General features: G+C 51.2%; 4 protein-coding genes, 1 pseudogene and 2 gene segments (V, D, J or C); 5 read left to right on the forward strand and 2 right to left on the reverse strand.

Annotated features, from left to right (window-relative positions):
- Window positions 1-15,768: 15,768 nt before the first annotated feature.
- LOC129716223 (U2 spliceosomal RNA) lies at window positions 15,769-15,876 on the forward strand (annotated as a pseudogene).
- Window positions 15,877-23,847: 7,971 nt separating this feature from the next.
- LOC129716216 (immunoglobulin heavy variable 3-73-like) lies at window positions 23,848-24,568 on the forward strand. The segment is given in 2 exon segments: window positions 23,848-24,005; window positions 24,108-24,568. Coding segments are annotated over 2 exon segments (471 nt in total).
- A 465-nt stretch (window positions 24,569-25,033) lies between these two features.
- LOC129716214 (Ig heavy chain C region-like) lies at window positions 25,034-43,576 on the forward strand. The segment is given in 7 exon segments: window positions 25,034-25,114; window positions 31,930-32,238; window positions 34,353-34,652; window positions 37,811-38,113; window positions 38,657-38,974; window positions 41,480-41,800; window positions 42,903-43,576. Coding segments are annotated over 6 exon segments (1,911 nt in total).
- A 21,236-nt stretch (window positions 43,577-64,812) lies between these two features.
- sdr39u1 (short chain dehydrogenase/reductase family 39U, member 1) lies at window positions 64,813-71,820 on the reverse strand. The gene is given in 7 exon segments (XM_055666086.1): window positions 64,813-65,781; window positions 65,784-65,852; window positions 67,759-67,911; window positions 69,383-69,504; window positions 69,789-69,871; window positions 70,168-70,271; window positions 71,682-71,820. Coding segments are annotated over 7 exon segments (942 nt in total). The 5' UTR covers window positions 71,698-71,820; the 3' UTR covers window positions 64,813-65,386.
- Window positions 71,821-72,248: 428 nt separating this feature from the next.
- On the forward strand, window positions 72,249-83,799 carry ttc5 (tetratricopeptide repeat domain 5). The gene is made up of 10 exons (XM_055666090.1): window positions 72,249-72,323; window positions 75,805-75,943; window positions 77,097-77,308; window positions 78,225-78,372; window positions 78,699-78,790; window positions 79,089-79,148; window positions 79,494-79,640; window positions 80,847-81,061; window positions 81,854-81,998; window positions 83,344-83,799. Exons 1-10 carry the CDS (start codon window positions 72,249-72,251, stop codon window positions 83,461-83,463), a joined length of 1,353 nt encoding a protein of 450 aa, XP_055522065.1. The 3' UTR covers window positions 83,464-83,799.
- Window positions 83,800-84,794: 995 nt separating this feature from the next.
- Window positions 84,795-89,797, reverse strand: LOC129716221 (E3 ubiquitin-protein ligase CCNB1IP1). Its single transcript, XM_055666091.1, is given in 5 exon segments — window positions 84,795-84,835; window positions 85,443-85,572; window positions 85,574-85,629; window positions 86,852-87,164; window positions 89,363-89,797. Coding segments are annotated over 5 exon segments (837 nt in total). The 5' UTR covers window positions 89,660-89,797.
- A 5,715-nt stretch (window positions 89,798-95,512) lies between these two features.
- ipo4 (importin 4) overlaps window positions 95,513-142,517 on the forward strand; it is a 52,457-nt gene continuing 5,452 nt past the window's right edge. The window contains 28 exon segments of the mRNA XM_055666093.1: window positions 95,513-95,737; window positions 99,807-99,893; window positions 100,635-100,714; window positions 101,545-101,586; window positions 105,120-105,249; window positions 108,922-109,101; window positions 109,842-109,907; window positions 111,450-111,561; window positions 112,513-112,598; window positions 114,228-114,389; window positions 115,592-115,645; window positions 117,796-117,905; window positions 118,107-118,215; window positions 118,811-118,940; window positions 119,764-119,877; window positions 125,218-125,331; window positions 126,087-126,210; window positions 128,643-128,754; window positions 129,936-130,045; window positions 131,839-131,858; window positions 131,861-131,909; window positions 134,649-134,706; window positions 136,537-136,642; window positions 137,571-137,764; window positions 138,053-138,106; window positions 138,857-138,913; window positions 138,916-138,984; window positions 141,834-142,042. Of these exon segments, the coding sequence (XP_055522068.1) occupies window positions 95,672-95,737; window positions 99,807-99,893; window positions 100,635-100,714; window positions 101,545-101,586; window positions 105,120-105,249; window positions 108,922-109,101; window positions 109,842-109,907; window positions 111,450-111,561; window positions 112,513-112,598; window positions 114,228-114,389; window positions 115,592-115,645; window positions 117,796-117,905; window positions 118,107-118,215; window positions 118,811-118,940; window positions 119,764-119,877; window positions 125,218-125,331; window positions 126,087-126,210; window positions 128,643-128,754; window positions 129,936-130,045; window positions 131,839-131,858; window positions 131,861-131,909; window positions 134,649-134,706; window positions 136,537-136,642; window positions 137,571-137,764; window positions 138,053-138,106; window positions 138,857-138,913; window positions 138,916-138,984; window positions 141,834-142,042 (2,804 nt within the window). The 5' untranslated portion in view covers window positions 95,513-95,671.

Raw genomic sequence — 142,517 nt, forward strand, 5'->3', positions numbered from 1 at the left:
TCCTCACCTTTCCCTCCCACTGCCCCTCCCTTTTTCCCTTCCTCCCACCCCCTCACCTGTTCCCCACCTGGGCTTGCATCTATTTCTCCCCTCTACCTACATTCTTTCCCACGTATTCACAACTCTTCAATTCTTTTGCTTCACCTTTTTTTAAATCTCTGGCTGCCTTCGGTTACCTGCCCATTAAACCACCACCTCCCCCCCCCCCCCCCCCCCCAACTGTGTTCATCTCCAACCTACCACGCTTTGTCGTGCCCCATCTCTCTTCCAGATTTATTTCCCTACCCTCTTCCAGAGTCTGTCTGAAGAAGGGTCTCGACCTGTAACCTCACCCATCCATTTTATCCAGGGATGGTGCCTGAGCCACTGAGTTATTCCAAGACTTTATCATTTTTTAAAAACTGGCATCTCTAGTTCCTTGTTTCTAAAGTAATTGGAGATGTACAAATGAATCACTAATTTATGTAAAATAATTTTGTTGGATCTCCAGAAGCATGCCATACACCGTCTCTACCCCTATCTACTTGTGTTGGCACTTTCTGGGACCACCAACTATACCTCAGTGATCACAAGGTTGTTGCTGTTTACTGTATACTTTGCTCGTAGATTTGACCCACCTCACATGTCCCTGGATTATATTCCATCTGACATTTCAGTTGATCATTTGTGTGTCACATATTTACTCCATCTGACATTTCTCCGTATACACTTCCAGTTGATCGATAACCTTCTGAATTCTTTGATAATCTTCCTCATTCTCCACAACTGTGTCAATTATTATGTTGTCTTCAACCTTACAAGCCTGCCCACCTACATTACAAACGAGGTTCCAGCACTGATCACTGCAGAAGATCATTGGTCACAGGTCTGCAGTGAGAATAACACCCCATCACTACCCTTTGAATTCTATGGCCATGTTTATTTTGAATCCAGTCTTCCATTGGTCCCATGTGCCTTAATCTTCTGGCTCAGCCTCCATGAGGGAGCCTGTCTTAATCAATAGAACATCAGTCATCTGGAACCTTGCCTGTGGCTAAAGTGGATACAAATATTGATGGGATTTGTGTGTCACATATTTTCCAACTCCTTGACCTTTAGTTCAATACACCTCATTACACCATCATACCTTTAAACCATTTCACCCTTTCCATGCATCAGACTTTTCACCATTTAACCTTATCTTGATTTCATAACCAATGGCCAGGCATTAGCTGCTACTTCTCTTGCTACATGCAACTGGTTCAGGTTCATCTGAACCCTTCTCCACCTGACCAAATGAAGGATGAAGGCGCTCGACCCAAAACGTCCATTTCCCTCCACAGATGCTGCCTGACCAGCAGTTTGTTTGTCATTGCAGATTCCAGTATCTGCAGTCTCATGTGCTACCTTCTCATGCTTTGATGATGATGATTCTTTATTAGCACTTGTACAGTTAGCACTAGGTACAGTGAAATTCTTTGTCTTTGCATTAAAGTACACAAATATGTCACCACAAAGGCACCAACAAAGTTACAGTAGTTGAAGAGCACTCCTTCTGCTCAAGTCCTGAGGATTTGCAGGTTGCTGAATAGGCTAAACTCTGAATCCCACACTCTAACGAAGGACAGTTACTGCTTTAGGGAACAGCAGGTTAGCTTGCGAGGTGCTGCACCCTCTTTCATCCTTACACTCGGCTTCATGCTTCTGAGAAATGAACTGGAGGCGCCTACCAAATGCTCCTTCATAGTGAGTCAACACGGGACAGGGATTCCCACATCACAGGAGTAGTATGTGTTTTTAAAAAGGCTTTGAGAATACCCTTGAATCATTTCTTCTGTCCGGTGAATAGTCACTTGCCGTGAAGTAGCTCCGAGTGACTGCTTTTGGAGTGAGGTAAAGAAAGTGAATTGTATGGTTGGCTATTCCATTAAATTCAGGTGTTGGACTGGGGAAAGAACACAGAGATTGGTTCACTTATCAAAACTCTGAATTTTGAGGTTTTAGGAATGGGGATACAAGAAACTGCAGATGCTGGAATCTTGAGCAAATAAGTGCAAAAGAGATGGAGAACCTCAGCGGGTCAGGCAACATCTGTGAAGGAAATGTACAGATGACATTTCACGTTAGGGACCCTTCATCAGCATGAGTATGGATCTCGACCCAAAACGCTGTCTGCTCATTCCCTCACAGACTTGCCCTCCAACATCCACAGAAACATTGTGTACAGGAGCTCACTGGCTGAGGTCAGAGTGAACTTGGTTCTGCAAGGAAGGTGGTGGAGGTTAAGGAATTTCTCTGTGCTCCATGTTGGCATCTGTGCTCCACAGCAGTAGGAAACTCCAATAAATGTAATAACAGGACTAGCCAAGTGCCATTTGATTATTGCAAGGATCATAGTGATTTTTACAATTTTTATTCCTGCACCGAATGTTGGCATCGCTGCTCAGGCCAGCATTTTCCTTGTCTATCCCTAGTTCTCGAGCACCTGATGGAGCCATACAGTTCATTGAACAAATAGACTGATAAATTAGACCCAATACTTCCAGGGAGAAAAGATGTTTGGATTGCCTTTACCGACAGCTTATCTGTACATTTCTCCAATAAATAAGTCAGTGTAGAGTTTCCACATTCTCCCTCAGGTTTCCTCCAAAGGCGATATCGTTGGTAAGTTAATTGGCTGCTGTAGGGGGTGGGGGGTGAGTATTTGAGAACATGGGGAGAGCTTTAAAAAATGTGAGTGATAGTCAGCACAGATTCAGTGGGATAAAGGGCATGTTTCTATTCTGTATCACAATGACCCTGTCTCCACAGGGAACAGTGCCGACAGAAGAGAAGACATTTTAAGTGCGTCTGTGGCTATCGAAAGACCCGACTCAACAGAAGGACATTGGAGAAACATCAGAAGAGACTGGTATGGATAAATATTTAAAATCTTATTGCCTAGCCTAAGAAACCCAAACATGTACACAGTCACATAGAATGCAATTAGTATATTTGGTCTGGGGAATTGTTTACTGTTGATGAGTACAGTTCATTAAGGGAACATATTCTGATCACTGTGGAGAGCGGAGGTCACAGAGATGGAATGATTTTCTGCTATTTGTTTTTAAATGAATAAATCATCAAGTCCTGAAGGTCTGATGAAAGTCTTTGACTTGCCGGTTTGTTTCTCCCTCCACATTTGCTGCCAAGTCTCATAATTCCTGGAGTTTCTGAAGCAACATCTGAAGTTTTATTTTGTCTTACTGATTATGTCATTGTTGTTTAGATGCCAATTTTGACTGAAGCCAAATTGATAGAAAGATTTTCTTGTTACAAGAGAGTGCAGATGCTGGAATCTGGAGCATCAAACACTTTGCTGGAGGAACTCAGCGTGTCGAGCAGCATTTGTGGGGAAAAAGGAATTGTCGACGTTTCAGATCAATATACTGTATCAGGGAAGAATTTGGTTCCTCGCAATAAAAACCTGAAGCCACTTGGGGGCAGAGGAAGACAGCTCCAAACATTGAAGGTGCTGTAATAGTAACCGACAGTCATTGGGTGAACAGTGGAAAGAACAGTGGAATGTTTTCCTGCCGCCTGATTCATTCATAAGCTATTACATCTGATATCTTCAGATCTGGTAAAAGGCCATGACTTGAAACATTAGTATGTTCCTCGCTCCCCAGATTCTACCTGTCCGATGTTTCTATGAGTTTATATTTCTGATTTTCAATCTGAGCAGCTTTTTGATTTGATGATAATTTCATTCCACCTGTCGAAGCTCAGGCACCAATTTCAACTAAAGCCAGAATTGGATCTTTGCAATAATGTCTGTAACCACTGGGGGGCAGAGGAAGACTTCCAAACATTGAGGCTACAGCCACACCGGCTGCTGTAAGAGCAACCAGCAGCAATGGGGGCTGTGGATGGTGTGGGTGAAACAGTGCACAGGAGAATTTCACTGTGCCTGTAGGTCCTGAGATGGCAGGAGCTCTGAGCTCTATAAAGCTATTACTGTGTCTGAAGAAGGCTCCCGACCTATAATGTCACCATTCCATGTTCTCCAGAGATGCTGCCCGACCTGCTGAGTTACTCCAGCACTTGTGTCTTTTCTTTAGACAGTCAGAACCTGTTTCCCAGGGTGGGAATGTCAAGAGGGCGTAGCTTTAAGGTGAGAGGGGGGAAATGCAAAAAATGTCCAGGATATATTGTGTACACAGAAACTGGAGGTGCCTGGATCACCCTGCCAAGTTTGGTGGTGGAGCCAGATAAACTAAGAGGGTTTGGGAACATGGACATGCAGGGAGTTGAGGGATATGGATCACCTGTAGGCAAACAAGATTAGTTTAACCTGTCCTCATGTTCGACACAGGTGGGATGAAGGGCATGTTCCTGGGCTCTACTGTGTTATGTTCAGATAAATATGTCTTTGAAAGTTAAAAAAACGACTGCTGGAGGAACTCAGTGGGTCAGTCGGCATCTGTGTAGGGAAATGCACTACACAGTCGATATTCCGGATCAAGATCCTTCATCTCAGAAAAAAAGATGGACAAGATATTGATTCATCAGTTAGTAACTCACGGAGATGGCAGAGCTTTAGCCACAGGGTGATGAATCTGTGGAATTCTTTGCCACAGAAGGCTGTGGAGGCAAATCAATGGATATATTTAAGGCAGAGATATATAGATTCCTGATTAGTATGGGTGTCAGAGGTTATAGGGAGAAGGCAGGAGAATGGGGTTAGGAGGGAGAGATAGATCAGCCATGATTGAATGGCGGAGTAGACTTGATGGGCCGAATGGCCTAATTCGACTCCTATCACTTATGATCTTTACAACAGGATATCGAGGACATTTTATACACTCCTGATTTAGCTTTTGACACAGTGCCTGTTCATCATCCAGGACTGCTCTAGCTTGTTTGTGTTTGTGGTTGGCCTGCAGTTCAACATAATTATATATTTGAAGCCAAGAACAACCACTTGCATTTACAGAGTGGCATTAATGTGGGTAATCATGACAAGGTGCTTTACAGCAAGATATGTCAGATATCAGGTCATGGTTGGAGATGGATGCCAGGTGAAATAGAGTGTGGTCTAAGGAGCAGTCAAGAAACTATTAGGAAGCTATTAGTCTATTACGAAGATATGCTCGTGTTTAAGAAGGAACTGCAGATGCTGGAAAATCGAAGGTACGCTCATAGGAAGATATGCTCAATGGTTTGGACCAACATATACAGATTATATCGAGAAATTTGACATGGAGCCTATGACAGAGTGGAGGGCATGGAAATGGCGTCAATAATATGGATTTAAATTAATGAGAAGGAGTGAGACATAGAATCACAGGTTAAAATTACTAGTTAGACTCTGGTGAAGTTCCTCAGAGTAATTATCCCAGGACTGGACACCCGTATAGCAAAAATCAGGTGTAGGAAAGAACTGCAGATGCTGGTTTACTCCAATATTTTCAGCAAAAATTGTGGATGGTTTATGTTTTAATGTGTATCCAAGGGGGACCCGTTGGGTCCCGTCCCCTCAACGGGCGACGGGGGGGGGGGGGGGGGAGCGGCCTTTGACGTCACACACACACACACACACACACACACACACACACCACACACACACACACACACACACACACACACACACACACACACACACACACACACACACACACACACACACACACACACACACACTTACCACCCCCCACACACACACACTAACCACCCCCCCCACACACACACTAACCACCCCCCCACACACGCACACTAACCCCCCCCCCTTGATATTATATTAATATTATTCACTCCTTTTACCCCATCCCCCGCCCTATCCACTCACGCATAACCCCCAGGCATGGCTAGAAAGGGGTGGAGTAGAGAGGTAGGGGGGAGGGGGGTAGAGAGGGAGGGGGGGGTAGTAGAGATTGAGAGGTGGGGGGGGGGGGGGAGGGCCTCACAGGGGAGGGCTGGTTCCCGAACGCAATTTATGAAGGGTAAATCATGTCTGACGAATCTTATAGAATTTTTAGAGGATGTAACTAGTAGAGTGGATAAGGGAGAACCGGGGGAAGCATTATATCTGGACTTTCAGAAGGCTTTCGACATGGTCCCACATAAGAGATTAGTATACAAACTTAAAGCACACGGTATTGGGGGTTCAGTATTGATGTGGATAGAGAACTGGTTGGCAGACAGGAAGCAGAGTAGGAGTAAACGGGTCCTTTTCACAATGGCAGGCAGTGACTAGTGGGGTACCGCAAGGCTCAGTGCTGGGACCCCAGCTATTTACAATATATATAAATGATTTGGACGAGGGAATTGAATGCAACATCTCCAAGTTTGCGGATGACACGAAGCTGGGGGGCAGTGTTAGCTGTGAGGAGGATGCTAGGAGGCTGCAAGGTGACTTGGATAGGCTGGGTGAGTGGGCAAATGCATGGCAGATGCAGTATAATGTGGATAAATGTGCGGTTATCCACTTTGGTGGCAAAAACAGGAAAGCAGACTATTATCTGAATGGTGGCTGATTAGGAAAAGGGGAGATGCAACGAGACCTGGGTGTCATGGTACACCAGTCATTAAAAGTAGGCATGCAGGTGCAGCAGGCAGTGAAGAAAGCGAATGGTATGTTAGCATTCATTGCAAAAGGATTTGGGTATAGGAGCAGGGAGGTTAGATAGAAACATAGAACATAGAAATTAGGTGCAGGAGTAGGCCATTCGGCCCTTCGAGCCTGCACCGCCATTCAATATGGTCATGGCTGATCATCCAACTCAGTATCCCGGACCTGCCTTCTCTCCATACCCTCTGATCCCCTTAGCCACGAGGGCCACATCTAACTCCCTCTTAAATACAGCCAATGAACTGGCCTCGACTACCCTCTGCGGCAGAGAGTTCCAGAGCAGTTCTACTGCAGTTGAACAGGGTCTTGGTGAGACCACACCTGGAGTATTGCGTACAGTTTTGGTCTCCTAATCTGAGGAAAGGCATTCTTGCCATAGAGGGAGTACAGAGAAGGTTCACCAGACTGATTCCTGGGATGGCAGGACTTTCATATGAAGAAAGAATGGATAGACTCGGCTTGTACTCGCTAGAATTTAGAAGATTGAGGGGAGTTCTTATAAAAACGTACAAAATTCTTAAGGGGTTGTACAGGCTAGATGCAGGAAGATTGTTCCCGAAGTTGGGGAAGTCCAGAACAAGGGGTCACAGTTTAAGGATAAGGGGAAAATCTATTAGGACCGAGATGAGGAAAACATTTTTCACACAGAGAGTGGTGAATCTGTGGAATTCTCTGCCACAGAAGGTAGTTGAGGCCAGTTCATTGGCTATATTTAAGAGGGAGTTAGATGTAGCCCTTGTGGCTAAAGGGATCAGGGGGTATGGAGAGAAGCCAGGGATGGGATACTGAGTTGGATGATCAGCCATGATCATATTGAATGGCAGTGCAGGCTCGAAGGGCCGAATGGACTTCTCCTGCACCTATTTTCTATGTTTTTATGATTCTATTAATCTTTTGGAAGAGGGAATTAGGAGCAACACTAGCACGTTTGCTGATAACACAAAGCTGGGTGGCAATGTGAACTGTGAAGAGGATGTTAGATTGCAGGATGACCTGGACAGGTTGAGTGAGTGGGCAGATGCGTGGCAGATGCAGTATAATATAGATAAATTTGAGGTTATCTACTTTGGTGGCAAAAACAAGGGGGCAGATTATTGTGTCAGAGGGCGGTGGTGGCCGGTTCTCTGGATATTTTCAAGAGAGAGTTAGATAGGGCTCTTAAAGATAGCAGTCAGGGGATATGGGGAGAAGGCTGGAACGGGGTACTGATTGTGGATGATCAGCCATGATCACATTGAATGGCGGTGCTGGCTCGAAGAGCCGGATGGCCTTCTCCTGCACCTATTGTTTATTGTCTATTGATTGTGGCCCAGGCTGCTGGTTCAGCATTAAACCTGATTCACTGAGCAGCCTTAGTTCTCATCAGCAAACATCAGCTCAAACACGTTCGACAGGGATTCTGCCCACGGCTTTTTGTAATGTTTCAAAGGCAACTCATGCAACTTTTTAGTTTGTCCTTAGTTTATTGCTTTGATGCTGCCAATTTCCATCTACACGATCACTTCAACTACAGTCATCAGGGTGGATCTCTATGATCAGCTCGAGCAAACACAGATTAAGTTGCAGGTGGGAGTCTCTCAGCTGCATCAGAACCTAAAATGCAGGTGTACGTACGTCTGGACAGCTTGTTCCCATTACTTAATCAGTGTAAGCATGATCAGTGACAATCACCAGTACTTTGAACCCATTTCTAAACGTGGAGAGGGTCTTCATTGCCCATTGGTTTACATGCTTTCAGCCCCATTTTGTGTGATAAACCTGTTGGTGCAAAACACAGCATCAGAATTGTATTTCAATATGTAAAGCAGCTTGTTTATTCTTTTCAGTAACAGCTCTGCTGGGAGAGCCCCCTGCTCAAATTAAACCTTCCTGTGCAACCTGAGAGGAAGTGTAAGGAGAAGGACTGGGTCTAAATGTTCTCAGAGTTTCAGACATCTGGCAGTTATTAATAACAAATGGTTGCAGCGATTCAAGTAAATCAATGGCTGTCTTTGATACCTCATGAAGTTGTCATCCAAGTTTATGCAAATGTTAATGTAATGAAATGTAATGCAGGTTAATGTAATGAAGTGGATCTCCCTCCTCTTAAAACCTAGAGAAACGTGTGGCAGTCTGTGGCCCATGGGTGGTATTGTGAGGTGTTGATTTGTTCAATGGTTTATTTGGTTTCTGCAGGTTCAATTTGTCTGTCATTAGCAGTCATGATATTGTATTTTAGAATATAATTAAAATGATCTGCAGATGCTGGTTTGTACCAAAGATCGATTCAAAATGGTGCAGTAACTCAGCAGGTCAGGCAGCATCTCTGGAGAAAATGGGTTGGGGATGTTTCAGCTCTGGACCCTTCTTCAGTCTGAGGAGAGAGGTGAGAGAGGGAATGCAAGGGTTACTTGAACTTGGAGAAATCAATATTCATACCACTGGGTTGTGAGCTGCCCAAGCGATATATGAGGTGCTGTTCCTCCAATTTGCATGTGGCCTCAATCTGACAGTGGAGGAGGCCCGGGAAGGAAAGGTCAGTGTGGGAATGGGAAGGGGAGTTAAAATGTTTGGCAACTGGTAGGTCTCGTAGGCCAAGGCAGACTGACTAGTGGTGTGCCAGCAAAGTGATTGCCCAGTCTGGCTTAGTCTTGCCGATACATTGGAGTCCACACATAGAACAGATACAGTAGATGAGATTGGAGGAGGTGCAAGTGAACCTCTGCCTCACCTAAGTGGACTGTCGGGGTCCTTTGCAATCCCTCTCTCTCCGTCCCTCCACCGCCCTAGTCAACTTGCTAGTTTCACTGTTTGTATCCCTTTGTTATCCCGCCTTTCTTAAAAAGTGGGATAACATTAGCTACCGTCCAATCCACAGGAACTGATCCTGAATCTATAGAACATTGGAAAATGAACACCAATGCATCCACAATTTCTAGAGCCACTTCCTTAAGTACCCTGGGATGCAGACCACCAGGCCCTGGGGATTTATCAGCCTTCAGTCCCATCAGTCTACCCAACACCATTTCCTGCCTAATGTGGATTTCCTTCAGTTCCTCTGTCACCCCAGATCCTCTGGCCACTAGTACATCAGGAAGATTGTTTGTGTCCTCCTTAGTGAAGACGGATGTGTGTCCTTCGAGCGGGTGCATCCCTTCTAGGGACAGTGGGAGAGAAGTGGTTGGAATATCAGGTCTGGTTCTATGCTCCCTGAGGTGTGGAGAATTGAAGGTGTAATTGTGGAGATTAAAATAATCACTGGATGCACTGGAGCAGACGAAGAATTTGCTTCCTCTGCTGTGGATCCAAACAATGACAAAAAACATAAACATGGCATCCAGGATATTGAGGGCACTGGAAACCCAGTACTGCCCCTGGAAGCGACAGGTTCAGTTGAAAGTTTCCACATGGACAGAATGTTAGAAACATAGAAATTAAGTGCAGGAGTAGGCCATTCAACCCTTCATGCCAGCACTGCCATTCAATATGGTCATGGCTGATCATCCAAAATCAGTAACCTGTTCCTGTTTTTCTCCATAACCCATGTTTCCATTAGCCCGAAGAACTATATCTAACTCTCTTGAAAACATCCAGCAATTTGGCCTCCATTGCCTTCTGTGGCAGAGTATTCCACAGATTCACAACTTTATGGGTGAAAAAGTTTTTCCTCATCTCAGTCCTAAATGGCCTACCCCTTATTCTGAAACTCTGGTTCTGGACTCCCCCAGCATCGGGAACATTTTTCCTGCACCTAGCCTGTCCAATCCCTGAAGAATTTTATATGTTTCTATAAGATCCCCTCTCATCTTTCTAAATTCCAGTGATTATAAGCCCAGTCGACCCATTCTTTCATCATATGTCAGTCGCGCCATCCTGAAAATTAACCTGGTGAACCTACTCCCTCAATAGCAAGAATGTCCCTCCACAAATTAGGAGACCAAAACTGCACACAATAATACTCCAGGTGCAGTCTCACCAGGACCCTGTACATCTGCAGTAGGACCTCCTTGCTCATTTACTCAAATCCTCTCGCAATGAAGGCCAAAATGCATTAGCTTTCTTCACTGCCTGCTTTTCCTACATGCTTACTGTCAGTGATTGATGTACAGGGAAACACAGGTCTCGCTGCACTTCCTCTTGTCCTCATCTGACACCAATCAAAGATAATAATCTTGCCACCAAAGTAGAAAACCTCACATTTATCCACATTATACTGCTTCTGCCATGCATCTGTCCACTCACCCAACCTATCCAAGTCACCCTGCAGCCTCTTAGCATCCTCCTCGCAGCTCACACTGCCACCCAGCTTTGTATCATCCGAAACGTGGAGATGTTACATTTGATTCCCTTGTCTAAATCGTTAATATATATTGTAAATAATTGGGGCCCCAGCACCAAGCCTTGCGACACCTCACTGGTCATTGCCTGCCATTCTGAAAAGGACACGTTAATTCCTACTCTTTGCTTCCTGTCTGCCAACTAGTTTTCTCTTGTGGGGGACCTTGTCAAAGGCTTTTTGAACGTCCAGATACACCACACCCACTGGCTCTCCCTTATCCATTCTACTTGTTACATCCTCAAAAAATTCCAGAAGATTAGTCAAGCATGATTTCCCCTTCATAAATCCATGCTGACTGACCGATCCTGTCACTGCTTTCCAAATGCGCTGCTATTACATATTTAATAATCGACTCAAGCATCTTCTTCACTACCAATGTAAGGCTAACTGGTCTATAATTCCCTGTTTTCTCTCTCCCTCCTTTCTTAGAAAGTGGGGTTACATTAGCTACCCTCCAGTCCACAGGCACTGATCCAGAGCCTATAGAACATTGGAAAATGATCACCAATGCATCCACGATTTCTAGGGCCACCTCCTTGAGTACTCTGGGATGCAGACCATCAGGCCCTAGGGATTTATCGGCCTTCAGTCCCAACAGTTTACCCAACACCATTTCATGACTAATGTCAATTTCCTTCAGTTCCTCCATCACGCCAGATCCTCGATCCCCTGGTATTTCTGGGAGACTGTTTGTGTTTTCCTTAGTGAAGACAGAACCAATGTATTTGTTTAACTGGTCCACCATTTCCTTGTTTCCCATTATAAATTCATCTGTTTCTGACTGTGAGGGACCTACATTTGTCTTCACTAATCTTTTCCTCTTCACATACAGTACTGCTTCAAAAAATGTTTTTACGGTCAGTTTTTATATTCCCCGCAAGCTTTCTTTCATGCTCTATTTTTCCCCTCTTAATTAACCCCTTTTGTCCTCCTCTGTTGAATTCTAAATTTCCCCCAGTCCTCCAGTTTGCTGCTTCCTCCAGCCAATTTATACGCCTCTTCCTTGGATTTAACACCATCCCTAATATTCCTCGTTAGCCACGGTTGAGCCGCCTTCTTTGATGATTATAGGACACAGAACCAAGGTGGATAAATGGAGTTCAAACACAGATCAGCAGAGAGTAGGGATGGGCTGGAGGTTGAAGAACCTGCTGCTGAACCTCTATGCATGGGACAAATTTGAACACAATCTCTGCGTGCAGCTGTTGATTTACCAGAAACACGTTTCGTATCTTGACTGTTGACGGGTGTGTGAAACTGGACAGTGATGTGGGGGCTATTTCCTTCACCTCCGATTTCCTGTAGGAGATGGCAGCTTGTCTTAATCTGAACAGGGGGCCTCCCACAGGGGAACAGACTTGCTAAAAAGAACAAGCTGGCTGCTTGACATATGGAAATATGTTCCTGACTTACGGCCCAACACCTATAAACAATTCTTATGTTACTGAAAAGATAACCGACCAATAGGACTGAGTGTGAAGACAGAGGATGATGAAGAGATGTGCTTCATGCAAGTGTGGAGAACATTGGTCATTTTTAGAAAAACAACTCGGCATTTGGTCGGATTAAACTTCACTTTCCATTTCTCTGCCCATTTCTGAGCTGATCAATACCCTCTATACTTTAGAGTGCATCTGCCCACTCACCCAACCTATCCAAGTCACCCTGCAGCCTCATAGCATCCTCCTTGCAGATCCTTGCTCACTGTCCGCAGATCCCTGTAGAACTTAGCTGGTCACAGTCTTCCAGTCTGAATAATGCCCTTCACCACAACCCTCAGTCTTCCATCAGTAAACCTGTATTGAAGCAGACAATAAAATCACTATGAATGCCGTGCATTTTGACCTTCTTGGGACAACCAACCATGGAGAACTTTCTCAAATGCCTTACTAAGGTCCATATAGACAACATCCACTGTCCTACCTTCATCGATCACCTTTATCACCTCCTCAAAAAAAACATTCAAGTTAGTAAGACATGATCTGCGGCGTACAAAGCCATGCTGATGGTCCCTAACTAGCCCATTGTCTTCCAAATGGTAGTAAATCCTATCCCAAAGAATCCTCTCCAATTGCTTCCCTACCACTGATGTGAGGCTCAACGGCAAAGCATACTTTGGAATACAAGTAGAACCAAAACATTCATACCCCGGGAGAAAAAAAATACTGAATGTTTAATCTATCTATGTCTTCTGTAAATTAGTATGGCCTGTGTATATGTCTAAATGCCTTTTAATCATTGCTGTCATATCTGCTTCCACAACTTCCCATGTAATGCATTCCAGACATCAGTGTTTTGTACAATCTTCATAGACCTTATCTACTGTTATACGCCTGAGGACATCGAGCACCTCCATGTCTAAAATACGCACTGTCCTCAAGACCTCTCCATTAACTGTCCCAAGTTCCTGTAAAAGGACAAATGGCAATGGTAAAAGTGAGGTTGAAAGGGTAACAGGACATCTGTTTAGCTGCCATGAGAGTTGGATTGAGCTGCGTATGTTGCTCTATGTCTGTTGGAGGTGCATGATTTAGAACTGTTGTGAGACCATTCTGAAGTAGGAACAACTGCTCCACAGAATGTCTCTACCTGGGATTTCCTGCCATTGACCCGTCCAGCAGCACTTGGCTGCCCCTTGACTGGGCAGCCTCCCGTTTTTCAGTACAACTGCTTCTCTTAGTGTTGCACTTCCTGTTCTTGAAAATTTGGATCAAAAGACCCATGACCCAAAACCCAAAAGATCAAAGGGTTTTCTAACATTAGTGATGGCACACCTGTCCAGTACTGAAACTCTGTTTTAATCTCTGGGAGAGAAAATTCCTCATCAGTATATAATTCTCCTTCCATCCAAGAAATTCTGGTTCACATTGATTCTTCCAAGGTTGGTGGAGGCAGAAGATTCTGCAAATTAGTTTTATCAATTCAGTCCCTTTCCCTCACTGCATCGGTTCTCTCAGTCAATCTCTCTCAGGGGGCTAACTTTACACTGATCATAGTTTCTATGCAGCTTTCAGTCTCTCTCTCTTTCTATCTCTCTCTTTCTCAGAGGGTTATCCATCTACAGTTTTGGTCTCCTAATCTGAGGAAAGACATTCTTGCCATAGAGGGAGTACAGAGAAGGTTCGCCAGGCTGATTCCTGGGATGTCAGGACTTTCATATGAAGAAAGACTGGATAGACTCGCTAGAATTTAGAAGATTGAGGGGGGGGATCTTATAGAAACTTACAAAATTCTTAAGGGGTTGGACAGGCTAGATGCAGGAAGATTGTTCCCGATGTTGGGGAAGTCCAGAACAAGGGGTCACAGTTTAAGGATAAGGGGGAAATCTTTTAGGACCGAGATGAGGAAAACTTTTTTCACACAGAGAGTGTGAATCTGTGGAATTCTCTGCCGCAGAAGGTAGTTGAGGCCAGTTCATTGGCTATATTTAAGTGGGAGTTAGATGTGGCCCTTGTGGCTAAAGGAATCAGGGGGTATGGAGAGAAGGCAGGAACAGGATACTGAGTTGGATGATCAGCCATGATCATATTGAATGGCGGTGCAGGATCGAAGGGCCGAATGGCCTACTCCTGCACCTATTTTCTATGTTTCTATGTTTACTGACCGGTGAACCTCATTCCGTCTCGCTCAGCTTGATATCTGTACACTGAGTTGTGAATCCACAGATAGCAGTGGAGGCCAATTCACTTGACATTTTCATGAGAGTGAGATATAGCTCTTAGTGCTAAAGGAATCAAGGAATATGGGGAAAAAGCAGGAACGGGCACTGATTTTACTTCGGAGTCACGTGAGTGACTTCGTGAAGAACCCCGCTTCCATGCATGCGTGCCATATCGCTACACGCATTGCAACGAGTCACACAGGGGGGAACGGCGTTCCCCAAGCGGGAGATTTGAAAGTCGGGAACAGCAGGTAAGAGACTCTGCGTTCCTTTTTACTACTTACTTTTAGGAGGCTGCGGAAAGCTTGCGGGGAGACCCGTGGAGGGCGAGCAGCCAGCAGCAGCAACAGCACGAGTTTCCCTGGAGGGGAACAACCTGAGCCCGACTTTGCTCCCGCACCGGCAAAATTCACCTCTCGGCCGGGCGGGAAGCAAAGTAAAAAAGGTCCCTATGCCAGTCTCAAACGAGACTGGCTTGGGAGCAGTCGGTAGCAGCCAGCACAGAGGCTGCGGGACAGACAGCTCGGAACAGCGGTACCGGGGCTCGAAACGCTCAGCGAGTGCAGCGGCACTTATGGAGTCGGAACGGGACGTTCGGGCTGAAAACCTTGTTCACAAGGTAAGCACCAGGGTCCAGGGGATCTATAGGAACAGCCGGGGTTACCGGCTGCGGAACTGCCGCGAAGGACCAGGCCCGTGAACACCGGGGTCGGTCCAAGCGGCTTGAACCCGACACAGGGAACGACGGTCACCGGCGGGAGAAGGAAAGTCGGGAACAGCAGGTAAGAGACCCTGCGTTTCCTTCAACTTACCTTTCTAGGTGCAGACATGGACCAGGTCCATGTAAGGTGCAGAAGGCCGGCGGGAGAACCGCGGAGGAGCGGCAGCAGCAGCAGTAGCAGCAGCAGCGGCAGCGGCAGCAGCAGTGGCAGCCGGCAGCTGCAGGAGCACAGACAGCGGCAGGAGCACAGACAGCAGCAGTGGCAGCTGGCACTTCGTGAGGAGCTGGCAACGGCAGGAGCAGCATGGGCACATCGATTCCCGGAGGGGGAAAAACACCTGTGCCCAACTTCGCTCCAGCATGGTGAGAAAGTTCATTTCTCGGCAGCAAAGGACTTTGCAGTTGACTGGCTGCAATCTACTACAAGGGACCAGTATGTGAGTACCAGGATCGGTCCCAGCGGGGTTTTAGTTACAATAATCGCTTCTCGGCTTTTTGGCTAAGATCAAGTGTAGTATCTGTTCTTATCAGTTTAATATCTGATACACCCCTTATCTAGGGACTATATATATTATATAAAAACTATAGTAGCTGTTATCATCAGTTTTAATGTCTTATATGTCCCTTATCTAAGGACCATATAAGTAGGAGTGCCCAGAATTGAGGGCATTAGAGTGGGGTTGACCGGCTGCAACGACCATAAGGGACCAGTACCGTCAGTACGGGGGTGGGTCCCAGGGGTCTAAGATAAAGGAGCAGCCAGGAGTGCTGAGAGCGTTGAAGTCAGGTTAAAGGAATAGATGGAAGCAGCTGTGCCAGTTATCCTCCACACCGGCCATATCCACTTCACGGAAGGAAGGACAAAACTGGAGAAGGAGGACCATGGAACAGCGGGCAGCCAGCAGCAGCCAGCGGCACTTGGATCAACCGTAGTGGGATCAGCTGTGCCCGATGTCGGCCCCGCACCGGCCAGATCCATGTGACCGAGCGGTAGGCTAGACACAAATCAAACAAGGTAGTGGACTCAGAAGGGTCCGACTTTGCATAAAACCGCCGGCAACCAGTGCCCGAGAGGGCTGGAGCGGGAAGAAGTGGTGTATGGAGCCTTGCTCCAACGTGATAAAACCACAGCAGTACCTCTTTGAGGGCTGCACAATGCTTTTACCCCATCAGAGGGGAGCACTGTGGGTCAGTTCTGGGCTGACCTGCAAGAGGGGTCCGCAGAACAAAAGACAAGTGGGCAGCAGTTAAGCCCCACATGGGTACCCCGTGTGGGACCCTAGAGATCTCTAACTCTATAAAAAAGAGTAGGCAGGACCCTGATGGGCCAGAGCCTGGTAATACAGCGTCCCATGATCCTAACACAGCAGGGACTCTGCTGGACATGGTGGCCGATTACTTTAGCCAAGTCAAACATGGGTAGACTTGGATCCAGGATGGCAATAGTATTACTATATGTCTGGCCACAAACGCCAACAAGAAAAATTTACAAACACTGGCCAGACATCTGCCACCTGGCAACGGTGAGGCATTACAGATGCCCAGTGTAAACCAATGCATTTGGCAGCATATGGACGAACATCAGGAACCAGGACCTCAAGATCCAGAGAACCTTCAAGGGATTGACGGAAGGCATCATAGCACACACCAGCACCCTGGACTAAACGTAGGTAACCAAAGACCATCAAGACGCACTAGATCTGTTTAATAATATGCAATATAACCTGAACTACACGTGGAAGGCGGCCATTCAGCCAGCACTAGGACCCCAAAAAATGCTACCATTTGCAAATAAAGAACCGTGTGTGGACTAAGCCAAGACACTGGGGCTCATCAAGGCCAGCGCAAGGGCCTATTTTGGAGCATGATACCAGCCACAGGCAAGGCCATAAAAAATGTGGCTCATACCAGTAGCAGTGTCAGAAATCAATATAACCTGCAGGATCCATTTTAGGGTATGGCCAGGGCGGCCACCCTGGAAGATGCGGAAGCCTCAACCTCCCACACAACCCCGAACAAGAAATATTAAACCAGAACCTTATTTTCAAAAAACCAAGGAAATAACAAAACCACCGGTAACCATGGAGGTAGGTGGGGGGGGTTTTCTTCTGTTAAAATGGGGACCTACGAGGGTAGGGGAGGTTGCAACACTACAGTTATGTATGGTATATAATCACTACAGATTCATATAATCTCAGCAGTATTCAGGGTTATCTGATAGGGTTTTTCTCATCCCAATAACCACAGTACATCATACACCAGAAGGGCATTTTGTCCTTACAAAACCAAACAATCTAAAACCCACATGGTGCTACAAGAATTGTACACATAAGATGGGATTGAACATATTTATTAAATATAAGATGGAGTAGGGTTGCAGGATTATCATTGATTTTAACCCTAAACACATTTGTTCTAGATATTCATTTTAAGATGGATGCTCTTATTATTGATATAGACTTGGTGTCAGTTGCGGGTTTCTATATGGCAGGCATTGACTCAATAGAGGAACTTTGGCAATATAGAGCTTACAAAAGGGGCAATCATTAGCCCCATTATTATGTACTAAAATTCGTAAACCAGCTTGGCATTGTTATGTAAATAAGCCATAGGGTGATGTTTTCCCCCGTTCGGACCCATCATTGGGGTACTAGGGAAAATTCAACCACACTCGGCATCTGGAATTTTCAGAGTACCCGACTGACCTTCTCAATCATGGTATTTCAGTCTTACAGGGGATGGTGTTAGAACCATGTTCCCTATGAACATTGCCAAAAAATTATTGATTTATCCAGTGACTGGAGGCAGTCATCCATGCCATAACACTATGGATTTATTGATTTGTAGAGTCTAACAGACCCACTACACTGTCAGACAGGACGATGAATCTCATCTCATCTGCACTAAGACTGTCAACACGGAAGCAGTACCTTGGACACATCAAGAAATGGGGCATATACTGCTTGGACAACAATCTCGACCAAAAGGCCAAGAACATTCTGGCCGTATTGGAATTTTTACAAGCCTCCATTAGGATAATCGATGGAGCTACAGTGCCTTCAATAGTGCCACAAGTGCACTCTCCAATTACCTATCACAAGGAACGGAGCGGCACGCGGTGGGAACGCACCCCTGGTAAGCAAACCAGGTACTCCGAAATCTGGGACATGGGTGTCGTTTTCTCAACATGCTGAGGAGCTTGTAGCTCATAACAGCGTTGTCACCTCAGTAACAGACCAGGAAGATGGTTATGCTCATGGTGTTATTTACCGCACAACAAGTCCAGCCATTAAGCAAACTGAGCCTGGACTCCCTGATCATCTCACCGAGAAACTGGTGTTGTCATACAGGATTTAATAAAAGATCGGGTTCATAGGGTCTAGGGTTTGATTTTATGGTACACCCATATGGCAAACGACTGTGTATAACAAGACACATCTAACAATACATAGCATATACTCAGAACATTCGAGGTCAGAGTATGGAGTTGTTTATCTCTTACAAGAAACTGCATGATAGGGTCACGACTCAAACTATATCAAGGTGGCTCAAATAGGTCCTAAAAATGGCAGGAATAGACACTGATGTTTCAACTCTCATTCCACCAGGACTGCAGCAACATCCGCAGCAATATTGTACAGGTACCCACAGACCAAATCCTCAGAATGGCAGGAGGGTCATTTTAAAAAAGGGTTTTTCCACAGGTTGTATTATAAACCAGTTAATTTGGAGCCATCATTGTATTAAGAAAACATTTTAGGTTCAACAAAATAATTTGCCCGATAGGTTACAGGGTTATGATTCTCAAATTTTAAAAAATGTTATATTTTTTCATACCACACAACTCTTTGTATAATTGTGTTTTAAAACTACTAATGATGCTCTCTCCCAATACCCAAGGCAGTTGTGAAGCATGGACTCGTTCCACGGCATGAGGTCACAGAGCTTTGAAATCTTCACGAAGTCACTCACGTGACTCCGAAGTAAAATAGTAAGATTAAACGAGAACTTACCAGTTTGAAGTTTGATCTGTATTTTATGAGGAGTTACGATGAGGGATTTCGTGCCCTCCGCTCCCACCCTCTTATGATCATATCAAAAACTGGTATCTCTTTGATAATCTTACTATGTTAGATCATTATAGGTTTCTGTGACCTCACACCGCTGCTTTGAAGAATGACACGCATGCGTGGAAGCGGGGTTCTTCACGAAATCCCTCATCGTAACTCCTCATAAAATACAGATCAAACTTCAAACTGGTAAGTTCTCGTTTAATCTTACTATTTTAGATGATCAGCCATGATCAGAAGGGCCAAATGGCCTACTCTGCACCTGTTTTTCCTCTCTCTCTCCCTGTCCCTGTCCCTCTCCCTCTCCCTCCTCTCTCTCCCTCTCCCTCTCCCCCTCTCCCTCTCCCTCCCCCCCTCTCCCTCTCTCTCTCTCTCTCTCTCTCTCTCTCTCTCTCTCTCTCTCTCTCTCTCTCTCTCTCTCTCTCTCTCTCTCTCTCTCTCTCTCTCTCTCTCTCTCGCCCTCTCTCTCTCTCTCTCTCCTTCTCTCTCTCTCCCTCTCTCTCTCTCTCTCCTCTCCCTCTCCCTCTCCCTCTCTCTCTCTCTCTCTCTCTCTCTCTCTCTCTCTCCCTCTCCTCTCTCTCTCCTCTCTCTCTCTCCCTCTCTCTCTCCATCCCCCCCCCCCCCCTCCCCCCCTCCCCCTTTTGTAAACGGATCGGTTCCCTCATTCCCTTTCTCTTGGGAACCAGTGCCTCACTGTCAGGGATATATCTGTACACTCTTTCATGGGATATCTACAGCCTGACACCATTATTGCAGCCAAGCTAATCACCAAACTCGAGGGACTTGGAGTCATTACTCACCCCTGCAACTGCATCATTGACCAGTTCAGTTCAGTTTAGTTTATTCTCATGTGTACCGAGACACAATGAAAAGCTTTTGTTGTGTGTTAATCTGTCAGCAGAAGGACAATGCATGATTACAATCAAGCCATTTAAGGGCCTGTCCCACTTAGGCGACTGCCTGCGACTGTCATAGTTGTAGCAGGTGACCGAAAAACCGCTGACTGGACCCCCCTACAACAATGTCTATGACAAGCTACAAAAACTACCACCTAGTCCATGTCAAGCTAAGGCAAGCTAACCAACAACCAGTGACCCAATCATCGTGACTTAGGACGTCCACCTACAACAACCTACGACGACACATATACGACAACCTACGACCACACAGGCGACAACCGAAGTCAACCTACGTCCACCTGCGACAAGCCACGGCAAGTTACGACTGTCGGAGACAACTGAAGACCATTTACGTCATTTTGGCCTCCAATACAATGGAATCACCCAGTTATAAAAGGGGATGTAGGGTTTCCAACATCTGAGGGCATTGCTCTCACAAGATTTAAGCATGCAGCAGCCCTCATGCTTAAAGATCAGCAAGCCAAAAGGACAAGAAGGATGGGGTAGAGGAAGCCCAAGAAGAGGTGTGTGTGGTTGAAGCCCTTGTCCCTGTAGAGACCCAGGTTGGGCCAGTATGACAACCTGATGACTGAGCTCCAGCAAGAAGATGAGGCTGCCTTTTGAAACTTCACTATGCTCCCCCGTGAGCTGTTTCAGGAGCTGATGACACTGGGTGGGCCCTCTCCTAGAGAAAATAAGCCACTGTCGTAGCCTGGTGTAGCTAGCCGAATCAACTGTCGCCGATGGTCGCCAGCTGTTCTAGCTTGTCGCCAGTATGGTCATACATTGTAGTAGATTGTCGCCGATATAGGCGTAGACGGACTTCATTCATAGCATCATGACTGGCTGTTGTAGCTTGACTTCTGTGCTCTATCTACCTCATTGGAGACCCTCCCACTATCTTTGATCGAAATTTACTGGTTTTATCTTGCACTGATCTTTATTTACGTTATTCCCTTTATCATGTTTCTGCTCACTGTGGATGGCTCGATTGTAATCATGTATTGTCTGTCTGTTGTCTGGTTAACTCGCAACTAAAGCTTTTCACTGTACCTCCGTACATTTCTGGGCATAATCCGGAAGACGCAGGATCATTTCATTAAAAGGAAGAAAGATTCTAAGGGGAGTAGGAGGCAACCGTGGCTGACGAGAGAAGTTAGGGATACAATAAAACTAAAAGAAAAGATGTATAACACAGCAAAGAGTAGCCGAAAGCCAGAGGATTGGGAAACTTTCATAGGACAACAGCAGGAAACAAAACGCAATACGGGCTGAAAAGATGAAGTACGAGGGGAAGCTGGCCAGGAATATAAAGAAGGACAGTAAAAGCTCCTTTAGATATGTTAAGGGAAAAAGAGTAGCAAAGTCAAATGTGGGTCCCTTGAAGGCAGACACGGTGAAATTATTATGGGCAACAAGGAAATGGCAGAAGAATTGAATAGGTACTTCGGATCTAAGGAAGACACAAACAATCTCCCAGATGTACTGGAGGACAGAGGATCTAAGAGGGTATAGGAACTGAAAGAAATTTTCATTAGGTGAGAAATAGTATTAGGTAGGCTAATGGGACTGAAGGATGATAAATCCCCTGGGCCTGATCGTCTGCATCCCAGGGTCCTCAGGGAGGTGGCTCTAGAAATAGTGGACGCATTGGTGATCATTTTCCAATGTTCAATAGATTCAGGATCAGTTCCTGTGGATTGGAGGATAGCTAATGTTATCCCACTTTTTAAGAAAGGAGCGAGAGAGAAAACGGGGAATTACAGACCAGTTAGCCTGACTTCGGTTGTGGGAAAGATGCTGGAGTCAATTATTAAAGAGGTAATAATGGGGCATTTGGATAGCAGTAAAAGCATTAGTCCAAGTCAACATGGATTTATGAAAGGGAAATCATGCTTGACTAATCGTCTGGAATTTTTTGAGGATGTGACAAGTAAAATGGATGAAGGGGTGCCAGTGGATGTAGTGTATCTAGACTTTCAGAAAGCCTTTGATAAGGTCCCGCACGGGAGACTGGTGACTAAAATTAGAGCACATGGTATTGGGGGTAGGGTGTTGACATGGATAGAAAATTGGTTGGCAGACCGGAAGCAAAGAATAAGAGTGAACGGGTCCTTTTCGGAATGGCAGGCAGTGGCGAGTGGAGTGCCACAAGGCTCGGTGTTGGGGCTGCAACTGCTTACCATATATATTAATGATTTGGAAGAGGGAATTATCTCAATGGGGTTAGGTTAGGTAAGGTGCAGCGAGACCTGGGCGTCCTTGTACACCAGTCACTGAAAGTTGGCATGCAGGTACAGCAGGCAGTGAAGAAAGCTAATGGAATGTTGGCCTTCATAACAAGAGGATTTCAGTATAGGATTAAAGAGGTTCTTCTGCAGTTGTATAGGGCTCTGGTGAGACCACATCTGGAGTATTGTGTACAGTTATGGCCATTTTCTCCTTGCCTAATTTGAGGAAGGACATCCTTGTGATTGAGGTGCAGCGTAGGTTCACGGGATTGATCCCTGGGATGGCGGGACTGTCATATGAGGAAAGATTGAAAAGACTAGGCTTGTATTCACTGGAGTTTAGAAGGATGAGGGGGATCTTATAGAAACATATAAAATTATAAAAGGACTCGACAAGCTAGATGCAGGGAATAATTTCCCAAAGTTGGTCGAGTCCAGAACCAGGGGCCACAGTGTTAGAATAAAGGGGAGGTAATTTAAGACTGAGGTGAGAAAAACGTTTTCACCCAGAGAGTTGTGAATTTATGGAATTCCCTGCCACAGAGGGCAGTGGAGGCCAAATCACTAGATAAATTCACAACTCTCTGGGTGAAAACGTTTTTTCTCACCTCAGTCTTAAATGACCTCCCCTTTATTCTAAGACTGTGGCCCCTGGTCTGGACTCGCCCAACATTGGGAATTTTTTTCCTGCATCTAGCTTGTCCAGTCCTTTTATAATTTTATATGTTTCTATAAGATCCCCCCTCATCCACTGGTTAGATAGAGCTCTAGGGGCTAGAGGAGTCAAGGGATATGGGGATAAAGCAGGCACGGGTTATTGATAGGGGACAATCAGTCATGATCACAATGAATGGCGGTGCTGGCTCGAAGGGCCGAATGGCCTCCTGCACCTATTTTCTATGTTTTTATGTGACAATAAACTCAAACTGACCGGTGTCTCTCAGTCCTCTCATTGATGTGGATATCTGCACTAACTGGTGTCTCTCAGTCCCCTCTCTCACACCAGGATACCTTAGCCCCTCTCTCCCAAGGGGATATCTACATTGACAGGTGTTCCTCTCTCTCAGGGGGATATCTGTACACCGACTTTTAACTCACTTACTGGGGTATCTGAGTGTCCCCTTGCCCCACAAAGTGTTCAGCATTGTAATCAGTGGATGGAGCAGAGTGTGATCAATCTTTAATCCGGATCTCACCATTGCCCCCCCCCCCCCCCCCCCCCCCCCCCCCCCGCCTGTTGTGGAGACAAACATCCTTTGGGGAATTGAACTGTGTGCTGTGGGCAGGGACAGGAAGTCTCTGGTTTCAGTGGGTGGGAACCTGTTCAAGCCGCGGCTAACTCTCTTCCACACACTCACTCACAGCTCACTCCCCTATTTAAACGGCGCTGACTGCGGCTCCCGACAAAGCCGGCCTGAGCTGAAGCCGCCCATTCCTGGAGTGTCCAAGTGTGTGTCAGTGCTCAGAGTGATGGGGGTCGCTGCTTATCTCTGTCTCCTTCTGTCCTGTCTGACAGGTGGGTGTCGCCCCCACTCGGGGCCGGGCTGCTTCTCGGACACCCTTTGACCCTCTGCCTCTCCAACTGTTTATTAAACTTGTTTTTCTCTTTTATTGGCAGGCGTTCGATCTGCGATCGTGCTGAATCAGACCCCGACCGTGGTGGCAAAGCCCGGAGGGTCCCTCACACTGACCTGTGCAACCAGCGGGTTCAACCTCAGCATCACCCCCATGCACTGGGTGAAACAGGTCTCCGGGAAAGGGCTGGACTGGGTAGGAAGGTCGTATAAAGGTGACAAAAAATACGGTCCTGCCTTCAGCGGCCGATTCGAAGTTTCCATGGACAGCAGCAACGTCTATCTCCAAATGAACGACCTGAGACTGAACGACACGGCCACCTATTACTGTGCGAGACACACAGTGAGAGGAAGCGGGGCCGGGCCGGTACAACAACCCAGGGGAGAGAGAGCCTGCCCTCAGCTCGGAGCCAAGCGCCGTGGGTGGAACTGGAGTCACGGGTCGATGAATCCCGGTGTCCGTCTCTGAGACACGGTCAATAGTCGGGCGAGAAGGAACCTCTGTACCTTGGGCTTCAAGTTGACAGTCGGACGTGCGGAGTGACTGGGCTCGGAGACAGTATGAGAGGATGGGGGGTTATTGTACATCGGTGAATCACAGTGACTATATGGGTGGCACAGTGTGAGAGATGTGACTTCCTCCATACAAAAACCTGCCGCAACCAAACGCTTTAAATCGCGTCTCTGGACGCTGCCGCTGCCTTTCCCCCGGGACGCGTGGATATAAACCAGACCCCGAGTGCATCATCTAGCACAGGGAACAAGATCCACTGAAGATGTGGGAATGCAAGCAGCGAGGAGCCGCTGTGGGTAGAGGCACGGCGACAGTCCCGATCGGGGTATCTCCTGTCCACTACAGGGCTGCAATGGCCGAGACTGGACGCTGCTGTGTGGGACACACGGACACAGATGGATGGGGCTTTAATTGAGCCGCTGCCCACTCTGGCCAGCGTTGGATTTCGGGCTGGATGTGGTAGCGCAGTTTGTGAGCGGCGGTGAATCACCGTGTATGACTACTGGGGTGCAGGAACCTCGCTGACAGTGACTTCAGGTAAGACCAATTCCTCAATTCCATTTTACCCAGTTGTGTTTTATTAATTTATGGGTTTTGCGAATTCTGTAATTCTGAACTCGGTGAGATATTTGGAACAATTGCACGGATTTCCCAGAGACAGCGGGTTAGAGTTAGAATCTACCCAGCAACAGTACATTTCCCACTGCGTTGAACTGCCCCACAGGCTGTTCTTTCCCTGAGTCTCGCCATCATCTGCCTTCAGTCCATCTTGTGCATGCCGACCAAGCTGTCTTTCTGGGCTCGTCCCATTGGCCACATATCCTTCTCATCCATATACCGGATTTGTTTGATAATCGGAATTCTATCTGCTTTTATAGTTTCCTCTGGCAACTCATTCCAGATACTGCCTACCCAATGTGAATAAAAATGCCCCTGAAGTCCCCTTTTAAATCTCTCCACATGTACCTGCTTGTGCCCTCCTGTTTTAGAAACCTCTATCCTGGGAAAAAGCCTGTGAGCGTGCACCTTATCCATGCCCCTCATGATCTTGTTCACCTCAATAAGGCTGCCGCCTCGTGTCCTTTGCTCCAAATTTAAAAAAAAACCTCCCTCTCCCTAAAACAGAACCCCCACATGTCCAGACAATATCTTGGTGAATCTTTTCCAAGTCCTTTCCAATATAATGACATCCTGTAACTGGGTGAGCAGAACTACACACAGTACTTACTCCAAGTGTGGTCTCACCAATGACTTGTACTGCTGCATCATTATGTCCCAACCTTTATACTCGGTGCCCTTCCCATTGAAGGCAGTCTGCTAAAAGCCACCTCAGCTCCCTGTCTACCTAACTCGCCACTCTCAGCGAACCATGCCCCTGTATTTCCCCATCTGTCTGTTCTACAACACTCTCCAGGCTCCACCATTTACTGTGTAAGTCCAGCCCTGGTTTGATCTACCAAAGTTCAACACCCCCTCACTTGTCAGAGTTAAATTCCATTTGGCATTCCTTGGCTCCCCTTCCCAACTGATCTAGATCTTCTTGTAAACTTATCCTTCTCACTGTCCACTCATGCACTGATTTTGGTGTCATCTACAAACTTACTATCAATGTCCACTATATTGTATGGCAAACTGTTAATGTAGATAACCAACAACAGCGGTCTCAGCACTGACCCCTGCAGCAGTCCACTTCCTCCAAGCTAATTTAGCTCATGTTGAGTTCCATGTGATCTAACCTTCCACACCAGCCCACCACGCCAGACCTTGTTGAACCCTATCAGGTTCATGAGACACAATTTCCCAAACACAAGCCATGCTGTCCCTAATCCTTGGCCCACCCTCCCAAGTGATCTAGATCTTGTAAACTTAAGACTATCCCTAATCAGTCCGTGCCTATCCAAATACTGGTAGTTCCTGTCCCTAAGGACATTCCCACCAATGACGTTAGGCTCACTGGTGTAGATCCCTGGTTTGCCCTAATGTCCTTCTTCAATTATGCTTCAGTATCAGCCACCCTCCAGTCTTTTGGAGATTAATCTGCCTGTTTCCACACTGTTTCCACATCTATGACTCTAGTACCTGCTCCCGCAAAGCGATCCCATCAAACACATCCAGGGCAGACAGAGCACGAGTCAAATGCAGAATAAATCTCCCCGTGTCACTGTGCTGTCAGCTACAGATTAGATACAAAGTTCCATCTGTCATGTCCCAATGCTCCCAGGGAAGGGACAGCACAGGTTAGACAAGGAGTGAAGCTCCCTCCCACACACACCCAGGGTACAGGTTAGTCACTGAGTGAAGTTCCCTCTACACTGTTACATACTCCCAGTGCAGGGACAGAGTGTGTGACAGAGTCAAGCTCCATCTACATTGCTCTATCAAACACTCCTCTAGAATGTTCTCTAGATTGATGATGATCAGGGATGATCAGCCATGATCATATTGAATGGCCTCCTGCACCTATTTTATAGCAAAAGGATTTGAGTATAGGAGCAGGGAGGTCTACTGCAGTTGTACAGGGTCTTGGTGAGACCACACCTGGAGTATTGCGAACAGTTTTGGTCTCCTAATCTGAGGAAAGACATTCTTGCCATAGAGGGAGTACAGAGAAGGTTCACCAGACTGATTCCTGGGATGTCAGGACTTTCGTATGAAGAAAGACTGGATAGACTCGGTTTGTACTCGCTAGAATTTAGAAGATTGAGGGGGGATCTTATAGAAACTTATAAAATTCTTAAGGGGTTGGACAGGCTAGATGCAGGAAGATTGTTCCCGATGTTGGGGTAGTCCAGAACAAGGGGTCACAGTTTAAGGATAAGGGGGAAATCTTTTAGGACCGAGATGAGAAAAAAATAATTTGCACAGAGAGTGGTGAATCTCTGGAATTCTCTGCCACAGAAGGTAGTTGAGGTCAGTTCATTGGCAATATTTAAGAGGGAGTTAGATGTGGCCCTTGTGGCTAAAGAGATCAGAGGATATGGAGAGAAGGCAGGTACAGGATACTGGGTTGGATGATCAGCCATGATCATATTGAATGGCGGTGCAGGCTCGAAGGGCCGAATGGCCTACTCCTGCACCTAATTTCTATGTTTCTATTTTCTATTTTTCTATGTAAAAGAAATTGATGCTGTTTGGTTCAAAAACAAAGGTTCACAATAATGAATGATTTGAACATAATGAGAGAATGTTGTACATGGTTTTAGTACACCAGGTTTTCTTTGCATCTTGTATGGAATTTCAACATTTAGAGATCCTTAATGTCAATACCTATTATTCTTCATTGTGAATTCACTGATGCTTGTAGTTTAGATTCTGAGTCAAGTTGCTTGGTGTTTTTGACGTGGGTTTTGCTGCACAATAGAACTGCTTTTTCCCAGTTCACAGATGGAGGAACGGCTCTAATTTCCTGCCCTCCTCCGACAGCCGACTGGGTTTGTGCATTGCTCCATTAACCAGGGTGCTTTGCAGTGAATCCAGTGGTCATTCACAGAACCAGGGCTGCTGGTGTCAGTGAGGCATGTTCACACTGAATCTCAGTGGTCCACTTCACAGCAGAATCGGCAAACCACTTGAGGGGGAAATGTTGTCCGAGACACCACAGATACACTGATCCAATGGACGGGCATCAGGCTGCAATCAGACCCCAGTTTAATTCCGCAACAACTGTGCAATTTAAACTCGGTTCATAATCTGGGACAGATTGGATCTGTGTCAGATTTCCTTTTGTTAGTTACCTGGATTTTGTGCACAAATCCACAGTAATGATGACCTCTCAGTTTCCCTGCTGTCCCTCAGCGGAGGAGATCTGTTGTCCTTACCCAGTCGAGCCTATTTCTGACCCCTGACCCAGCAACACGATTGGCACTAAATGCCCCCAGGATGGCAACCCAAACGGGCAGTTTATTGCCCCTCCTCACCCCAGCACCCTGCTCCTCACCCCAGCACCCAGCTCCACCCCAGCACCCAGCTCGGGCATCCAGCACCCTGCTGCAATTTCTGACAACCTGCTGCTATTTCCACTTATGCTCACCCCAGCATGCTTTTTTATTTTGTTCACCCCAGTTTTCCCCCACAACCCCATGACATCTCAAAGCATTTCCCAGCCCATTAATAACTCAGAGACATAGAGTCATACAGCACGGAAACAGGCCCTTCAGCTCAGCTCGTGCAAGGCAGCCCTGATGCCCTTTTTCATCAACTCTGTATGCTAGTCCCTTATTTGCCCTTTTTTATTTTGTTGACCTCCAATCCCCATGACATCTCAAAGCATTTCCCAGCCCATTAATAACTAGTCATACCACGGAAACAGTGCTCTTTTAAATGCAGCCCTGTTATCTAGTACCCCACTTTACAACCTGTTTTCCTATCCATGGCTGTCCAAGTGTCTGTTAAATGCTGTTATCATACCCACTAACTGTTTCCAGCCCACCCACCACCCTGTGTGTGAGAACGTTCCCCACACATTCCCATTAAGTCTTGTTCCTCTCATCAACACCTATCTTGATTCCCCTATCCTGTGTAAAAGACTGTGCATTCATCCTATCTATTCCCCTTGTGATTTAATACAGCTTTATAGGATCACTCTCCTGCCTTCTACAGGTATAAAGGAGTAAAGTCCGAGCCTGCCCTACTTTTCCCTCCAGCTCAGGCCCTCGAGTCCTGGCAGCATTCTTCTAGCCTAATGATATCTTTCCTCGAGTAGCTTGATGAAACCTCAACCTTGTTTCAGCCACATCGATTTCTTGTAACACTCTAGTATAACATCCAACTTCTGAACTCTCATTTTTTTTTTTTTTTTTTAATTTTATTTTTATTAGCAGTACAGTAAATCACATTAATACATCGCATATATCTTATTACATTATGTTGTACCACTTCATTTTTTGAGCTTTAAAAAAGATAGAAATAAAAGAAGTAAGGAAAGTGAGCAAGAATCGTGAAGGTGCAGGAAAGTGTTGGGAGAAGAGAACCCCTTAGGGAAGGAATTAGAGAAGGAAGCAAAGAAAATAAATAAGACCCTAGAAAGAAAAGAAAAAAAAGGAAAAAAGGAAAATCAATCGCTCTATTGTAACACAAAACTCCGCAAAAAAGGATATACCAACCGTGTTTTTATTAAAAATTTATTTTATACCCCCCATTACCAGGTCTTGGTAGCCTTTATATTTTAACTTATTATTGCACCTTAGCTTGTAATAGTTCCATAAATGCAGACCACGTCTTTTGGAAGTGATCTGCTTTACCTGCTAGGAGGAGTCTCATCTCTTCCAAGTGTAATGTTTCGAACATGTTTGAAATCCACATTTTTGTTGTTGGTATTGGAGCATTTTTCCAAAATTTAAGTATAAGCTTTTTTCCGATTATTAGCCCATAATTAAGTAAGTTCTTTTGAAACATATTTAATTCTGGGTTACCTTCCGATATTCCAAAAACGATCCATTCTACTCTGGGTAGTAGTTTTGTTTTAAATAATTTTGTAAAGATTTCAAATATTTAGTTCCAGAATTTTTGGATTTTTATACAGAAAACTATAGTTATAGAACTCTCATTTTAACGGACCATGGTGTTGGGGGGGGATAGTATTGCCGAATAGTTATTGCCGAATGTCCACTTTAAACAAGTAAGGTTTTATCCATGTATGTAGTTGAAACAAAGAATGCAGATGCTGGTTAATATATAAAAAGACACAAAGTGCTGGAGTAACAACTGATCAGGGAGCATCTCTGGAGAACATCGATAGGTGAGGTGGGGACTCTTTTTCAGATGGATACAGTCAGCTGGGTTACTCAAGCACTTTGTGTCGTTTCACCTTAAAACCAGGCGCCAATGCCTCTGCTCTGCACCAGCGAGTCCTCCTTCATCCACCGCACGGTCCGATGACACAGCTGTGGTTGTCGCTCACATTGTAGCCTCTGGCTGGCAGTGCTTTCTTCAGGCCGCTGCCACTGACAGGGTGCACGGTCACCATGGGGCACCCTCTCCTCTCACCAGCTGCTGCTTCCAAGGTGCAGTATGTTGGTGACTCCAGGGATGAAATGGTGGTGGAGGGGGGAGGGGGAAGAGGCCAAGTGGACAGAGCGAGGGGAGGACGAGGGGGAGATGGCGGTCGAGCAGGGAGTGGACAAAGTGAAGAGCCGACAGGTTGAAGCAGCAGCAGCTGTGAGGGGAGGGAGCCTCATGGTGACCATGCATATCCTGTCGCGGACAGCAGCTTGAAGAAAGCGCTCATCTTGGGGGCTCCATGAGCCGCAACAACAGCAGCATCACGGACCATACGGTGGGTGAAGAAGGGCTCACTTGTGAGTTGGGGGTGGAGTTGGAAGCCAGGGCTCTAAGCGGTCAGGAGCCATGAGTGGCAGGGTGGTATCGGCAGGTCTGTCCGCTATATCCTAAATCTGTTATAAAAGGGTCCGTTAAAACGAGGGTTTACTGTATCAATTCCCTGACTCATGAAGAGCTTTTTTTAGAGTAGAATATAGAATAGTTTCTTTATTGTCATTGTAACATGAACCATGTACAACAAAATTTTAAAATGTCAGCCAGTCAGTGCACCATTCAAACATTTCTAAAAGCTAACGATACATACAAGGTAAAATATTAAAAAAAGATAAACAACTAAAATAAATATCATGAAAATAGCACGCATAAACACCCAACCCTACATCCTTCTGTCGATTTCACAGTGTACCACAGTCCCTTAGTATGTCCTTTATAATACTCTGGGATTTTTTGATGCAGCAGGAACTGTGTAAGTCGTCCAAGGTAAGGAGAGGGCAGCCGACAATCCTCTGGGCGTTGTCAATGGCCCTCTGGAGCGCTTTCCTCAGAGCCGCTGTGCAGCTGGTGTACCATACACATATACAGTATGTTAGGATGCTCTCAATGGAGCACCGATAAAAGGACAGCAACCTATTTACCTGTGACAACACTTCCTGGGATCTGTGTACCTGTACTCCAAGATCCCTTAGTTGTACAACACTCCCCAGGCCCCAGCATTGAGGAAGGTCCACAACAGGCCAGATCCAGCACCATTTAGCCCGGTGGTTGTGGATATGGTCCATCTGGCACCGTACCGTGTGTTTCCTGACCTGGGACACATCACCCACAGTACAGGCCGGTTTGTCCCTCTGGTTGGCAGAGGTTGCCTCCACAGTGGCCGGTGTGAGATCAGCATTTCACTGCTTGGTCATGCACGGTGTGAAAGGGATTTGGAAATAAACCATTTCTCTGCTCTGCCTGGCCTTCTCTCAGCCTGAATCACCTGCATTTACTCAGCAATCTGCATGAACCTGTTACAAGGCGCTGGTAATAATCCATTTACTACAGAACCAACTGTTAATTTATTTACATTTCAGAGGATGAGGCCTTGCCTTCAGTCCATATGACCTCTTCCTGCAACACAGAATCTGAGCAAGAGATCAGCATCCTCTGTCTGGTCAAAGACTACCAGCCTGAGATCATCAGTCAGACATGGTCCACCAGCAGTGGGGACATCACCACTGGAATCACAAAGTACCCACCAGTGTTGGGACAAAACAACAAGTACACAATGAGCAGCTTGCTGCGAGTCCCTGTGGCAGCTTGGAACAGGAAAACCGTCTACTACTGCAAGGCAGGATACAAGCCGGCCAACATGGTGAAAACGGAGATCCAGAAGCCTCAAGGTTAGTATGAGATTTTGTTGTCTATTTAAAGCAGACGATAGAACTGAAGTGGAAGACTTTGTCGAACAATGTAGGAGGAAGTGAATTAATTATGTTGCTCATTCATTCTCCTCCTGTCAGCCAGAGTGCTGCTGCTCAAGGAAAAAGACAGTGAGAATTTATGTGGAAGGAGATAATGGTGGGGGGGGGATTCACGGAGGAACCATCTCGTCTTGATCTGCCTCCATTCTATCCACTGCTTTGTCTAATTTCTGCAGCTCTCTACCACCCCAAACACCTCCCTCCAGATCAGCTACTGTGCACACAATGCACAAAGAACCTGGCGCCTAAAACCAAGCCCAGTGTGTTCCACCTCCATAATGCAGAAGCCACAAGAGAACCAAACATCTATCTGAGCAGGACCAAACTGAAGTATGCCCCCACTCCAACCTACCTCGGAGTGACCCTTGACAGGACCCTATCCTTCAAGGAACATCTCAAAAGAACAGCAGCTAAGGTGAAGTCCAGAAACAATCTCCTCAGTAAGCTTGCTGGCTCAAAGTGGGGGGCAGCAGCCCCCACACTGCACATTTCAGCACTAGCCCTTGCATTTTCTTCAGCCGAATAGTGTGCCCCTGTTTGGTCCAGGTCATCCCACACACACCATGTGGACACTCAACTGAACTCAACAATGAGGATCATCACAGGAACAATCTGCTCAACACCACTCCCCTGGCTCCCTGTCCTATCCAACATAGCCCCTCCACACATCCGGCGAGTAGTCCTCACTCAAAGGATGCTCCAAAAGACCAAAAACTCCCCTCACCTGCCAATTCACATGGACATCTTCAACCCACCCACCACCAGCTGATTTCACCATCCAATCAGCTTGGAAAAAGGATGTACCAAATAAACATCTGGTGTCAGACCCCACCCTACCGGTCCCTGGCACCAATCTCCCAAGGAAGCAGTGGACAACGCTGAATAGATTCAGGACTGGACATGGCCCCTGCTTGGCCAGCCTTCACAAATGGGGCAGCAGTCCAACCCCACGGTGTGCTTGTGGAGAGCAGCAAACAATGCAACACATCATTGAAGCATGCCCTCAACAAAGACTCAAAGGAGGACTTGTCACCCTTCATACAGCAGATCAAGAGGCAACTGCTTGGCTAAAGGACTTTGCATTCGCTAAATAACTGTGCAGAGAGCCACACCTATTGTGCCCGTGCACAGTGTGGAGATTTAAACCTTCCTCACTCTTCCTGCACTTTCCTCTCAACCCTGCAGCTGACCCCTCACCAAGTGAAATCCAGTCTCCTTGTGGAAATGACATGAATCTGCTTCCACTCACACTTTTAACCACTGCGTTCCAGTTCTGATCAAATCATTGCTGCCACATAACAAAATAAGTTTCTCTTGTCCATCTGACCTCCTTTCCCATTGAACTTAAAGTTGTGTACGAAGGAACTGCAGATGCTGGTTTAAAGCGAAGATAGACGGCTGGAGTAACTCAGCGGGTCAGACAGCATCTCTGGAGAAAAGGAGTAGGTGACGTTTCGGGATGAGACCTTTCTTCAGACTGAGAGTCGGTGAAAGGGAATAGAGAGATATAGATGGTGATATAGAGAGATATAGAACTAATGAACTAAAGATATGCAAAAAAGTAATGCTGATAAAGGAAACTGGCCATTGTTAGCTGTGGGCTAGATTAAAACGAGTTACAGACAACGTAGAGGTGATGGCAACTTAAAGTTGTGATTCCCAAACCTCCTGCCAGTGGAAACAGTTGTCACATCTGTTCCTGCTCACTGGAACTGGTGATGGCCATGCTGTTCCTGTGTCTGCTCCAGCACACACTGAGATCACGGATGGTCTGTACGCCACTTACCCACCTGCACCCTTACCACTGCAGAGTGGACCACACTGCTGGGGAGGCCTGGGTTCTAACCCAGCCTCCCAATCCCAGCTCTGACCAGCATCTGACTGTGGGACCCACCATATCAACACATCACCGGCATTTCACCAGCATTGTGGGGAGGGCAGATACTGGGGCTCTTGTCCCAGATGTTAGGAGAGTGGAATCCTACACTGTGGCTGAAGGAATCATGTAATAACAGGTATTAAATATGTTACAGCTCCACAGCTCATCCCCCTTGTTCCATCCGCGGAGGTTCTCCACAATCAAACAACTGCTGCCCTGGGCTGCATGATATCCGGATTCTTTCCTAACAATGTTAAAGTTTCCTGGAAAAAATCTGGACTTAATCAAGCGGGCGTCGTTCTCCCGTCCACTCCGGGAACTAACGGTAGATTTGAAACAGTTGCTTACCTGCGGTTGCGTGTGGAGGAATGGACCAACAAACAGGAATATACTTGTGAAGTGACTCATGCACCTTCCGGCTTCAGCGACAGGATCAACATGAGATATCAAGAGGGTGAGTGGTGTCTGTTAATTTACTTACAGTATTAAACAAACTTACTGACATTTCCACTAAATTCCTGTCCCTGAGATCAGTCCTGTTGAGCAATGTATTATCTTCAGATTTGGCTTTTTTGCAATTTAAACCAATGCTTTCCATCAGTAATTCTAACTCGTTCTACAGGACATGTAGAGAGGAAGGTCACCAGTGTGTTTACTCTCACTCCTCTAGTCTAGTTGCCTGTGTGTGCAGTGGTAAGAAAAATGGGACAGTGAAAAAACCACGGGTCCCATCCTATCTGGAGAAAATCTCACTTCCCTTCTCACTGTCTTCTTTGTGTTAGTTTCTCCAAATCCATCTTTTTCCACTGTTTCCTGAGAGTCTGTTCTGTAGATTTTCCTTTCATTGACATGTCGGTGCCCTGGATTATTTTTGAACTCATCTCCACCATCTTTAAAGTGTTGTCTGATCCTGGACAAAGTGAAGCAGTTTATCATGGTCGGCATAATCTCATGCTGATGAATACTGAGGACACAGACTGGGAATATGTGGATCTCCAGTTTCCTCAACACAGGTGGTGAAAATCTCTTCACATTTAAACCAATGAATCTTCCATTTCCAGGTGGAGAATGTCCCGGCTGTTCGAAGTGTCTGCCAAAGTTCATCTACCAGAATAATGTCAATGTGACATTCTCAGATGGTTCTACCCAGCAGTATCATTGTTGGGCAGGAAAGTGTGAAATAAAGTAATTGACTGCGTATGGAATTTGTCATTCTATTATTACAACCCATTTATAAGATTCAAATCCAACCTCTGGTATCCATTGGGATCAAAGTGTACCAGAGTGGGGGGAAGATACCCAATTCAAGCTGCCTCCCTCTCCCCTCCACTCGTTGCCTGTATACTCATTCATTTGCAGACATTTCTGCTTCACATCCCAGTGCCACTGGCCAGATTTCTTCATGCTCGGACTCTAGTCAGCAAAAACCACCCAGAGATGTTTAAGGTGAAAGTGGCTCAGAAAAAAATTGGGTGACCCTTTAATAAAGGCAAACTGGTGAGGCAAGATCCAGGGCTCTAACTGGTCTCCTGTCCAATACTGGCTTTGGGTGAAAACTGTGGTTAGCACAAATTGCCACAGATTTATTAACCCACCTCCCGGACACAGACCTCAGTCCAAAGGAGAAACTCAGGGAATGCAAGGAATGTTGCAAGGAATGGACATTTTTGATTATAATCATCCAAGGATAAGCAATACAAAACGTCTCTTGTGGAAGATACCAATATTTGACAGCATGGAGAGTATCCATACTCTGCCAGGTTTCATATGAAGCCATTTCCCCCCCCCAACTGGTGGAACTACACGATTGTCACTGATATGGGACGGGATTGGGCATCTTGCAAACACATATGTATAACAATATCACATTGCTGATTAAAACAAGATTCACAAAGCAAGAACAATGTACCCTGTTACACTAGGCTTACAAATTTCCGATGACACTGCAACAACTGTCATCCACACTAATATCACGCCCATAACTATTTTTGAAAGGAATTTGCTCGCCATTTTGCTTAATGAAGGAGGGGTTGTGAAATAGACAACATCGTACATTGACAAATGTTATGTCTCCTGTCAGACAGACACAGTGTATGATCTCTGCGTTCTACGCAGCTGAAGGCTTTGACCTCCAGGCTCACTGAAAGTTTCAATTCTGACACAAATGTAATCGCCCTCCACAATAACTGTTTGAGAGCAAAAACAGCTCATGTGGCCCAAGTGACTGAGTGTGTAAACAGTGCACACACAAGAGTGAGCTGAGTGGAACTAGACTCATGATGCTGCTTCAGAAGACAAGTGGCAGTGCAGGTCAGTCAGGGGCAATGAATGAATAAATCATTCTCTTCCTCGCCCAATGATTCTGAAATGGGAAAATACATCTAATGCAGAATTTCATCCCAATCTGCAGCAGGAGGGGGACCTTGAAACTTCTAACCATTTATGATTGGCTCTGCTGTCGCTGGAGAGTCAGTCACTAATTTATTTCAGATTGTTTCTATCAATTACTGAGACGCCTCAAAGTCTTCACTGGAGCACAAGTCACACTAAACTGACACTAGTCTGTAGCCATTTTGCTACAGGTGTGGAGTTGCGACTGGCCAGATGTGCAGAAGTGAACTATCGACATGCGTCACCACCAACGGAAGCGTTTTACGTCAGAATGCATTTATTAATAGAATTCAAATTCCCAGATCATGGGTTGGAATTTTGAGCTCATGTCACCAGACATCTGGATTGACATTTACCGTCACTCTGCAACGTGACACAGCAAGTGGTACAAAGGGGAAAGGTGTGCGGGCTTACGAGTGCCCAGAGTTGGGAGAATGCCACCTTTACTGAAGGTTGTGTTTGTGGTGAAGGTTTCAGTGATGGTGAGACACATGGTCAGAGTAAGACTGCCATATCAGCATGTGACATTTTTAAACTGAGGGAATCCCAGGCTTGGCCCCACAGGGAGAAAAGTTGCTCAGTACTACTAATCGATGCTGCAGGGGTTCCAAGCAAAGCACATATCAAATTGTGCCCCTTTAATGTACCAGCTGATCATGGTGATGGGAAAGAGAGTCAAATCCCAGTTGACGGTTCCTTTGTTCTGTTTCTTCAGTCAAAACACCCAACCCTGCTATTTAACATAAGTTTTTCTGCTATTCTGTTTGCAATAAATCTAGCCAGTGTATCTTTGATCTGCCATTGATCAGTCTTTTATGTGATGACATAAACATGTTAAGGTTCTTTTATAAGACACCTGTTTGGATTTCTGCCCTGGCTTTCCATTAAGAGGCTGAGCCACTTACACGACTATTTTGGCGACTGCCAGCACCCGCCATAGTCGCAGCAGGTCGCCGAAAATGTTCAACATGTTGAAAATTCAGCGGCGACCAGAAAGACTCTATGGGCGACTGAGGAGACGACTCACGACCATACAGGTGACACACTGACGACATGTCATGGGGTGAAGCCTGTATGGTCATGAGTAGTCGTCCAATGCGACCTGCAACAACCTACGACAGGTGCCGGCAGTCGCCGAAAAAGTTGCGTAAGTGGGACAGGCCCTTTAGTAACAGATGAGTCTCAACTAAAATTCTGAACTTCTCCATTTCTGATCCACAGAATTGTCCGTCTTCATTCAAAATCCTGGCATGAAAGAGATTTGGATCAACAAGACTGCTACGCTGGTGTGTTCAGTGATCTGTAGTGATCTGAGCCAGGTCCATCTCACCTGGAAGGTGGGAGGAAAGGAGAGAAGTGAAGGAGTTGTGACCCGTACACCGAGCCATGAAGGCACCCGAAACGCAATGATCAGTGAACTCCGGACCAGCGTGGAGGAGTGGACCAGCGGGGTGGAGTTTGTGTGCTTCGCCCAACGATCTCCATCATCCTCACCAGTGTCAGCGCGGACCAACCATAACAAAGGTGGGCAACAGATCAGTGATTAAATGGCCGTGACAGAGAGAGAGAGAGGGTACAGAGAGGATTTACAAGCATGTTGCCAGGGCTAGAGAGCTATAAGGAGAGGTTGAGTGGGCTGGCACTCTATTCCTTGGAGCGTAGGAGGATGAGGGAATATCTTATTGAGGTGTATAAAATCATGAGAGAAATAGATTGGATAGATGCACAGAGTAGGTGAATTGAGGACCAGAGGACATAGGTTTAAGGTGAAGGGGAAAAGATTGAATAGGAATCTGAGGGGTAACTTTTCCACGCAAAGGGCGGTGGATGTATGAAACGAGCTGCCAGAGGGGGTAGTTGAGGCAGGGACTATCCTAACATTAAAAAAACAGACAGGTACATGGATAAGACAGGTTTGGAGGGATATGGACCAAACACGGCAGGTGAGACTAGTGTAACTGGGACATGTTGGCCGGGGTGGGCAAGTTGGGCTGGAGGGTCTGTTTCCACACTGTATCACTCTATGACTCTATGATAGAGTTTAACATTTATTTTCCTCTGTTCCAGTTGAGCCAAAAAAACCTGAAGTCAGACTGCTGCTTCCAGCACACGCAGAGACCAAGCCTAGCCACAAGGTCACCCTCGAGTGTGTGGTCTCTGGATTCTACCCAGACCTCATCAACGTCACTTGGAGTAAAGACGGTGCCCTGATCTCCAACAACACCAGCGTTGCACCAACTGCTCTGGAGCAGGGGGGCACTTTCAGTGCCAGCCACTTCCTGACCATGAACACAGAGGATTGGAAGTCAGGCTCACACTTCAATTGTACAGTGCATCATGGCGCCTCCAACACCATCATCACGAAGGATGTGAAGAACATCCAAGGTAGGCTCCTGGGATTCACTCCATTCTCCACATTGTAAACTGTGCCACCCATGGGCAGCACTGTAACACTGTGTAGTCCTGTTGTGGGCTTGTCAGTGAGTCTGGCCACAGAAATAATTGTATCTTTTAGATTAGATTAGATTCAACTTTATTGTCATTGCACAAATACGAGTACAGGTACAACAAAATGCAGTTTAGCATCGAATCAGAGTGCAAAGTAGTAAAAATACTGGTTAAAACAATTTGTACAATGTGGGTAAATTAATCTAGGACATAGGCAAATAAATATATACAGATAAAAGATAGCTAGCGTCGGGCCCGTGAGTTCAGCAGGGTAATGGTATTTTGGAAGAAACTGTTCCTCAGCCTGCTGGTGCGAGACCCGAGGCTCCTGTACCGCCTCCCTGATGGGAGGAGGGCAAACAGTCCATGGTTGGGGTGTGAGGGGTCCTTAATGATTTTCCCAGCCCGTCTCAGACACCGTGTGCGGACGAGGGCAGCCATGGCAGGGAGCGGGGCACCGATGATGCCACCCGTTGCAGTGCCTTCCTGTCAGCTGTGGTGCAGCTGCTGTACCATACCGTGAAGCAGGTGGTCAGGATGCTTTCGATGGTTCAGCGGTAGAAGTTGGACAGGATCTGGGGGGACAGGTGAACTTTCTTAAGCCTCCTCAGATAGTAGAGGCGCTGCTGCGCCTTTTTAATCAGTTTAGTGGTGTTGAGGGACCAGGACAGATCCTCTGAGATGTGTACCCCGAGGAATTTGTAGTTGGAGACGCGCTCCACCTCAGTCCCGTTTATGTGGATGGGGGTATGTCTGCCCCCTCTGGTCTTCCGGAAGTCTACGATGATTTTCTTCGTCTTCTTTGAGTTGAGGGCGAGGTTGTTATTGGTACACCAAGCTGCCAGGTGCTGGACCTCCTCCCTGTAGGCTGATTTGTTATTGTCCTTGATCAGTTGTCGGCAAATTTAATGATGGCGTTGGAGCCATACATAGGGACACAGTCATGGGTGAAGAGGGAGTAGAGGAGAGGGCTGAGCACACAGCCCTGAGGCACGCCGGTGTTCAGTGTCAGAGTGGAGGAGGTGAGGTTGTTGATCCTAACAGACTGGGGTCTGTTGGTGAGGAAATCAAGTGTCCAGTTGCAGAGGGAGGTGGTGATGCCAAGTCCGCTGAGTTTGGTGATCAAGCTGGCAGGGATGACCGTGTTAAATGCAGAGCTGAAGTCAATGAACAACAACCTGATGTTGGAGTTGTTGTAGTCCAGGTGGGTCAGGGCAGAGTGAAGAGCCGCAGATATAGCATCTCCTGTTGACCGATTATGCCGAAAGGCAAACTGATGGGGGTCCAGTATGGGAGGGAGGCTGGATTTGAGGTGAGCCAGTATCAGTCTCTCAAAGCACTTCGCGATGACGGGGGTGAGTGCCACTGGGCGAAAGTCATGTAGACTCCCTGAAGCTGACTGTTTGGGCACTGGCACAATGGTTGAGGTTTTGGGGCAAGTAGGGACGACACCCTGGGCCAGTGACAGATTGAAAATGTCAGCGAAGACCAGGGATAGTTGTCCATCTTTGACATTGTTTTAGTAACTTGAGGGCAATCCAAGCCAGTCGACAGGCCAGACACGGTGGAGATCCACAATACTCTTCTTCAAAATGGTATTTTCCTCTGCCTTTGTACTTAATGGCAGTGGGTGCCTCAGCTGTCACAGTGTCCAGCAGAGCAGCTCTCTCCCCGCCCCAGCGTGGCAACAGTCAGTCTGGGCAATGTGTAGCAGCCTCTGGAACAGGCCGGCTGCAACACACAACATTCTGACAAAGCAGCAGGACAGTTTAGTTACACCTCATGGATACAAACTGCATTCAAACAGTTGTGACTAAATGAAAGGACACAAAGTGCTGGAGGAACTCAGCAAGTCAGGCAGCATCCCTGGAGGACATGGGGAGGTGAGGTTTGGGGACGAGACCCTTCTTCACCCCACTCCGGACCACTCACGACTAAATAAAATATTGCCGCTGCTCCTATTTTATAATATAAAGTGAAGAACTTTCCGCTGACTGGTTAGCACGCAACAAAAGCTTTTCACTGTACCTCAGTACACGTGACAATAAACTAAACTAAACTGAACATTTTGACCTCGAACATTAGCTCGATTTGCCTCTCCAGAGGGACTTTTATACATTTGATTCAGTAAATAGCTGATAACAGGTTCAGTGATTACAGAACTGTCAAATAATGTAAAAGTCAACTTGTTAATTCGCATTAAGGTAGTTTTCTGGGTAAGGATGTGAATTGTTAATTCACATTGTTTAGGATGTTAATTCACATTGTTTAGCAGGGTTTCCTTGTGTGATCAATAGGAAGCTTCATTCCTACACCAATGTAGATAAATCTCACTGATGTTGATGGGACCGGCATATCATTCGGTGGAGATGAGCACAAAATGTTTGAGTGACAAGCTGCTCCATCAGGGAACGATGACATAATAATTGTGATTTCTCCCAGATGAATGTTCAGATACCCGCCCCTCGGTCACTTTAAGCAAACCTTCCTTCGAAGAGATCTGGATCAACAAGACAGCCACCATTCAGTGTAAGGTGGTTCACGGTGATTTAGAGGGATTCAGGGTAACCTGGCAAGTGAATGGAATGAAGAGAGAAGACGGGGTGACAACTCGTGGTGTAGAGAGGACCGGAGGTACAGACACCATCACCAGCGGACTGACGGTCCCCGCTGCAGAGTGGGAGAGTGGGGCTCTGTACACCTGTGTGGTGGAGGACAAGAGTTTGCCAACACCGGAGAGGAGATCCTTGGAGAAGCCGACAGGTACGTGTGGACAGAGGTTGGTGCGAGTCTGATCTGAGCAAATGTACAGACTTATCACATCCAGCATAGAAAATAATTGCAGGAGCAGGCCATTCAGCCCTTCAATCCTGCACGGACATTCAATATGAGCACGGCTGATCATCCATATTCAGTACTCACTTCCTGCATTCTCTCCATATCCCTTGATCCCTTTACCCTAAGAACTGGATCCAACTCATTCTTGCATATATTTAATAATTGGGCTTCAGTGCTGTCTGGGGCAGAGAATGCCCAGGTTCACCATTGTCTGTGTGAAGACATTTCTACCTCTCTCACACCTACACACCTTCACCTCAGACTGTCATCTCCTGGTCTGGATTCCCCAATATCTGAAACATTCTTCCTCTGCCTCACCTGTCCAATCCGGTTAAGAATTTAATAGTTTCTCTCAGACTGAGTCAGGACTGGAAGGGCAGGGAGCTTGAGGCAAAGACCAGCAGATCATTTGAGCAGAAGGGGAGATGGAACAGACAGCGCAGGACAAGGCAGGTCCAAGGACTGAATTCCACTCTCTGTAGAGTCTCAGCATTCAGCAGTTCCTGTTGATTAACTAACCAATTTAAACTCACTAGAAGCTATAGTTCAGTTTAGTTTAGAGATACAGCGCAGTAACAGGCCCTTCAGCCCACCAAGTCTGGGCCGACCAGCGATCCCAGCACACTAACACTACCTAGCACACACCAAGGACAACAACAATTAAACCAAGCCAATTAGCCTACAAACGTACGTTTTTGGAGGAAACCGGAGCACCCGGAGAAAACCCACACGGTCACGTACAAACTCCATACAGACAGCCCCATAGTCGGGATCAAACTCGTGTCTCTCGCATTGTAAGGCAGCAATTCTACCGCTGCGCCACCATGCCGCCCTGTAAAATGCACCAGAGCATTATTTCTATTCCACACATCCCTACAATGAGCAGAAAGCGAAAGCCTTCAGTTTCAGGTGAACTGAGGTCCCTCAGGATGTAAACGTTGTCCATGTCAGTATAAGATTGGAATGTATTGGGTAAGTACAGAATTACCGACAGATTCAGTCTAACTCAGGTTCTCTCTGTTCCCAGATGGAGTTGAGAGACATCCTCAAGTCTACCTCCTCCCCCCTTCATTGGATGAGGTGGAGACGGATAAGACAGCCACCTTGACGTGCCTGGTCACCAGATTCTCTCCTGCAGACATCTATGTGGCCTGGATGGCCAACGACACCCTTCTGAAGACAGGGATTGTGAACCAGCCCGTGACCGAGGACACCAGGAATGGGTGGAACACCATGACCAGTCAGTTGAAGGTTTCTCCAGAGGAGTGGAACAGTGGCACCACCTTCTCCTGTGTTGTGGGACACAGCTCCATCACAACCAGTCTATTCAGAAGCATCAATAAATCTCACAGCAAACCCACCCTGGTCAATGTCTCACTTGTTCTGACTGATAGCTTTAAATCTTGTGTGTAACATGATTAATTTCTCAAACATTTGTTTTGTTCATTTCTGGATTTATTAACTGACCCAGAGGATGATGGGTTAGCTCCTTTGTAAATCATTAAAAACAAAATTCCACACGAGATACAAATTAAGCCACAACCATGATTCACCACAAATGTCTGAGCTTCTGGATACATTTACAGAACATTTACTGCCATGTTTGATCAGATTTCAACCCTGTATGAGATCACACGAGGTATTAAATCTATGTATGTGTCAATGTACCAATACAAGTTCAATAAATATGATGTGAAACAGGTTTTGTGTGCGTGTCCTTGACTGGTGTGTTTTGACAATAGACAATAGGTGCAGGAGTAGGCCATTCGACCCTTCGAGCCAGCACTGCCATTCAATGGCTGATCATCCCCAATCAGTACCCCGTTCCTGCCTTCTCCCCATATCCCCTGACTCCGCTATCGTTACGAGCCCTATCTAGCTCTCTCTTGAAAGTATCCAGAGAACTGGCCTCCACCGCCCTCTGAGGCAGAGAATTCCACAGACACACAACTCTCTGTGAGAAAAAGTGTTTCCTCGTCTCCGTTCTAAACGCTTACCCCTTATTCTTAAACTGTGTGCTGGACTCCCCCACCATCGGGAACATGTTTCCTGCCTCTAGCGTGTCCAAATCCTTAATGATCTTATATGTTTCAATAAGATGATGTTTTGTTCAACAAGATGATGTTTCAATAATGTTTTGGGCGGCAGTACATGAGTAGGTTGGGATGTGAGGTGTGCACATTCTAGCAGAAGCACATTCTGGGAGAAATAGATGTTGCTGGATCAATGTGTCCAAAACCTTCCACCATTGGGTGTTCTCACACCCACGCCTGGACCAGTTGAAGACAGAGATTGGTTGTGGTCATTGGTCGTTAACTCCATTATCACTGTGCCATGCGACTGTCAGTGTGACACAAGGTGAACTGATTGGACCATGGTCTTTCCCAACCCAGCTGTGACAATGTACCTGATGCAAGCTCCCACATGGCAAACCAAATCTGGCCAGATCTCCTGCGTCAGGTAGTCCTTGCTTTCTCCCTCTTTCCCCGCCCCTCCCCAGCTCTCCCACAGCCCACCTGTGTTTAGCTGTTTGGTTTCAGGATAAATATTAGCTCAGGACTCTGAGCAGAACTCTTGTGGTCATGTCGTGGCATTGCTGACATCTACCTGAGAAGCACCTCCTTAAAGCCTCATCCCAAAGACAGCAGCTTTCATGAGGTGACATTGCTCACCACTGAGCCACACATGACATCTGTGTCTAACAAGGGGGATGGATGTTTGAGGAGTCACTGTCCTCAGTGTGTGTGCACGGATGATGTTGAATAAAAGAGACAACTCATCATTGGTAACTCTTGTATTCCAATGTTACAATTAAACATCTGCCTGTCGGTGCTTAAAGTAAATCTGTTCTTGAATCAGCTGCTACGTGCTTTCAAGCTTCTTGTATCTTCTGGAGAGGGGAGAAGAGACAATGGCTGGGATGTGAGGGTTCCTCGATGATGTTGGCTGCTTTCCTGAGGCAGCGTGAAGTGTCGATGGTGAAAGGAGTAATGGTCTAGGGTGGGGGATGCAATGCCCATTGTGTGGGCCGAGGGTTGTTTAGTTTATTGTCACGTAGACTGAGGCACAGAGAAAATGCTTTTTTGTTGCGTGCTAACGTCAGCGGAGAGACTATATAATTACAGTCAAGCCATCCACAGTATACAGGCACATGATAAAGGGAATAACGTTTTGTGCAAGGTAATGTCCGCTTAAACATAGTCTGAGGGTCTCCAGTGAGGTAGATAATAGTTCAGGAATGCGCTCTAGTTGGTGAGGGGATGGTCCAGTTGCTTGATAACAGCTGGGAAGAAACTGTCCCTGAATCTGGAGGTGTGCATTGTCACACTTCTATATCTTTTGCCTGATGGGAGAGGGGAGAAGAGGGAGTGGCCGGGGTGTGACTGGTCCTTGATGATGCTGCTGGCCTTGCCGAGGCAGCGTGAGGTGTAGATGGAGTCAGTGGAAGGGAAGTTAGTTTGTGTGATGATCTGGGCTGCGTCCACAATTCACTGCCATTTCTTGGATGGAGCTGTTCCCAAACCATGTGATGCATCCTGATAAAATGCTTTCTATGTTGCACTAAAATTGAATACCAATAAAGAATTGAACAGCATGTAGTTTATTGTGTTAGTGTTATTGTATCTGTATAAGTGTTGTGGAGAATGTATTGTGTTTGATTAAAGAAGTTAGAGTGTGCGCATAATTCAAACTCTGTATAAATGCTGAGTGGAATTTCAGAGCAGCAGGTAAGTGGGACGGTGCTGCGCTCCTTGTGCACAAGTCAAGAGAGGTTGTTCCTCGTGCACACGTCAATAAAGTGAGTCTGGAAAATGAATGCAAGTCGTCAGAGTCCAGTTGATCGGTGATGACAACACCAGATCTTGTCCGGTTTGAAAGCTTCCTATTTCTCATCTTTCTCCAAAACCCCTCCACTGAAGAGATTTGGATCAACAAGACCGCTACTGTGGTGTGCGTGGTAATGGGTGCTGACCTGAGCCAGGTCCAAATCTACTGGCAAGTGAGCGGAAGGGAGAGGACAACAGGGGCTGTGACCCGCCAACCGAGAGGGGAAAGGACCCAAGACAGAGTGAGCAGTAAACTCCGGAGCAGTGTGGAGGAGTAGACCAGTGGGGTGGAGGTTGTGTGCTCTGCCCAGCGATCTCCATCATCCTCACCAGTGTCAGCACGGCCAGAAAGTACCAAAGGTGGGCGAGAGATACGGCAATGATACGGCCAACATTAGTTACCATGAAGGGCCTGTCCCACTTACGCAACTGTTTCAGCGACTGCCGGCGCCCGTCATAGGTCATTCTAGGTCGGCAAATACTCCAGCGGTGACCAGAAAGACGCTACGACTCTTTGGGCGACTGAGGAGACGACTCATGACCATACAGGCGACACCCTGGCGACATGTCACGGGGTGAACCCTGTATGGTCGTGAGTAGTCGCCCAAAGAGTCGTGCCTTGTTCTGGTCGCTGCTGGATTTTCAACATGTTGAAAATTTCGGCGACCTGTAACGACCGATGATGGGTGCCGGCAATCGCCGATAAAGTCACGTAAGTGGGACAGGCCCTTGAGGAAGCGGGTCTCACATCTACTTTGCTCCTCTGTTCCAGTTGAAACAAAAAGACCCAAGGTCAGACTGCTGCCTCCAGCTCATCAAGAGACCAAGTGTAGCCACACAGCCATCCTCGAGTGTGTGCTCTCTGGTTTCTACCCGAACCTCATAAACGTCACTTGGGAGAGAGACGGAGCCCCGATCTCCTCCACCACCAGCGCTACACCGACTGCTCTGGAGCAAGGGGGGACTTTCAGTGCCAGCCACTTCCTGACTGTGAGTTCAGAGGATTGGAAGAAAGGCTCAGTCTTCGGCTGTACAGTGTCTCATCCCCCCTCGAACACCAGTATCAGCCGGGAAGTGAAAAGCTTTCAAGGTACGGTGCTGGGATTCACTCTAATGATCACATCTTTTGCCCCTCACAAAATAGGGCCAGGCAGGTATAACACTGAAGGACAGGTGTTGCAGTGTATGTGTGTGTGAGTGATAACCAAGAGGCCTAGACTAGGACACAATGCTATATATTTCTGTGCTTTCACAACTTCAGTTTCTTTCAAAACACCTCAGTGGCCAGGACACTGAGAAGACCAAGCCTGCTGTTCTTCAAAATTAGTGTCTCAGGGTCAGCCCACTCATTGTTGTCAGCCCTCTGTGTGTGGCATCTCAGACTAGTTGTCTTGCTGCTAATTTGAAGAGTGGGGTCGAGTATTTGTATTTATACAATTGTTTGTCGACACAGGAAAAGAGGTCCATCAGAAAGTCCATTGTGTGGATAGAGCTGGGTACAAGCGTGTTGCCATTGGAGTGATCATGGAGTCATAGATTTATACAGTACGGCAACAGGCCCTTCAGCTCAGCTTGCCTTTGCCAACGAAGGTGCCCGATCTACACTAGTCCCATCTCCCCGTGTTTGGCCCAAATCACTAATCATCTCATGTTCATAAGTGAGAGATGCAGATTTAAGCCATTCGGCCCATCAAGTCTACTCCGCCATTGAATCATGGCTGATTTATCTCTCCTTCCTAACCCCATTCTCCCCTTGACACCAATTCTCCGTCAGGGTTTGGCGTCGGTGTTCCATCAGCCCGGCGTGAGAGCCTGAGCATCGGGCCTCCCGTGGCGGCGACTGCGGGTGCTCGGGTGGCCCCGGCCATGGGTGAACATCTGGGAAGATCGGAGGGGCGGCTGGCTGGACTATGGTACCTTCCTCAACTTTGGTGCCACTGTGTTGTGTTGTGGTTATGTTGTGCGTGGACTTCTGTGTTTGTGCTTTTTAAAAATTTAATATGTTTTATTTATTTATTAACTGTTTTATGATACTTGATTGTAAGGAAAATTCATTTTGTTGTCTCTAATATGAGATAATGACAATAAATTGAATACAGTACAATACTAATCAAGAATCTATTTATCACTGCTATAAAAATACCGAATGAGTGGGCCTTCTGTGGCAATGAATTCCTCAGATTCACTACCCTGTGACTAAAGAAATTCCTCCTCATCTTCCTAAAGGGACATCTTTTACTTATGAGGCTATGGCCCTAGAATCTCCCATGAGTGGAATCATCCTCTCTACATCTGCTCTATCCAGGCCTTTCACTATTGGTCCTATCCATGTACCTGTCCAAATAATAATCGTTTCCTCCCGCAGCACATTCCATGTACCCAGTGCCCTCTGTGTGAAAACGTTGCCCCTCAGATTCCCATTAAATCTGTCCCCCCTCACCTTAAACCAATGTCCTCTGGTTCTTGATTGCCCTACTCTGGGTGAAGGAGCCTGGTAGTACATCTGTGTGTCTAACCATCTCCTGCACTCTGTCAAATGTGGTTATCTCCTCTTGTGATATTGTGCCGATAGTAACAAGACCATGTTGTAGTTAGTTGAGCAGTTGCTACTCTTGAGGAAAGGGAATGTCTCTCCAGAAAGTCACTGCTATTCAGTGTCTTGTGTAGACTGGTGTTCCACGGTTCACATCGGCACACATTACTCAGCCAGGGAGAGAATGTCAACTAAGAATGAAAATGGATTCCAGACCAAATCCATATCAAACATAACTTTTTGGTTAAACATAACTGGTTGCATCGTGGCTTAGTTCGGCAACTTGAACGTCTGGGAGCAGAAAATAATGCAGAAAGTTGTGACCACATCGGCTCTGACCTCCTCATCATCAAAGGGATCTAACGCAGTCGCTGCCTCAAAAAGGCTGCCAACTTCATGAAAGACCCACACCATCCTGGCCACACACTCATCTCTCCGTTGCCATCGGGAAGAAGATACAGGAGCTTGAAATCTGGAACATCCAGGCTCAGGAACAGCTACTTCCCCACAGCCATCAGGCCATCAAACAAACTCTGAACAATAAATTGCACTTTATCTGTTTATTTATTGTGTATCTATATTACTAAAAGTCTGATCTTGACCACTTCTTGTTGTTCTGTATATTGATTTTAGAAATAAAACACTGCCACTTAACAGCTGTGATGTTTGGCCATCTTACTCAGAATCCCCTTCCCCTGCGCAGGACAAGAGGTTTTTTCCCCATTGATAAAAAATAAAAGAGTTATTAGTGTTTAGAAAAATGTTGAGATTCTCCCTCCTGAAGGCCACACCCCTTCGGAGGGACTATAAAACCCGGAAGTGTTGAGTGCCTCAGTCAGTCTCTGCAAGATGGGGGAGCGAGGGGGTCACGTCTCTCAGTCTGAGCTGTGAATAACACTGAACACATGTCTACTAAACTGTGGTTTTACTGACCTGTCAGGGCCCTTAATGTGGTTTGAAAATATAGTTTGGAAATGCTAAAGCTGTGTTGCCTTTGGTTTGGAAATGCAAAAGCTGTGTTGCCTTCGGTTTGGAAATAATTAATTAAAGTTGCCTTGCCTAAGTTGCCTTGCCTAATTAAAGTTGCCTTGCCTAATTAAAGTTGCCTTGCCTAATTAAAGTTGCCTTGCCTTCTACATAATTAAAAGTCTAATCTTGACCACTTCCTGTTTGCGCTTTATATTGATTTTAGAAAAAACGCTACCGCGTACGGCTGCGTACGGCTGCGATTTTTGGTCATCTTACTCAGCGTCTCCCTCCGCTCATCAGGTGCCGAGGATTTTTCCCATCGATGAAAAAAGAAGAGTTATTAGTGTTTAAAAAATGTTGAGATTCTCTCTCTTGTCAATCACGCCATGAAGGCAATGACCCTTCTGGTGGGTAGGGAGCGGGACTATAAAACCCAGAAGTGTGGGCGTGGCTCAGTCTCTGCAAGATGGAGGAGGGAGAGGTCACGACTCGCTGTCTTTAGTGGCCTTGCACCTTGCTTGAAATGGTATGAAACTGCACTTGAATTTGGTGGCATTGCACCCTGGTTGAAGTGGTAAGAATTTGGTCCCCTAATTTGAGGAAGGACATTCTTGCTATTTGAGGGATTGCTGCCTAGGTTTACAAGGTTAATTCCCGGGATGGCGGGACTGTCATATGCTGAGAGAATGGAGCAGCTGGTCTTGTACACTCTGGAGTTTAGAAGGATGAGAGGGCATCTCATTGAAACATATGATTGTTAAGGGCTTGGACACGCTAGAGGCAGGAAACATGTTCTCGATGTTGGGGGAGTTCAGAACCAGGGGCCACAGTTTAAGAATAAGGCGTTTAGAACGGAGATGAGGAAACACGTTTTCTCGCAGAAAGTGGTGAGTCTGTGGAATTCTCTGCCTCAGAGGGCGGTGGAGGCAGGTTCTTTGGATGCTTTCAAGAGAGAGCTAGATAGGTCTCTTAAAAATAGCGGAGTCAAGGGATATGGGGAGAAGGCAGGAACGGGGTACTGATTGGGGATGATCAGCCATGATCACATTGAATGGCGGTGCTGACTCAAGAATGTCCTTCCTCAAATTAGGGGACTAAACGTGCACACAATACTCCAGGTGTGGTCTCACGAGGGCCCTATACAACTGCAGAAGGACCTCTTTGCTCCTATACTCAACTCCTCTTGTTAAGAAGGCCAACATGCCATTCACTTTCTTCACTGCCTGCTGTACCTTCATGCTTACTTTCATGATGCTGAATAGGTTGTAATTTAGAAGGCTAAAGGAAGATTTGTTTGATGTTTTCACAAAGTTAATGGGAGCTAACAGAATAGATTATCCTGGGATGATCTATTTATACATCTCTGCATTCAGGCACAGTGTCTTCCCAGCTGTTATCAGGCAACTGAATCATCCTACCACAACCAGAGAGTGGTCCTGAACTACTATCTACCTCACTGGAGACCCTCGGACTATCTTTGATCGGACTTTATTGGTTTTACCTTGCACTAAACGTTATTCCCGTATCATGTATGTATACACTGTAAATGACTTATTTGTAATCATGTTTTGTCTTTCCACTGACTGGTTAGCACGCAACAAAAGCTTTTCACGTGTCAATAAACTAAACTAACTAGATAGGAGGAATTATTTTTTACTTGTGTACAGTGTTCCCTGGGTTACAAATGATCTCCCTGATTTATGGAAATCCAACTTTATACCGAGTTCAGGGTCTAAAAGTTAAAGGCAGCCATGCAGCACGGAAGAGGGTCATGGCTTCTGAGGAAGGGTCTTGACCCAAAACCTCACCCATTCCTTCTCTCCAGAGATGCTGCCTGCCCTGCTGAGTTACTGCAGCTTTTTGTGTTTATCAGAGGCTGATGGAAGTTTGGAATTACCTTCCACAGTTGGCATTTGGTTCCAGGTCTGAAGATGATTTTAAATCTGAGATTGCAGAGTTTGACTATACGAGATGTTAATGGATGTGGGGAAAAGTCAGCTCAGTGGAGCTGGTGATAGATCTCCACATATCATTGAACGGTGGAACTGACCCGAACCTCCTGTCTTCCTGTCCTCCTGTTGTCTTCATTTTATTCACACGTTGTTGATCTTCACAAAACATCGGCGGCAAACTAACTGTCTCACCTTCTCATTTGTCCTGAAGCTGGCACAGACTTGACAGGAGAAGAAGGGAAGGAGGAACTGGGGGACTTGGATGAAGATGAAAATGTGTTCGCAGTTGCTGTCTTCGCCACTCTGTTCATTATCAGTTTCCTCTACAGTACCTTCGTCACCGTTGTCAAGGTAACGATGACCAACGATAGAGATACTTTGTGACCCCCCACCCCCACACTGTGAGTTAGTTAGAGGTTGGTAGATATGACATGGTCGGGATGACTGAGACGTGGCTGCAGGAGGATCGGGCCTGGGAACAATATTCAGGGTTATACATCCCATAGAAAGGACAGGCAGGTGGGCAGAGGAGGGGGGGGGGGGGGGCTCTGCGGGGTGAGGGATGGAATTCAGTCCCTTGCAAGGGAAGACATAGGGACTGAAGAGGCAGAGTCACTGTGGATTGAGTTGAGGAATTGTAAAGGCAAGAAGACACTAATTGGTGTTATCTACAGACCCAAATAGTAGCCCGGATGTAGGGTGTAAGTTACAGCAGGAGTTAAAACTGGCATGTAACAAAGGTAATGCCACTGTGGTGATGGGGGATTTCAATATGCAGGTAGACTGGGAAAATCAGGTTGGTTCAGGACCCCAAGGAAGAGAGTTTGTAGAATGCCTCCGAGATGGATCCTTAGAGCAGCTTGTAATGGAGCCGACCAGAGAAAAGGCAATTCTGGATTTAGTGTTGTCCAATGAACCAGAGATGATAAGAGAACTAAAGGTAAAGGAACCGCTTGGAGGTAGTGATCATAATATGATTAGATCTGCAATTTGATAAGGAGAAGGTTAAATCGGAAGTGTCAGTGATGCAGTTGAACAAAGGGGACTGTGAAGGCATGAGAGAGGAGCTGGCCAAGGTAGACTGGAAAGGGATCCTAGCAGGAATGACGGTGGAACAGCAATGGCAGGAATTTCTGGGCATAATCCGGAAGACGCAGGATCATTTCATTCCAAAAAGGAAGAAAGATTCTAAGGGGAGTAGGAGGCAACCGTGGCTGACAAGAGAAGTTAGGGATAGAATAAAACTAAAAGAAAAGATGTATAACACAGCAAAGAGTAGCCGGAAGCCAGAGGATTCGGAAACTTTCATAGGACAACAGAAGGAAACGAACACAATCTCCCAGATGTACTGGAGGACTGAGGATCTAAGGGGGTAGAGGAACTGAAATAAATTTTCATTAGGTGAGAAATAGTATTGGGTAGGCTAATGGGACTGAAGGATGATAAATCCCCTGGGCCTGATGGACTGCATCCCAGGGTCCTCAGGGAGGTGGCTCTAGAAATATTGGATGCATTGGTGATCATTTTCCAATGTTCAATAGATTCAGGATCAGTTCCTGTGGATTTGGAGGATAGCTAATGTTATCCCACTTTTCAAGAAAGGAGTGTGAGAGAAAACGGGGAATTACAGACCAGTTAGCTTGACTTGGGTGGTGAGAAAGATGCTGGAGTCAATTATTAAAGAGGTAATAATGGGGCATTCCAATAGCAGTAAAAGCATTACCATATATATTAATGATTTGGAAGAGGGAATTAAGAACAACACTAGCAAGTTTGCGGATGACACAAAGCTGGGTGGCAGTGTGAACTGTGAAGAGGATGTTAGGAGGTTACAGTGTAACCTAGACAGGTTGAGTGAGTGGGCAGATGTGTGGCAGATGCAGTATAATATAGATAAATGTGAGGTTATCTGCTTTGGTGGCAAAAACAAGGGGGCAGATTATTATCTCAATGGGGTTAGGTTAGGTAACGGGGAAGTACAGCGAGACCTGGGTGTCCTTGTACACCGGTCACTGAAAGTTGGCGTGCAGGTACAGCAGGCAGTGAAGAAAGCTAATGGAATGTTGGTCTTCATAACAAGAGGATATCAGTATATGAGTAAAGAGGTTCTTCTGCAGTTGTATAGGGCTCTGGTGAGACCATATCTGTACAGTTTTGGTCTCCTAATTTGAGGAAGGACATCCTTGTGATTGAGGCAGTGCTGCATAGGTTCACGAGATTGATCCCTGGGATGGCGGGACTATCATATGAGGAAAGATTGAAAAGACTAGGCTTGTATTCACTGGAGTTTAGAAGGATGAGGGGGATCTTATAGAAACAAATAAAATTATAACAGGACTGGACAAGCTAGATGCAGGAAAAATGTTCCTTATGTTGGGCGAGTCCAGAACCAGGGGCTACAGTCTTAGAATAAAGGGGAGGCCATTTAAGACTGAGGTGATAAAATACTTTTTCACCCAGAGAGTTGTGAATTTGTGGAATGCCCTGCCACAGAGGGCAGTGGAGGCCAAGTCACTGGATGGATTTAAGAGAGAGTTAGATAGAGCTCTAGGGGCTAGTGGAATCAAGGGATATGGGGAGAAGGCAGGCACGGGTTATTGATTGGGGATGATCAGCCATGATTACAATGAATAGCGGTGCCGGCTCGAAGGGCCGAACGGCCTCCTCCTGCACCTACTTTCTATGTTTCTATGGGACCCTTCAGATCCCCCTGGTCTTTGAACCTTTCCTCTTTACTCCTGTCCTCTGGGCCTTGATACAGCAAACATTCATAGAACGTTGGGTATTTGGGGCAATGACCCTGGGCTCAAACAAGGAAATCAAACAAACGTTGTATTCATGTCAAATGTTGTGCGGCACGGTGGCGCAGCGATAGAGCTGCTGCCTTACAGCACCAGAGACCCGGGTTCCATCCAAGTCAAGTCACAGACGGGTGCTGTCTGTACGGAGTTTGTACGTTCTCCCCGTGACCTGCGTGGGTTTTCTCCGACATCTTCGGTTTCCTCCCAAACTCCAAAGATGTACAGGTTTGTAGGTTAATTGGCTTGATGTAAATGTAAAAAATTGTCCCTAGTGTGTGTAGGGTAGTGTTAATGTGCGGGGATTGCTGGTTGGCACAGTCTCGATGGGCTGAAGGGCCTGTTTCCATGCTCTATCACTAAACTACAACTAACAGGGTACTCTGTATCTGAAACCTGAGCCCAAGTATAGAACCTCTCTTCAGCCCACAACTGGTATTCAGACTGTTGAGTTGACCTGGGCCACTAATGAAAGACCACCTGTCCATGAGGGTCCATCTCCCACACTCATGCACAGACTACCAACCCTCGAGGGTCCTAGAAAAGGTGCAGACCCCTTGTCCATGAGGGTCCATCTCCGAGGTTCAGGACAGACTGTCTGTGATTTAGTTTGCCTGTCCCTGCAGATCACCATCTGTGCTGCACCTTGCCACACACAATATCTAACTTTCTTGTGTATATTACAGGTGCAGCAATGACCAGTCGACACACACGCCACATTAACTCAAGAGATCGCCATGCAGCTGTTGACGTTGACAAATGGAGTCTCCCTGTCTTTCACTCACTCACTCGGCAAGATGAGGCTACTGCACTGCAAACGCTAATTACAGGAGATAAACTTGGAAATGCACTGGGGATGCTGGGGAAGAAACTGGTTGGGACTGAGGGGGGTGAGGCTAGTGGGGGGGGGGGGGGGAGGATAGGACATGACAGGGGGAAATTGTCTGGGTATGAGACACTTGATGGGGTGGCATGCAGCAGGGGGAGAGGAAGGCAGGATTAATGTTTGGGAAAGGGGAGCAGGGGATGGGAATGTGATGAGTGAAGGAGAAGAGGGCAGTGTGGGAGGGGGAGGGATGCGCTGATATTGTGGAGCAAGAAGGGGGCATGGAGAGGGGAAAAGAAACAGGAAGCAATGTGGTGGAGGAGGGGCCGATACTTGGGGACTTGCTCAATCAGATTTTGTAAAGCAGATGTTGTTTAACTCATTGTCTGCAGCTTATTTTTTAATTTTTCTGCTGAACTGCATGTTTTCATATGAAATTAGATACATAAATAAAAGAAAATAACAAGAACATGAAATGTTTGTAGTTGACCATCACTTTACTCATCACTTTAGGAACTTCAGCTGAGGATGTTGCCAGGACTTTACGAGGATGTTGCCAGGACTCGAGGGTGTGAGCTACAGGGAGAGGTTGAGTAGACTGGGTCTCTATTCTTTGCAGCTTAGGAGGATGAGGGGCGACCTTATAGAGGTGTACAAAATCATGAGAGGAATAGATCGGCTAGATGCACAGAGTCTTTTACCCAGAGTAGGGGAATCGGGGACCAGTGGACATGGGTTCAAGGTGAAATGGAAAAGATTTAAAAGGAATCCGAGGGGTAGCTTTTTCACACAGAGGGTTGTGGGTGTATGGAACAAACTGCCAGAGGAGGTAGTCCATTGTTTAAGAAACGGTTGGACAGGTACATGGATAGGACAGGTTTGGAGTGATATCGACCAAGAGCTGGCAAATTTTGCAAGGGAGATTTGCGAAGGCTACGGGGGAGACTTTAAACTAGAACGGTTGGGGGGGAGGGACTCAAATAGAGAAAGCTAGTAGACAGTGTGTGAGGTAGGAGGCAGAGAAGGGAAGCACTCAGACCCAACATGTACGGGAGAAAGAAGACAAAGATAATAAACAGAATAAGAGAGGGTGGGTTTCTTAAATGTGTATATTTTAATGCTAGGAGCATTGTAAGAAAAGTGGATGAGCTTAGAGCCTGGATTGACACCTGGAAGTATGATGTTGTGGCGATCAGTGAAACATGGTTGCAGGAGGGCTGTGATTGGAAACTAAATATTCCAGGATTTCGTTGCTTCAGGTGTGATAGAATTGGAGGGGCAAGAGGTGGAGGTGTTGCATTGCTAGTCAGGGAAAATATTACAGCAGTGCTTTGGCAGGATAGGTTAGAGGGCTCATCTAGGGAGGCTATTTGGGTGGGACTGAGAAATGGGAAAGGTGTAGCAACACTTATAGGGGTGTATTATAGACCGCCAAATGAGGAGCGAGAATTGGAAGAGCAAATATGTAAGGAGATAGCAGATATTAGTAGTAAGCACAAGGTAGTGATTGTGGGAGATTTCAATTTTCCACACATAGACTGGGAAACACATTCTGTAAAAGGGCTGGATGGTTTGGAGTTTGTAAAATGTGTGCAGGATAGTTTTTTGCAGCAATACATAGAGGTACCTACTAGAGAAGGGGCAGTGCTGGACCTCCTGTTAGGAAATGAGACAGGTCAGGTGGCGGAGGTATGTGTTGGGGAGCACTCCGGGTCCAGTGATCACAATACCATTAGTTTCAATATAATTATGGAGAGGGTCAGAACTGGACCAAGGGTTGAGATTTTTGATTGGAAAAAGGCTAACTTTGAGGAGATGCGAAAGGATTTAAAAGGAGTGAATTGGGACATTTTGTTTTATGGGAAGTAGAGAAATGGAGGACATTTAAAGGTGAAATTTTAAGAGTACAGAATCTTTATGTCCCTGTTCGGTTGAAAGGAAATAGTAGTAATTGGAAAGAGCCCTGGTTTTCAAGGGAAATTGGACACTTGGTTCGGAAAAAGAGAGAGATCTACAATAATGATAGGCAGCATGGAGTAAATGAGGTGCTTGAGGAGTATAAAGAATGTAAAAAGAATCTTAAGAAAGAAATTAGAAAAGCTAAAAGAAGATATGAGGTTGCTTTGGCAAGTAAGGTAAAAGTAAATCCAAAAGGTTGAACAATTTCTTTTCTTCGGTATTCACCAAAAAGAAGGATATTGAATTATGTGAGGTAAGGGAAACAAGTAGAGTAGCTATGGAAACTATGAGGATCAAAGTAGAGGAAGTACTGACACTTGAAAAATATAAAAGTGGATAAGTCTCCATGTCCTGACAGGATATTCCCTAGGACATTGAGGGAAGTTAGTGTAGAAATAGCAGGGGCTATGACAGAAATATTTCAAATGTCATTAGAAACGGGAATGGTGCCGGAGGATTGGCGTACTGTGCATGTTTTTCCATTGTTTAAAAAGGGGTCTAAGAGTAAACCTAGCAATTATAGACCTGTTAGTTTAGGGTGGGCAAATTAATGGAAAGGATACTTAGAGATAATATATATAATCATCTGGATAAACAGGGTCTGATTAGGAACAGTCAACATGGATTTGTGCCTGGAAGGTCATGTTTGACTAATCTTCTTGAATTTTTTGAAGAGGTTACTAGGGAAATTGATGAAGGTAAAGCAGTGGATGTTGTCTATATGAACTTCAGTAAGGCCTTTGACAAGGTTCCTCATGGAAGGTTGGTTAAGAAGATGCAATTGTTGATTATTAATGGTGGAGTAGCAAGATGGATTCAACAGTGGCTCAATGGGAGATGCCAGAGAGTAATGGTGGATAACTGTTTATCAGGTTGGAGGCCGGTGACTAGTGGGATGCCTCAGGGATCTGTGTTGAGTCCACTGTTGTTTGTCATGTACATCAATGATCTGGATGATGGTGTGGTAAATTGGATTAGTAAGTATGCAGATGATACTAAGATATGTGGTGTTGTGGATAATGAAGTAGATTTTCAAAGTATACAGAGAGATTTAGGCCATTTGGAAGAGTGGGCTGAAAGATGGCAAATGGAGTTTAATGCTGATAAGTGTGAGGTGCTACATCTTGGCAGGACAAATCAAAATAGGACGTACATGGTAAATGGTAGCGAATTGAGGAATGCAGTTGAACAGAGGGATCTAGGAATAACTGTGTATAGTTCCCTGAAGGTGGAATCTCATGTAGATAGGGTGGTAAAGAACGCTTTTGGTATGCTGGCCTTTATAAATCAGAGCATTGAGTATAGAAGTTTGGATAGAAACATGAAACATAGAAAATAGGTGTAGGAGGAGGCCATTCGGCCCTTCGAGCCTGCACCGCCATTCAATATGATCATGGCTGATCATCCAACTCAGTATCCTGTACCTGCCTTATCTCCATACCCCCTGATCCCTTTAGCCACATCTAACTCCCTCTTAAATATAGCCAATGAACTGGCCTCAACTACCTTCTGTGGCAGAGAATTCCACAGATTCACCACTCTCTGTGTGAAAAATGTTTTTTTCATCTCGGTCCTAAAAGATTTCCCCCTTATCCTTAAACTGTGACCCCCTTGTTCTGGACTTCCCCAACATCGGGAACAATCTTCCTGCATCTAGCCTGTCCAACCTCTTAAGAATTGTGTAAGTTTCTATAAGGTCCCCCCTCAATCTTCTAAATTCTAGCGAGTACAAGCCAAGTCTATCCAGTCTTTCTTCATATGAAAGTCCTGACATCCCAGGAATCAGTCTGGTGAACCTTCTCTGTACTCCCTCTATGGCAAGAATGTCCTTCCTCAGATTAGGAAACCAAAACTGTACGCAATACTCCAGGTGTGGTCTCACCAATACCCTGTACAACTGCAGTAGAACCTCCCTGCTCCTATACTCAAATCCTTTTGCTATGAATGCTAACATACCATTCACTTTCTTCACTGCCTGCTGCACCTGCATGCCTACTGGTGTCCATGACTGGTGTACCATGACACCCAGGTCTTGTTGCATCTCCCCCCTTTTCCTAATCGGCCACCATTCAGATAATAGTCTACTTTCCTGTTTTTGCCACCAAAGTGGATAATCTCACATTTATCCACATTGTAATGGATGTAATGTTAAAATTGTACAAGGCATTGGTGAGGCCAATTCTGAAGTATGGTGTACAATTTTGGTCGCCTAATTATAGGAAAGTTGTCAACAAAATAGAGAGAGTAGAGAGGAGATTTACTAGAATGTTGCCTGGTTTTCAGCAACTAAGTTGCAGAGAAAGGTTGAACAAGATTTATTCTTTATTCTTTGGAGCGCAGAAGGTTAAGGGGCGACTTGATCGAGGTCTTTAAAATTATGAGAGGGATAGACAGAGTTGACGTGGACCAGCTTTTTCCATTGAGAGTGGGAAGATTCAAACAAGAGGACATGATTTGAGAATTAAGGGACAAAAGTTTCGGGGTAGTGGTAGCTGTGTGGAATGAGCTTCCAGTGGAAGTGGTGGAGGCAGGTTCGATTTTATAATTTAAAAATAAATTGGATAGGTATATGGACAGGAAAGGAATGGAGGGTTATGGTCTGAGTGCAGGTAGATGGGACACGGTGAGAGTAAGTTTTTGGCACGGACTCGAAGGGCTGAGATGGCCTGTTTCTGTGCTGTAACTGTTATATTGATTATACGGTTATATAAGTGGGACTAGGGTAGCTGGGATATTGTTGGCCGGTGTGGGCGTGTTGGGCCAAAGGGCCTGTTTCCACACTGTATTAATCTATGACTGTATGAGTGCACCAAATACACCAGATACTGGGCTAAAACCCATCAGGAGAGGACATGGACAGGTTCAGAATAGGATACAACAGATACCGAGGAGTCAACACCAGCACCTGATCCAAATGGCGTAGGTGTGAGGGCCAGACATGGCAGGAAAGCCCAAGGGGGCCGGGTATTGGAGGAACACACCCTGGGGAAAAGACATTGGAGACATGACCAGACAATGGTAGACCCCCGGGGGAGTGTTGTAGACCAGAGGGGTCTAGGAGTACAGGTGCAGTGTTGTAGAGCAGAGGGGGTCCTTGAAGGTGGAGTTGCAGGTAGATAGGGTGGTCAACAAGGCTTTTGACACATTGGCTTTCATCAGTCAGAGTATTGAGTATAGAAGTTGGGAGGTCATGTTTGAATTCTCTGCCTCGGAGGGTGGTGGAGGCCAGTTCTCTGGATACTTTCAAGAGAGAGCTATATAGGGCTCTTAAAGATAACGGAGTCAGGGGATATGGGGAGGAGGCAGGAACGGGCTACAGATTATGGATGATCAGCCATGATCACATTGAATGGCGGTGCTGGCTCGAAGGGCCGAATGGCCTACTCCTGCACCTATTATCTAATATATGTCATTGATGGGACCACATTTACAGTATTGTGTTCAGTTCTGGGCACAATGTTATTGTGAAGATGCCAACAAGCTGGAAGGGTACAGAGAAGGTTTATGAGGATGTTGCCGGGATATGAGGGTCGGCTACAGGGAGAGGTTGCGTAGGCTGGGACTCTATTCCATGGAGCGCAGGAGGATGAGGGGAGATCTTATAGAGGTGTACAAAATCATGAGTGGAATAGATCGGGTAGATGCACAGAGTCTCTTGCCCAGAGTAGGGGAATCGAGGACCAGAGGACACGGGTTCAAAGTGAAGGGGAAAAGATTAAATGGGAATCTGAGGGGTAACTTTTCCACAGAGAGGGTGGTGGGTGTACGGAATGAGCTGCCGGAGGAGGTAGTTGAGGCTGGGATTATCCCAATATTTAAGAAACAGTTGGACAGGTACATGGATAGGACAGGTTTGGAAGGATGTGAGCCAAACACAGGCAGGTGGGACTAGTGGGGGACATGGAAACAATTGATGAAATCAATATTCATACTGCTGGGTTGTAAGCTGTCCAAGTGAAATATGAGATGCTGTTCCCCCAATTCGTGTTTCGTCTCTGACAATGGAGGAGGTCCAGGACAGAAAGGTCAGTGTGGGAATGGGAAGGGGAATTAAAGTGTTTTGCAACCGGGAGATCAGGTTGGTCCAGGCAGACTGAGCGACGGTGATCAGTGAAATGATCGCCCAATCTACGTTTGGTCTCGAGAAAGGGAGAAAGCAAGGACTACCTGAAATAGCAGTATGAACATTGCCTTCTCCAATTTCAGGTAGTCCCTGCTTTCTCCCTCTTTCCTCGCCCCTTCCCAGCTCTCCCACAGCCTACTGCCTCCGCCTCTTCCTTTCTTCTACCCACCCCCAGTCTGAAGAAGGGTCTCGACCCGAAAGGTCACCTATTCCTTTTCTCCATCGATGCTGCCTCACCCGCTGAGTTTCTCCAGCATTTTTGTCTACCTTCGATTTTTACAGCATCTGCAGTTCCTTCTTAAACAATCTCTTTCCCAATGTCACAGCTACAGACACAGGCCTTTAATTGCACAGATTTAATGGACTGACTTTAAACTCCTCACCGCTGTGGTGTGGTGGGGACACGGTCTCCAGATCACACACAACTTCTGAATGACATCATTCACTGGAACATTCTGACAGTGTATCCCTACTGAAGCACAATACAGAGAGGCCAACAACAATACAGACCCAGCCCACTCACACTGCCTTTGCACACCTTCATTCCATCTACCTCCTTGTCCTCTCTCCTTCTCTCTCCTGCTCCATACACTGGTGTTCACAATGATCCCTCTGCCTTCCACTTTATAACACACTGCAACAGTCTGCCTTTTTCGCTCGATTATACATCGTACCCCACGTTCCTCCTCCTTCGCCATGCGCCTCTCTCTCTCTCTCTGTGCCTGTCTCTCTCTGTCTATGTGTCTCTCACTGTCTCTGTCTGTCTGTCTCTCTCACTCTGTCTGTTTCTGTCTCTCTCTGTCCCTCACTGTTTCTCTCTGTCTTTGTCTCTCGGTTTTGGTCTCTCTTTCTGTCTCTCAACAAGACAATATCTTCCATGTTCCACAACAGCATGATGACAGCAGCAAACAGAGACAGCATCTGTTGCTCAGCAGCCAGACTCCCTCCCACCCTCACATTCCGACCGTCTATAAAGACAGGACGATGGAACAAACAAGGACCCTACAATGCCACTGGCCTCTGCTCGCTCCAGGAATGTCTGCTCTGACCCTGGTCTCCCATCTCCTCCGATTTTCCCTCCAGAAGTGCTGCCACTCCTCCAGTATATTTCCCACACTTCGCTGCTGGCAAATAACGGCCTTGACTTCTGCTTTCTGTCTCTGCTTCTCTCCTCTCAGCCAATGGCTAGAAAAATGTGTGGGAAGGAAGTGCAGACTGCAGAACTGCAGTCTATCTGGTTTACTCTGAAGATGGACACGAAATGCTGGAGTAACTCAGCGGGACAGGCAGCATCTCTGGAGAGAAAGAATGGGTGACGTTTTGGGTCGAGTCCCTTTCTTCTCAAGAGAGAGTTAGATTTAGCTCTTAGGGCTAAGGGAATCAAGGGATATGGGGGAAAAGCAGGAACGGGGTACTGATTTTAGATGATCAGCCATGATCATACTCAATGGCGGTGCTGGCTCGAAGGGCCGAATGGCGGTGGAAGGATGTTTTTCAAATTTTAAAACAACTACTGGGCATATTTTGTGCTGATTCAGTTTATAACTGGCAATTTGGGAAGGCAACTGTGGCAACTTTAACAACTTGTAAACAAAGATCACAGGTTCAAATCCCGCCAGTGGCCATATTTGCTTCCCTTTTACAGGGTGGCACAATGGTGCAGCAGATAGAGCTGCTGCCTCATAGACTCAGGCATGATCCTGACCTCAGGTGCTGTCTGTGAAGTTTGCACGTTCTCCCTGTGACCGGGTGAGTTTTTGTCCAGGAACAGTCTGAAGAAATTCCACATCACATCAAGCAACTGGGAGCACATTGCACTGGACAGGCACTCCTGGAGGAAATCCGTGCAGGAAGGAGCTGCTCGTCACAAAATGAACCTACGCCATGTCGCAGCGACAAAGCGACAGCACCGTAAGGAGAGAGAGAAGGGGGCTGGATGACTACCAACCACCGCCAGTCTCCACTGCCCACATTGCTCCAAGGTGTCGGCCTCTACAGACATCTGTCTGCAGACCCACAAGTGGACGACCCTATGGAGAGGAGAGGGCAGTCATACTTGTTTCGAGTGACCACCGATGATGATGATGATTTGTCCAGGTGCTCTGGTTTCCTCCCACATCTCAAAGACATACGTGTTTGTACGTTAACTCAAGCTAACTAGGTTATCCCACTTATCTATTCCCTGCACAACAGTGTAATTTACAAAAACTGTGGTCAGCGTGCACTTGGAGGGCAGAAGGGCCTGTTTCCCTACAATGGGGAATTAGGGGAGGGCACCATCAATTATGTTTGTTTGCTCTGGGCACTGTGAGCTGCAGGTGCTGGTTTACACCGAAGATAGACACAAAATGTTGGGAGTAACTCAGCGGGACCAGGCAGCATCTCTGAAGAGAAGGAATGGGTGACATTAAACGACCTTGGTGAACTTCTACCGCTGCACCATCGAGAGCATCCTTACCAACTGCATCACAGTATGGTATGGCAACTGCTCTGTCTCTGACCGGAAGGCATTGCAGAGGGTGGTGAAAATTGCCCAACGCATCACCGGTTCCTCGCTCCCCTCCATTGAGTCTGTCCAAAGCAAGCGTTGTCTGCGGAGGGCGCTCAGCATCGCCAAGGACTGCTCTCACCCCAACCATGGACTGTTTAACCTCCTACCATCCGGGAGGCGCTACAGGTCTCTCCGTTGCCGAACCAGCAGGTCGAGGAACAGCTTCGTCCCGGCGGCTATCACTCTACTCAACAACGTACCTCGGTGACTGCCAATCACCACCCCCCCCAGACACTTATTATTATTTATTCAAATCATTTGCTATGTCGCTCTTCCAGGGAGATGCTAAATGCATTTTGTTGTCTCTGTACTGTACACTGACAATGACAATTAAAATTGAATCTGAATCTGAATCTGAATCTGGGGTTGAGACCCTCCCCGCCTGTCTGAAGAAGGGTCTCGACCCGGAACATCACCCATTCCTTCTCAAGTCGTCAAGTCAAGTTTATTTGTCACATACACACACGAGATGTGCAGTGAAATGAAAGTGGCAATGCTCGCGGACCTTTGTGCAAAAGACAAACAACAAAACAACCAAACAAACTATAAACACAATCATAACACACATATTCTTTTTCATAATAAATAATGGAAGGAAAAACGTTCAGTAAAGTTAGTCCCTGGTGAGATAGGAGTTTACAGTCCGAATGGCCTCTGGGAAGAAACTCCTTCTCAACCTCTCCGTTCTCACCGCATGGCAACGGAGGCGTTTGCCTGACCGTAGCAGCTGGAACAGTCCGTTGCAGGGGTGGAAGGGGTCTCTAATGATTTTTGTTGACTCTGGAGTTGCACCTCCTGATGTATAGTTCCTGCAGGGGGGTGAGTGAAGTTCCCATAGTGCGTTCGGCCAAAACGCACTACTCTCTGCAGAGCCTTCTTGTCCTTGGCAGAGCAATTCCCAAACCAGATGCTAATGTTCCCGGACAAGATCTCTCCAGAGATACTGCATGTCCCACTGAGTTACTCCAGATTTTTGTGTCTAACTTTGTTTGGCCAGTCTACAATAAATGGACATTACTTTGTGAAATGCCACTTTCACAATGTTTCCACTAGTGGGAGATAGGGAAAGGACGTTCCTTTAGGAAGGTGATGAGGAGGAATTTATTTAGTCAGAGGGTGGTGAATCTGTGGGACTCATTGCCACAGACGGCCATGGAGGCCAAGTCAACGGCCTTTTTAAGGCAGAGATAAATAAATTATTGATTAGAACGGATGTCAGGGGTTATGGGGAGTAGGCAGGAGAATGGTGTTGAAAGGGATAGATCAGCCTTGATTGAATGACGGAGTAGACTTGATGGGCCGAATGGCCTAATTCAGCTCCTATCACTTACGACCTTTCCTTGGAATCTGAATGGACTTTGCGGTTGGTGTTTCTTGTTAGGAAATGGTTGCTCAGCTTTGAAGAGTAAGGTCGGCTTGGCGGAGTGAGTGTGAAGGAGACAGGAGACGGCTGATGGGTGAATGGCCTTTATTCCGCAGTGGAACCGGTTACAACTGCCCCTCCCCACACTGACCCCACCTCCCCAAACTCACTGCAACACCTGCTAACCCCTGACCTTCCACATTCAGTCTGACCCCTGACCTCAACCCTCGTCCAAGGCAAGTCGGGGAAGCCCAGCCCTTTAACCCTGACCCCGACCCCTTCACCTCTGACCCTGGCCCAGGTCAGGATACCAAAGCGGTCGTGATCTCGGGAAAGCCATTCACTCTGACCACCTGCCGTCTGACCCCCCCTCTCATAACCCCTGACCCTGAGGTCAGCGCAGGACAGGCCTGAGCTCGGGAAAGTTCTGGTGTGACCTTTTGACCATTGACTCCCACCCTCTGACCCCGACCCCACACTGTGACCGCCTGACCCCATGCCAGAGGTCACTCCAGCAGGTGGTGGAGGCTGGGTCTGACCCCGGGCTGGGGGTCAGTGGGGTAGGTGGATGGCCAGCCAGAGGTTGACCCCTGACCCGTGACCCTGGGGGTCAGTGGAGGAGGTTGTCGATGGCCGCCTGTGGCCGGGGAAATCGGTACCGGTAGCCACTGTCTAGTGTACGGCGAGGTTCCACCCACTGGCCCTGCAGCAGCAGCAATGCCCGCTCTGGCCACAGTGCAGCCTGCACCAATGCAGCCGGCACCCGCAGCCGGGCTCCACGCCCCAGGCTCCCCGCCAGTGCCTCCGCAAACTCCCCCTGGGTGCAGCGAGATGGGGCAACGCCGTTCAGCACCCCTTCCACTCCTCCCAATTTCCCCCCCTTCCCCTTGCACTCTCCCCCCTCCTCTCACTCCCCCTCCCTCCGCACCCCCTCCAGTGCATGCAGCAAGATCCCAGCCAGGTCTTCCACGTGGATCCAGGGGAAGGGCTGGAGTCCGGAGCCCCCCCACAAAATCCCATCCAAAACGGCAGCAGCATCGGAGGCAGCACTCCCCCATCTCTCCCCAGGACCACTCCTGCAGCGGGCGGTGGGGGGAGGGGATAGAGAGGGGAGACGGGGGGGGAGAGGGGGGCGGGTGAGAGAGAGTGGGGTAAAAGAAAGAGTGGTGAGAGATGAAGCAGACACCCCAGGAACAGACGTAGTGGAGGGATGGACCCACCATGTGGGATGGATTCAGAGGACGGACGGATGCTGGGGGACAGAGACAGGGGACGGACAGAACGCAGGAAGAGGGAGACAGGCGACTGTAGTGTGTGTAATGGTGACTGTACCTTGAAGAATTGATGGTGTGGTATTAGTTTAGTTTAGAGATACAGCATGGAAACAGGCCCTTCGGCCCAACTTGCCCATACAGGCCAACAATGTCCCAGCTACACTAGCTCCCCTGCCTGCATTTGGCCCATATCCCTCCAAACCCGTCCTATCCATGTACCTGTCTAACTGTTTCTTAAACGATGGGACAGTCCCAGCCTCAACTACCTCCTCCGGCAGCTCGTTCCATACACCCACCTTCCTTTGTGTGAAAAAGTCACCCCTCAGATTCCTATTAAATCTTTTCCACTTCTATGTCCTCTGGTCTGCGATTCCCCTACTCTGGGCAAGAGACTAAGAAACATGGAACATAGGAGGAGGCCATTCGAGCCAGCACCGCCATTCAAGATAATATTGGTGATCATCCAGGCCCTGCTTTCTCCCCATATCCCTCGATTCCGTTAGGCCTAAGGGCTAAATCTAACCGGACGGGGCGTGGAAGGACGAGAAGCCGAAGCGAAGAAGTGGAAGCCAAGATACCGAGCGGAAATGATGGCGTTAAACTGAACGGAACCACACCGATAAACCAAATAAGGGACATGATGTCTCTGGGGACAGGATTTGTCCGAGACCTTGTCAGCGATTGGTCCAGACCCCCACGTCCATCAAACTACTGGCCGGGGGAGACGGGAGGGTGGGGGGGATTTTTAATTTTCCTAATTTTCGCTTTTGGACTGCTAAAGAGCGGATTATTTTTGTAAGCATGGATCTACCACGGTGCTTGGGGTTAAGAGGCTGGAATCTCTCTCTCTCTCTCTCTCTCTCTCTCTCTCTTCCCACCCCCCCCCCCCCCCCCCCCCCTCTCTCTATCTATCTATCTCCCCCCCCCCCTCACTTGCTCTATCGGCTCGCTCTCTCTCGGCATTCCCGGAATGCTTTGGCGTTTTACAAAGACAACTGCATCTGCAGTTCCTCCCTATTGAAGAAGAACCCTGGCCCGAAACAACTCCTAATCCATTCCTTCCACAGATGCCGCCTAGCCTGCTAAGTTCCTCCAGCACTCTGTGTTTTTTATTTAACTCTGAAATTGAAGATAGACACAAAAAGCTAGACTAACTCAGCGGGACAGGCAGCATCTCTGGATAGAAGGAAAGGGTGACGTTTCGGGTCGAGACCCTGCTTCAGACAATCACACAAATACTATCACCGACGAGAGTTCAGTTCAGTCTGGAGAAGGGTCTCGACCCGAAATGTCACCCATTGCTTCTCTCCAGAGTCACTGCCTGTCTGCCGTGCTTCCGCGCTGTACAATGCAGTGTCCAATATCCCAGCCTTAATGAAACCAATGTTTTAATGAAGTTCAACACAATCTCCTTGCCTTTGTACCCTGCACCTTCAGTTACAAACCCGTGCACATGGTTGGCATTGTTGGGACCGCATATTTTTTACAATTTCCCCTATCACCCAGAGTGTATTTCCCATTGGAAAGCAGAATATAGTTGATGCGGTCGGTTAGATCAGATGAAAGCTGGTTCCGAAGGTCGGGACGAACCGACCGTGGGGGACAGAGACAGGGGACGGACCAACTGTGGGGGACAGAGACAGGGGATGGACTGACCGTGGGGGAGGGAGACAGGGACGGACAGACCCGGGGGGAAGGGGGGGTTTACCTGCACGGACCACCACCTGCCTCACGAGCCGACCTATTCCCTCGGGCAGTCGGGCCGCTGACTCCCAGTCACCCACCAACCGCGAGAAGAAGTCAAAGTCACCGCCAACACTCCCCTCGTGGTACTCCTCCCGCAGGCTGGGCCGGTAGTAGCCTGGGGATGGGGGAGAGAGGGGGGGGGGAGTGAAATAAGGGGGGAGGAGAGAAAGGAAGAGGTAGAGAAAGGGGGGGTAGGAGGAGGGGGAGGGGGGAGAGAGGGGGAGGGGAGAGATGGGGAGGGGGATGGGAGAGGAGGGAGGGGGAGAGGGGGGGGAGGGGAGAGAACAGGGGGGAGGAGGGAGAGAGATGTGGAGGGGAGAGAGAGGGGGAAGGAGAGATGGGGTGGAGGGGAGAGCAGGGGAGGAGAGAGATGGGAGGGAGAGGGCAGGGGAGGAGGAGAGGGGGGAGGGGATAGATGGGGAGCGGAGAGCAGGAGAGGGGGGAGGGGAGAGCAGGGGAGGAGAGGAGAGAGGGGGGAGGGGGATAGATGGGGAGGGGAGAGAAGGAGAGGAGGAGAGAGGGGGGGAGAGGAGAGCAGGGGAGGAGAGAGATGAGGGGGGGGAGAGGGGGAGGGGAGGGAGGGGAGAGATGGGGAGGGGAGAACGGGGAGAGAGAGGGAGGGGAGAGAGAGGGGAGGAGAGGGAGGGGGAGAGGGGGGAGAGGGAGGGGAGGGGAGAGAGACAGGGGAGGAGAGGGGGGAGGGAGAGGGGGAGGGGGGGAGGGAGAGCAGGGGAGGAGGAGGAAGGTGGAGGGGAGAGAGGGGAGGGAGGAGAGGGAAGAGGGGAGAGAGGGGGAGGAGGAGGGGAGGGAGGAGAGAGGAGAGAGGGGAGGGAGGGAGAGGACAGGGAGAGGAGAGGGGGGGGAGGGGAGGCAGGGGAGGAGAGAGAGGGGAGGGAAGAGGGGGAGGAGAGGGGGAGGGGAGAGATGGGGAGGGGAGAACAGGGGGAGAGAGAGATGGGGGAGAGGGGGGGATAGGGGAGAGGAGGAGGAGGAGGAGGAGGGGGGAGGGGAGAGAGGGGGGGGGAGAGAGAACGGGAGGAGAGAGAGGAGGGGAGGGGAGAGAGGGGAGGGGAGAGAGAGCAGGAGAGGAGAGGGGGGAGGGGAGAGATGGGGAGGGGGGAGAGCAGGGGAGGAGGGAGGGGGGAGGGGAGAGATGGGGAGGGGAGAGCAGGGGAGGAGAGAGGGGGAGGGGAGAGAGAGGAGGGGAGGAGAGGCAGGGGAGGAGAGGAGGAGAGGGGAGAGATTGAGGGAGCGAGGGGGGGAGGGGAGAGATGGGGAGGGGAGAGATGGGGAGGGGGAGAGAGGGGAGGAGAGAGAGGGGAGGAGAGAGGGGGGAGGGAGAGATGGGGAGGGGAGAGAGGGGGAGGAGAGAGGGAGGAGGGGAGAGAGGGAAAAGAACACAGTGAATCACCCACTATTTCTAGCAGCACCCAGTCATGTGGGGAGTGGTGGGGATGAGGGTGGGGGGGATGGGGTGGAGTTAACGCCCATGCCAGTGAGCCCCACCCAGGCGCAGGGGTGGGTGAGGGGAATGTGGGGGGGGGGGGGGGAGGGGAGTAGGGTGGTGGTGGGGGTCAGTATCTCACCCACGCCGGTTAGCAGCACCCAGCTGCGGGGGGGGTGGGGGCAGAGAGCGATGGCCTTGCTCAGGGTCCTCGTCGTCTCCACTCGGCTCGACACCACCTCCTGCTGGAAGGAGCGGCTCCACCTGTGGGGAGAGGAGGCACTGAATCCCCCTCCCACCACCAGCGTCTGCCTCCCCCTCCTCACCCTCCCTTCCCTCTCCCCGCACCACCCTCTCCTCTCTCACTGTCTCCAACCCGTCCCTTCCTCCGTCCCCTCCCACCCTGATATCCTCCCCATCCCTTCCCCCTCCTCTCTCCCTCCTCTCCCCCCTCTCTCCCATCTCTCTCCCCCCTTTCCCAACTAACTCTATCTCCCCCATCCCTCTCCCCCCTCCCCTCTCTCTCCCCCTTCCCCTCTCTCACTGACCTCCGCAGTGGGTTGAGGACATTGGCTCCAGCCACATTCACCACGGCATCACAGGGGGGCAGGCCACGGGAGGCCACGTGTGTCTGTAATACAGGGAATACAGGTCAGGAACACGGGTCAGATTGAACACTGGTCGGGGACACGGGTCAAGAACACGGACGGAGACACGGGTCGAGGACGGGTCAGGAACACGAGGTCGGGGGGGTCGGGGACACGGGTCAGGAACACGGACGGAGGGGGTCAGGGGTCGGGAACAGGGGTAGGGGACACGATTCAGGAACACGGGTCGCAGTCAGAGGGACGGGGGGGGAGAGGGGTAGGGGACAGATTGAACACGGGTCAGGGTCAGAGGGACAGGGGTGAGAGGGCATGGACTCACCCAGGTGACCCCGGCCCCCGGTCTCCGGGAGACGAACTCCACCTCGTGACCTTTGCTCCTCAGGAGGCGGCTAAGGGCGGAGCCAACGAAGCCGGAGCCTCCGCCTGCCCCAGAGAAACACAGCAGTCAGTGGCCCGACCCCGTGACCCCTGACCCCTCACCCCCATGACCCCTCACCCAGGACCCCTCAACCCGGGAAGCAGCCCTACCGTGACCACTCACCCCCATGACTTGACACAACGACCTATGACCTCTGACCTGGGAAGCAGCCCGACCCTGTGATCTCTCACCCGACGAGCAGCCCAACCCCGCAACCTGTTGCCCCCAACCCCATGACGGATCGACCTGTGACCCCCGACCCGGGTAGCAAAAAGACACGTTGACATGTGAACCCTCAACCAAGCGAACAGCCTGACACGTTCACCCCTGACCCAAAGGAGAAAAAGGACATTTATTATCACATACACCAGTTGGTGTAGTGAAATTTGATTTGCCAAAGCAGCACACGAATAATGATAAGACACAACATTAAAGAATTTAACAACATAAAAACATCCCCCCACAATGGTTCCCACTGTGGGGGAAGGCAGCAAAGTCCAGTCCCATCCCCTGATGGCATCCCTGCGCTGCGCCGCCGCCGAAGCTGTAGTCCCGGCCGGTCCAGACAGGAAAGGCCGCTCCAGTCTCGATGGTAGGCCGCGAGGAGGGAGGCCAAGAAGCAGCTCAGAGGGAAGCAGCCTCTACGATCAGGTAGTGACTAGGAAATAAAGTTTCCCCTTTCCCCTTCCCCCTCCCCCCACATAAAAGACTAGAAAACCACCCAAAATAAACACTTTAACTCACTAAAAATAAAAAAAATGGGTGAAAGGACTAACAGCTGCAGGCGGGGCAGCCATACTCGACGGCGCCCCTGGGGAGGAACCTGACACTTCCTTCTGCAGTTGTACAGGGCCCTAGTGAGACCACACCTGGAGTATTGTGTGCAGTTTTGGTCCCCTAATTTGAGGAAGGACATTCTTGCTATTGAGGGAGCTCAGCATAGGTTCACCAGGTTAATTCCCGGGATGGCGGGACTGTCATATGCTGAGTGAATGGAGCGGCTGGGCTTGTACACTCTGGAGTTTAGAAGGATGAGAGGGTATCTCATTGAAACATATACGATTGTTAAGGGATTGGACACGCTAGAGGCAGGAAACATGTTCCCGATGTTGGGGGAGTCCAGAACCAGGGGCCACAGTTTAAGAATAAGGGGTCGGCCATTTGGAACGGAGACGAGGAAACACTTTTTCTCACGGAGAGTTGTGAGTCTGTGAAATTCTCTGCCTCAGAGGGCGATGGAGGCCGGTTCTCTGGATGCTTTCAAGAGAGAGCTAGATAGGGCTCTTAAAAATAGCGGAGTCAGGGGATATGGGGAGAAGGCAGGAACGGGGTACTGATTGGGGATGATCAGCCATGATCACATTGAATGGCGGTGCTGGCTCGAGGGGCCGAGTGGTCTCTACTCCTGCACCTACCGATCAGAACCTTCATCCCGCCGCTGTCTCCGTGACAACCCCGCGCCCTCTGGTCCCCCCTGGCCGGTGCTCTTGTCCCGGAGGAACCTCCTCGTTGGCGCTGGAGGACCCGCGGGGCTGGAGGACCGGCGCGGGGGGCGGGGCTAGAGGAACCGCGAGGGCGGGGCTTGAGTACCAGCGCGGGGGGCGGGGCTGACCTGCCGGGGGGGCGGAGTTGGAGGACCCGTGGGGCTGGAGGACCAGGGCGGGGGGCGGGGCTGGAGGAACGGGGACGGGGCTTGAGGGACCTGCGCGGGGGGCGGGGGAGTGGAGGACCCGTGGGGGGGCGGAGCTGGAGGACCAGCGCGGGGCGGGGGGGGGACGGGGCCTGGAGGGACCAGGGGCAACGGGGAGGGCGGAGCTGGAGGACCCGCGCGGGGCTGGAGGAAGCAAGGGGGCGGGGCTTGATGAGACGCGGAAGGGGGGCGGGGCTGGAGGACCAGGGATCGCGGGGGGGCGGGGCTGGAGGACCAGGCGCGGGGGGGCTGATGGGCGGGGGGCGGGGCTGAGGACCGCGCGGGGCGGAAGATGGCGGAGAGGGGGAGAGCCGCGGAGAGGAGAGGAGGAGGAGAAGGAGAGCGGAGCGCGGAGGAGAGGCGGGGAGTGAGGGGAGAGGAGAGAGAGATTAAAGTAATGAAAGAAAGAAAGAGAGAGAGAGGGAGGGAGAGAGAGAGGGAAGGAGATGATACGAGAGGGGAGAAGGACATGCTGGAGAGGGAGAGGAGGGGGAGGTTGGAGAGATGAGGGGGATGTACGTAAGTAAGTTTTATTTGTATAGCACGTTTAAATCAACTCGCGTTGAAACCAAAGTGCTTTACATAGAATAAATAATTAAGTTTCCGTTCATCCATAGAAAAAAGGATGGAGAGAAGGAGATGATGGGGAGGGGGAGGGCAGGTTGGGGGGAGTGGGCAGGAAGGGGAGAGGGTAGGGGACTGGAGAGAGGAGGAGGAGGGGGATGGAGATGAAGGAGGAGAGGGCGGGGAAGGGGGAGGGGGAGGAAAGTTTCATTGTCATCTGTCCCGAAACAGAACAATGGAAACTCTCACTTGCGGCAGCAACGACAGATGGAGAAACACACGGGGAGGAAACAGGCCCTTCGGCCCAACTTGCCCACACCGGCCAACATGTCCCCATCTACACTAGCCCCACCTGCCCGCACTTGGCCCATAATCCCTCCAAACCTGTCCCATCCATGTACCATTTTAAATGTTGTTACAGCACTTGCTTGTCCTCCGGCAGCTTGTTCCATACACCCACCACCATCTGTGTGGAAATGTTACACCTCAGGTTCCTATTAAATCTCCTCCCCCCCCCATCTTAAACCTATGTCCTCTGATACCTCAAGAGATTCCGTGCTTTACCAGATCAATATCAATACCCAATGAATGGCAGAGTAGACATGTTGGCTGAATTGCGGTGCAGGCTCGAAGGGCCGAATGGCCTACTCCTGCACCTAATTTCTATGTTTCTATGAATGGCCTAATTCTGCTCCTATCACCTATGACCAATCCCTCTCATGATTACTATACACATCTATAAGATCAACCCTCATCCTCCTGCCCTCCAAGACATGGAGACCCAGCCTACTGAACCTCTCCCTATAGATCAGGCCCTTGAGTCCTGGCAACATTTTTCTTTATACCCTCAGCATCTTCTCTGTACCCTTTCCAGCTTGACAACATCTTACCTATAATATGGTAACTCAAACCAAACACAATACTCTAAATGCGGCCTCACCAACGTCTTATACAACTGCAGCATGGCCCCCCAACTTCTATACTCAATACTCTGACTGATGAAGGCCAATGTGCTAAAAGCCTTGTTGACCACCTTATCTACCTGCGACTCAACCTTCAAGGAACCATGCGCCTGTACTCCTAGATCCCTCTGCTCCACAACACTACCCGGAGGCCGACCATTCGCTGTGTAGGTCCTGCCCTTGTCCCAAAATGCAATACATTTCTCTGTATTAAATTCCATCAAGCATTCACCTGCCCACATGGCCAATCGATCAAGATCCTGCTGCAATCGTTCACAACCACCTCCATTATCACCCAATTTTTTTTTTTATCATTTGCAAACTTGCGAATCTTACAGTGTATGTTCTCATCCAAATCCCCAGAGGCACACCACTAGTCACAGGTCTCCAGTCCAAGACGCAACCTTCCACCGTCACCCTCCGCTTCTTCCCATGAAGCCAATAAGCGAGTTCGGTATTCCGACTGCGCATGCCCAGGTCATAGGTCACTTGCGATAATCATTCTTGGCAGCTGTGCAGGTCTGCGTTTCGTCCGGGGTCAGGGTCCGGATCTCCGGCGCTGTTGAGTTGCTGCTGGGCCACCCCTGTCCCCTCCCGGGTGTCCTGTCCCTGTCCGGGGAGGCTGGAGGCCCTGGGCTTGCAGCCAGCGCAGGAGGGAGGCGCTGGCACCGGCTCGGCTTTGGCTCCCGTTCCCCGGCGGGCTGGGGGGAGTCGGCTGCGACTCTCTCCTTCAGTTGTCGGTTGGCTGCCTTGGTGTGCCCAGGGGAGGGCCATTGGTGCTTGCACACACGGGCATTGGAGGGAGGCGGTCAGGCATCCGAGAAGGGTCTTGACCGAAACGTCACTCCCGTTCCCGGCGGGCCAGGGGATGCGTCTGTCCCGACTCTTGCTGCAGCGTTCTGTGGCTTGTCGGTTGGCCCCTGGTTGCTTGCAGGCTGGGTGGGGGCAGGGGCCATTGGTTGGGTTGGCGCACGCTGGCTGTGCACCTGCGGCCGGCGAAACTCTGGGTCAGGCATCCCTTGGGGGGGGGGGGGGGGACCCGGGGGGTGGTAAAACCTCGCTTATTCCCATTTCTCCGGGGATGCTGCCTGGGATTATCCCTAATGAGTTGCTGCAGCGCAATCTCCTGTCCCCTTTGGCCCTCCGTTTGTTAAGGCTCCTGGTATGATCGCATCTGAATGGAATGGGGCGAATTTCCTTTATTGTCATTGGCAGACCTTACGGTTCTGAACGAAAATTGTGGGCCTGCAGTCATACATACAATGATCTGGGTAATAACAACAATAAACACAAATTAACTTCCACCACAGTGAGTCCTCCAAACACCTCCTCACTGTGGTGGAGGCAAAAATCTTAGGGTTGCAGTCTCTCCCTCTGCGCTGAGGCGATTCCCCACCGGGCGATGGTATAAACAGTCCCGCAGCTCACCGAACCCCGAGAACGGGCCGGTTCAAACACTGCGGCCCGGGGTGGTCGAAGCCGCCGCACCTCCAGTCCAGCACACGCAGCCGCCAGCCCGCGGCTGAACCCAGGACTCTGGACACCGCCGCCAGAACGTCGTCCCAGCCTCTTCATATACATCAATGGGATTGGACAGTGAAACAGGTTCCCGATGTTGGGGGAATCCAGAACCAGGGGTCACTGTTTAAGAATAAGGGGTCAGCCATTTAGGACTGAGATGAGGAAAAACATTTTCACCCAGAGAATTGTGAATCAGTGGAATTCTCTGCCACAGAAGGCAGTGGAGGACAATTCACTAGATGTTTTTAAGAGAGATTTAGCTCTTAGGGCTAACTGAATCAATGGATACGGGGAGAAAACTGGAACGGGGTACTGAACGTGGATGATTAGCCGTGATCATATCGAATGGCGGTGCTGGCTTGAAGGGCCAAATGGCCTCCTCCTGCACCTGTTTACTATGTCCTCCCCCCCACCCCTCACCAACTTCTACAGATGTGCCGTAGAAAGCATTTAATCGGGATACATCATTGCCTGTGTTCGGAACAGCTCCATCCAAGACCACACGAAGTTGCAGTGAATTGGCCTCCACTGCCTTCTGTAGCAGAGAATTCCACAGATTCACAACTCTCTGGCTGAAGATGCTTCTCCTCATCTCCATCCTAAATGGCCGACCCCTTATTCTTAAACTGTGACCCCCCTGGTTCTGGACTTCCCAAACATCGTGGGAAGGGACAGTTTGGGGGGGGAGGGGACAGTGGGGGTGGGAGAGTGGATCGTGGGAGGGTGGGGACATGGTGTGGGGGTGACAACAGTGTTGTGCGGGGAGCAGTCAAGTTGTGATCCCCTCCCCCCCCCCCACAGGAGCAGGTGGAGCAGCTCTACACGTTCCGTGACACCTTCTTCCAGACGGAGGGGCCGGGGCCGGGAGGGGCCGAGGAGAGGCAGCGGCAGCTGCAGGAGAGGCTGCACCAGGTGCTGGAGGCCATCAGCAGCCTGGAGGGTAGGCAGCACCTCACCCCTCCCTCCCTCACTCACTCCCTTCCCAACGGCAGCATGGATGGTCCTGAGCACCTCACCCCTCCTTCACTGCCTTCGCCCCCTCACTCATTCGCCCCCTCCCCTCACTCCCTCCACTCCCTCCTTCCCAAACTCCCAACGGCAGATTGGAGGGTAGGCAGCACCTCGCCCCCCATTCCCCTCCTCCCCCCGCCTCCTCTCCCCCCTTCCCTCTCTCCCCTGCCTGACTCACCCCGTGTGTGTGTGTGCATTAGACAATAGGTGCAGGAGTAGGCCATTCGGCCCTTCGAGCCAGCACCGCCATTCAATGTGATCATGGCTGATCATCCACAATCCGTACCCCGATCCTGCCTTCTCCCCATATCCCCTGACTTCACTATCTTTAAGAGCCCTATCTAGCTCTCTCTTGAAAGCATCCAGAGAACCAGCCTCCACCGCCCTCTGAGGCAGAGAATTCCACAGACTCACCACTCTGTGAGAAAAAGTGTTTCTTCGTCTCCGTTCTAAATGGCTTACCCCTTATTCTTAAACTGTGTGGCCCCTGGTTCTGGACTCCCCCAACATCGGGAACATGTTTCCCGCCTCTAGCATGTGCAAACCCTTAATAATCTTATGTTTCAATAAGATCCCCTCTCATCCTTCTAAATTACAGCGTATACAAGCCCAGCTGCTCCATTCTATCAACATACGACAATCCCGCCATCCCTGGAATTAATCTGGTGAACTTGCGCTGCATTCCCTCAATAGCAAGAATGTCCTTCCTCAAATATGGAGACCAAAACTGCACACAATACTCCAGGTATGGTCTCACTAGGGCCCTGTACAACTGCAGAAGGACATATTTGCTCCTATACTCAACATGCCATTAGCTTTCTTCACTACCTGCTGTACCTGCATGCTTACTTTCAGTGACTGGTGAACAAGGACCCCCCAGATCCCGTTGAACTTCCCCTTTTCCCAACCTGACGCTGTTCAGATAATAATCTGCCTTCCGGTTTTTGCCACCAAAGTGGGTAACGTGATTGGGGATGATCAGCCATGGTCACATTGAATGGGGGTGCTGGCTCGAGGTGTCTACTCCTGCATGATCTATGGTCGAATGTCTATAATCTGCCATCTGTTTGGTGCCACCCCAGGGCGGAGCGGGCACAAAGCCAGCGTGCTGCTGTTGAGGGGCAAGGCGTTGAACGTGCTGCCGGAGGGGAGCAGTGAGGCGGAGTCCGCCCTGTCCCGGGCGGTCAAGCTGCGGCCGGAGCTGCTGGAGGCCTGGAACCAGCTGGGCGAGGTCTACTGGAAACGTGGCGAGCTGGAGGCTGCACGCACCTGCTTCACCGGGGCCCTGACCCACGTAAGGAGGGGCCGGGTGGGGGGGGGGGGGGGGTGAAACACGGTGGGGGGGGGGGGGAGGGAGGTGCACTGGAAGAACAGGGACAATAGACAATAGCAGGAGTAGGCCATTCGGCCCTTCGAGCCAGCACCGCCATTCATAGAAACATAGAAATTAGGTGCAGGAGTAGGCCATTCGGCCCTTCGAGCCTGCACCACCATTCAATATGATCATGGCTGATCATCCAACTCAGTATCCCGCACCTGCCTTCTCTCCACACCCCCTGATCCCCTTAGCCACAAGGGCCACATCTAACTCCCTCTTAAATATAGCAATGTGATCATGGCTGATCATCCCCAATCAGTACCCCGTTCCTGCCTTCTCCCCATATCCCCTGACTATCTTCAAATGCCCTATCTAGCTCTCTAGCTCTCTCTTGAAAGTATCCAGAGAACCGGCCTCCACCGCCCTCTGAGGCAGAGAATTCCACAGTCTCACAACTCTCTGTGAGAAAAAGTGTTTCCTCGTCTCCGTTCTAAATGGCCGACCCCTTATTCTTAGACTGTGGCCCCTGGTTCTGGACTCCCCCAACATCGGGAACATGTTTCCGCCTCACTGCTCCCCTCCAGCAGCAGGTTCAACACCTTGCCCCTCAACAGCAGCACTCTGGCCTCAGTGGAGGCCGGTTCTCTGGATACTTTCAAGAGAGAGCTAGATAGGGCTTTTGAAGATAGTCAGGGGATATGGGGAGAAGGCAGGAACGGGGTACTGATTGGGGATGATCAGCCATGATCACATTGAATGGCGGTGCTGGCTCGAAGGGCCGAGTGGCCTCTACTCCTGCACCTATTGTCTATTGAACCCGTCCATGGTGTACGTGAGGGTGTGAGGTGTGAGGGTGTGTGTGTCAGTGTGTGGCCTGCTCCCCCCCCCCCAGTGCAAGAACAAGCAGTCTCTGCGGAACCTGTCCATGGTGCTGCGGCAGGTGCAGGGAACGGCGCAGGAACGAGCCGCCAACATCATGCGCAGCGTGGAGCAGGCCCGCACCGCCGTGGAGATGGACGTCACCGACGGCAACTCCTGGTGTGAGTGGGGGGGGGGGGGGGGAATGGGGGAGGGGGGAAGTGTGGGGGGAGGGGGGATGCAGGGGGTGGGGGGAGGGGGGCTGCATGGAGTGTGTGGGGGGGGATGTGGGGGAGGGGGGGGGGTGTGTGGGGCATGGGGGAGGGGGAGTGTGTGGGGAGGGGGGTGCATGAAGATAGGGGGAGATGTTCCAGTCTGAGTGGGGGGGAAATATAGGTGAAGGGGGTGTGAGGGCGGTTTGTGTGAGTGGGGGGGGGGGAACTTTGGGGGGTGGGGGGGATTCCCGGGAGGGGTGAGGGGGTCTCACTGACGGTTCCTCTCCCTACAGACGTGCTGGGCAATGCCTACCTGTCGCTGTTCTTCGTGTCGGGGCAAAGTGATCGCGTCAGTCAGCAGGCGCTGGGAGCGTATACACAGGCCGTGAGTCCCCCACCCCCACACCTCCGTCTCTCTGCCTCCCCCCCCCCCCCCACACTCTCCCCTCACTCACTCTCCCCCCCCACACTCTCCCCTCACCTCTCTCCCCCCCTCTCACACACTCTCCCCCTCACACTCTCTCCTCCCCACACTCTCCCCCCCCACACTCTCTCCCCCACACCTCTCCCCCACTCACCCCCCCACTCTCTCCCCCCTCACTCTCCTCCCCCCCACTCCCTCAACTCTTACTCTGCCCTCTCTCCGCCCCCCACTCACTCTCTCTCTCCCACTCTTCCCCCAGGAGAAGGTTGATGCATCATCCGTCAACAAACCCCGACCTGCACCTCAAAACCGATCGACCGTGAGTGTCTGTGGGAGGGGGGAGACAGAGACAGTGTGGGGGGGGGGGGGGGGCATGGAAGGGGAGTGGACCTCAAGAGTTGGAGTGAAAGGGGACGGGGGCTCAGGGAGGGGGGGGGGGAGTTGGAGTGAAGGGGGAGGGGGGGGCTTTCAGGGAGGGGGAGGAGTTGGAGTGGGGGGGTCAGGGAAGGTGAGGGGTGGGATAGTTGGAGTTAAGGGGAGGGGGGTTTCAGGGAGGGGGAGGGGTGGGAGTGGGGGGTCAGGGAAGGTGAGGGGTGGGAGAGGTGGAGTGAAGGGGTAGGGGGTGGGGGGGGTAGGGGCCGTCTGACCCGTTGCCCACCCACAGCTACACCGGTACGAGGAGCGCTACCAGGCGGCACTGGCCGGGCTGGCGAGGGCAGCGGCGCTGGACCCCGCCTCCACCGAGCCGGCACTCCGCGAACAACAACTCCTCACCTACCTGAGCCGAGTGTCCACCCTCGTACAGCAACGGGTGAGGGGGGCACTGGGGGCGGGGGGAGAGTGGGAGAGGGAGGGAGAGACTGAGGGGGAGGAGGGAAAGAGAGGGGAGAGAGACTGAGGGGGAGGGGGAGGGATGTTGGGTGTGGGGAGAGTAGGGGGTGGGGGAGAGAGTGAGGGGGAAAGAGAGTGTGAGGGAGGGAGAGAGAGAATTGGGGGGGAGAGAGAGGGATAGGGGGGTAGAAACAGGAGAAAATAGGTGCAGGAGTAGGCCATTCGGCCCTGCACCGCCATTCAATATGATCATGGCTGATCATCCAACTCAGTATCCTGTTCCTGCCTTCTCTCCATACCCCCTGATCCCCTTAGTCACAAGGGCCACATCTAACTCCCTCTTAAATATAGCCAATCAACTGGCCTCAACTACCTTCTGTGGCAGAGAATTCCAGAGATTCACCACTCTCTGTGTGAAAAATGTTTTTCTCATCTCGGTCCTAAAAGATTTCCCCCTTATCCTTAAACTGTGGCCCCTTGTTCTGGACTTCCCCAACATCGGGAACAATCTTCCTGCATCTAGCCTGTCCAACCCTCTTAAGAATTTTGTAAGTTTCTATAAGATCCCCCCTCAATCTTCTAAATTCTAGCGAGTACAAGCCGAGTCTATCCAGTCTTTCTTCATATGAAAGTCCTGCCATCCCAGGAATCAGTCTGGTGAACCTTCTCTGTACTCCCTCTATGGCAAGAATGTCTTTCCTCAGATTAGGAGACCAAAAACTGTACGCAATACTCCAGGGTGTGGTCTCACCAAGACCCTGTACAACTGCAGTAGAACCTCCCTGCTCCTATACTCAAATCATTTTGCTATGAATGCTAATGTCGGATGGGGAGAGGAGAGGGTGGGAGCTGGAGGGAGTGACGGAGCAGAGAGGCTAATGGAGGGAGGGGGTGGAGGGGCAGAGAGAGGGAGCTGGAGGGACAGGGTGGGAGGAACACAGGCTGAGAGAGATGGGGTCTAGGGCAGGGATGATGGGGGGTTAGTGGGACCACTGGGATGGGGCTGAACAAGGAGTGGGGAGGAGAGAGTGCGCGGGGGAGGGACAAGAAGCGAGGGAGGGGGCAGTGGAGGAGGGATGGTGGGCTTGGAGAAGGACCAGGGATGGGGGGGAGAGGGCTGAAACTGTTCCCCATCCCCCATTTTTGTGACCACACTGACCCCCCCCGTGTGTGTGTCCTCTGGCAGGGGCAGCTGAAGAAGAAGCGGCTGACCGCACTGATGTCCAGCCTCCGTGGCCGCGAGCTCCACAACCATCAGGACCGACTGTACAACGCCCCCAGCGGGCCCCCCACCCGCCTCGCCCTGCACCCCCTCTCCTCCCTCACCCCCGGCAACAACCCCGGCACTGCCGTCCTTGGCAAAGTCGTCTTCAGCCTCACCACCGAGGAGAAGGTGCCCTTGTACGTACCGGGTAGGGTACCGGTGGGGGGGAGGGGAGGGTAGGGAGGGGGGAGAGGGTTAGGGACTGGGGGAGGGGGTTAGAGAGTGGGAGGTGGGGGTGGGGGGGGGGGAGTTGGAATAACTGGGGGGGGGGGGGGGGCAGTGTGAGGTAGGACTGCCTGGGTTTGGGGGGGGAGTTGAGGAGGATTTCTTCACCAGAGGGTGGTGAATCTGTGGGATTCGTTGCCACAGACGGCAGTGGAGGCCACAAGTCGGTGGATATATTTAAGGCAGAGATCAATTCTTGATTAGTGCGGGGGAGTCAGCGGGTTATAGGGTAGAAGGTGCAGCAGGAGAATGGGGTTGGGGGGGGGGGGGGGCAGGGAGGTTCTACTAGATCAGCCATGGATTGAAGTGGCGCAGATTTTGCCATAGGGGAGTACCGAATGGTGTCTGATTAACGGAGATGTGTGGGGGGAGGTTTTTTTCCAAACAGAGGGTGGTGGGGCCAGAGGACGAGGGTGGTGGGGGGGGAATGATTTAAAACGATGGTGGAGTGTTTGGGAGAGGGTGACAGATAGGCGCGTGGATATGCCTGGAATGGAGGGATATGGATCTACTTCGTTGGCAGAGGGGAGTCAGGGATAGCACGGACATAGTGGGCCGAAGGGTCTGTTCCTGGGCTGTATTATGCTCTGGAGGTGAGGGAGTGGATGTGCAGACTGAGAATGTGGAGCTGGACAGGGTGTATGGGGGGGGTCTGGCATCAGTGTACTGGGCCAGTGGGTCTGATCCATTCCGTTGTATGATAGCACCGTGGGCCTGCTGGACGGGGAGGGCACGTGTGTGGCCGTGACAGTGTACAACATGGCGGAGAGCTGGGGGGTGCTGATCGGAGACACCATCGCCATCCCGAGGCCAATCTACACCCACCACAGCGTGGAGCACAAGGACAAGGTGAGTGACCCCCAACCTCTACCCCGACCCCTCCTCGTTCAAGTGAGTTTATTGTCATGTGTCCCTGTATAGGACAATGAAATTCTTGCTTTGCTTCAGCACACAGAACATAGTAGGCATTGACTACAAAACAGATCAGTGTGTCCATATACCGTAATATAAATATATACACACACATGAATAAATAAACTGATAAAGTGCAAATAGCAGAAAGTGGTTATTAATAATCAGAGTTTTGTCCGAGCCAGGTTTAATAGCCTGATGGCTGTGGGGAAGTAGCTATTCCTGAACCTGGTTGTTGCAGTCTTCAGGCTCCTGTACCTTCTACCTGAAGGTAGCGGGGAGATGAGTGTGTGGCCAGGATGGTGTGGGTCTTTGATGATACTGCCAGCCTTTTTGAGGCAGCGACTGCGATAGATCCCCTCGATGGAAGGAAGGTCAGAGCCGATGATGGACTGGGCAGTGTTTACTACTTTGTGTAGTTTTTTCCTCTCCAGGGCGCTCAAGTTGCCGAACCAAGCCACGATGCAACCGGTCAGCATGCTCTCTACTGTGCACCTGTAGAAGTTAGAGAGAGTCCTCCTTGACAAACCGACTCTCCGTAATCTTCTCAGGAAGTAGAGGCGCTGATGAGCTTTCTTGATAATTGCATTAGTGTTCTCGGACCAGGAAAGATCTTCAGAGATGTGCACGCCCAGGAATTTGAAGTTCTTGACCCTTTCAACCATCGACCCGTTGATATAAATGGGGCTGTGGGTCTCCCTCCTACTCCTTCCAAAGTCCACAATCAGTTCCTTGGTATTGCTGGTGTTGAGGGCCAGGTTATTGCACTGGTACCATATGGACAGTTGCTCGATCTCTCTTCTATACTCTGACTCATCCCCATCAGTGATACGTCCCACAACAGTGGTGTCGTCAGCGAACTTGATGATGGAGTTCGCACTGTGACTGGCTACGCAGTCATGAGTATAGAGTGATTAGAGCAGGGGGCTGAGCACGCAGCCTTGAGGTGCTCCCGTGCTGATTGTTATCGAGGCTGACACATTTCCACCATCTCTGCCCCAAACCCTCCCCGACCAGTCGCCCTCTGATCATTCCCCAACCTTGACCCTGTGCCCTCTCCCCCTCCATCGCCCTGCCCTGCCCCCTTGATCCTGTGCCCTCTGCCCACCCCCCCTGACCCTGTGCTCTCTCCCCCCTCCATCCCTCTGCTCTGACCCCCGTGCCCCCTCTCTCCCCCCCCTCCGTCCTACACCCGTGACCCCTCTCTCCCCCCCCCCCCCCCCCCCGTCCTACACCCCCGTGACCCCTCTCGCCCCCGTGACCCTGCTCCTTGTGCCCACAGACCTTTGCCTTCGGTGGTATCCGTGTGGACAGCCCTCTGCTGCTGCTGGTGAACGGGAGGAACCAGAGTCCAGCTAGCCAGGCCGCGCCAGTACTGGCCCACCGACCCTGTGCCGAGTGAGGGAGACCCCCACCCACGGACAACCCTCCTCTCTCCTCCTCTCCGCAGGGACCCGCCGGGCTGGCGCCGTCGTGCAGCGGTAGAGTTGCCGCCGGTGCTGCCTGCGTGGAGTTTGCACGTTCTCCCCCCCGTGACCAGGGTGGGTTTTCTCCGGCCGCTCCGGTTTCCTCCCACACTCCAAAGACGTGCAGGTGTGTAGGTTAATTAGCCGGGTATAAAAGTAAATTGTGTCCTGTGTGTGTAGTGTGCGGGGATCGCTGGCCGGCACAGACTCAGCGGGCCGAAGGGCCTGTACCTCTAAACTAAACTCACACTGGCCCACTCACTACACACACAGGGGGGGGGGGGGTCTGTGTACACAGTGGGGGGGGGGGGGGTCTGTGTACAGTTCTGGGGAGGTCTGTGTAGGGGGGAGTGGAATGGGCCAGTGTTGGTGTGACTGTGGGTGGGAGGAGACAGGATGGGGGAGAGGATTACATGGGTGGACCCATGTCGGTGTGAGATGCCGGGGGTGGGTCTGTCCACGTGGACCCCCCCAGCTGCCGTGGTGAAGGTCTGTGATTGCACACACCGTTTCTCTGCTGGGGTTGGGGATGGGATTGACTGTTACCGACTGTGTGTGTTGTTTAATAAAGTGTTGTTGGTTTAGTGAGAGTTTCATCACTGCCCAACTAGCCCCATGGAGTGACGTTTGGTCCGGGACCATACCAACCCCCCCCCCCCCCCCACCTCTAAACCCCTTTAACTCTCCCCCCCCCCCCCCCTCCCCTCCCCTCCTCCCTCAAAAACTCACAGCTCTAAACCTCATCCCCAACTCTTTCCCCCTCTCCCTAAACCTCCCCCCTCCTCTAAACCTCCCCCTCTCTCCTCTAAACCTTTCCCCCTCTCTAACACCCCCCTCTAAACCTCCTCCCTCAACCCTTTACCCCTCATCTCTAAACCTCCCCCCTCCCCCCTCTCCTCCTCCATCCAGTTCCCTGCCCCTTAAAACCTCTCCCCTCCCTCCTGTCCTAAACAACTCCCCATTCAGTGCACCCACCCCTCAAATCCTACCCCCCCCCCCCCCCTCACCTCTGCCCCCCTTTTCTCTTTCACCTCCCTAATCCCACCGAGTCCCCCCACACCACACCTCGCGTGTCCCCCAGAAGGATGAGGCTGACAAACGTCAACAAAACAGGTTTATTGGGGGGCAACGTCACAGAACACGGGGGGGTGGGGGGGGGGGGGAGGGGGGTCTGGTGCTGGGGGAGTGTGGGTGGGGGGGGGAGGGGGGTCTGGTGCTGGGGGGGGGGGAAGGGGTGTACACTGGGTTAAGAGTAGGTGGGGGTCTCTCACACCTGCTTGAGGGTGATGAAGCTGTTTCCAGGTCCGGCTGGTGTTAGTGGGGAGATGGGGGTTGTGGGGAGAGGTGAACGGGGTGGGGGGTGGGATGAGGGGGGGCCTCACATCCACTGAGTGTGTAGCAGTTTCCAGGGGGGGGGGGGGGGGGGAGGCAGTCGGGAGTGTGGAGGATTGGAACAGTGAGGGGGGGGGGGGGGGAGGTCTCACACACGTTTGAGTGTGAAGCCGTGTCTGGGCCCGGCTGATGTGGGGGGTTGGGGTTTGGGGTGGGGCAGTGTGGGGGGGGGGGGTGTCTCACACATGTTCGAGTGTGACGCCTTGCCCGGGCCGGGCTGATGTAGGGGGTTGGGGAGATGGGGTTTGGGGTGGGGCAGTGTGGGGAGGGGGGGGGGGGTCTCACACACGCTTGAGTGTGAAGCCGTGTCTGGGCCCCGGCTGATGTAGGGGGTTGGGGAGATGGGGTTTGGGGTGGGGCAGTGTGGGGTGGGGGCAGTGTGGGGATGGGGGGGGGGGGCGGGGGGGTCTCACACACGCTTGAGTGTGAAGCCGTGTCCGGGCCCGGCTGATGTAGGGGGTTGGGGAGATGGGGTTTGGGGTGGGGGCAGTGTGGGGGGGGGGGGGGGGGGGGTCAAACACACGCTTGAGTGTGAAGCCGTGTCCGGCGGCTGCCAGCTGGTCGCGCTCCTCTGCGGGGGAGAAGTTGAAGAAGTTGCCAGCACGCTCCGGCCCGGGCGAGCCGAAGAAGGAGGGGCGGAAACAGAAGTCTCCACCAGCCGTGGCCCCCCGAGGGGGAGACTCTGCCCCGGGGGAACTTTCCAGAAGGGCCTGCGGAGGGAGGGGGGGGTATGGTCAGTGAGAGCTTGACCCCTGACCCTCGGCCCCTGAAGCACAACCTTCTGACCCTCAGTCCCCGATTTACTCCTGACCCTCGGACCCCATGACAACGAGCTGATCCCTGTGACTGCATCACGGACCCCACCCCACCCTAGCCCACCCACCCTAACCTAACCCCACCCTAAACCTAGCCCACCCACCCTAGCACTGACCCACCCAACCCTAACACCAGCCTAGCCCTAACCCACCCTAGGCCTAACCCACCTTGACCCCACCCCACCCTGACCCCTAACCCCACCCCGCCCCCTAACCCCAACCCACCCCTACCATAACCCACCCTGCCCTAACCCATCCCACCCCGCCCACTCTAACCCCACCCCGCCCTAACCCATCCCACCCCGCCCCTAACCCATCCCACCCCGCCCACTCTAACCCACCCCGCCCCTAACCCACCCCACCCTAACCCATCCCACCCCGCCCTAACCCGCCCCGCCCTAAACCCATCCCACCCCGCCCTAACCCACCCCGCCCCGCCCTAACCCATCCCGCCCCGCCCTAACCCATCCCGCCCCAACCCATCCCGCCCCCGCCCACTCTAATCCCCCCCGCCCACTCTAACCCACCCCGCCCTAACCCATCCTGCCCCGCCCTAACCCATCCCGCCCCGCCCTAACCCATCCCGCCCCGCCCCAACCCATCCCGCCCCGCCCACTCTAATCCACCCCCGCCCACTCCTAACCCACCCCGCCCTAACCCATCCTGCCCCGCCCTAACCCATCCCACCCCGCCCTAACCCATCCCACCCGCCCAAACCCATCCCACCCCCCCCGCCCTAACCCGCCCCGCCCTAACCATCCCGCCCCGCCCTAACCCATCCCGCCCCGCCCTAAACCCATCCCGCCCCGCCCCAACCCATCCCGCCCCGCCCCAACCCATCCACCCCGCCCACTCTAATCCACCCCGCCCACTCTAACCCCCCCGCCCTAACCCATCCTGCCCCGCCCTAACCCATCCCACCCCGCCCTAACCCATCCCACCCCGCCCTAACCCATCCCACCCCGCCCTAAATCCCACCCCCGCCCACTCTAACCCACCCCGCCCCAACCCATCCCGCCCACCCTAACCCACCCCGCCCTAACCCATCCCACCCCGCCCCACCACTCTAACCCACCACAACCCACCCCATACCTGCAGCCAGTCAGCCCGCCCTTACCTGCATTCAGCCCGTAGCCGTCTGCGGGCCCCTCTCCCTCTCCAGCCAGGGCCATGCTGCGTAGCCGCAGACTGTCGTACAGCCCCTGCAGCCGCTGGTACTGGCGGTTCCTCTCGAGCAGCTTCTCACAGATCTCCCCGTACTTGGTCTTGTACTCCTCCAGCAGTTTCTTCAGCGTGCTCACCTCCCCCCGGCTGTTGCTCACCTCCAGGTCCTTGCCCTGAATCTGCTGAGTGTACACCTTCTCCATCTGTCGCAGGCGCCCCTCCGCCTTGTTGTACGAGTACTCCTGGTACATCCGCTCCTGGTGGATCTGTGGGAGAGGTGCTGGGCTCAGGGCAGGGTGTGTCTGGCAACCTGCGGCCCACAACCCAAAATCATCCGGCCCGCAGGCGGGTTTTTTCCCCCATAATCATCGGCTCGCCGAGCTCTAGTGTACCGCATCTTGCACCAAGCCGCCAGCACAGTCGCGCACCTTCTGTGAACACGGTTAAGAAAGAACTGCAGATGCTGGAAAAATCGAAGGTCGACAAAAATGCCGGAGAAATTCAGTGGGCGCCTGCAAGGGTTGCATGAGAGGCTGCCTCACCCGCTGAGTTTCTCCCGCATTTTTGTTGTCTACCTTCTGTGAACACATGATTTGATGCCTGCCCTCCGGGGCGGGATCCATGTGTACACGTGGTAGATGTGGCTCACACACGTGCGTGCCGGCCCCTATGCAGAACAAGGTTGCCCACCCCTGACCCAAGGGCTCCTCCACCACAGCCAGCAGCCTGGAACTAGGACCCATGGTAAACGCCACACTCTCCCCTCATGCATTACACCTGTGCCGTCGATCGCATTTCATCGGGATGCATCACAACACGGTTTGGGAACAGCTCCATCCGAGACCGCGAGGAACTGCAGTTGTGGACGCAGCCCGGACCATCGCACACACACAAACCAACCTCACTTCCATTGACTCCATCTACACCTCACGCTGCCTTGGCAAGGCCAGCAGCACAATCAAAGACGAGTCGCCACCCCGGCCGCTCCCTCTTCTCCCCTCTCCCAACGGACAAGAGGTACAGAAGTGTGAAAACGCACACCACCAGATTCAGGGAGAGTTTCTTCCCGGCTGTCATCAGGCAACTGAACCATCCTACCACAAACAGGGAGCAGTCCTGAACTACTATCTACCTCATTGGTGACCCTCGGACTACAATTGATTGGACTTTACTAGCTTTGCCTTGCACTAAACGTTATTCCCATATCATGTATCTGTCCTCTGTAAACGGCTCGATTGTAATCATGTTTTTGTCTTTCTGCTGACTGGTTAGCACGCAACATAAGCTTTCCTGGTACACGTGATAATAAACTAAACTGAATCCTACAGCTCAGCACTGGGAGCCAAGAGACCCCCACACACCCTCCCCTCCTGATCTCTCTCCGCTTCCTACCCCCATTCTCCCAAAACTCCTCCAGGGATCCCCTTGATCCCAGCTCATAAATGATAGGAGAAAAAAGAGGCCATTCAGCCCATCACATCTACTCCACCATTCAATCCCGGTTGATCTATCTTCCTCTCTCAACCACATTCTCCTGCCTTCTCCCCGTAACTCCTGACACCCGTACTAATCAAAAATCTATCAAACTATGCCAAATTACTTTGCCTCCACAGCCTTCCGTGGCAATAAACTCCACAGATTCAACACCCTTTCACTAGAGAAATTCCTCCTCATTTCCTTTCTAAAGTTCATAATTGATAGGAGTAGGTGTCACAGCGGTAGAGCTGCTGCGTTACAGCGCCAGAGACCCAGGTTCCATCCTGACTACGAGTGCTGTCTGTACGGAGTTTGCACGTTCTCCCTGTGACCTGCATGGGTTTCTTCCCACACTCCAAAGACATGCAGCTTTGTAAGTTAATTGGCTTTAGTGAAGATTGTAAATGTCCCTAGTGTGTGTAGGATAGTGTTAGTGTGCGGGATCGCTGGTTGGCGCCGAATCCCCCCTCTACCCCCTCCCTGCAGTCCCTCGCCCCCTACCTGATACCCTCAGGCCGGACAGCAACATAGCCTTGTACTCTGCACCCTCTTGTACCCCAGTCCCCTGTATCCCATCACCCTGTACCCCAGTCCCCTTTACCCCCCAGTCCCCTAGCCCCCTGCACCCCAGTCCCCTGTATCCCAATCCCCCTGTATCTCAGTCACCCTGTACCCCAGCCACCCTGTACCCCATCACTCTGTACCCCAGCCCCCTGTACCCCATCACTCTGTACCCCAGCCCCCTGTACCCCCCCGAGGCCCCTGTACGCCCAGCCCCCCTGTATCCCAGTGCCCTGTACCCCATCACCCTGTACCCCCAGTCCCCTTTACCCCTGTCCCCCAGTCCTGTACCCCAGTCCCCCACCCCCTGTACCCAACCCAATGTCCTGTACCCCATCCCCTATACCCAAGCCTCCTGTCCTGTACCCCAGTCCCCTGTCCTGTATCCCAGTGCCCTGTACCCCTGTAACCCAGTGTGAGGCGCTACCTGGTACGTCCAGAAGGCGAGGGCCCGGGCAGCGATGTCGAGCACGAGTTCGGGTTTGAGTCCGGCCAACACCATGGCCTTGTACTCCTCGCTGGGGCAGAGCTGGGTGCGGACAATGTCGAGTTTGCCGGCCAGGGCGCTGCGGCAGGCGGGGCACAGGGCGGGGGAGCGGCTGAACTCGCCGCTGCCGTGCTGGTCGCAGAAGACGTGGGAGCAGGCGGTGACCCAGGCGAAGCCCGACAGGCGGGCCCGGCAGCGGGAGAAGTTGCAGACCAGCGCGTCGTCGCCCAGCGACATGGCGGCGGCAGCGGGGAGGAAGGAGGGCCAGGGCGCAGGCGCGGGGCGGGAGGACCGGGGTGGGAGGACCAGGCCAGGGCGCAGGCGCGGGGCGGGAGGACCGGGGTGGAGGACCAGGCCAGGGCGCAGGCGCGGGGCGGGAGAGCAACCGCCGCTCGCAGCACGAGGCGTCGCAATAGCGCGGGAAGATCAGGAGCGCGCGCGGTGCAGGTGTGGGGGGAGGTGTTGGGGGGAGGGTTCAGGTGTGGGGTGGAAGGTGCAGGTGTGGGGGGGGGGGGAAGGTGTAGGTGTGGGGGGAGGAGTAGGGGGGTGGTGCAGGTGTAGGGGGGAGGGTGCAGGTGTAGGGGGAGGGTGCAGGTGTTGGGGGGAGGGTGCAGGTGTTGGGGGGAGGGTTCAGGTGTGGGGGGAGGTGCAGGGGGGGAGGGGGAGGTGTAGGGGGGAGGTGCAGGTGTAAGAGGGAGGTGTAGGGGGGTGGTGCAGGTGTGGGGTGCAAGGTGTGGGGTGGGAAGGTGTGGGGTGGAAGGGTGTAGGGGGGAGGTGTGGGGTGGAAGGTGTAGGGGGGAGGTGTAGGGGGGAGGTGCAGGTGTGGGGGGGAAGGTGTGTAGGGGGGAGGTGCAGGTGGTGACTATAAATTGAGGATAGGACACACTCACCTGAACAGCACATTAAAAATATTGGGAAAACACCCTACTGGGCTGTGTGAGGAATGCCAACAGCCAGAAACAGTTCAGCATGCCCTAGTTGCATGTAGGAGATATGAGACAGAAAGAGGATTTATGATCATTGAAATGAGGAAAATTGGATTGACAGAAATATCAGTAAAGAACATTCTAGAGTGTGGAGGGAAAGGAAAAGGAATAAAGTTGTTGTTTGATTTCTTGAGGGCCTCTGGGCTTATAAAAAGGATCTAATGTAAAGACATGAGTATTGTGGAATGAAGCCAGAAGGTGGCAGCAATGCAACATTGTGGAAGTCAATAATGCCTTACTTTTGATGAAATTCAGCGAGCAAACGCGATAATTCCCATTATTTTGGACCTTTAAATCTCCACGGCAAATGTCCGCTGTTCACTTCCGCTGGATTGGCACTTTCAGCTCCCTTTTTAATTTACCTTAGTTTCTATCTTTTTTTTAAACTGTAAATCTAGGTAGCTGTGCCTCACGGTCACCCCGACTGGCACAATAAATTGCAGATCAAAACCTGGCCATTTTCTATGTTTTTAACGGGTGGGAAAGTGCGTGTTTTCCCATCCACTAACATGTACCGGATGTCTAGCATGTCCTCCACTTGAGATTTTCGGTCACGTGGGTGCGGATCTACGCTCCAGTGACCTTTCGTGAAATCACCCTATGGTGGAGATGTAAATACTGTAGATATGAACAGATATGACACCAGAGATTCTAGAGCTCTGCTATAAGATCTTTGGATTACATTGCGAGTCGGGTCGGGTCGGGTAGGTTCCGGTTACTAAAATGTGCGGAGAAAAATGCCCAGGATCCCCTCCGTAGCGGACTACACGTCAGCCCATTGCATTTGGCAGCAGTAAACTATCTTGCTCCGTTATAGGATCTTTGGCCAGCACTGTCTGTACCTCACACACATTGTCCACTGGGGCGGGCAGCGGGAAGAGGGAGGGAGGGAGGGGGAAGGGCTGCAGCCTGTACTCTCTGTATCAAACATTATAGAGGCTCCTCTATAAGAGTGAAGCTGCCCCCCTCCCCCCCCCCCCAACAGCTGCTCCCCCGACACGTGACGGGGTCCAGCCCGGCTTCACCCTTCAACCGGCGCCATTCCCACGGGACACGACGTCACTTCTCGCCATGTTTGGGCGGGAGCGGGTCATCGACGGACGTTTCGTTTCTGCCGGAAATGCCCCTGAACCCGGGGTGGGGGTTGTGGGGTGTGACCAGAATGACCCCCCTCACCCCTACTTTACCCTCCCCTCCCCACTCTCCCCTCCTCCCCATACCCCCCCCCTGTGTTCTCCCCCCCCACCTGACACCCTCAATTTCGGCTTCACCTTTTTCTCTGGTTTCCCATGGGACACAACTTCACTTCTCTTACCCTGTAGAAGCACTTCCGTCAATGCAGAGTTGACTTAAAACGTGCTATATAGATAAAGCAGTCAAAGGCAGGGACTCATCCATTCAATTTGTTGGATGTGGGATAAGATGCAGAAGTCTAGTCAAGCATGAGTTCCTCCAGCATGTTGTCCTAGCAAAGAATGAAAAACTGGAACCATACACAGCTATTCACAGCCGTTTCAGGAGTGCCACAGGTGGAGAATGTGGAAATCCATTTCCTAAAGATTGGGAAATAACTGATTATGATGTTCACTAATTCTTTAAACAACCTGTTTGGAAATTTGCCAGATTAAGATGATTCATCCTTAGGTTTAAGTTGAAGGGGAAATGATTTAATAGGAATCTGAAGGGTAACTTTTTCACACAAAGAGTGGTGGGTGTATGGAAAAAGCTGCCACAAATTCTGCCAACAGGGGATACAGTTCAACAACATTAGGATACAGTTCAGGGACAGGTTTACATCAATGGGGCCAGTTTGAGGGATCTCAGGGACCTGCTCACCACAAATGGTCACACACAAAGGGTGGTGGGTGTATGGCCTCAGTTATACATGGATGGGAAAAGTTTGAGGGTTATGGACCAAACTCAATGGTGTGGATAGCATCTCAGGCAAATAGCTATTTCACAGTTTTGGATTTGCCAGAATTCCTGAATCTGCATTTTCTTTTTGCTTTACTTCATCCTGATTTGCAATCAATTAATGATGGCTCGCAGAATGATCCTGACTGAAACGTTACCCATCCTTTTTCTCCAGAGATGCTTCCTGACTTGAGTTACTCCAGCGCTTTGTATCTTTGGTATAAACCAGCATCTAAAGTTCCTTGTTTCTACTAATGATGGTTACGTTTTTTTTATCCTCTTCAAGTTGTCTGATTTGATTTATTTCAACTTCCTTCCTGAGTCACCCTCTGTTTAAGAGCAGTGAAGTGCAGTGGTGTCTGCACTCCACTGGGTCCTAGTGCCCGTCTGCCCAGCCTTGCTAACCTCAGTGGCTGCTCCACTGACCCTCCCCCATGTCACCTCCGCTCTTCCCCCCCCACATTACAGCCCTCTCCCCCCCCCGCCCCTCCTCCCCCCCCCCCCCCCTCCCCCCCCCCCCCCACACACCCCCCCCCCCCCCCCCCCCCCCCACCCCCCCCAACACCCACAGCCCCCCCCCCGACACATCGCCCCATCCCACTCCACCCACCTGCCTTCCTCTGGTCCCAACTCCCATCGCTGCCGGGTGTTCACCATCCACCCCGACCTCCCCCTCTCCCACACCGAACGGTCTGTCCTCAGCAGAGGTCTTACCTTTGTCCCCCTCCGTCCCCATCTCAATGAGTTCCGCGCCCACCATGACTTGGAGCGGTTCTACCGTCGCCTCCGCCTCACAGCGCACTTCCATGGGAAGGAGTCCTCGCCACCCAATGATGACCCTTTTTCCCGTCTCCAACGCACCCCCTCCTCGTGGAACCCCCCTCGTAACGTCCCGGCTCTGGAACTCTTTATCCAGAACTGCCGCCGCGACGTCAACCGCCTCAACTTCTCCACTCCCCTGTGTCACTCCAATCTTTCCCCCTCTGAAAGCACTGCCATTGAATCACTCCGCAAAAACCCAGATTGGGTCATCAAACCAGCCGACAAACGAGGTGCCGTGGTAGTCTGGCGCGTCGATCTCTACAAAGCTGAGGCCACGCGCCAACTCTCGGACACCTCCTCCTACTTACCCTTGGACCATGACCCCACTAACGACAACCAGGCCACCATATCTAGCACCATCACCGACTTCATCAATTCCCACGCCCTGCCCGACCAATCTTCCAACCTCATCGTTCCCCAGCCCCGCACGGCACGTTTTTACCTTCTCATCAAAATCCACAAACCCTGCTCTCCCGGCAGACCCATTGTCTCTGCCTGTTCGTGCCCCACCGAACTCATCTCCACATACCTTGACTCCATACTATCCCCCTTGGTCATATCCCTTCCCACCTATGTTCTAGACACCTCAGACATTCTCCGCCGCCTCCACGCATTCCACTCTCTAGGCCCTCACCCCCTCATCTTCACCATGGATGTCCAGTCACTCTACACCTCCATCCCCCACCAGGATGGCCTCAAAGCCCTCTGGTTCTTCCTCGACCAGAGGAGCAACCTATACCCAGCCACTGACACTCTCCTCCGCCTAGCGGAGTTGGTCCTCGCCCTCAACAACTTTACGTTTGACTCCTCCCATTTCCTCCAAACACAAGGCGTAGCTATGGGCACACGCATGGGCCCCAGCTACGCCTGCCTCTTTGTCAGGTACGTTGAACAATCCTTGTTCAATACGTACCAGGGCCCCATCCCCGACCTCTACCTCTGTTACATTGACGACTGCTTTGGGGCCACCTCCTGCACCTACCATGGCTATCTGGACTACACGTCTTCCCACCCTGCCCCTGTAAAGACTCCATCCCCTACTCCCAATTCCTCCACCTACGCCGCATCTGCTCCCAGGATGTGACGTTCCACACCAGGGCATCGGAAATGTCCTCGTTCTTTAGGGAACGGGGATTCCCCTCTGCCACCATAGATGAAGCTCGCACCAGGATCTCATCCATACCCCGCAACACTGCTCTCTCTCCCCATCCCCGCACTCGCAACAAGGGCAGAGTCCCCCTAGTCCTCACCTTTCACCCCACCAGCCGGCAAATACAACACATAATCCTCCGCCATTTCCGCCACCTCCAACGTGACCCCACCACTCGCCACATCTTCCCATCTCCCCCTATGTCTGCCTTCCGCAAAGACCGCTCCCTCCGCAACTCCCTTGTCAATTCCTCCCTTCCCTCCCATAACACCCCCTCCCCGGGCACTTTCCGTTGCAACCGCAAGAAATGCAATACCTGTCCCTTCACCTCCCCCCTCGACTCCATTCAAGGACCCAAGCAGTCGTTCCAGGTGCGACAAAGGTTCACCTGTATCTCTTCCAACCTCATCTACTGTATCCGCTGCTCTAGATGTCAGCTGATTTACATCGGGGAGACTAAGCGGAGGTTGGGCGATCGTTTCGTCGAACACCTCCGCTCAGTCCGCAAGAACCAACCTGACCTCCCGGTGGCTCAGCAGTTCAACTCCCCCTCCCATTCCCAATCCGACCTCTCTGTCCTGGGTCTCCTCCATTGCCAGAGTGAGCAACACCGGAAATTGGAGGAACAGCACCTCATATTCCGCCTGGGTTGCTTGCGTCCGGATGGCATGCACGTTGAATTCTCCCAGTTTTGCTAGCCCTTGCTGTCTCCTCCCCTTCCTTAAACCTCGAGCTGTCTCCTCCCATCCCCCCCTCCCCCCCACCCTCGGGCTCCTTCTCCTCCCTTTTTCCTTCCTTCTCCCCCCCCACCCCCCATCAGTCTGAAGAAGGGGTTTCGGCCCGAAACGTCGCCCATTTCCTTCGCTCCATAGATGCTGCTGCACCCGCTGAGTTTCTCCAGCATTTTTGTGTACCAGACGTTGCTGGACCTTCCGGCCGCTGGTGGCGCTGCAGCCGCCCCCGTTAGACAGCCGTTGCTGGACCTCCCGGCCTGTAGTGGCGCTGCAGCTGCCCCCGGTCGCCAAGCGTTGCTGGACCTCCCGGCCGCTAGTGGCGGTGCAGCCGCCCCCGTTAGACAGCCGTTGCTGGACCTCCCGGCCTGTAGTGGCGCTGCAGCCGCCCCCGTTGTTGGACTAGTGGCACTGTAGCCGCCAGGTGTTGCTGGACCTCCCGGCCGCTAGTGGCGCTGCATCCACCCCGGTCGCCGCGCCGCCTCCACGCTGCCTCACGTCAGACAGACAGTGCCGGGCGCTGAGGGGGAGGGGGGGGGCTGCGGCCGCCAGTCGGAAGCACGTTGCCGGCAGGAGAGGCTGCGCGGCTACGGGCACCGGCGGGAGAGAGAGAGAGAGAGAGACAGAGCGAGAGAGAGGGGCGGCGATGGCCGACATCCTGGAGAAGATCCTCAACAACCTGCTGGAGCCCGACACGGCTCTGATCCAGCAGGTGAGTGGGGGCCGGGGGGGGGAGCGGGCTCGAGCTCTGAGGACCAACCGCCAGCGGCGCCTCGCGGCCCTTCAAACACACCGCGCTCTGCGGGGGCGGGGCCTGGACAAATGGGGGCGGGGCCTGGACAATGGAGGCGGGGTCTCTACACTGGGGGGCGGGGGCTGTACAATGGAGGGGGGGCCTAGACAATGGGGGCGGGGTCTCGACACGGGGGGGGGGCTGACAATAGGGGCGGGACATGTACAATGGAGGAGGGGTCTCGACACTGGGGGCGGGGCATGGACAAGGGGGGTCTCGACACTGAGGGCGTGGCCTGGACAATGGGGGCGTGGCATGGACAATGGGGGCGGGGTCTAGACACGGGGGCGGGGTGAGGGGCGCACACAGAGGGTGGTGAATCTCTGGAACTCTCTGCCACAGAGGGTAGTTGAGGCCAGGGCCGTGGGTAGATGTAAGAGGGAGTTTGATGTGGCCGTTGTGGCTAAAGCGATCAGGGGGTATGGAGAGAAGGCAGGTACCGGATACTGAGTTGGATGATCAGCCATGATCATATTGAATGGCGAATGGTGCAGGCTCGAAGGGCCGAATGGCCTACTCCTGCACCTATTTTCAATGTTTCAATGAAGGGGCTGGACACTGGGGACAGTGCCTGGACAATGAGGGGGCGGGGCCTGGATAATGTGGGCGCGGCCTTGACAATGAGGGTGGGGTCTGTACACTGGGGACGGGGTCATAGGGAGGGGCCTGGACAATGAGGAGAGTGGCTAGGCTAATGAGGGGGGGAGGGTAAATGCTAAAAGAGGTGGGGGCTGGCCGATGGGTGTGTGGCTAGGATAATGAGGGGACGTGGCTTGGATAATGTGGTCGAGGGGGGCGGGAGGGAGCAGGGATCTGAGGATGGGGCAGGCCAGAAACGGGCAGTGCCTACACCTTGTTTATTTCCTCTTTACCTGTTCTACTTACCTATGGTACGGATCTGCCTGAGTAACACACAAAACAAAGTTTCTCACTGTATCTCGGTGCATGTGGCAATAATGAACCAGTGCCGATAGAAAATCAGTTCTCAGCTCTGCATGAAGGACAGAATTTCAAAGGTTCGGCCCCTTTGAGGAACGATGCCCAATCTCCTGGGCACTGCCCCAGAATGGCCCCGTGTACCCGGAATCCACAGCCTCAGGAATCAATCAGCCCTAGGTGTTTCCCTTTCATGCCCGTACCTGTCAGCGAGATCGCATCACGCTGTTTAAACGCACCATTACACTGTCTATCCTCTAACCATCATCTTTATCCTTGTAAATCTCTTGAACCCGACTCCATAGTAAATCATTTCCCCTCGTCTGGAGAACGCAACCACGCTGACTATTTCATCTCAGTGAGGCCCTGCAGGGTGCACGGATAGGGCTGATTAATAGACAATTGGTACAGGAGTAGGCCATTCGGTCTTTCGAGCCAGCGCCGCCATTCAATGTGATCATGGCTGATCATCCCCAATCAGTATCCCGTTCCTGCCTTCTCCCCATATCCCCTGACTGCACTTTGTTTAAGAGCCCAATCTAGCTCTATCTTGAAAGTATCCAGAGAACTGGCCTCCACCGCCCTCTGAGGCAGAGAATTCCACAGACTCACAACTCTGTGAGAAAAAGTGTTTCCTCGTCTCTGTTCTAAATGCCTTACTTCTTATTCTTAAACTGTGGCCCCTGGTTCTGGACTCCCCGAACATCAGGAACATGTTCCTGCCTCTAGCGTGTCCAAACCTTTAATAATCTTATATGTTTCAATAAGATGCCCTTCTCATCCTTCTAAATTCCAGAGTGTACAAGCCAAGCCGCTCCGCTTAACTTATGATGAGCGTTTGATGGCACTGGGCCTGTACTCGCTGGAGTTTAGAAGGATGAGGGGGGGACCTCATTGAAAATGACCGAATGGTGAAAGGCCTGGATAGAGTGGATGTAGAGATGACGTTTACACTTGTGGGAGAGTCTTGGACCAGAGGCCATAGCATCAGAATAAAAGGACGTACTTTATTGGGAGAGACGAGGACCAGAGGGCACAGCCTCAATTAAAGGACATGCCGTCCATAATGTTTGGGACAAAGACCCATCATTTATTTATTTGCCTCTGTACTCCACATTTTGAGATTTGTAATAGAAAAAAAGCACATGTGGTTAAAGTACACGTTGTCAGATTTTAATAAAGTTCATTTTTATACATTTTGGTTTCACCATGTAGAAATCACAGCAGTGTTTATACAGAGTCCCCCCCCATTTCAGGGCACCATAATTTTGAGACACAGCAATGTCATGCAAATGAAAGTAGTCATGTTTAATATTTTGTTGCATATCCTTTGCATGCAATGACTGCTTGAAGTCTGTGATTCATGGACATCACCAGTTGCTGGGTGTCTTCTCTGGTGATGCTCTGCCAGGCCTGTATTGCAGCCATCTTTAGCTTATGCTTGTTTTGGGGGCTAGTCGCCTTCAGTTTTCTCTCTAGCATATAAAAGGCATGCTCAATTGGGTTCAGATCGGGTGATGGACTTGGCCACTCAAGAATCGACCATTTTTTAGCTTTGAAAAACTCCTTTGTTGCTTCAGCAGTATGTTTGGGATCATTGTCTTGCTGTGAAATGAACCACCGGCCAATGAGTTTTGAGACATTTGTTTGAACTTGAGCAGATAGGATGTGTCTATACACTTCAGAATTCATTAAGCTACTACCATCAGCAGTTGTATCAATGAAGATGTGAGTTCAACAGCCATACATCCCCAGGCCATAACACACCCACCAACTTGTTTCACAGATGAGGCGGTATGCTTTGGATCTTAGGCAGTTCCTTCTCTCCTCCATACTTTGCTCTTACCATCACTCTGATATGTTAATCTTCGTCTCATCGTCCACAAGACCTTTTTCCAGAACTGTGGTTGCTCTTAAGTACTTCTTGGCAAACTGTAGCCCGACCATCCTATTTTTGCAGCTAACCAGTGGTTTGCATCCTGCAGTGTAGCCTCTATTTCTGTTCATGAAGTCTTCTGCAGGCAGTGGTCATTGACAAATCCACACCTGAAGAGTATTTATCCTACTTTTTGAGAAAGGCAGGAGAGAGAAAATTAGAGACTAGTTAGCCTGACATCGGTGGTGGGGAAGATGCTGGAATCAATTATAAAAGATGAAATAGCAACACATTTGGATTGCAGTAACAGGATTTTCACCCAGAGAGTTGTGAGTCTGTGGAATTCTCTACCTCAGAGGGCGGTTTTCTGGAAACTTTCAAGAGAGAGCTAGATTGGGCTATTGAAGATAGCAGAGTTAGGAGATATGGGGAGAAGGCAGGAACGGGGTACTGATTGGGGATGATCAGCCATGATCACATTGAATGGCGGTGCTGGCTTGAAGGGCCGAATGGCCTACTCCTGCACCTATTGTCTATTGTTTCTGATCTGTCGAACAGGTGTTTGGGGATTTTTCTTTATTATAGAGAGAATTCTTCTGTCATCAGCTGTGGGGGTCTCCCTTGGCCTGCCAGTCCTTTTGCGATTAGTAAGCTCACCAATGCTCTCTTTCTTCTTAATGATGTTCCAAACAGTTGATTTTGGTATGCCTAAGGTTTGGCTGATGTATCTAACAATTTTATTCTGGTTTCTCACAATTGACTTTCATTGGCACAACTTTGTTCCTCGTGTTGATAAACAGCTATAACGTTTTCCAAAGGTGATGGAAAGACTGGAGGAAAGACGAGGTGCTGAGAGCTCTCTTATACCTGCATGAAGGAGGCAATTAAACACACCTGAGCAATTACAGACACCTGCAAAGCCGTGTGTCCCAAACATTATGGAGGGCACTGTGGCTTTAGAAAGGAGATGAGAGGGAGTTTCTTCAGCCAGAGGGTGGTGAATCAAGTTTAGGCAGAAGAGATTCTATTAACCTAACATTATGTTCGGCATGGACATTGTGGGCTGAAGGGCCTGCTCCTGTGCTGTACTGTGCTTTGGGGAGGGTGTGGAGAGGGAATGGTGGCAGGGCTCAGTGCGCTGTGGAGTGTGTGACTTACTGCTCTTCCTGCCCACAGGCCACAGCTCAGTTGAAGGAGGCGTTTAAGGACCCGTCAGTGGTCCCTGCTCTCTGCACAATCCTCGCAAGTGCACCAAACCCTCAGGTAAGGAATGGGCTTCACACTTCCATCAGAGAGAGTTTGTACAAGCTGCTGCTTCCAGCGGCAGGAGGGTGGGAGGTGCGGGGGGGGGGGGGGGCAGAGGTTGAGAAATAAAACAAGGGGCAACCTGATACATTTTCAGTAAAACTATTCATTTGAAAAAGCCGTGTGGAAGAGTTGCAGAAGCAAATTCATGCAGGAAAGAGAAATAAAGAGTGCTGGGATTAATTAGATCTCTCTCTCTTTCCCCTCTTTCTTTTTCTCTCTCTCTCTCTCTCTCTCTCTCTCTCGCTTTCTCTCTCCTTCTCTCTCTCTCTCATCTCTCTCTCTCTCTCTCTTTCTCTCTCTCTCTTCTCTCTCTCTCTCTCTCTTTCTCTCTCTCTCTCTCTCTCCCTTTCTCTCTCCCTCTCTCCCCCTCTCTCTCTCTCCTCTCTCTCTCTCCTCTCTCTCTCACTCTTTCTCTCTCTCTCTCTCTGTCTCTTTCACCCCCACAGTTTTCTCCACCTTCCCCCACCACCCTTTCCTTTCCCGGTGAGTTTAAGGACGGTGTTTTTGAGTGGGTAGTGGTGGTGCTGTGGGAATGTCGAGGCGTTTCCAGGCTCGGTGGCAGGCACCCGGCTGCCCTCCACTGGTGGAAGCTGTTTCACCCCTACACTGCTTTGTCTCCGGGTGCCTCTCGCTTCACTTCCTGCTCCAGCTATCAGCAGCTCACCCTTTTCTTCCCCCCCCCCCCACCTGCTTTAGATCCGTCAGTTTGCAGCAGTGCTCGTGAGGAGAAGAGTGGCCAAACACTGGAAGAAACTCTCCGTTGAACTGAAAGAGAAGTATGTGATTGATCTTTTCAATTTCCTCCGAGTAAGAAGGGATGGTTTCTCACGGAGGGCATCACGGCCTCTTCCCTCTGTGGGTTCTAGAGGAAGGGACGGGTCTGCTTCTTGCACCCTCTCACACCGAAAGTCACACCCAGCCCAAAGTCGAGCCGGCAAAGGCCTCCGCCTTGTTTGTTAACGGTATGGAGGGAGCTATATTTTCTGTCTGACCTCAGGAGTGTGTGTGTGTGTGATGGGATGGTGCATAGGGGGGTTTCACTCAGTGTGTGTCTGACCCCAGTAGTGTGTGTGTGTGATGGGACGATGCGGAGGGAGCTTCACCCTGTGTGTGTCTGATCCCCGGAGTGTGTGTTTATGGCCCTGACCACAGGTGAACAAGGAGGAGGACTGACTGAACTTTGTGCCTTCCACCACAGTGAAGAATGCAGTGGTGGATGTTTGTGTTAAATCTTATTGTGTATTGTGTGTTCTTTTTTAAGTGTATCGCTGCTGGCAAATTCATTTCACTGCACCTTTGGGTGTATGTAACGAATAAAATTGACTTTTGACCCCAGGAGTATGTATGTGTGTGTGTGTGTGATGGGAAGATGCGTAGGGAGCTTCACTCTGGGTGTGTCTGACCCCAGGAGTGTGTGTGCCTGACCCTGACCCTGTCCCTGGGGGCGTGGGGGGGGTTTCACTCTGTGTGTGACAGGGTGGAGGGAGCTTAGCTGTATTATATGCGCACGGTCCCCGCCCCGGGTATATTCAATAGGGTACATTTACTCTGTTATTGAATCCTCAATGTAGGTTCTAACATCTCTGTGTTTTTGCTTTCCCTCCAGTTTAAAGCCAGTGGTTTTGCAGTCTCTCCAGCAGGAACATGAGTAAGTGTCAGACCTGCATCATAATCATACTTTATTAGCCAAGTATGTTTTGCAACATACGAGGAATTTGATTTGCCGTACTGTCATACCAATAAACAGCAACAAGACACACAAAATACATCTTAACATAAACATCCACCAAATATTCCTCACGATAGAAGGCGGGGAAAAAAAACTTCAATCTCTTCCCTTCTTTGTTCTCCCGCGGTCGGGGGCCTCGAGCCTTCCGTTGGCGGGACGATCTTGGCTCCTGTAGCCCAATGGTCTGGCCCTCTGCATCAGGGCAATCAAGCTCCTGCATCGGGGGGGGGGGGGGAATCCCTGCGCCAGGCGGTCGGACCCCGGGTCGGGGCTAGTCGAACCTTCTGCGCCGTTGGAGCTTCCCGACATCGGTCTCTACCCGAGACTGCCAGCTCCTCGATGGTGAAATCCGTAGACTGTGGTTTGAGCGTCGATCCCAGGCAAGTGATCGCAGGCTCCGATGCATGGGGCTCAAAGGAGCGAGGCCGCAAGCTCCAAGCTCCTGCATCAGAGCGGGGATCCGGACTGGAAAAAAAAAGTTTCCCCCCGACTCCCTCCCCCACCCACCTCGCAAACAGAGAAACATAGAAACGGAAATTAGGTGCAGGAGTAGGCCATTCGGCCCTTCGAGCCTGCACCATTCGCCATTCACTATGATCATGGCTGATCATCCAACTCGGTATCCTGTACCTGCCTTCTCTCCATACCCCCTGATCCCTTTAGCCACAAGGGCCACATCTAACTCCCTCTTAACTATAGCCAATGAACCGGCCTCTACCCTCGATGGTGAAATCCCACTCTCTGTGTGAGACATGTGGTTGGATTTCCCCCTTATCCTTAAGATCGCAGGCAAGGGAACCCCTTAAGCCCCTCTCCGATGAGTAAGTCTATCCAGTCTTTCTTCATAAGTCCCCGCCAGGTGGGGCACTCCTCAAAGTCCTTCCTCAGATTTGGAGACCAAAACTGTACGCAATACTCCGAGGCCTCAACTGCAGTAGCTCCATGCTCCTATACTCAAATCTAACATACCATTCGCTTTCGCACTGCCTGCTGCACCGGAGAATACGGTCTCGTGCATCCGGAAAGACATTCCCCCAACCTTCCCTCCTATCGGCCACCATTTACATAATAGTCTGCTTTCCTGTTTTTGCCACCAAAATGGATAACCTCACATTTATCCACATTATACTGCATTAGACATCAACATCAACACAAACTTTTAAAACACACTAAAAATAACAAATAAAATACAAAAAGACAGACAGACTGACTGTTGGCGAGGTTGCATCGTGCGGTGTGCCCTAGTGGTACATTCAGGGACTTGAGGCTGGAGACTGCTGCCCATTGGGAAGTGTGGATAGTGGTGGCGAGGGAGCAGTGAGAATGGGAGCTGGCAGCTCTGGGTGACAAGGTTGGCAACTGGCAGAAAGGCATTTCCCACCCCTGCCACCACCCACGGTGCCAGTAATAGATTTGTGTGCACCATAAAGTGGTTGTTGCTTCAACGCGTTCATAGAACATAGAACAGTCTAGTGCAGGAAGGAACTGCAGGTGCTGCTTTGTGCCAAAGATAGACACAAAATGCTGGAGTAACTCAGCGGGACAGGCAGCGTCTCCGGAGAAAACCCAGAGCCTTACTGTTCTGTAAAATCTACAGAAATCTACCATCTACAGAACAGCGATGTCAGGGTTTTGAATTAACATGGACAGGGATGTTGAAGTTGCCAATGTGGCTTTAGTGTAGCAGGGTAAGTGCCGTTTTAATGGACCCAGACCAGTTCTGATCAGGAAGTCTAGTTTCAGGTTGGTTTATTAGATTGAGCGGTATAGGTGTAATGGTAGGTGCAACATGATGCAAAGATTGTGTTGCAATCTGAAGTTGTGAGGTGCAGTGAAGAGCAAGGTGGACAGAAATGCTGGAGAAACTCAGCGGGTGAGGCAGCATCTATGGGGCGAAGGAATAGGTGACGTTTCGGGTCGAGACCCGAAACGTCACCTATTCCGTCGCCCCATAGATGTAGGTTTGTAAGTTAATTGGCTTTGGTAAAATTGTAAAAGAACATTGTACCCAGTGTGTTAGTGTATGGGGTGCTCGATTGTCGGAATGGTAAGGCCTATGTCCGTGCTGGATCTCTAAAGTCGAAATGGATTTCTGTCAAGAAGCTGAACCAAGTAGTCTGAAGAAAGTGTCTCGATCCGAATCGTCACCTATTCCTTCGCTCCATAGATGCTGCCTCACCCGCTGAGTTTCTCCAGCATTTTTGTCTGCCTCTGATTTTTCCAGCATCTGCAGTTCCTTCTTAAACAGTGAGGAGCAAGAGTCACCAGACCGGCTGGCAGCTTCTCCAGGAAGTTGGTGTTGAAGGAGGTGATTTGTTCAGGAGTGGGATAGCAGTGGGGAAGAAGCTGGTCTTAAGTCTGGGCCTCCCGACTCTGGAAAAGAGAAAAGGGAATGACCAGGGTGAAGTTACTTCCAGCCTTCCTGACGCAATAGGTCGGGGCATTGAATATACGAGTCGGGAACTCTTATCCTGAATATAAGAGTCAGCAACTCATATTGCAGCTTACTAGAATTTTGGTCGGGCGGCATTTGGAGTATTGCGTGCAGTTCTGGCTGCCCCATTACAGGGGAGGATGTGGAGGCTTTGGAGAGGGTGCAGAAGAATGATGCCATAGCTACAAGGAGAGGTTCGACAAATTCGGATTGTTTTCTCCGGAGCGTCAGAGGTTGAGGGGAGACCTGAAAGAACGGTACAAAATAATGTGCGGCATAGATAGGGTAGACAGTCAGAATCTTTGTCCCCAGGATGGAAATGTCAAAGACAACAAAGGGCACAGGTTTAACTTCAACCTGAGGGTGAAGGTTTTTGTTACATAGAGAGTGGAACATGCTGCAGGGGGGGGTGGTGGTGGCAGAAACAATAGTGGTGTTTAAAGGTAGACAAAAATGCTGGAGAAACTCAGCGGATGAGGCAGCATCCATGGAGCGAAGGAAATAGGTGACGTTTCGGGTCTTGACCCGAAACGTCGCCTATGTCCTTCGCTCCATAAACGCTGCCTCACCCGCTGAGTTTCTCCAGCATTTTGTCTACCATCGGTTTTCCAACGTCTGCAGTTCCTTCTTAAACGTGGTGTTTAAAGTGCTTTTTTAGACAGGCACATGGATACGGAGGGATATGGATCATGTGCAGGCAGAGGAGATGTTCAGCAGGGACATTGTGGGCCGAAGGGCCTGTTCCTGTGCTCAGCATGTCTGGGGCTTAGTTTGCTCCCTCTGTACCTTTGCGCTGTGCGAGTGTCTGATCCAGGCGTGACAGTGGGAAACTGCTCTGGGACTTGATCTGGGTCTGGGTCTGTGAATATGGGAAACTGTTCGGCACGGACTTGTAGGGCCGAGATGGCCTGTTTCCGTGCTGTAATTGTTATATGGTTATATGGATGGTTGGCGAGCGGCAGTGTCCACGCCAGATCCTGGCAGGCCGTACTCATCTTCTTTCCCTCCCCGTTCACAGGCACAAGGTGCGGCATTCTGTAGCCCAGCTGGCTGCCATCATCGTCAAACACGAAACGCCAGAGAAATGGCCCCAGCTACTTCAGTTTATAACCCAGTGGACGAAGAGCAGCGTTCCGGGGGAGAGACAGGTGGGTGTGGTGGGCGCGGGCAGGGCGGGCTGGGCGGGCGAGTGGTGGCGATGTAAGATAACAAGCGTGCTGACGTGGGTGCGGCCGGTTAAATGATGAACTCCAGGCAAAGCTAGGCGTGAAACACTCCAAAGATATACATTGGTAGACAAAAATGCTGGAGAAACTCAGCGGGTGAGGCAGCATCTATGGAGCGAAGGAACAGGTGACGTTTCGGGTCGAGACCCTTCTTCAGACTGATGTGGGGGTGTCACACTAACCAACCTCCGCTCGGTTCGCAATAACAAACCTGATCTCCCAGTGGCCCAACACTTCAAATCCCCCTCCCATTCCCAATCCGACCTTTCTGTCCAGGGCTTCTTCCATGGCCAGAGTGAGTCCCACAGCAAATTGGAGGAGCAGCACCTCATATATTGCTTGGGCAGTTTACACCCCAGCGGTATGAACATTGACTTCTCCAATTTCAGGTAGTCCTTGCTTTCTCCCTCCTTCCCCTCCCCTTCCCAGCTCTCCCACAGCCTACTGTCTCCGCCTCTTCCTTTCTTCTACCCCCCACCCCCAAATCAATCTGAAGAAGGGTCTCGACCCGAAACGTTACCTATTCCTTTGCTCCATAGATGCTGCCCCACCCTCTGAGTTTCTCCAGCATTTTTGTCTACCTTTGATTTTTCCAGCATCTGCAGTTCTTTCTTAAAGATGTACATTGGTTTGGATCACATGCAGACAGAGGGTGGTGGGGGCTTGGAACACATTGCCAGGAGTGGCGGTGGAGGCGGATGTAATAGTGCCGTTTAAGAAGCTTTTAGACAGGCGGATGAGATTAGTTCAGCTGGGCATCATGTTCAACACAAAAATTGTGGGCCGAAGGGCCTGGTCCTGTGCTGTACTGTTCTATGTTCATTGTTTAACTGGGGAACATAATTCAAGTAATTACAGTGCCCTCCATAATGTTTGGGACAAAGACCCATCATTGATTTATTTGCCTCTGTACTCCACAATTTGAGATTTGTAATTTAAACAAATCACATGTGGTTAAAGTGCACATTGTCAGATTTTATTAAACGCTATTTTTATACATTTTTGATTAAAATCTGACAACGTGCACTTTAACCACATGTGATTTTTTTTTCTATTACAAATCTCAAATTGTGGAGTACCGAGGCAAAATAAATCAATGATGGGTCTTTGTCCCAAACATTGTGTAACTAAAGTGGCACAGTGGTGCAGCTTGTAGAGCTGCTGCCTCAGGTGCTGGCAGTGTGGAGTTTGCACGTTCTCACGTTCTCCCTGTGACCGCATGGATTACCTCCGGTTACATCGGTTTTGTCCCACATTCCAAAGACGTGCAGGTTTGTTGGTTGATTGGCCCTCTGTAAGTTGCCCCCTAGTGTGTAGGGTGGATGAGAAATTGAGAGAACATAGAACTAAGGTCAGCGGGTGACTGATGGTCACCATGGTGGGCCGATGGGCCTGTTTCCATGCTGTATCTCCAAACTAAACTAAAGATACAACATAGAAGCAAGGCCCTTGGGCCCACCGAGTACATTTAGAACAGAGACGAGGAAACACTTTTTCTCACAGAGAGTTGTGAGTCTGTGGAATTCTCTACCTCAGAGGGCGGTGGAGGCCGGTTCACTGGATACTTTCAAGAGAGAGCTAGATGGGGCTCTTAAAGATAGCGGAGTCAGGGGATATGGGGAGAAGGCAGGAACGGGTTACTGATTGGGGATGATCAGCCATGATCACGTTGAATGGCGGTGCTGGCTTGAAGGGCCGAATGGCCTCTACTCCTGCACCTATTGTCTACTGACCATTGATGACCCGTTCACGCTGGTTGGTATCTTATCCCACCTTTACATGTTGGAAACAAAACTCAAAAAGTGCTGGAGGAACTCAGTGGGCCAGGCAGCATTTATGGAGAGCACGGATCGATAATGTTTCAGGTACATTCTGTAGACTGGCTCAGCGGATCAAGCAGGATCAATGGAGGGTTCAGACCGAGGCGACATTTTGGGTCACGAGCCATCTTCAAACTGATTGCAGTGGGGAGGGGGGGGGGGGGGGGGAGCAAGCTGGAAAAGAGAGGTGGGGCTGGGGCAAAGCCTGGCACATGACAGGTAGATCGATGCAAAATACTGGAGTAACAGCGGGACAAACAGCTGAGTGCTGACCCAAAACTGTCACCCACTCCTCCCCTCCAGAGACACTGCCCGTCCCGCTGAGTTACTCCAGCATTTTGTGTCTATCTTCGGTTTAAACCAGCGTCTCCAGCTCCTTCCTTGACGTGGCAGGTGAGGAAGGAGGGGAAGGAGAGGGGGGATGATTGGCAGATGGGTGGAATACGTGACCGGAGGTGATATGATAGTGGTGTTCAAGAGGACAGGCATGTGGATATGCAGGGAATGGAGGGATATGCATCACGTGCAGGCAGATGAGAGTTGGTCTTCTTGTGGCAGTTTTGAGGAAGGATGTGCTGCCGTTGGATACAGTCCAGAGGAGGTTTACCAGAATGATCTCAGGGGATGACTGAGTTAACATATGATGAGCGTTTGACGGCACTGGGCCTGCACTCGCTGGAGATTAGAAGGAGGGACCTCATTGAAATGTACTAATTAGTGAAAGGCCTGGATAGAGTAGATGTGGAGAGGATGTTTCCACTGGTGGGAGATTCTAAGACCAGAGGTCACAGCCACAGATTCACTCATGAACACCACTATCGTATCTGCCTCCAGCACCAACCCTGGCTCTCCTTTTCACCTCCAGTCACCTACTCCACCCATCTGCCAATCCTCCCCCTCTTCCTCACCTGTGTCCACCTGTCACGACTAGGAAGGAACTGCAGATGCTGGTTTAAACCGAAGATAGACACAAAACCTTTCGAAAGGAGATGAGGAGCAATGTCATTAGTCAGAGGGTGGAGAATCTGTGAAATTCTTTGCTGCAGACGGCTGTGGAGGCCAAGTCAATGGATATTTTTAAGGTAGAGATAGACTCTTGATTAGTGCGGGTGTCAGGGGTTATGGGGAGAAGGCAAGAGAATGGGGTTAGGGGGGGAGAGATTGGACAGTGGGGTGGACTTGATGGGCCGAATGGCCTAATTCTGCTAGTATAATTTATGAACATGGCGATGTGTTCAGCAAGGTGGGGGGGAGCAGGGGTAGTAGCCCTGAGGTCGGAGCTGAGGGTGGTCGTGGGCGGTGGGTGTTGTTGCCAGCGATTGCCGAGCAATGGGCGTTGGTGCCAGCGATTGCCGGGCACTGTGGTGAGCGGGCAGTGGGCGTTGGTGCCAGTGATTGCCGGGTACTGTGGTGAGCGGGCAGTGGGCGTTGGTGCCAGCGATTGCCGGGTACTGTGGTGAGCGGGCAGTGGGCGTTGGTGCCAGTGATTGCCGGGTACTGTGGTGAGCGGGCAGTGGGCGTTGGTGCCAGCGATTGCCGGGCGCTGCGGTGAGTGGGCAGTGGGCGTTGGTGCCAGCGATTGCTGGGCACTGTGGTGAGCGGGCAGTGGGCGTTGGTGCCAGTGATTGCCGGGTACTGCGGTGAGCGGGCAGTGGGCGTTGGTGCCAGTGATTGCCGGGAACTGTGGTGAGTGGGCAGTGGGCGTTGGTGCCAGTGATTGCCGGGCGCTGCGGTGAGTGGGCAGTAACGGCTGCACCGTCTGCCCTCTCTCCAGGTGGGGATGCTGCTACTCAGCACCGTGGTGGACATCAGCACCGAGTCCTTCAAGCGCCACTTCCGCGAGCTGATGCGGCTCTTCCACCAGACCCTGGAGGATCACGACAACCCTCTGGTGGTCTTCTACACCATCCAGACGCTGACTGCCGTGGTGTCCTACATGGGCACTGACGAGATGGTGAGTACGGGTGAAGCACCTGGGAACCCGTGGCCCGGGGTCTCACCCCCACTGCCGTGACCCTCTGCCCAGTATTCAGTGTGACCGCCCCCTCTGTCATTCACAGATAGTCATCCACCCCGTCAGTCAATATGTCCTCCTATACCCGCTCCATAATTCCACTCACAATTATCAGCAGATAATCTTCTCCCCCGGCCCATAACCCCCCCCCCCCCCCTCCCTCTGCCCATACCCATAACCCCCCCTCCCTCTGCCCTCTAACCCCCCTCCCTCTGCCCATAACCCCCTCCCTCTGCCCATAACCCCCTCCCTCTGCCCATAACCTTCTCCCCTCTGCCCATAACCCTCTCCCTCCCCATGCCCATAACCCCTCCCCCTCTGCCCATAACCCCTCTGCCCATCTCCCTCCCCTGCCCATAACCCCCTCCCTCTGCCCATAACCCTCCCCCCGTAACCCTCCCTCTGCCCATAACCCTCCCCCTCTGCCCATAACCCTCCCCCTCCCTCTGCCCATAACCCACTCCCTCTGCCCATAACCCTCTCCCCCTCTGGCCATAATCCTATTGCCCTTGACCTTGGCTGCTAACCCTCTCTCCCGTGCCCCCCTGTGTTTTATGAGCGTCGTCAGAAGGTGCCAGTGGACGTGCCTCGCCAGCCCGTCACTGCCCAGCCCTGCTGTGGGCCGCCCGCGCTAGACCTCGGGCGATTTGACAGGGCTGCTTGTCTTCTTCCTTCTGCAGAACATGATGCGACCCATGATCCCCAAGCTGCTGATCGCGATCCAGGCTCTGATACAGCACAATCAGGTGAGCTGAACCACGCCACAGTGGGTGGCTGCAAGTTGCTCCTTCTTTTTTTCCCCTCCCAGTATCATCCACATTTAGTAAACTTACTGGAGTTAAAGGTAACAGACACGGTGGAGCCGCTGTAGTGTTGCTGCCTGACTGCAAAAGAGATCCTGACTACGGATGCTGCCTATACAGAGTTTGCACGTTCTCCCTGTGACCTGCGTGGGTTTTCTCTGGGGTGCTCTGGTTTCCTCCCACACTCCAGGTGTAAAAAAACATACGAAAGTAAAAACAAATAATAAAATCGAAGGTAGACAAAAATGCTGGAGAAACTCAGCGGGGTGAGGCAGCATCTATGGAGCGAAGGAATAGGTGACGTTTCGGGTCGAGACCCGGAACGTCACCTATTCCTTCGCTCCTTAGATGCTGCCTCACCAGGAAGGGTCTCGACCCGAAACGTCACCTATTCCTTCGCTCCATAGATGCTGCCTCACCAGGAAGGGTCTCGACCCGAAACGTCACCTATTCCTTCGCTCCTTAGATGCTGCCTCACCAGGAAGGGTCTCGACCCGAAACGTCACCTATTCCTTCGCTCCATAGATGTAGGTTTGTAGGTTAATTGGCTTCGGTTAAATTGTAAAAAGAACTTTGTTCCTAGTGTGTAGAGGTGTGTTAGTGTATGGGGGTGATCGCTGGTCGGCACAGACACGGTGGGTGGAGGGGCCTATGTCCGTGCTGTTCATGAGCAGATATTAGGCCATTCGGCCCATCCAGTCTACTCCGCCATTCAATCACGGCTGATCTATCTCCCCCCCCCCCCCCCAACCCCCATTCTCCTGCCTTCTCTCCACAACCCCGTACTAATCAACAATCTGTCAATCTCCGCCTTCAAAAATATCCATTGACTTGTGGCCTCCATAACCGTCTGTAGCAGTGAATTCCAGATTCACGACCCTCTGGCTAAAGAAAGTCGAAATGGATTTCTGTCAAGTAATCTGAAGAAGTGTCTCGACCCGAATCGTCACCTATTCCTTCGCTCCATAGATGCTGCCTCACCCGCTGAGTTTCTCCAGCATTTTTGTCTTATCTTCGATGCTTCCAGCATCTGCAGTTCTTTCTAACACAAATAATAAAATGATCAATTTTCCTCCTGGGATCAATAGAGTTGCATCGTATCGTTTGTAGGTTAATTGGCTTTGGTAAAAACAAAATGTAAATTGTCCCTAGCGTGTGTAGGTGTGTGGGGGTCGCTGGTCGGCGTGGACTCGCTGTTTCCGCGCTGTATCTAAACTAATCTAGCCATGGCTAGACGAAGGGTTTCGGCCCGAAACGTCGCCTATTTCCTTCGCTCCATAGATGCTGCTGCACCCGCTGAGTTTCTCCAGCAATTTTGTGTACCTTTAGCCGTGGCCACTGGTGAGCCTGCCAGTCATTGCTGCCCCCTGTAGGTGGCAGAGGTGAGCCACCAGGAGCCAGGTAACTCTGGGCTACGTTCTCCATTCACCAACACCTTCCTCCCTCTCTCTCTCTCTCTCTCCCTCGCCCTCTCTCTCCCTACAGGACCAGGCCAGTGAGGCCATGGAGGTTTTCGACGAGCTGATGGAGAGCGAAGTTTCTATCATCGTGCCGTACCTGTCACAGATAGTCCACTTCTGCCTGGAGGTCAGTGCAGGCGACTCTGCGCCCCTTCCCAATCCTTCCTATCCCAGTTCATGATCATGAGCAGATATTAGGCCATTCGGCCCATCCAGTCTACTCCGCCAATCAATCACGGCTGATCTATCTCCCCCCCTCCCCCTCTACCCCATTCTCCTGCCTTCTCTCCATAACCCCGTACTAATCAACAATCTGTCAATCTCCGGCTTCAAAAACATCCATTGACTTGTGGCCTCCACAGCCGTCTGTAGCAGTGAATTCCAGATTCACGACCCTCTGGCTAAAGAAATTCCTCCTCATCTCCTTGGCAAAGGTACGTGCTTTTATTCTGAGACTGTGCCCTCTGGTCCTAGACTCTCCCACTAGTGGAAACATATTCTCCACAACCACGCTACCCAGGCCATTCACTATTTGGTCAGGTTCAATGAGGTCCCCCCCCCCCCCCCCCATCCATGTAACCTCCAAGCAAGTACAGGCCCAGTGCCGTCAAACGGGATTGGACACGCTAGAGGCAGGAAACATGTTCCCGATGTTGGGGGAGTCCAGAACCAGGGGCCACAGTTTAAGAATAAGGGGTCAGCCATTTAGAACGGAGACGAGGAAACCCTTTTTCATCCAGTGAGTTGTGAGTCTGTGGAATTCTCTGCCTCAGAGGGCGGTGGAGGCCAGTTCTCTGGATACTTTAAAGAGAGAGCTAGATAGGGCTCTTAAAGATAGCGGAGTCAGGGGATATGGGGAGAAGGCAGGTACGGGGTACTGATTGGGGACGATCAGCCATGATCACATTGAATGGCGGTGCTGGCTCGAAGGGCTGAATGGCCTCTGCTCCTGCACCTATTGTCTATTGTATATTTACTGGAATGTGTTTGGAGATGCAAGCACCCGAGACCAGCACCGTGACTCTGGGGGGATTATGCTTGGAGCTGCTGGCCATTTCTCACACCACCATTCTTTCCTGCTCCTGCAGATTGCAGCCAACCCCCCGTTCTGGGGGACAACCTGCGGGTAAAGGCCCTGTCCTGCGTCAGCTTCCTGATCAAGCTGAAAGGAAAGGTGAGGCGCGCTGTGGATACAGGTGACCCAGAGCAGCAGCTCACATTCATCGTCACAGTCTGGGGTCAGCCCCGGCCCCGCCCCAGTCACAGGGGGCAGAGGTCACCGCTCCCTGACACTCTGACCTTTCACCCTCTGGGGTCGGCCTTACCCCAGTCACAGGGGGCGGAGGAGACCGTTCCCTGACCATCTGACCTTTCCCCCTCTGCGATTAACCCCTCCCCCCTCCATTCCAGACACAGGGGTCAGAGGCCACTGCTCCCTGAATGTTTGACCTATCACCCTCGGCGATCTGACCCTGCCCCAGTCCATGCCCTGCCACTGCCCAGTCTCCTAGAGGCCCAGACAGTCACAGAGTGACGCTTCTAAGGCCGCCTGGGTCAAGACGAGATGGAGAGACCAGTGGAAGTCAGCGGAACCATCTAGGCTACACCATTACATCGATTACCCCATGGACGTCCCTGGCCAAGACCTGCTCCAAAAGCAGTGGACAACCCTCAACCGCTTGAGGACAGGCATCGGACGCTATGGAGTAGCGATGAAGAGATGGGGCCTCGTGCGAGTGTGGGGACCCAACACAGACTAGTGGAGCACATGGTCACCCCAAACACCGGCCACCAAATGGTGAACGAGGTCTGATTGACCTGGACGATGACACGTTGGCCTGGCTCGCCTCGACGGAGCACCAGGTCTAAAACACATACGACAGAAGAAGAAGGCAGAGTGATACGGCGTGGAAACCACCCCTTTGGCCCAACGTGCCCACACCGACCAACAGGTCCTATCTACACTGGTCCCACCTGCCTGCATTTGGCCCAAATCCCTCTTAATCTGTTCTTTCCATGTTTCAGCCCAAATGTTTCTTAAACAATGCCATAGTCCCAGCCTCAACTACCTCTGGCAGCTCCTTCCACACACCCACCACCCTTTGTGTGAAAATGTTTCCCCTCAGATTCCTATTAAATCTTTTCCCCTTCACCTTAAACCTATATTCTCTGGTCCTCGATTCCCCTATTCTGGGCAAGAGACTGTGCATGTCCCCGATCCATTCCTCTCATGATTTTGTACACCTCTACAAGATCACCCCTCATCCTCCTGTGCTCCAGTCAATAGAGTCTACGCCTGCTCAACCTCTCCTTGTAGCTCACACCCTCGAGTCCTGGCAACATCCTCGTAAGTCTGAAGAGTCTCGACCCAAAACGTCACCTATTCCTTTTCTCCAGAGACGCTGTCTGACCCGCTGAGTTACTCCAGCTTTTAGTGTCTACCTTTGGTTTAAACCAGCGTCTGCAGTTCCTGTGCAGAATGCTGGTTTGTGCGGAAGATAGACATCTCCAGCATTACGTGTCGATCTACAATTCCATCCTACACACTGCTCTGCCCCCTTTCCAGCTTGGCAGCATCTTTCCTGTAACACAGTGCCCAAAACTGAACACAATACTCTAAATGTGGCCTCACCAATGTCTTAAATAACTGCAACATGACCTCCCAAATTCTATATTCATTGCTCTGACTGATGAAGGTCTCCTCGCCGAAACCACAAGTACAGCCCACGATCCCCCCCCCCCCCCCGTGGTGTGTCGTGGGACTAACCTGGGTCGGGCCCCTGCTTGTGTCCTCGCCCCTCAGGCCGTCATGAAGCAGAAGCTGCTGCCCAGCATCCTGAACGTGCTGTACCCCATCATGTGCGCCCCCCCACCCGAGGGGGAGATGGACCCCGAGGACCTGGACCTGGACGACGATATCGAGGACGAGGTGGAGGCTCAGACCCCAAAACACTTCTCTGCACAGGTGGATGGCACGGGAACGAGGGGGGGGGGGGGGGGGTCACACCGTCATCAAAACCAGGCGACAAGACAGAGCAGTCCTGAACTGCTCCCCCTCCCATCCCCACACTGACCTCTCTGTCCTGGGCCTCCTCCACTGTCAGGGGGGGCCCAGCGCACATTGGAAGAAGAGCATCTTATATTTTGCTTGGGCAGCTTACACACCCAGCGGTATGAACATTGACTTAAGACAATAGACAATAGGTGCAGGAGTAGGCCATTCGGCCCTTTGAGCCAGCACCGCCATTCAATGTGATCACCGCTGATCATCCTCAATCAGTACCCCATTCCTGCCTTCCCCCCATATCCCCTGACTCCGCTATCTTTAAGGGCCCTATCTAGCTCTCTCTTGAAAGTATCCAGAGAACCGCCCTCTGAGGCAGAGAATTCACCACTCTGTGAGAAAAAGTGTTTCCTCATCTCCGTTCTAAATGGCTTACCCCTTATTCTTAAACTGTGGCCCCTGGTTCTGGACTCCCCCAAGATTGGGAACATGTTTCCTGCCTCTAGCGTGTCCAAACCCTTAATAATCTTATATGTTTCAATAAGATCCCCTCTCATCCTTCTAAACTCCAGAGTATACAAGCCCAGCCGCTCCACATTCTCTCAGCATATGACAGTCCCGCCATCCCGGGAATTAACCTGGTGAACCTACGCTGCGCTCCCTCAATAGCAAGAATGTCCTTCCTCAAATTATGGGACCAAAACTGCACACAATACTGCAGGCGTGGTCTCACTAGGGCCATGTACAACTGCAGAAGGACCGCTTTGCTCCTATACTCGACTCGTGTTATGAAGGCCAACATGCCATTCGCTTTCTTCACTGCCTGCTGTACCTGCATGCTTAGTTTCATAGACTGATGTACAAGGACCCTCCGATCCCGTTGTACTTCCCCCCCCTTTCCCAACTTGACACCATTCAGATAAAGCTAGGGAGGGTATTAGGGCAGTACTGCGGTGGACCTGCACCAGTGCAGCAACAGTGCTGGAACAGAGCTGCATTGGTGCAGTGATAGTACTGGGAAGGGGCTGCGTTGGTGCCATGACAGTGCTGTGGGCGGAGGCTGCACTGGTGTTCACAGGGGATCCTGAATGGTGAGAGCTGCCTACCTACCCTGGGTCTGGGTCTGGGCGCCGCCTGTAATTCCTGTGTCCTCTCGCCCCCAGGTCATCGACATGCTGGCTCTCCACTTGCCTCCAGAGAAACTCTTCTCCCAGCTGGTGAGTGGCCACTGGGGAGGTGACCGACCGGGGAGGGGGGGGGGGGGGGGTTGGCAAAGGGCAGTGTGGGGGGGGGAGGGGAGGGGGTGCAGAGGGTAGCACGGAGCCACACAGGGGGTGGCAAGGGCTCACAGCCAAGGCGACTCGACTAGAAAGGGGGCATGGAATATTTACAAGGATGTTGTCAAGACAAGGGCCTGAGTTACAGGGAGAGATTGGGCAGGCTGTGCAGGAGGATGAGGGGTGATCTTATAGAGGACAAAATCACAAGGGGAATATCTGGAGTGAATGCACAGCATTTTCCCCAGGAACCAGAGGACATACATAGATAGAAACATACATAGAAATTAGGTGCAGGAGTAGGCCATTCGGCCCTTCGAGCCTGCACCGCCATTCAATATGATCATGGCTGATCATCCAACTCAGTATCCCGTACCTGCCTTCTCTCCATACGCTCTGATCCCCTTAGCCACAAGGGCCACATCTAACTCCCTCTTAAATATAGCCAATGAACTGGCCTTGACTACCCTCTGTGGCAGAGAGTTCCAAAGTTCTTCTCAGGATGCTGACACTGGACCTGTACTCGTTGGAGTTTACAAACGTACAGAATCGTGAAAGGCTTGGATCGAGTAGATGTGGGAGGATGTTTCCACTAGTGGCAGAGTCTAAAGGATTAGAGGCCACAGCCTCAGAATTAAAGGACGCCCTTTGAGGAAGATGACGAATTTCTTGAGCCAGAGGGTGGTGAATCTGTAGGATTCTTTGCCACGGAAGGCTGTGGAGGCAAAGTCAGCGGATATATTTAAGGCTGGGTTAGCTAGATTCTTAATTATTACGGGTGTCGGGGGTTATGGGTTAGAAGGCAGGAAAATGGGGTTAGGAGGGAGAGATAGATCAGCCATGATTGAATGACGGAGAAGACTTGATGGGCCGAATGGCCTAATTTTACTCCTATCACTTATGAAGTGATACACATAGTGTAGTAGGTGGACAAAAATGCTGGAGAAACTCAGCGGGTGAGGCAGCATCTATGGAGCGAATGAATAGGTGACGTTTCGGGTCGAGACCTTTCCTGGTGAGGCAGCATCTATGGAACGAAGAAATAGGTGACGTTTCGGGTCGAGACCCTTCCGGGTCTCGACCCGAAACGTATTCCTTCGCTCCATAGATGCTGCCTCACCCGCTGAGTTTCTCCAGCATTTTTGTCTACCTTCGATTTTTCCAGCATCGCAGTTCCTTCTTATAACCATATAACCATATAACAATTACAGCACGGAAACAGGCCACCTCGACCCTTCTAGTCCGTGCTGAACACGTATTCTCCCCTAGTCCCATCTACCTGCGCTCAGACCATAACCCTCCATACCTTTCCCGTCCATATAACTATCCAATTTATTTTTAAATGATAAAATCGAACCTGCCTCCACCACCTCCACTGGAAGCTCATTCCACACAGCCACCACTCTCTGAGTAAAGAAGTTCCCCCTCATATTACCCCTAAACTTCTGTCCCTTAATTCTGAAGTCATGTCCTCTTGTTTGAATCTTCTCTATTCTCAAAGGGAAAAGCTTGTCCACGTCAACTCTGTCTATCCCTCTCATCATTTTAAAGACCTCTATCAAGTCCCCCCTTTAACCTTCTGCGCTCCAAAGAATAAAGCCCTAACTTGTTCAACCTTTCTCTGTAACTTAGTTGCTGAAACCCAGGCAACATTAAACATATAGTATAGTATAGTATATCTTAAAGATATAGTGTATAGTATTTAAGAAGGAACTGCAGATGCTGGAGAATCGAAGGTATACAAAAAAGCTGGATAAACTCAGCGGGTGCAGCAGCATCTATGGAGCGAAGGAAATAGGCAACGTTTCGGGCCGAAACCCTTCTTCAGACTAGTAGTATAGTATATTGTTTTAAAGGGAGTGGGGAAAAATTTAGGAGAGACTTCTCCGCACAGATGGTGGTGGGTATATTGAATGAAACTTAGCCTGATGGGCCAGACTCTGTGCGATATGACTCGGATGTCACAGAGAGGTCTACAGGAGAAAGAGGGAGGCCACGGGGGGATGGGACTGGGGTGAGGGGCGGGCGGGTGTGGGTCGTGGACCAGTCACAGTGAAACCTGTCCGCGCGCTGGCATTGTCCTCCCGCAGACCCCGCTGATGGAGCCGGCGCTGAGGAGCGAGAACCCGTACGAGAGGAAGGCCGGTCTGATGAGCATGGCCGTGTTGGCAGAGGGCTGTGCCGACCACATCCGCCAAAAGTGAGTGCCGCCTGCCCGCCCGCCGACGGAGCCCGACCGGCAAACAAGGCCCCCCCCCCCCCCCCCCTGTAAACAGACAGCAGTACCGGCAGTCAACACTGTCAGTAACGGTGTGGACACCATCTGTACCCGTGTAACAGTGTGTGAATGTTGTTGTCTCCTGTGTGTCCATGCCCCTCACCTGCCGCCCCATCCTTGCAGGCACCTCCACCCCATGCTGCAGTGCATGTGCCAAGCGCTGGCAGACCAGAGCCAGGTGGTGAGGAACGCTGCACTCTTTGCCCTGGGACAGTTCTCCGAGTTCCTGCAGGTAGGCCTCACCCACTGTTCCTCTCTCCCTCTCCCTCTCTCCCTCTCCCCTCCCCCTTCTATTCCCCCCCTTCCCCCTCTCTCTGTCTCTCCTCCCTCTCCCCCTCTCTCCCTTTCCCCTCCCCTCTCCCTTTCCCTGTATCTCCCTCTCCCACTCCCCTCCCTCTCTCCCCTTCTCCCTCTCTGTCTCTCCTTCTCCCTCTGTGTCTCTCCCTCTCCCCCAATCCCTCTCGCCCACCCACTCGTTCCCCCCCCATCCCTTTCTCTCCCCCTCCCCTGTCTCCCACTCTCCGTCTATGTCTCTTGTTCCCCCCTCTCTCCCTCTCAAGGTTGTTCAGCTTATGGAGGGTGTGTAAGTGAGATTTCTGCTCGCTCCCCTCGTGTGTCTGCTTCCAGTTGCTCCGTCCTCCTCCTCCCCCCCCCCCCCCCCCCCCCCCCTCTCTGCCGGTGACCCAGGGATAGCCGCCCGACACATCGGCTCCACCCTCGCCTTGCCCACCCCTCCCTTCTTGCCCCCCCCCGCTGCCGATTGGGGGGGGGGGGGGGGGAGTCGTTTCACTGATGCCCGCCCACCCTCCCTCCCTCTTCCTCTGCAGCCGGATATCAGCAAATATTCCGATGAGATCATGCCACTGCTCCTCAACTACCTGGGCACCATCGACAACTCGAAGGGGGGCCACCTCACCAAGGCCTACTACGCCCTGGAAAACTTTGTGGAGAATCTGGGTAAGCTGGCAGCACCAAGATCACCAGACTGGCGCTGCGCTGGATTCACGTCTCGGGCCAGGGGTCTAGAGTCTGTCCTCGGCTTTTTGAACCTCTCTCCTGGACACAGGCGGTGTGTGGAGGTTTACTGTGGGTCAGTGCTCCTGTACTGTAGTGTGTGGGGGTTTATTGTGGGTCAGTGCTCCTGTACTGTAGTGTGTGGGGGGTATTGTGGGTCAGTGCTCCTGTACTGTAGAGTGTGGGGTTATTGTGGGTCAGTGCGCCTGTACTGTAGTGTGTGGGGGGGTTTATTGTGGGCCAGTGCTCCTGTACTGTAGTGTGTGTGGGGGTTACTGTGGGTCAGTGCTCCTGTACTGTAGTGTGTGGGGGGTTTACTGTGGGTCAGTGCTCCTGTACTGTAGTGTGTGGGGGGTTACTGTGGGTCAGTGCTCCTGTACTGTGGTGTGTGGGGGGTTGTTTGTGGGTCAGTGCTCCTGTACTGTAGTGTGTGGGGGGGTTTACTGTGGGTCAGTGCTCCTGTACTGTAGTGTGTGGGGGTTTACTGTGGGCCAGTGCTCCTGTACTGTAGTGTGTGTGGGGGTTACTGTGGGTCAGTGCTCCTGTACTGTAGTGTGTGTGGGGGTTACTGTGGGTCAGTGCTCCTGTACTGTAGTGTGTGTGGGGTTTACTGTGGGTCAGTGCTCCTGTACTGTAGTGTGTGGGGGTCAGTGCTCCTGTACTGTAGTGTGTGGGGGTTTACTGTGGGCCAGTGCTCCTATAGTTTGTGGGGGTTTACTGTGGGTCAGTGCTCCTGGCTGCTTACCGCTTGTCCCTTGTGCGGCAGGGAAGAAGATCGAGCCCTACCTACCCACACTAATGGACCGGATGTTGACTGCTCTCTGTTCGACCAGCAGTAGCCGGGTCAAGGAGCTGGCGGTCAGTGCCATCGGTGCAATCGGTGAGTGTGGATCGGCTGTCGTCGCTCATGGAATGAACGTGCCCGCTGCCTCATGCTTTGCCACCTTCTCACTCCCTCCCCTCTCCGAGTCCATGCTTCAAGCGTGTCACCGTGCCCCAGTTCACAAGCATTGTCACAATCCCGTCTCAGCTCCTGCCTTGCTCTGCACTGCCCTTACATCCATGTCATCCCAATTATTTAGGGATCAATTAATGAATGAATAAGTCTATTGGCCAAGTATTCACATACAAGGAATTTGTCTTTGCGCTCCGCCCGCAAGTGACAACATGACATACAGTGACAGTTAGGAATGACACATAAAAGATTCAACATTAATAATAAAACACTATTGATTAAACATGTGAATTAAATAAAATACCAGAGCAAAAGAAGGCTACAGATTAGTTACTACTCGTGGAAAAAAAGCTGTCTTTATGTCTGGCCGTGGCAGCTTTGAGAGTCCGGAGTCATAGAAACATAGAAACATAGAAATTAGGTGCAGGAGTAGGCCATTCGGCCCTTCGAGCCTGCACCGCCATTTAATATGATCATGGCTGATCATCCAACTCAGTATCCCGTACCTGCCTTTTCTCCATACCCTCTGATCCCCTTGGCCACAAGGGCCACATCTAACTCCCTCTTAAATATAGCCAATGAACTGGCCTCAACTACCCTCTGTGGCAGAGAGTTCCAGAGATTCACCACTCTCTGTGTGAAAAAGGTTCTCCTCATCTCGGTTTTAAAGGATTTCCCCCTTATCCTTAAGCTGTGACCCCTTGTCCTGGACTTCCCCAACATCGGAAACAATCTTCCTGCATCTAGCCTGTCCAACCCCTTAAGAATTTTGTAAGTTTCTATAAGATCCCCTCTCAATCTCCTAAACTCTAGAGAGTATAAACCAAGTCTATCCAGTCTTTCTTCATAAGACAGTCCTGACATCCCAGGAATCAGTCTGGTGAACCTTCTCTGCACTCCCTCTATGGCAATAATGTCCTTCCTCAGATTTGGAGACCAAAACTGCACGCAATACTCCAGGTGTGGTCTCACCAAGACCCTATACAACTGCAGTAGAACCTCCCTGCTCCTATACTCAAATCCTCTTGCTATGAAGCCAACATGCCATTCGCTTTCTTTACTGCCTGCTGCACCTGCATGCCTACCTTCAATGACTGGTGTACCATGACACCCAGGTCTCGCTGCATCTCCCCCTTTCCCAATCGGCCACCGTTTTAGATAATAATCTGCTTTCCCGTTTTGCCACCAAAATGGATAACCTCACATTTATCCACATTAAACTGCATCTGCCAAACATTTGCCCACTCACCCAGCCTATCCAAGTCACCTTGCAGTCTCCTAGCATCCTCCTCACACCTAACACTGCCCCCCAGCTTAGTGTCATCCGCAAACTTGGAGATATTGCCTTCAATTCCCTCATCCAGATCATTAATATATATTGTCCCAGTACTGAGCCTTGCGGTACCCCACTAGTCACTGCCTGCCATTGTGAAAAGGACCCGTTTACTCCTACTCTTTGCTTCCTGTTTGCCAGCCAGTTCTCTATCCACATCAATACTGAACCCCCAATGCCATGTGCTTTAAGTTTGTATACTAATCTCTTATGTGGGACCTTGTCGAAAGCCTTCTGGAAGTCCAGATACACCACATCCACTGGTTCTCCCCTATCCACGCTACTAGTTACATCCTCGAAAAATTCTATAAGATTCGTCAGACATGATTTACCTTTCGTAAATCCATGCTGACTTTGTCCAATGATTTCACCACTTTCTAAATGTGCTGCTATCCCATCTTTAATAACTGACTCTAGCAGTTTCCCCACTACCGATGTTAGGCTAACTGGTCTGTAATTCCCCGTTTTCTCTCTCCCTCCCTTCTTAAAAAGTGGGGTTACGTTTGCTACCCGCCAATCTTCAGGAACTACTCCAGAATCTAAGGAGTTTTGAAAGATTATTACTAATGCATCCACTATTTCTGGAGCTACTTCCTTAAGTACTCTGGGATGCAGCCTATCTGGCCCTGGGGATTTATCGGCCTTTAATCCATTCAATTTACCCAACACCACTTCCCGACTAACCTGGATTTCACTCAATTCCTCCACCTCCTTTGACCCGCGGGCCCCTGCTATTTCCGGCAGATCATTTATGTCTTCCTTAGTGAAGACGGAACCAAAGTAGTTATTCAATTGGTCCGCCATATCCTGGTTCCCCATGATCAACTCACGTGTTTCTGACTGCAAGGGACCTACATTTGTTTTAACTAATCTCTTTCTTTTCACATATCTATAAAAACTTTTGCAGTCAGATTTTATGTTCACTGCCAGTTTTCTTTCATAATCCATTTTTCCTTTTCTAATTAAGCCCTTCGTCCTCCTCTGCTGGTCTCTGAATTTCTCCCAGTCCTCCGGTATGCTGCTTTTTCTGGCTAGTTTGTACGCATCATCCTTTGCTTTGATACTATCCCTGATTTCCCTTGTTATCCATGGATGCACTACCTTCCCTGATTTATTCTTTTGCCAAACTGGGATGAACAATTTTTGTAGTTCATCCATGCAGTCTTTAAATGCCTTCCATTGCATATCCACCGTCAACCCTTTTAGAATTAATTGCCAGTCAATCTTGGCCAATTCACGTCTCATACCCTCAAAGTTACCTTTCTTTAAGTTCAAAACCATTGTTTCTGAATTAACAATGTCACTCTCCATCCTAATGAAGAACTCAACCATATTATGGTCACTCTTGCCCAAGGGGCCACGCACAACAAGACTACTAACTAACCCTTCCTCATTACTCAATACCCAGTCTAAAATAGCCAGCTCTCTCGTTGGTTCCTCTACATGTTGGTTTAGATAACTATCCCGTATACATTCCAAGAAATCCTCTTCCTCAGCACCCCTGCCAGTTTGATTCACCCAATCTATATGTAGATTGAAGTCACCCATTATAACTGCTTTGCCTTTGTCGCAAGCATTTCTAATTTCCTGTTTGATGCCATCCCCAACTTCACTACTACTGTTAGGTGGCCTGTACACAACACCCACCAGCGTTTTCTGCCCCTTATTGTTTCGCAGCTCTACCCATACCGATTCCACATCCTCCAAACTAATGTCCTTCCTTTCCATTGCGTTAATCTCCTCTCTAACCAGCAACACTACCCCACCTCCTTTTCCTTTCTCTCTATCCCTCCTGAATATTGAATATCCCGGGATGTTCAGCTCCCAGCCTTGGTCACCCTGGAGCCATGTCTCCGTGATCCCAACTATATCATAATCATTAATGGCTATCTGCACGTTCAACTCATCCACCTTATTACGAATACTCCTTGCATTGAGACACAAAGCCTTCAGGCTTGTTTTTACAACGCTCTTACCCCTTATACAATTATGTTGAAAAGTGTCCCTTTTTGATTTTTGCCCTGGTTTTGTCTGCCTGCCACTTTTACTTTTCACCTTGCTACCTATTGCTTCTACCTTCATTTTACACCCCCCTGCCCCTCTGCTCTTGTACCCATCCCCCTGCCACATTAGTTTAAATCCTCCCCGACAGCAGTAGCAAACACCCCCCCCCCAAGGACATTGGTTCCATTCCAGTCCAGGTGCAGACCGTCCTGTTTGTACTGGTCCCACCTCCCCCAGAACTGGTTCCAATGCCCTAAAAATTTGAATCCCTCCCCCTTGCACCATTTTTCAAGCCACGTATTCATCTGCAATATCCTCCTATTTCTGCTCTGACTGGCCAGTGGTACTGGTAGTAATCCAGAGATTATTACCTTTGAGGTCCTACTTTTAAGCTTATCTCCTAGCTCCCTATCCTCATCCTTTAGGACCTCATCCCTTTTTTTACCTATATCGTTGGTGCCAATATGCACCACGACAACTGGCTGTTCACCCTCCCCCTCCAGAATGTTCTGCAGCCGTTCAGTGACATCCCTGACCCTTGCACCAGGGAGGCAACATACCATCCTGGAGTCTCTTTTGCGGCCGCAGAAACGCCTATCTATTCCCCTGACAATTGAATCCCCTATTACTATTGCCCTTCCACTCTTTTTCCCCCCCTCATGTGCCGCAGAGCCACCCATGGTGCCATGAACTTGGCTGCTGCTGCATTCCCCTGATGAGCAATCTCCCTCAACAGTTTCCAAAATGGTATACCTGTTTAGGAGGGAGATGACCGCAGGGGACTCCTGCACTACCTGCCTACTGCTTTGCTGACTATTGGCCACCCGTTCCCCTTCCGTCCTCTTACCTTTTACCTGCGGTGTGACCAACTCACTGTACGTGCTGTCCACGACTTTCTCAGTTCCTGTTTGGTCACCCTGGAGCCATGTCTCCGTGATCCCAACTATATCATAATCATTAATGGCTATCTGCACGTTCTGCACTTCCCTCTGCACTTCCAGAGGGAAGTGATTCAAAGAGTTTGTGGCCAGGGTGAGAGGGGTCAGAGATGATCTTACCCACTCGCTTCCTGGCCCTTGCAGTGTACAGTTCATCAATGGAGGGAAGGTTGCAGCCAATGATGTGTCGGAAAGAACTGCAGATACTGGTAAAACCAAATGTAGACACAAAATGCTGCAGTTACTCAGCGGGTGAGGCAGCATCTTTGGAGAGAAGGAATGGGCGACGTTTCGGGTCGAGACCCGCTGAGTTACTCCAGCATTTTGTGTGTATCCCAATCATTTAGTTTAGTGATACAGCGAGGAAATAAGCGATCGACCGACCGACCGCATCGACCAGCGATCCACGCATACTTACACTACTCTACACACACTAGGGACCAAGCCAATAAACTGACAGGCTCCAGACGTGCAGGTTTGTAGGTTAATTGGCTTGGTAAATGTAAGTGTGTGTAGGATAGCGTTTGTGTGCGGGGATTGCTGGTCCCCGGTGGGCTGAAGGGCCTGTTTCCGCGCTGTATCTCTAAACTAAACTAAACTAAATCCACTTACTTCATCCACAAATTCAGTCTGAAGAAGGGTATCGGCCCGAAACGTCGCCTATTTCCTTCGTTCCATAGATGCTGCTGCACCCGCTGAGTTTCTCCAGCATTTTTGTGTACCTTCGATCTTCCAGCATCTGCAGTCCCTTCTTGAACACTAAATCCACTTACAACCCAGCGGTATCAACATTTCTTCTCTAACTTTAAGTCATTTCATCTCAGACGTCCCCCCCCCTCCCTCCTTGCCCCCTTCCTCCTCCCGAGTTGTTTTCCTCCCCTCCTGCCAAGCACGGAAACCCTGGGCTTCCCCAGTCACCTCCGTTGTGCAGACTGACCGGTTCTTTATTGCCCCCGTCCCCCTGGCGTTGGTTACCTGTCGACCCGTCAGCCAGCGCTGCCAAAGAGGCCCTGCTGCCCTACTTCCAGGCCGTGATTGTGCAGCTGAAAGGCTACTTGGTCAACACCAGCGAGGAGCTGCGGCAGGTCCAGATCCAGTCCCTGGGTGAGTCTCGCCTCTCCGTGCCTCGCCGCCGTGCTGGGGGCCTTCGTGGGGAAGGCCGAGAGGGGCCTCAGAGGCTGTGGGAGCGCAACACTGTGGGCTGGGGGGGGGGGGGGTGAGGGAGTGCCGCACTGTGGGAGAGGGGGGGGGTTGGGGATCACCGCACTGTGGAGAGGGGGGGGGGGTAAGGGAGTGCCCCACTGGGAGACGGGGGTTAGGGATCACCGCACTGTGGAGAGGGGGGGGGGGGGTAAGGGAATGCCGCACTGTGGGAGAGGGGGTTAGGGATCACCGCACTGTGGAGAGGGGGGGGGGGGGGTAAGGGAATGCCGCACTGTGGGAGAGGGGGGTTAGGGATCACCGCACTGTGGGAGAGGGGGGGGGGGGGTAAGGGAATGCCGCACTGTGGGAGAGGGGGGTTAGGGATCACCGCACTGTGGAGAGGGGGGGGGGTAAGGGAATGCCGCACTGTGGGAGAGGGGGGTTAATGACCGCACTGGGAGAGGGGGGGGGTTAGGGATCACCTGTGGACCACAGTGGAAGGGAGGGTACTGAGGGAGCACCTCACCAGTGGGAGTTACACAGTGTGGAAGCAGGGAATGGTTGGATGGAAGGACCGGTGTAGAGATCTCCATCCTGTTGCCCACATTGTCGCTGCCTTGGGCAGGGAGGTTTATACGGAGGGTGTAATCTGCTGGTGATGTTGAGGCAGCAATGAGGAGCGGGACCTCAGAAACGTAACAGTTGTCACCTTGCAGAAACTCTGGGGGTGCTTGCACGGACCATTGGGAAAGACGTCTTCTTGCCGCTGTCGGAGGAGTGCTGCCAACTTGGCCTCAACCTCATTGACCACGTGGATGACCCTGACCTGCGTCGGTGCACGTAAGCCTCCTCTCATTTGTCACCTCCAGAGACTCGCTCCCCCCCCTACCCCTCGGCATGGTCAACGCCTCTGGCCATCTCCATACTCCCCACATGACCAACCCGGGAACATCCGAGCAAGTGTGCTTCCCCCTCGTCACCTGAAGCCAACCCTTCAACAAACCCACTGCCGACCCCCATCCCAAACGTGTAGGGAGAGTCGGGTTTAGAGGGAGCCTGGAGATATGCAAGGGTAAGGTGTGAAAACGACCAGATCAAAGTATACGATGATAAGGAACAGTCAGAGTGAGGCCCAGCGCACATTGGGGGAACAGCACCTTATAGAAACATAGAAGATAGGTGCAGGTGTAGGCCATTTGGCCCTTCGAGCCTGCACTGCCATTCAATATGATCATGGCTGATCATCCAACTCAGTATCCTGTTCCTGCCTTCTCTCCATACCCCCTGATCCCTTTAGCCACAAGGGCCACATCTAACTCCCTCTTAAATATAGCCACTGAACTGGCCTCAACTACCTTCTGCGGCAGAGAATTCCAGAGATTCACCACTCTCTGTGTGAAAAAAGTTTTCCTCATCTCGGTACTAAAAGATTTCCCCCTTATCCTTAAACTGTGTGTGGCCCCTTGTTCTGGACTTCCCCAACATCGGGAACAATCTTCCTGCATCTAGCCTGTCCAACCCCTTAAGAATTTTGTAAGTTTCTATAAGATCCCCCTCAATCTTCTAAATTCTAGTGAGTACAAACCGAGTCTATCCAGTCTTTCTTCATATGAAAGTCCTGACATCCCAGGAATCAGTCTGGTGAACCTTCTCTGCACTCCTTCTATGGCAAGAATGTCTTTCCTCAGATTAGGAGACCAAAACTGTACGCAATACTCCTGGTGTGGTCTCACCAAGACCCTGTACAACTGCAGTAGAACTTCCCTGCTCCTAGACTCAAATTTTTGTTTAAGAAGGCATGTTATATTTTGTTTAAGAAGGAACTGCAGATGCTGGAAAATCGAAGGTACACAAAAAAGCTGGAGAAACTCAGCGGGTGCAGCAGCATCTATGGAGCGAAGGAAATAGGCAACGTTTCGGCACGAAACGTTGCCTATTTCCTTCGCTCCATAGATGCTGCTGCACCCGCTGAATTTCTCCAGCTTTTTTGTGTACCCAGCACCTTATACTTTGCTTGGGCAGCTTGCACCAAGTATGAACATTGACTTCTCTAACTTCAAGTGACCCTTGCTTTCCCTCTCTCTCCATCCCCTCCCCCACCCTCGTTCTCCGACTAGTTTCACTGTCCTGACTAATTTTACTGATTATTTGCCCCCTCAGCTGGCAATAAACCATTCTACATTTCCTTACCATCTTTGCTTTGATCTATCGTTTTCACACCCTACCCCCCCCCCCCCCCCCCATATCGGTAGACTCCCTCTCCCCTGACCCTCAGTCTGAAGAAGGGTCTCGACCCAAAATGTCACCCATTCCTTCACTCCAGAGATGCTGCCTGTCCCGCTGAGTTACTCCAGCAGTTTGTGCTGCACAGTTCGCTGCTCCCTTATTCTTGCTATTGAGGGAGCCCAGCGTAGGTTCACCAGGTTAATTCCCAGGGATGGCGGGACTGTCATATGCTGAGAGAATGGAGCGGCTGGGCTTGTACACTCTGGAATTTAGAAGGATGAGAGGATATCTTATTGAAACTTATAAGATTATTAAGTGTTTCGACACGCTAGAGGTGGGAAACATGTTCCCGATGTTGGGGGCGTCCAGAACCAGGGGCCACACAGTTTAAGAATAAGGGGTAAGCCGTTTAGAATGGAGACAAGGAAACACTTTTTCACACAGAGAGTTGTGATTCTCTGCCTCTGTTAGTGCGGTGGAGGCCGGTTCTCTGGATACTTTCAAGAGAGACCTAGATAGGGCTCTTAAAGAGTGGTGAATCTCTGGAACTCTCTGCCACAGAGGGTAGTTGAGGCCAGTTCATTGGCTATATTTAAGAGGGAGTTAGATGTGGCCCTTGTGGCTAAGGGGATCAGAGGGTATGGAGAGAAGGCAGGTACGGGATACTGAGTTGGATGATCAGCCATGATCATATTGAATGGCGGTGCAGGCTCGAAGGGCCGAATGGCCTACTCCTGCACCTAATTTCTATGTTTCTAAAGATAGCGGAATCAGGGGATATGGGGAGAAGGCAGGAACGGGTTACTGTTTGTGGATGATCAGCCATGATCACATTCAATGGCGGTGCTGGCTCGAAGGGCCGAATGGCCTCTACTCCTGCACCTATTGTCTATTGTCCCGCTGTTTGTGCTGTGCTGTTCTCTGCTCCCTGCCCACTGAGCTCCTCCAGCAGTTTGTGTTTTGCTCCAGACTCTGGGTGTGCAGCCCCTCGCGTGTCGGCGTTGTGTGCCCGGCCCCGGGGCTCTGACCTCCTGCTTCCTCTGCAGCTACAGCCTGTTTGCTGCCCTGTCGGTGGTGATGGGACCGGGCATGGCCCCTCACCTGGAGAAGATGACCACCGTCATGCTGCTGTCCATCAAGTCCACGGAAGGGGTGACGGTAAGGGTTAACTGCGTCGGTCTCCTCCCGGCCACGTGGACATGGGTGCGGCACTCGCCCAAAATGTCTCGACACTCTCTCCCTCCACCTGTCCATTGAACAAAGACATGCAAGTGGCCGATTTTCCTTTAGCCGAGAGGTTGGAGTCATCTCCTCTTCACGTTTGGACTGCCTGGCCTGTCTCCCACCTCCGTCACCTAACCATAGCTCTGCTGCCTGCAGTCTGGACTCACACAGTGTGGAAACTTGCCCGTCCCATCTACACTAGTCTCACCTGCCCTTGCTTGGCCCATATCCCTCTAAACCTGTCCTATCCATGTACCTGTCCAGATGTTTTTGAAACGTTGTTATAGTCCCAGCCTCAACTACCTCCTCTGGCAGCTCGTTCCATACACCCACCACCCTCTGTGTAAAGAAGTTGCCCCTCAGGTTCTTATTCAATCTTTTCCCCTCTACATAAACCTATGTCCTCTAGTTCTTGATTCCCTTAGTCTGGGTAAAAGATTCTGCGCATTCACAAAGATAGACACAAAATGCTCGAGTAACTTTCATTTCACTGCACATCTCGTATGTGTATGTGACAAATAAACTTGACTTGACTTGACTTAACTCAGCGGGTCAGGCAGCATCTGAGGATGGGTGGCGTTTCAGGTCAGGACCCTTCTTCAATCTTAGTTACTCTAGCAATTTGTGTCCATCTATAATTCACAGTCATTCTTTCAGCAGAAGGCTCCTGTTCTGTTACAGCCGGAGAAATGATCAGTCCTCTCAGCCCTGATGCGTTCTTCCTGCAGAGATCCCTGCAGGTTTTGAGTCTGTAGGTGAGGGTGCCCACCCAGCATGGCACAGTGGCACAGCGGGTGGAGCTGCTGCCTCACAGCGCCAGAGACCCAGGTTCCATCCTGACTACGGGTGCTGCCTGTACGGAGTTTGTGCGTTCTCCCCGTGACCTGCACGGGTTTTCCTCTGGGATCTCCGGTTTCCTCCCACACTCCAAAGACGTGCAGGTTTGCAGGTTAATTGGCCTCAGTAAAATAGTAAATTGTCCCTGGTGTGTGTGTGTGGGCTAGTGTTAATGTGCGGGGATCGCTGGTCGGCGCGGACCCGGTGGGCCGAAGGGCCTGTTTCTGCGCTGGATCCGTAAACTAAAGTACGAGCTGGCGTGTGCCCACCCTGTGCAGGCCCACTATGACAACGACAGCAAGACCTTCCTGCTGCTGGATGATGACCTGGATGAGGACGAGCCCATCACCGAGGAGGAGGAGGAGGAAGACGATGCCGACATCACCGGGTAGGGGCTGGCACTGCCGCCGTGAGCGTGACCCTGCCCGCCAACCAACGCTGGCACGGCCTGGGAAATTAAACAGGCACATCCAAGCCCGAGACAAACCCCTCATCCCCCCCGGTTCATGCCATCGGCTGCCCAGGGAGATAGCTAGGGATCCCACCCCCCACCCCCCCTCTGCTTGCTGACCCCTGGTTACGGAGAGCCAGCGGAGGGGGCTTCAACATGGGTGACTGGGACACAGCCAGCAATGTCCTCGTTTAAGTTCCCCTTCATCCAGTGAAACTTTCTGAAATTTCAGTTTATTGTCACGTGTACCGAGGTACAGTGAAAAGCTGTTGCGTGCTAACCAGTCAGCGGGAAGACAACACACGATTACAATCAAGCCATCTAAAGTGTACAGACACATGATCAGTGAATAACGTTTAGTGCAAGGTAAAGCCCGCAAAGTTCGATCAAGGATAGGCCCAGGGTCACCAAATTGGGAGATAGCAGTTCCGGACTGCTCTCTGGTTGTGGTAGGAGGGATGATTCAGTTGCCCCGATGAAAGGCCTGGACAAAGTGGATGTGGAGAGGATGTTTCCACTAGTGGGAGAGTCTTGGACCAGAGGTCACAGCCTCAGAATTAAAGGATGTTCCTTTAGGAAGGAGATGAGGAGGAATTTCTTTAGTCAGAGGGTGGTGAATCTGTGGAACTCATTGTCACAGAAGGCTGTGGACGCCACAAGTCAGTGGATATATTTAAGGCAGAGATAGATAGATTCTTGATTAGTACGGGTGTCAGAGATTATGGGGAGAAGGCAGGAGAATGGGGTTAGGATGGAGAGATAGATCAGCCATGATTGAAGGCGTAGATTTATAGAATGGTCCGAACTTGATCCTGTCACTTGTGATTAGTTGTTGTGCTGGGCTGGGCTGGGCTGGGCTGGGTGAGGGCTGGGCTGTGCTGGGTCGGGCTGGGCTGGGAGAATCGGGCTGTGCTGGGCTGGGCCGGATGGGCTGGCCGGGCTGGGCTGGGCTGGGTCGGGCTGGGCTGGGCTGGGTAGGCTGGGCTGGGCCGGGCTGGGCTGGGCCGGGCTGGCTGGGCCGGGCTGGGCTGGGCACTGGGTCTGGTGAGGGCTGGGCGGGCTGGGCTGGGTGGGCTGGGGGTCGGGCTGGGCTGGGCTGGGCTGGGTTGGGCTGGCTGCTGGGCCTGGGCTGGGCTAGGCTGGCTGGGCCGGGCTGGGCTGGGCTGGGCTGGGCTGGGCTGTGGCGGCTGGGCTGGGCTGGGGGCTGGTCGGGGGATGGGCTGGGCGAGCTGGGCTCCGGCTGGGCTGGGCTGGGCTGGGCTGGGCTGGGCTGGGGCTGGGCTGGGCTGGGCTGGGCTGGGCTGGGCTGGGCTGGGTCGGGCTGGGCTGGGTCGGGCTGGGCTGGGCTGGGCTGGGCTGGGCTGGGCTGGGTGGGCGGGCTGGGCTGGGCTGGGCTGGGGTCGGGCTGGGCTGGGGGCTGGGTCGGGCTGGGGGCTGGGCTGGGCTGGGGCTGGGGGCTGGGTCGGGCCGGGCTGGGTCGGGCTGTGCTGGGTCGGGCCGGGTCGGGCTATGCTGGGCCGGGCTGGGCTGCGTCGGGCTGGGCTGGGTCGTGCTGGGTCGGGCCGGGTCAGGCTATGCTGGGCCTGGGCCGGGTCAGGCTGTTCAGCTGGGCTGGGCTGGGTCGGGCTGGGCCGGGCTGGGCTGGGTCGGGCTGTGCCGGGTCGGGCTGGGCCTGGTCGGTCCGGGCTGAACTGTGCGTCCTCACTGCCTCGTCTCCCTCCTGCCTGCAGTTTCAGCGTGGAGAACGCCTACTGGATGAGAAGGAGGATGCCTGCGACGCCCAGATCTCCGTCAACTCTGGGTGAGAGCTCTGGGAGAGGGGTCACTCCCCCCCCCCTCCCCACCCCCCCCTCCCCCACTCACTGCCAATCGGCGCAGGCACACCGGGGCCAGGCCCGTCACCACCGTGGTGTGTGACCCTGCCACTCCCGTCACCACGGTAACTGCCGCAGTGTCCCTCTAACCCTCTCCTATCCATGTACCTGTCCAAGTGGCTTTTAAACAATCGTATCTGCCTCAACTACCTCCTGTGGCAGCTCGTTCCACACTCCCACCACCCAGGAGTCGGGTTAGTTGAGCGGAGCGACCGAGATCGCAGCAGCCTCTGCAGTCTGTCTGTGTATTTTTTATTTTTTTGTCCTGTTGAGGGTTTAGTTTGTAGCGGGTTTTTAAATGTGTGTGAGTGTGGGGGGTGGGCGGGGGAAACTTTAAAATCTCTTCCCTGCATGGAGACCCGACCTTTTACCTGTCGGGTCTCCGTTGCCGTTGGGGCCTAGCGCCGTGGAGTGGCCTCCAACCGGAACGACCTGGAGGCTCAAGTCACGGAGCCTGTGGAGCTGCGGAGCTGCGGACCTACCTCCGTGGAGCTGGCCAGCTTTGGAGCGTGGAGAGCTGCGGCAGCGAGCTGCTGCCACCCGACTATGGTGGATGGTGACACCGGGAGCCCACGGGTCCCCGGTGGGAGACCGCTTTGCGGGGCACCGGCAACGGCGACTTCTCCCGCCCGAATTGCGGGGTTCAGAGTGACCTGGAGCAGGGCCTTACATCGCCCCGCGCGGCTTTAAATTGCCGCAGACTTGCCAGCGCCCGCCGGGGGCTCCAACATCAAGACCCGGGGCAGGGCCTTACATCGCCCCGCGCGGCTTTAAATGGCCGTGGGACTTTCTAACGCCCGCCGGGGCCTTTGACCTCAACTTCGGGAGAAGAATGGAGAGCAGTGGGGAGACAAGACTTTGCCTTCCATCACAGTGAGGAGGAGATTCACTGTGATGGATGCTTGTGTAAATTGTGTTGGTGTTGTGTCTTGGTTCTTTTTCTTGTTTGTATGACTGCAGAAACCACATTTCGTTTGAACCTCATGTGAGATTCAAATGACAAATAAAAGGTATTGTATTGTGTATTGTATTGTTATGGGCAGAAGGCAGGAGAATGGAGTTAACAGGGAAAGATAGATCAGCCACGATTCCATGGTGGAGTAGACTTCAGGGGCCAAATGGCCTAATTCTGCTCCTAGAACTTGTAAACCCTCTGTGTGAAAAAGTTGCCCCTCAGATTCCTATGAAATCTCTTCCCTCTCACATCAAACCCATGTCCTCTGACAATAGACAATGGGTGCAGGAGTAGAGGCCATTAGCCCCTTCGTGCCAGCACCGCCATCCAATGTGATCATGGCTGATCATCCCCATTCAGTACTCGACTCCCCTTCTCAACTTCCCCTACTCTGGGCAAGAGACTCTGTGCATTCAACCTCGCATGATTTTATACACTCTCTAAGATCACCCCTCTTCCTCCTGCGCTCCAAGGAATAAAGTCCTAGCCTACACAACCTCTCCCTGTCGCCCAAGCCCTTGTGTCTGAGCAACGTCCTCGTGAATCTTCTCTGCACCCTTTTCCGATATAGGAACAGTTGCATTTAGAAGGCAAGAAAAGGGGTGTTTGTGAGGGGCTGGAACATTGGAAAAGTGAGGGTCTTAAAGACCACTCTTCCCCTCGTTCCAGTTCTACCTTTCACCAAGGTCATGGCTGACTTTGCACCCTAAAACCATTGATCCCCTCCCCCCCAATCCCTTTAATTCCCGAGGATCGGTTTTACTTTGAATGGTCAGTGATGTCGGCAGTCACTTGGCCCGTTGCACAGCCCAAAGGGCAGGGCAGCCCCGCAGTGCCAGAGACCCGGGTTCCATTCTGATCACGGGCACTGTCTTTGTGGAGTTTGCACGTTCTCCCTGTGATTTGCGTGGGTTTCTGCCGGGTGCTCCGGTTTTATCCCACACTCCCAAAGACGTGCGGGTTTGTAGGTTAATTGACTTTGGTTAAAATTGCAAAAAACGTGTCTAGTTTATTTTATATACGAGGTGTATAAAATCATGAGGGGAATAGACCGGGTACATGTCGGGTAGAGTCTCTTGCCCAGTGTAGGAGAATCAAGGACCAGAGGGCATAGACGGGGGAGGGCAATACATCATTACAATTGTGTGCAGTTTTGGTCCCCTCATTTGAGGAAGGACATTCTTGCTATTGAGGGACTGTCATATGCTGAGAGATTGGAGCGACTGGGCTTGTACACTCTGGAGTTTAGAAGGCTGAGAGGGCATCTTATTGAAACATATAAGATTATTAAGGGTTTGGACACGCTAGAGGCAGGAAACATGTTCCCGATGTTGGGGGAGTCCAGAACCAGGGGCCACACACAGTTTAAGAATAAGGGGTAAGCCATTTAGAACGGAGACGAGGAAACACTTTTTCACCCAGAGAGTGGTGAGTCTGTGGAATTCTCTGCCTCAGAGGGCAGTGGAGGCCGGTTCTCTGGATGCTTTCAAGAGAGAGCTAGATAGGGCTCTTAAAGATAGCGGAGTCAGGGGATATGGGGAGAAGGCAGGAATGGGGTACTGATTGGGGATGATCAGCCGTGATCACATTGAATGGTGGTGCTGGTTCGAAGGGCCGAATGGCCTACCCCTGCACTGTTGTCTATTAACCCCAACCTCCTCTCCCCCCCCCCCCCCCGCCCCTCCGGCTAAACCTGTTCTCTTTGCCCCAGGGCTGCCTTCATGCCGTACATGGAGTCGTGCTTCGAGGAAATCTTCCGCATCACCGACGTGAGTACCGGGCCGTGTCAACCTTCACCCCGCTCCCTCCGTGAGCAGCCGTGGTGCCCAGCGGGCGTGTGCAAGGGCGGGCGTGCGGGCTTGACGAGTGAGAGCCCGTGTGAGACCAAGTGGTGCACTGTGTTTGCCGGCCCATGAAGCTGCGTTTGGTTAAAAATCACCTCACAACCAACACTGCCGACCTCCCGCACGTATCGCACTCCCAGCCCCGTGTACAGCTGGGGGGGGCTGCAGTGCGGGGCTGGGTCAGGAGACGCTGGGGGGGTCTTTCATATCCGAGTGCTACTCCAAACTGAGGGAGCTGTACTGTGGGTGGGGGGGGGGGGGTGGGGGGGAGTGCCTCACTGTAGGGTGGGGGGGGGGTTGAGGGAGTGCCTCACTGTGGGGGTGGGGGGGGTGGGGTGAGGGGGGGTGGTGAGCCTCACTGTGGGTGGGGGGGGGGGGGTGAGGGAGTGCCTCACTGTGGGGGTGGGGGGGGGGGAGGGAGTGCCTCACTGTGGGTGGGGGGGGGGGGGGGGAGTGCCTCACTGTGGGGGGGGGGGGGGGTGGGGTGAGGGAGTGCCGCACTGGGGGTGGGGGGGGGGGGGGGGGGAGTGCCTCCACTGTTGTGGGTGGGGGGGGGGGAACTCCAATCACTGTGGGGTGGGGGGGGGGTGGGGGAGTGCCTGCACTGTGGGGGTGGGGGGGGGGGGGAGTGAGGGCCAGCTCAGTGGGGAGGGGGGGGGGGGGAGTGCCTCACTGTGGGGGTGGGGCGGGGGGGGTGAGGGAGTGAACACCTGCTGGGGTGGTGGGGGTGGGGGGGAGGGAGTGCCTCACTGTGGGGGGGGGGGGGGGGGGGGTGAGGGAGTGCCTCACGGTGGGTGGGGGGGGGGTGAGGGAGTGCCTCACTGGGGTGGGGGGGGGGGTGAGGGAGTGCCTCACTGTGGGGGTTGGGGGGGGGGGTCTCCGACCTCACTGTGGGTGGGGGGGGTGAGGGAGTGCCTCACTGTGGGGGTGGGGGGGGGGGGTGAGGGAGTGCCTCAGCACTGGGAGTGCATCACTGGAGGGTGGGGGGGGGGTGAGGGAGTATTCACTGTGGGGTGGGGGGGGTGAGGGAGTGCCTCACCCCGGGGGGGGGGTGGGGGGAGTGCCTCACTGTCGGGGTGGGGGGGGGGTGAGGGAGTGCCTCACTGTGGGGGTGTTAGGGGGGGGGGGTGAGGGAGTGCCTCCTTCCCAGGTCAGGGGTGAGGGAGTCTCACTGTGGGGGGTGGGGGGGGGGGTGGGGAGGCTGCCTCACTGTTGGGGGGGGTCCCTCACTGTCTGGGTGGGGGGGGTGAGGGAGTCCCCTACTGGGGGTGGGGGGGGGTGGGGGGGGGGGGGGTGACCCCCAGTGCCCACGATCAGGGTGAAGGGGGGGTTTTCGGGAGTGCCTCACTGTGGGAGTAGGGGGGGGGGATGGCTTCGCTCCACTAGGGCGGGGAGGAAATAGGGGGGGGGTGCTGGCTGCACCCTCTGGGGTTGGTGGGGGGGGGGGGGGGGGTGCTGTGGGGGGGACCGGTTGCGATTCTCCAACCGAGCGTCTGAACAGCAGCCTTCCCTCTCCTAAGTCAAACATCAGTCCAACAGCTGGCTGCCTCTTGAGGGCTTGCTCTGGGCAAATTGGCCACTCTCATTCCTGCCTCTAACGTGATTCCCCTTCACAAAGAGTGCTCCGTATGTCAAGAGGCGCTTTGTGAAGCGGTGAAATGTCCCCAAAGGCTGGAGGCTTTTCCCCAGCCCAGTCTGATGGTGGTTGTGCCAGGTGGAAGACTAATTCCAGGTCATTGCCGTCTGTTTTTGCAGTATCCGCATGTCAACGTCAGGAAGTCTGCTTACGAGGCTGTTGGCCAGTTGTGCTGCGCCCTTTACAAAGTCGCGCAGGAAAATCCCACCGACCAGAACCTGGAAGGTAACAGTTTCACCCTGGCCTGGAGTGGTGCTGGTGGTCCGTGGGTGTGGCTCGTACGCACACGCACTGAGGAGGTTCCATTCCTTAATCAGCCAGTCTCCTGAAATACAAACAGAAAAGGCCTGTGGCAGCAGCTTGCAAAGACAAACACAGTTAACGTTTCAGGTCGAACCCGCATAGTTTAGTTTTCAGATACAGCACGGAAACGGGCCCTTCTGCCCACCGGGTCCGCACCAACCAGCGATCCCCACACACTAACGCTATCCTACACACACTAGGGACAATTCTTACATTTATCAATCCAATTTACCTACAAACTCGCACGTGTTTGGTCCATATCATTCCAAACCCGTCCTATCCATGTACCTGTCCAACTGTTTCTTAAATTTGGGATAGTCCCAGCCTCAACTACTTCCTCCAGCAGCTCGTTCCATACACCCACCACCCCCTGTGTGAAAAAGATACCCCTCAGATTCCTATTCAATCTTTTCCCCTTCGGCGTAAACCCATGTCCTCTGGTCCTCGATGTTGGGGGAGTCCAGAACCAGGGGCTACACACACACACAGTTTAAGAATAAGGGGTAAGCCATTTAGAACAAAAACGAGGAAACATTTTTTCTCACAGAGAGTTGTGAGTCTGTGGAATTCTCTGCCTCAGAGGGCGGTGGAGGCCGGTTCGCTGGATGCTTTCAAGAGAGAGCTAGATAGGGCTCTTAAAGATAGCGGAGTCAGGGGATATGGGGAGAAGGCAGGAACGGGGTACTGATTGGGGATGATCAGCCACGATCACATTGAATGGCGGTGCTGGCTTGAAGGGCTGAATGGCCTACTCCTGCACCTACTGTCTATTGTCCCCAGCTCTGGGCGACCTGTTTGACACCCGATCCACATGTGATGCCACTTTGAATGAACGACGTCCCTGTTGCAGGTTTCCAGAAGCTGCTTGCGATGGTCTTCCCAAACTACCTGAAAACCATCCACGAGGAGAAGGACCGTCTGGTGGTGATGACCATCCTGGAGTCCATGAACAACGTGCTGAAGAACTGCAAAGGGGACGCTCTGAAGGAGCCGGGGCGGCTAGACGAGATCTGCAAGGCCATCCGCAACGTGCTGCAGAAAAAGGTCATCACCACACCCCCCCCTCCGCCCAGCTCTCCGTGAAGCCCCCTGCCCTCTGTACCCGCTCTGGGAGAGGGTAAAGCCCATGGACCTGCTCTCAAAGAGGGTAAACCGCCCGCCCTTGCCCCTGCCCACTGTACCCGCTCTGGGAGAGGGCAAACTGCCCCCTGGCATTGCCACTGCCCAGCAGAGCGGCCCGCCGTGGGACAGGCAAGGTCAAGGGGTTTTCACATTGCCCTGCACACGTTCTGTTTCCAGCTGGATGCTGACTGTTCACTTTGTGTTCCTCAGACAACCTGCCAAGATCCGGAGAATGACGAGACAGAGTCGGACGAGGAGCAGGAGGTGGGTGGAGAAGACTTGGCTGCAATCCTCACAGCCATTAGTTGTATCCGCAGGTCGACACAAAATGCTGGAGCAACTGAGCGTGACAGGGAGAGAGAAGGAATGGGGTCGAGACCCTTCTTCAGACTGCTGCGTGGGGAGGGGGGGGGGGGGGGGGGGTGGGTGGGGATGTGGCCGAGGGGGCATGTTGCCGTGCTGTAAACTTCCCACGGTGCATGTGTGGGTGAGAGTAGTTGGCCAGCGTGCCGATCTTCCTCATTCTCTGTGTGGGGGGGGGGGGAGGATGTGGCAAACGGCGGTAGCGGCAACATGGACCTGGTCACCACGTGTCTGCGTAGCCGGATAGCGAGCTGGAGCCCCAGAGCGAGAGTGCGCGCGGGGGAAGGCGGACAGCGGTGAAGGGGGGGAGGGGTGGGGGAGAGGTTTTACGCAGTGGCCGCGCGGTGGGGTCTCTGTACTGGCGCAGCGGGTAGAGCTGCTGCCTCACAGCGCCCGAGACCCGGGTTCCATCCTGACCACGGGTGCAGCCTGGACACAATTTGCACGTTCTCCCCGTGACCTGTGTGGGCTTTCTCCGGGTACTCCGGTTTCCTCCCACCCTCCAAAGACGTGCAGGTTTGTGGGCTAATTGGCTTGGTGTAAATGTAAGTGTGTGTAGGATAGCGTTAATGTGCGGGGATCGCTGGTCGGCACGGACTCGGCCTGTTTGCAATGCTATATCGCTAAACAACTTGTTTGAAACTGTGGCAGGCGGAGTATGACTCCATGTTGCTGGAGTATGCTGGCGAGGGCATCCCTCTCCTAGCCGCGCTGCCGTGGGAGGACAGATCTTCGCCCCCTACTTTGCCGGATTCCTGCCTCTGCTGCTCAGCAAAACGGCAAGTCTGCTTTCCTTTGCTTCTCGTCGCGTGTATAAGAATGGAGCGGCAGGGCTTGTACACTCTGGAGTTTAGAAGGATGAGAGGGAACCTTATTGAAACATATAAGATCATTAAGGGTTTGGACACTTAGAGGCTAGAGGCAGGAAACATGTTCCCGATGATGGGGGAGTCCAGAACCAGGGGCCACACGCAGTTTAAGAATAAGGGGTCGGCCAATTAGAACGGAGACGAGGATACACTTTTTCTCACAGAGAGTTGTGAGTCTGTGGAATTCTCTGCCTCAGAGGGCGGTGGAGGCCGGTTCTCTGGATACTTTCAAGAGAGAGCTAGATAGGGTTCTTGAAGATAGTGGAGTCAGGGGATCTGGGGAGAAGGCAGGAACGGGTTACTGATTGGGGATGACCAGACATGATCATATTGAATGGCGGTGCTGGTTCGACGGGCCGAATGGCCTCCTCCTGCACCTATTGTCTATAGTGTACCGAGGTACAAGTCAAGTCAACTTTATTTGTCACATACACGTACAAGATGAGCAGTGAAATGAAAGTGACAATGCCTGCGGATTGTGCAAAAACAACAGAACACAGAACAGAATAGAACAGAACCAGTATTTACATTTTTTGAAAAAGACACAACAGTAATGAGTCCCTGGTGAGATCAGAGTTTACAGTCCTGACGGCCTGTGGGAAGAAACTCCATCTCATCCTCTCTGTTTTCGCAGCGTGACAACGGAGGTGTTTGCCTGACCGTAGCAGCTGGAACAGTCCGTTGCTGGGGGGGTAGGGGTCCCCCATTATGTTGCTGGCCTCCTGGTGTATAGTTCCTGCAGGGGGGGGTGAGTGTAGTTCCCATAGTACATTCGGACGAACGCACTAGTCTCTGCAGAGCCTTCCTGTCCTGGGCAGAGCTGTTCCCAAACCAGATCGAGATGTTACCGGACAGGATGCTTTCCACAGCCCCAGAGTAGAAGGATTGAAGGAAAAGCTTTTTTGTTGCGTGTGCCGCCAGCATAATCAAAGAAATAATCAGTCTCACCCCTGCTGCTCCCCTCTTCCACCCTCTCCCATCGAGCCAGAGGTACAGAAGTGTGAAAACAAACGCACACCTCCAGATTCAAGGTAGACAAAAATGCTGGAGAAACTCAGCGGGTGAGGCAGCATTTATGGAGCGAAGGAATAGGCGACGTTTCGGGTCTCGACCTGAAACGTCACCTATTCCCTCGCTCCATAGATGCTGCCTCACCCGCTGAGTTTCACCAGCATTTTTCAATTCAATTCAATTCAATTCAACTTTAATGTCATGGCACAAATACAAGTATGAGTACAACGAAATGCAGTTTTGCGTCGGTCCGTAGTAGTTGTACATAAAGAAAAAAAAAAAAATAGAAAGAGGGAAGATACAGAATAATCGGAAAATACAGAATAATTAAACAACGGGGACGGAGGGACCGGAGAAATCTATCGGCGGGACTCCGAGTTCAGCAGTGTGATTGTGTTGTTGTAGAAGCTGTTCCTCATCCTACTAGTACGTGACCTGAGGCTTCTGTACCGCCTCCCTGATGGGAGGAGGGCAAACAGTCCATGGTTGGGGTGTGAGGGGTCTTTGATGATCTTCCCAGCCCGTCTCAGACACCGTTTTCGGTGGAGGGCATCCATGGCAGGGAGCGGGGCACCGATGATGTGCTGCGCGGTTTTCACCACCCGTTGTAGTGCCTTCCTGTCCGCTACGGTGCAGCTGCTGTACCATACCGTGAAGCAGGTGGTCAGGATGCTCTCCATGGTACAGCGGTAAAAGTTGGTCAGGATCTGGGGGGACAGGTGGGCTTTCTTGAGCCTCCTCAGGAAGTAAAGGCGCTGCTGTGCCTTTTTGATCAGCTTGGAGGTGTTGAGGGACCAGGACAGATCCTCCGAGAGATGTACTCCGTGGAATTTATAGCTGGAGACGCGCTCCACCTCAGTCCCGTTTATATGGATGGGGGTATGTCTGCCCCCTCTGGTCTGCCTGAAGTCAACAATAATCTCCTTCGTCTTTTTGGAGTTGAGGACGAGGTTATTGTTGGCACACCAGGCTGTCAGGTGCTGGATCTCATCCCTGTAGGCTGACTCATCGTTGTCGCTGATCAGTCCTACTACTGTGGTATCGTCAGCAAACTTAATAATGTCTACCTTCCTTATTGTTAATGGTCGATCGATGAAGGCAAGGATGAAGGAGACCCTTCTGCGCCTCCATCTTGTTGTTCACCTCCAGATAGCAGGACAGTTTCTCCCCCAGCTGTTATCAGGCAACTGAACCATCCTATCACCAGCTGGACTACTATCTACTTCATTGGAGACTTTATCTTGCACTGAACGCTATACATGTTATTCCCTGTATCCTGTATCTGCCCACTGTGGGTGGCCTGATTGTAATCATGTGTTGCTGACTGGTTCCTGCTGACTGGTTAGCACGCAACAAAAACATAAAGTAAACTATCCATTCAGCAGATGACAATGAAGCTGTCCACAGTGCACTGTTCCAGGATAAAGGGTTTAGTTTAGTGCAAGACAAAGTCCGATTAAAGATAGTCCGAGGTTGATGGGAGGTCAGGGCTGCTCTGCAGTCGCCGATAAACTGTTGTTCAGAACACCTTGTCTGAAAAGAACAGCACAGGAACTGGCCCTTCGGCCCACAACGTCCGTGCCAAGTGAAACTAATCTCTGCCTGCGCCTGATCCATGTCACAGAGACACTGGAGAGGGGCAGGGGGTGGCGTTTGGACCAGGGGCATTTACTGGTGCCCAGTGCCAGGGTGGGGGTGTGAGCTGGGGAGAGGAGCCGGCACTGACTTGTCATGTCCGTGCCTTTCAGAAACCCAGCTGCACGGTGGCAGAGAAGTCGTTTGCCATCGGCTCCATCGCAGAGACGGTGCAGGCGATCGGGCCGGCCACGGTGCAGTTCGTGCCGCGCCTGCTGCCCATGCTCCAGGCCGGAGCCCGCGACACTGACGATGAGGTGAGAAGCAACTCCGTCTTTGGCATCGGTGTGCTCGCCGAACAAGGCAAGGAGGCCATCTTCGAGTATCCTGCACCCCTCTGTCTCTCTCCCAGAACTTCTCTCTCTCCCCATCACTCTCTGTCTCACTCTCTCCCCCTCACTCTCTCTCTCCCCATCTCTCTCTCTCTCTCCTTCACTCTCCATCACTCTCTCTCTCGCCCCATCTCTCTCTCTCTCTCACTCTCTCCCCATCACTCTCTCTCTCTCTCTCTCTCTCCATCTCTCTCTCTCTCCCTCTCTCTCTCTCTCTCTCCCCATCACTCTCTCTCTCTCTCTCTCTCCATCTCTCTCATTCCCCATCACTCTCTCTCTCTCTCTCTCCCTCCTCTCACTCTCCTCTCTCTCTCTCCCCATCACTCTCTCTCTCTCTCCCCCTCACACTCTCTCTCTCTCTCTCTCTCTCCCCATCACTCTCTCTCTCTCTCAATCTCTCCCCCATACACTCTCTCTCTCTCTCACTCTCTCTCTCCGTCTCTCTCTCACTCTCTCTCTCCGTCT

This window comes from Leucoraja erinacea, unplaced genomic scaffold, assembly GCF_028641065.1.
Source record: "Leucoraja erinacea ecotype New England unplaced genomic scaffold, Leri_hhj_1 Leri_189S, whole genome shotgun sequence".
Taxonomy (NCBI): domain Eukaryota; kingdom Metazoa; phylum Chordata; class Chondrichthyes; order Rajiformes; family Rajidae; genus Leucoraja; species Leucoraja erinaceus.

What these genes read in the sequence shown, in the direction of transcription:
- ttc5 (XM_055666090.1), top strand. Translation starts at nt 72,249, where the DNA reads ATGGCGGAGAGGGGGAGAGCCGCGGAGAGGAGAGGAGGAGGAGAAGGA. An exon ending in CACCGACGGCAACTCCTGGT is followed by an intron (nt 78,373 to 78,698) that starts GTGAGTGGGGGG and finishes CTCTCCCTACAG; the next exon opens with ACGTGCTGGGCAATGCCTAC. An exon ending in GCGTGGAGCACAAGGACAAG is followed by an intron (nt 81,999 to 83,343) that starts GTGAGTGACCCC and finishes TTGTGCCCACAG; the next exon opens with ACCTTTGCCTTCGGTGGTAT.